The sequence below is a fragment of the Scyliorhinus canicula genome, chromosome 11, assembly GCF_902713615.1.
Source record: "Scyliorhinus canicula chromosome 11, sScyCan1.1, whole genome shotgun sequence".
In the NCBI taxonomy this organism is placed as follows: domain Eukaryota; kingdom Metazoa; phylum Chordata; class Chondrichthyes; order Carcharhiniformes; family Scyliorhinidae; genus Scyliorhinus; species Scyliorhinus canicula.
Window position 1 is genome coordinate 134,467,663 of NC_052156.1, and position 144,179 is coordinate 134,611,841.

At 45.7% G+C, this 144,179-nt stretch overlaps 1 long non-coding RNA gene across 2 annotated transcripts; it reads right to left on the minus strand.

Moving 5' to 3' along the window:
* Nucleotides 1-39,622: 39,622 nt before the first annotated feature.
* LOC119973392 lies at nt 39,623-107,564 on the minus strand. 2 transcript variants are annotated; one of them, XR_005462302.1, is made up of 3 exons: nt 107,334-107,564; nt 55,930-56,027; nt 39,623-40,232 (listed from the first exon to the last, which is right to left on the minus strand). It is a non-coding gene; the product is annotated as an uncharacterized LOC119973392 (long non-coding RNA). The 2 variants fall into 2 exon arrangements; XR_005462303.1 differs by lacking the exon at nt 107,334-107,564 and adding an exon at nt 64,853-64,916.
* Nucleotides 107,565-144,179: the final 36,615 nt, after the last annotated feature.

Below are 144,179 nucleotides of genomic sequence, written 5' to 3' on the forward strand. Positions count from 1 at the left end.
ACCACTATGTGAGAAACCCTATTGGAGGGATCCCCCAGAAGCATCAACACACTGAAATACACCCTGACATATCCTCTGGTCTGTCTGACGGTTGCCCCAGTGGAGCAATGGCATCAGTTGGGCTCTTTGTATACCTCTGTTGATGGGTTCCGGATGGCCTTCATTGGATTGGATTGGATTGGATTTGTTTATTGTCACGTGTACCGAGGTACAGTGAAAAGTATTTTTCTGCAAGCAGCTCAACAGATCATTCAGTACATAGGAAGAAAAGGGAATTGAACAGAATTCAAGAAAATACATGAGAATACATAATAGGGCAACACAAGATATACAATGTAACTACATAAGCATTGGCATCGGATGAAGCAGACAGGGTGTAGTGTTAATGAGGGCAGTCCATAAAAGGGTCATTTAGGAGTCTGGTGACAGTGGGGAAGAAGCTGTTTTTGAGTCTGTTCGTCCGTGTTCTCAGACTTCTGAATCTCCTGCCCGATGGAAGAAGTTGGAAAAGTGAGTAAGCCGGGTGGGAGGGATCCTTGATTATGCTGCCTGCTTTCCCCCGGCAGCAGGAGGTGTAGATGGAATCAATGGATGGGAGGCAGGTTCGTGTGATGGACTGGGCGGTATTCACAACTCTCTGAAGGTCCTGGGCCGAGCAGTTGCCATACCAGGCTGTGATGCAGCCCGAGAGGATGCTCTCTATAGTGCATCTGTAAAAGTTGGTAAGGGTTAATGTGGACATGCCAAATTTCCTTAGTTTCCTGAGGAAGTAAAGGCGCTGTTGTGCTTTCTTGGATTGGATATCCCTTGTCAGGCTGGAGCCATATCTCTGGAGGCCATATGGTGGGGTAAACAGCAGGGTCATCAGAGATTGCCTGAGGATGAAAGAGTTGTGACAGGCTACCAGGGAACGTTGCACAAATTTACCTGAAGCTTTTAGTGTCCACAAATAAGCAGCACATTCAGGGAGTGGACTCCCTTCTTATTCACCAGAGGCCTGCATGTGTGTCTTCATAGCTATATGGATGCAGTTCACCAATTTTGTCCTTGAGGGAACCATGCCATGGAGGCAAATATGACAGCCCTCTGTACCTGATTGGTTCCATTGAAGATGAACCTTGCAGAAGCCTGAATTTACCCATCTGTAACATTACAACCTCGCTATTACTCTGATCCTTGAGGAGCTTTTTAAAACCTCCCTCCTTAATGAAGCTTCTGGGCATCTGGTCCTAATAGTTCCTTCTTTCTCTTGATGTCAATTTTTGTCTGATTAAAATCTCCCAAGATGTTTCACAGCGTGAAGACATTGGAGGTTACAAGTTTCACTGCTGGAGCTGGAGGAGACCGGAATTTAAGGTGATCGGTAGAAGAATTAGTGAGCACATGAGAAAAACGTCTTCAACAGAGGGTGGTGGGAGTTTGGAATTTGTTGTCTGGTTTGCTGTTGGAGACAGAACTCTCATCTCATTTATAAGGATCTACAGCTAAGTGCTGTAACCTGCAAGGATAGGGTGCTAGAGGGTGGGGTTGGAATGGGCAGCTAGTTTTCTTTTGACCAAGTGAAGACACAATGAGCTGAATGGCCTCTTTCTGGAGCATAATATTTCTATATGTTCTATCATTCTATGGAATGGAAGCGTGTTGGTAATTGCACCACTTACTTTATTCCAGTAAAAGGGTATGGTGGGTGAAATTAGGCGCACAGATATTATTTCATAGCCAGTTGCCCCATTCGGGTGAGAATAACTGGGACTTGAGAGGTTAAATGGTACTTTTCAGAATGGCTGCCAAATTGGGTGAACACTTGACAGTCAAACAAACTGCTCCCTTTTCCACCAGCAGAAAATCCAGCCCAGTACAAGTCTGAAATTCTGTTTCAGCACAAAGGGAGAGCATAAGTAGAGTTTTGAGAAGGCGTGCAACGAAACTTATCAGCTCTCTTTATCAAAAGCAGGAATGCAGTAGGACGGATGCATGAACAATAGATGAGTGAACAACGATCTAAAATTATATCAGCAAGATGTCATTCTATTGGGACATTGACCAGCTACACCACCAGTCTATACGCACTGCACATTTTCAAAATCTCCTTCTGATGATTACAGACAAAAACGTGACCAATTTACCAGCAATTATTTTTCAATGGTGTTTGAGAGTTTGCGCATCAAGTTCTGGCAGATGCTCTTTCAACCCCCTGAGGGAACCTAAGATAGACAATGAATGTTAATTTTTGTTTTTACAGTGACAAATATTCACATGCATTTCTTCTTATTGCAAAATCATTATTCATGGATTATTATTTTGATATTAAAGATTACAGCACATCCATTCTCTTGTCCTGTTAATTTTGTTCAGTTAATACATTTTAGCACTACACATATCACAAATTATGGAATATTGCAAAGATATGACAAAGCTGCAAGCATAGTTTATGCAAGTGTTAGCCTGGTGGTTATTATTCTGTTTTTTTCAGCATTGGATCAAATTTCCTCCACACAGATTCAGATATTTTTATTATGAGTACCGAGCTACCTTTCAGTGCTGACTCGTGGAAGATTGAAAGATGACAAATTTTCAGTTCAATATATTTCTGCCAAAGTTAGCAACGCAGTTTGATGTCTCATACCAACATTGCTATCCTCTTGCTGACCATTTGCATGTGAACGAAATGGGTGTGATTCTCCCATTTGCAGACCAAGTGCTGCAGCCAGCGGGAAAACCGCAATGATTCCCGCTGATGCTGGGAGTGAACCCGATGTGCCATTCAATGGCACTTGGAAAAAAAATCTTACTCAGGATCTGGTTTTCAGTGCCATTCAATGACCATTGCCTTTTAAATGCTATTTGATAGACAAGGCCAGGCAAATTCAAAGGGAGCATTAAGGTTGATTTTTATATAGCTCTGCAGGAGCTCATTAACTCAGAGGAGCAGCTGTATTTCTAACCACAGTATTTTTTTAAGAGGCAGTCTCTTTGTTCTCAACAGCTTCCTGGAAAGCGTAGGTTTGGAGACATCAGTCAGTAAGAGCACGTGTCACTCAAATAGCTTTTAAAAGACAATGATCCATGAAATTAAATGTAAACAATACAGTTCAAAGCTTTTAGGCATTTAGGAATACAAACAGGCTTCAATACTTTAAAGGAAAATGAAATTGACTGAAAAAAACACTTAAAAGGTTTTCACCACATTAAAGGGTTTTAACTTCATCTCATAGATCACTGAACTTGATATGTAGGGAAACAATTTAAAGGGTTGTGGGCTATATTCACTTTGTTATCAGAGAACTGTATTTTTAGATATTGACAGACTGTTTAAAGGGTTTAAGGTCTGGAGATGAGAAGGGCAGCAAAACGACCCCCATCCCAAGAAGGACTCCTGACCTGATCCCCGCCAATCCATCACAAGCCCCTCTGATCACCAACTCCCATGAAGGACCCCTCTCGGCATCTTGGAGACAAGTGTAGGGAGGCTACTCACCACCTTGCTGCCCCTCAGAGTGCAAGCCATCAGGTCCTCATTTCACAGGACTTGCACCAATTCATGCTAGTGAGACTCCCGGCTGAGGGAGCTGGAGCATCCCAGGAGACCGGTGAATCAGGCATCCAGCCCATAAATGTGATTCTAATAAGCTCTATTGAGCTATTTGCATGACCTCACAGTGTCTGGGCAGGAACCTCGTCAGGGTTGTCTGAAAGCTCATCGGTGTGGGCTGGAAGACTTGCAACAGGTTTCACGACCAACGTGAAACCCGTTTTTGGCCTGGCGCACAATTCCCCATCGGATTTCCCTCCACTGGGGGGAGGCGGCCCTGGAAAATCCCGGTATTAGGGATCGTTTATTATCAATACATCACCATTTTTAAAGAGGACGGGAGGATTTCTCTTGTCCCAACTCCCTGCCCACACCCCAGCCCTCCCGCCCCCAGAACTGAGCCAAAACAGTTTGACTGGACAAAAAGTGCCCACTTACTATTTGTTTCCCTTCTTCGCCAGCTTTCAGGCAGACCTTGATCCAAGGTGGCCAGAACTACAAGAAGGGGCCTCATGTATAATACATGTTAATCAGGATTAGATGATCGGGGGAAAACACACCACCCTGTAGATTAATGCCAACTTTTTCTCCCATGCCCATCAAATACGGGAACTAAAAGTCAGGAACTGACCATTTTTGAACATGTATTAAAATAATTATATGATTGCAGTCAGGGAAAACTAGATGACAGTTTGGCATAGTCACTTGCGGGTTATTAAACTTAAAGGCCACTACATTTAACAATCTTGCTGTGAGAACGCTGCAGAATTTTGCTGCTGTTTGTAAATTGTACATCCTTATTTTGATGTATCCACGCCTTCCCTTGAAGCACTGCTACAGAATCAACAAAATTAACATTTCCCGCTCTCCCACCTTGGCACGATGCCTGCAGGGAGTTGAATTCATGCCGACATACTGGCTGAACTCGCATAAGGGAAAATGTCATAGACTCCTTGTCAAGTTCTTCAGGCTGGTATGGTACATACTCTATACGCACCCAATGTTGTGCCAAACTAAAAGTAGTGTTTCCACTTTCACTAGAAATAGCGGACTTAGAAGGGTCAAAATTCTAGCACCACCAGACCACATCAAATGTCTAGAGTGGCGTCATTACCATTATAAGGTTTCACACCAGTAATGCCACAAAGGGGTGTCACAAACCTGTGAGGTGATGATGTATTTAAAATATTTGAAGTTGGTTCTCTCTACGGTAGGCCTGGAATCAATTGGCATTCAACTCCTAACTGACAGAGTCCATATTCTAACCGAGAATACTTTCCGTAGACAAAGGTGTGGCTGGGCCTTATGGCAGTGTATGCTGTCTGCTTTTGGGTTGGCCATCAAATTTCACTCTCTTTCTAATTTCACTCTCCTTTGAAAAATGGGAGTGTAAAAGCAAGGCCAGGTTTCAAATGGGCATCTGATCCAAAATGGGCATGTTCGTGCTGGGTGGGTTAGATTAAAATCAGGGCTATGGAAATGCACTGAAGCAGCAACATGCATGGACTGTCAGAGCAGCCAACTGACACTCGTGTTCAAGGCAGTTCCGCACAATAAACTGTGGGTGCTGCCTGTGCAACTAATGAGCTTATGATTCTTACAAAAGGTACTGAGGTCAGACAATCTCAAATAGTCACAGAAATTACAGCAGACCTTCTTGGCCCACTATGCTTCCATGACCTTATCCAAATGTTGGTTCCTCACCTGTGGGATCAACTCTGAATATGGTACATATGCCAGCAGTACTGAGGTCCGTGGCACAATGAAAGAAAGAATTTGCAGTTATTATCACCTCTCACATCCTCAGGACAACCCAAAACACTTCACAGCTAATAAACTGTTACAATGTAGGAAAATGAATGAGTAGAATTCATTAGACCGCTGCAAAAATAAATAATATTTGGGGCAGCACAGTGGCATAGTGGTTAGCATTGCTGCCTCACGGCGCCGAGGTCCCAGGTTCGATCCCGGCTCTGGGTCACTGTCCGTGTGGAGTTTGCACATTCTCCCCGTGTTTGCGTGGGTTTCACCCCCACAAGCCAAAGATGTGCAGGCTGGGTGTATTGGCCACGCTAAATTGCCGTTTAATAGGAAAAAATGAATTGGGTACTCTAAATTTAAAAAAATTTAATTAAAATAAAAAAAATCATATTCTATCACTTTATGAATGACAACTCGGTTTCTTTGTGCAGAAGTGAAAGCATTATGAATCCAAATACCAAATCAATCTCTCTGATTCTTGCACTGGGCACAGTGCTGTAAAGAGTGAGGGGAGAGGTGATCTTTCTTGCTATTGATAAACCATGGCAGATGGTTGACTATACCTGCCTGTCTTTGTGACCCAGACGGCACAATTCATTCACAGGCTTCTTGGTCAGGCAAAGGCTCTTAATTTATTGTTCCTCTGCCATGCTTAAATAAGTGACTCTCCATTCTTTGCTTGGGACACTTGCACTATTTTTCTTGCTTCCAGCCAATTCTTTCTCCTCTCCTCTCCCATCCCCACTGAGGTATACCCACCATAAATGTTGAACACATGCTTTTGGAAACAAAGCTTATTCAGTTCTTTCATCAATGGCACAACACCTCAGTTTTCTCAGCAGCAGGTGAATCAATGTTAGATCTGACTTGAAGTAAAATGCTCATTATCCCAGGTTGACTAACTAGAGTTTAACAAGTGTGGCTCACTTTTCATTTGTCATTTAATTTTTTAAGCAAGCAGATGGCACAAAAGCAGTGCAAAACTTGAACAAAAAAGAGTAGGTGGGGTTATTGGGGTTATGAGGATAGGGTGGAAATGAGGGCTTAAGTGAGTCGGTGCAGACTCGATGGGCCGAATGGCCTCCTTCGGCACTTCAAAATTAAATTGGCATCAATAGACATAGATGCAAGGGCAGCACGGTGGCCTAGTGGTTAGCATAACCGCCTCACGGCGCTGAGGTCCCAGGTTCGATCCCGGCTCTGGGTCACTGTCCGTGTGGAGTTTGCACATTCTCCCCGTGTCTGCGTGGGTTTCGCCCCCACAACCCAAAAATGTGCAGGGTAGGTGGATTGGCCACACTAAATTGCCCCTTAATAGAAAAAATAATTGGGTAATCTAAATTTATAAAAAAAAACAAAAAAAAAAAGAAATAGACATAGATGCCTTTATTTACTGATAGATTGAGATGCAGAACTGCAGCAACGTAAAACAGTTTACCAAAATAATCCAGTTAAGGAATGATGAAGAATAGGAAAAATAGCAAGATGGCACTAAATCATTTTAAACCTTTAAGTAACATCTGTTTGCAGAATGATGATAAATAGGTTCTGATTAAACCATGTTAGACTTGTTGGACTACATTCTCCAAATTCGCATTAGAGAAAACTCCACTAACAGGGAGGCAAAATACCAGGCTTTCATATTTCAATTCAGATCATGGTTAGTATGCTCATTGTGAATGGCTCCCTTTATTTCCTGTGAGTGGTGGGTGACGTTACTGGTTTCTGAATGGGGCATTTACATAACTATCGCAGCTATCTCATTTAACAGCGATGGAATTTGTTGTGGCCTGTTTCTCTGTAGTATCATTGTTCTGCAAACACTTTATGCCAGCCAGATGTAATCACTTAATTACACAATGATAGCTACAAATTTGTGCGAGATATAGTGATATTCAAATTGACACTAATGGTGCATAATTTTGACTGTGGGAGCTGGTGTGAAACGAGGGATGTTGGATAAACCGTCTGCTCAACATTTTTCCTGATTTTCAGTTCCATTGACTTCCCCTTTTATACTCATTTGCTTTGAGCCATGACGAATCTGTGGCAGCAAGTTCAAGAAAGCCAAGCTCTTGAGCTGTTGAGCTAACTGCTTGGTGCAGGGTTCTGCGGAGGTTAATTTCAGCTACTGGTCGAATTTCAGGCATTGTGTTGTCGTTCCAGGTGAAGGAATCGGATTTTACGGCTTTAAAACTTTTTTTTCGTGTTTTGGGACATTTCCCCTTTAAGTGGGCGTGGTCCGGGGCCTCTGCTGTCATGAAGCGCGTGACGTAGTTCGGAGGAAACGATTGCGCATGCATATATCGCTGTTCCTTTACTGGGGGCCTTTTTCACAATTGCGCATGCGCAAACGGACCTTCCCGTTCTGTGTACTCTTCGCGCAACTGCGCACGTGCAGCACCTTTTCCAAGATGGTCGCCAATCAAAACTGCCGTTTTCTTCAATGAAAATCCTACCTTCACCTCGTGGTGAGTGTTGGCGCCTCTTTTACTGTTTTTTCTTGTATGTTCCTCGCAGAATTCTTGGAATTTGTCCAGGACTGTCAGGAAATCGCTCTTGTTTTGCCCCTTTGAGTATTTGAAGGTCTGGAAGATTTCAGCTGTTTCTGGACCCGCGATGGTGAGTAGAAGCTTTATTTTCTCTGCATCCGCCACGCCATCTGGGTCAGACGCTACCAGGTAGATCTCAAATCTCTGCCTGAACGCACGCCAGTTTTCACTGAGATTGCCGTGGTACCTGAACTGCTGTGGAACCGGAATCTTGAACATCATCTTGCCTGGGTGCTGCTGCTGGTTGTCACTGTTTGCTGAGTTGTAACTATATGGATTTAAACAGTCATACTCTGGTACCATGTTTTGTTATACTGTTAATGTAGTGTAAGCTGCTTCCTTGATGTGCACTCTGACAAAGGAAGGCTCAGACTTGGAGGTAGCTTTAGCACATTTATTAAATTGTTAACAATTCTCCTACTTGGATTCGACTCTCCTGTTAATCCTTCTGTAGCTGCTCAAACTGACAAACCAGTCTGCTACAATCCACGTGGTGGGTGTGATGTGTTTCAAATCAACACTGTGTACCCACTGAGTGTCTCCACTGGAAAGAGGAAGATCATGTGTGCTGTGTCCTTATACATGGGTTGGGGTAATGCCGCCCTGTGGCAGTGTCACCTCTGTGTGTGTCGTGAATGCCCATAGGTTGTGTCCTATCTTACTGGCCTATTGGTTGAATGTCTGTGTGTCATGTCTCTGGTGCTCCCTCTAGTGTCTAGCTAGTCTACATGTATTTACATTAACCCCTTGTATATTTACAGTGATGCATATCACCACATTGCCCACGGAAGAAACATTGATAACGCAGTTCAAGCTGGTTCATAATCAGCCTGCTGATCCCTTCAACGCTCCCCCAATGGGGAAGAAATATGTGAAGATACAAAATAAACTCACATAGCATAATTATAAAGGCAAAATATGGCGGATGCTGGAAATCTGAAATACAAACAGAAAATGCTGCAAAGGCTCAGCAGGTCTGACAGAATCTGCAGAGAGAAACCAAGCTAATGTATTGAATCTTCTGAAGTAGAGTCATATGGACTCGGAACGTTAACTCTGTTTCTCTCTCCACAGATCCTGCCAAACCTGCCAAGTTTTTCTAGCATTTTCTATTTTTGTATTATATTATGTTATGCATAACATAAGTTTCTTTGCATTATAAGAAGCCATTTAGTTTGTGACTGAGATATAGAGGACTATTTTAGTGACAGGGCATAAAATTGGGCATAAAATGGATGTTGTTCCCACAAGACATGTTTGGTTTGAAAGCCTGGACGGGATTCTTCGGTTCCCCCAGCCGTGTGTCTCTCAGTCGCGCACCATTCACTGGCGCTGGGATTCTATCCTCCCACTGCTTGTCAATCGGATTTCCCATTGAAACCATCCCACATTGTCACAAAAGCCGCTGGTGGGGATGCGCTGCCAGCGGGAAAAGTGAACCCCGACAAACGGAGAATTACGACCCCTGTTTTTTAAAAATTATTTCACAGGATATGAGCATTTCTGGCTAAGCACATCCACCATTGCCATTAAGATGGTGGTGGTGAGCTACCTACTTGAACTGTACAGTAAGAAGTCTTACAATACCAGGTTAAAGACCAACAGGTTTGTTTCAAATCACAAGCTTTCGGAGCACTGCTCCTTCCTCAGGTGAATTAAGAGGTATGTTCCAGAAACATATATTTATAGACAAAGTCAAAGATGCAACAGGATATTTTGAATGCGAGCATTTGCAGGTAATTAAGTCTTTACAGACCCAGACTTGACATGTATGCTCAAGCCGTCAGGAGTCGCGTCAATGCCAGATTCATCAGTCGCATTCACAAGACAGCCCCGAACGTCCCTCAAGCACAACGCAACGCCATCCGCGCTCTCAAGACAAACCGCAACATCGTCATCAAACCAGCAGACAAAGGAGGGGCCGCCGTCATACTGAACAGAACTTCAAAGAAGTGTACCAACAACTCAACAACCAGGAACACTACTGACAGTTACCTGCAGATCCGACCAAGGAACACACTCGGCAACTCAACAGACTGATCAAGACCTTGGATCCAGACCTTCAGAGCACCCTACGTGCTCTCATCCCACGTACTCCCCGCGTTGGAGATCTCTACTGCCTCCCGAAAATACACAAGACCAACACACCAGGCCATCCTATCGTATCAGGCAATGGGCCCCTGTGTGAGAACCTGTCTGGCTACATTGAGGGCATCTTGAAACCCAATGTACAAGGAATGCCCGGCTTTTGTCGCGACACAACAGACTTTTTACAGAAACTCAGCACCCATGGACCAGTTGAACCAGGAATATTCCTTGTCACAATGGACGTCTCGGCACTCTACACCAGCATCCTCCATGACGACGGCATTGCTGCAACAACTTCAGTACTCAACACCAACAACTGCCAATCTCCAGTCGCAATTCTGCAACTCCTCCGCTTCATTCTGGATCACAACATCTTCACCTTCGACAACAAGTTCTTCATCCAGACACACGGAACAGCCATGGGGATCAAATTCGCACCTCAATATACCAATATCTTCATGCACAGGTTTGAACATGACCTCCTCACTGCACAGGACCTTCAACCGACGTTATACACCAGATACATCAATGACATTTTTTTTCCTTTGGACCCACGGCGAAGAATCACTGAAACGTCTACACGATGACATCAATAAGTTCCATCCCATCATCATACACACCATGGACTACTCTGCAAAATCAGTTGCATTCTTGGACACACTCATCTCCATCAAGGACGGTCACCTTAGCACTTCGCTTTACCGCAAGCCCACGGATAACCTCACGATGCTCCACTTCTCCAGCTTCCACCCTAAACACATTAAAGAAGCCATCCCCTATGGACAAGCCCTCCATATACATAGGATCTGCTCAGACGATGAGGAGCGTAACAGACATCTTCAGACGCTGAAAGATGCCCTCGTACGAATGGGATATGGCGCTTGACTCATTGATCAACAGTTCCAATGCGCCACAGCAAAAAACCGCACCAACCTCCTCAGAAGACCAACACGGGACTTAACCGACAGAGTACCCTTTCTCGTCCAGTACTTCCCCGGAGCGGAGAAACTACAACATCTTCTTCGCAGCCTTCAACATGTCATCGATGAAGATGAACATCTTACCAAGGTCATCCTCACACCCCCACCACTTGCCTTCAAACAACCGCACAACATCAAACAAACCATTGTTTGCAGCAAACTAACCAGCCTTCAGAACAGTGACCACGACACCACACAACCTCTGCAAGACATGCCAGATCATCGACATGCTACCACGGTAGCATAGTGGTTAGCACAATTGCTTCACAGCTCCAGGGTCCCAGGTTCGATTCCCGGCTTGGGTCACTGTCTGTGCGGAGTCTGCACGTTCTCCCCGTGTGTGCGTGGGTTTCCTCCGGGTGCTCCGGTTTCCTACCATAGTCCAAGGATGTGTGGGTTAGGTGGATTGGCCATGCAAAATTGCTCCTTAGTGTCCAAAATTGCCCTTAGGGTTGGGTGGAGTAAATGGGTTGTGGGTATAGGATGGAGGTGTGGACTTGAGTGGGGTGCTCTTTCCAAGAGCCGGTGCAGACTCGATGGGCTGAATGGCCTCTTTCTGCACTGTAAATTCTATGAATTACATGTGAGAACACCACCCACCAGGTACGCAGTACATACTCGTGCGACTCGGCCAATGTTGTCTACCACATACGCTGCAGGAAAGGATGTCCTGAAGCGTGGTACATTGGCGAGTCCATGCAGACGCTGCGACAACGGATGAACGGACATTGCGCAACAATTGCCAGGCAGGAATGTTCCCTTCCAGTCGGGGAGTCAAGGGCATTCAGCCTCTGATCTTTGGGTAAGCGTTCTCCAAGGCGGCCTTCAGGACGCGCGACAACGCAGAAATGCCAAGCAGAAAGTTATAGCCAAGTTCCGCACACATGAGTACAGCCTCAACCGGGACCTGGGATTCATGTTGCATTACATTCATCCCCACCATCTGGCCTGGGTTTGTGAAATCCTACCAACTGTCCTGGCTTGAGACAATTCACACCTCTTTAACCTGGGGTTACCCCTCTCTCTGGGTCTGTGAAGACTCAATGACCTGCAAATGCTTACATTAAAAGTATCGTATTACATCTTTGACTTTGTCTATATGTATGTTTCTGAAACATACCTCTTAATTCACCTGAGGAAGGAGCTAGTGATTGGAAACAAACCTGTTTGACTTTAACCTGGTGTTGTAAGACTTCTTACTGTGCCCACCCCAGTCCAACGCCTGCATCTCCACATTCTTGAACTGTGGCAGTCCATGTTGTGTAGGTACATGAACAGTGCCATCAGGAAGGGAGTTCCAGGGTTTTGACCCAGTGACAGTGAACTAGCTCCAAATCAGAATGGAGAGTGGCTCGAGGGGAATTTGTAGACATTGCATACATCTGCTGCCCTTGTCTTCTGAGTAGGTCATGGGTTTCGAAGATGTTCTTGAATAAACCTTGGTGAGTTGCTGCAGTGCATCTTACGATACTGCTGTGCATTGGTGGTGGAGGGAGTGTACGTTTAAGGTGGTCGATGGGGGTGCCAATCAAGTGGGCTGCTTCTTGCCAACAGTTTTGTGGTGAATTGATGATTACCGTGATTTAAAATTGCCTGCAGGTGATAAAATAAATTCATGCAGCTTTAGCACACAGATGCTGATGAGGAAAATGATTTGTGGAATGGTATATGCAACATTCACACCCCCATTCCCACTGAAGATGTGGGAAGGGATGGATCAGAGAATGAGGGTGAGGTTACACAGTTGCTTGGGCAGGCCACTGGAGTTCCTGGTGCAGGGGGTCCAGAAGAGGAAAGATAGGTGTGTGTGGTGTGTGTGTGTGTGTGGTGGGGAGGGGAATACAGTATTGTAGTTGCATTGTCACTGGTATATCGAATGCAACCATGGCAGATGGTGACATTTGAATTCAGTAGAAATCTGCAATTAAAAGTCTAATAATGACCATACAATGATTGTCAATTGTTGCAAAAGCCCATCTGGTTCACTAATGTCCTTTAGGGAAGGAAATCTATTGTCCTTACTGGTCTGGCCTGCATGCAACTCCAGACCCATACCCATGTGGGTGACTATTAAATGCACTCAGGGATGGGCAATAAATGCTGGCCCAGCCAGCGATATCCACATCCCATGAATGAAGGAAAAAAATTATTTCAACGTTTCCCGATATCTTCCTCCACCTCCAAGTTTGCCTCAATAGGGGCTGGGAAACTCCCCCCCATCCGCCCCAAAGTATCCCAAGATATCTCATAATATGTATCAAACACAGCTGTGGTCAGTCCATCTCGAGCAGCAAATTAACATTGGAAGCTGAGTATAGATTCTAGCGATGCTCGCAGCCCTCAGCGATGATTTTCTCAGCTGGTCACTGTTAGCAGTGTAATTAATTTCAGTGTCAGCTAAATGTTAGCAAAATGACATGTAGCTTCTTTAATCAGTGCGAGTGGGCAATTTAATAGCCGAATCGAAGCTTACTGATTTTCAGGCTGGCCATTCCCAGTGCGCACCTCAACATCTTTGCGAAGGTGGGGGCGGGGCCGGGTGTCTGTGGTTAAAGGTGCCCCTTGGCTGCCACGTAAGATCTTTAATGGTTAAGTCTCCGGGAAAACATTGCTCCCATAACGTATCTGTTTCTATTCGATTGACAGTCTAGAGCCGTGAACATTGTGTTCGCGAGTGTTCCATTTAAAATTAATGCGGAACAAATTGTTTCAAGATCAGATGATTTCCAGACGGAAAATTAGAATTGATGATGTGAAGGCTTTTGAGCCTTTGATTGGTTAATTCAAGGCATGACATATAATAGGAAGAAGACAAAGGAAACAACTCAAATTTGACACAAGTGTCATAAATACACTGAGCACTCCAATATTTGTTTTGGCCTAAGAATCTTCAACTCCTAGTCTAGTCAAGGCAAAAAAAAAGTCTTCATGGAGTAGACAGCATGGAACAAAGGAGTTTAGGAATAATGTATTATCAATTTTTTCCCGATATTTTACATTACTTTGTTATCAATATTGAGCATCACAATTCATTCAAGTAACTGCTAATTAACATTTAAAACTTAAAGGAACGATATTCCTGATTATAACTTTTTTCCCAGTACGCAATTATATTTAATGACAGAAAATGCAATACCCGAAGGGCACTATTTTCATTTTTAGTTTTAAACATATTAAAAGAAAACAAACTATGACAAAAATCAGGCTCAGTTCAAGTTTATCTAAACGAACGGACATGTTTTGGGTGATGGGGCGACCAACATAGAACCAGATAGTCAAACATGCTCTGCTTAGCCTATCTGTGGTGGATAATATAAATCTGATTTATGAGAGAGAGGTCATTGAGTTTATGACTGACATTTTACTTTCAGTCAGTTGGGCACTTGGATCGCTGAACACAAAAGTGTTTTGAATTATGTGAAAAAAAATTGTGAAGCCTAGAATATTAAGACATTGATGTCACAAACATCAGATTCCCCGAGGATATTGTGCTGGGCCACAGAGAAAGTGAAAACAAACAACCACCAGTCCCCCATTCGCTTCTGTTCACAATCGACTTGTATTTTGCTACCATTTTTTATATTTTTGAAATGGATGAAGTTTTTAGTCGATGTAAGTGATGGAACAGAGTAAAGTAATGAAAGAATCATAGAATCATCGTAGAACCCGTACAGTGGAGAAGGAAGCCATTCCTTAACAATGTCAGATGTAAATTAACCAGGTGGTGGGAGGAACAGGAGTCGGTAATTAAACCGCTCAAGCCTGTTCCGCTATTCAATATCAATGTGCATATGACCTCATTCCATTTACCTGTCTTTGCCCATGCCCGTTAATGCCTTTGATTACCAAAAATCTACCCATCTCAGATTTAAAACTAACAAATTACCTGGCATCAACTTGCTCACAGAAGAGTTAGAAGTTTTTACCAGCCTTTGTATATATGTGTGTTTTGTAGCTTCACTCCATTGAACCATAGAATTCCTACAGTTCAGAAAGAGGCCATTCACCCCATCTACTCTGCAGCGACCCTCTGACAGAGCTCCCTACCTAGGCCCACTCCCCCACCCTATTCCAATAACTCCATAACTGCACCTAACCTGCACATCTTTGAACACTAAGGACGGGATTCTCTGACCCCCCCCCCCCCCGGGTCGGAGAATCGCTGGGGGGGCGGCGGCGTGAATCCCGCCCCCGCCGTCCGCCGGATTCTCCGGCACCGGAGATTCGGCAGGAGCGAGAATCGCGTCGCGCCGGTCGGAGGCCGCTTGCAGCGCCTCCCCCCCGGCGATTCTCTGGCCCGCGATGGGCCGAAGTCCCGCTGGTTCTTTGCCAGTCCCGCCGGCGTAGATTAGACTAGGTCCCTTACCGGTGGGTCCTGGCGGCACGGGCGGGCTCTGGGGTCCTCGGGGGGGGCGCAGGGCGATCTGGCCCCGGGGGGTGCCCCCACAGTGGCCTGGCCCACGATCAGGGCCCACCGATCCATGGGCGGGCCTGTGCCGTGGGGGCACTCTTTTCCGACGCGTTGGCCGTGTCAGCCTCCGCAATGGCCGACGCGTAGGTGAACCTCCCCCTGCGCATGCGCGGGGATGACGTCAGCAGCCGCTGACACCCCCGCGCATGCACAGATTAGCGTCGGCCGGCGGAGTCCCTTCGACCCCGGCTTGCGTGGCGCCAAAGGCCTTCCACGGCAGCCGGCGGGGCGCAAAGCACTCCAGCTCCGGCCTAGCCACTGAAGGTGCGGAGGACCCCCCGCCCCGCCGGGTTCGAGAGAATCCCGCTCTAAGGGACAATTTAGCATGGCCAATCCACCTAACCTGCCCATCTTTGTACCGTGGAAGGAAACCGGAGCACCCGTAGGAAACCCACACTGACATGGGGAGAAAGTGCCACTGTGCTGCCCACTCTTAGAATACCTGGCTCTAATTTTTAAGCTTTTTAAGTTTTCCACATCCCAGCCATCAGAAGTAGCTTCTTTCTAACTATCCTATCAACTCCCCACTAAAATCTTGAAAACTTTGATCAAATTGCCTCTCAACCTTCCAAATTCGAGGGAATTCAGCCTTAAATTGTAAATCTCTCCCTGTAATGGGTTGCTTGTTTTAACACATAGCTTTAGCCTCTCAGAGATCTTATATATTTGCATACTACATCAAGATTGCAGGCACTAAAATCACCAATCAAAGTTATTTACACCATTTACATTGGACTAGTAAAATTGCGAGCTATATAAGATAGGAAGAAATAACTTGCATTTTTATAGTATTTTCATGACTTTAGGACATTTCAAAACACTTTATAGTATTATATACACTAATGCAGCACACAGTACAGCATAAGGCACAAGGCACTTATATCTTGAAATAGCATACAAATCTGTATCGTTCCTTCAGTGCATTTACCAGTCCTTCTCCATTTCCTGAAAGGAAACGGCTTTAAATACAGTTGTCACTGGCTCCATGTTTCAGGTGGAGAGCTTCATTTGCAATGTGTTAGCTGAATATTTATCGAGCTCTTTGCCTTGAACATTCTCCAGGAGTACAGTAAGATCTAATAAGCTACAGACAGGTCCTGACTTTACCCTTCTTCATTTCTTTTGAAGATAAAATTAATTTCACTAATGCAGGAACCCAGACCCTCTACAGAGACTCTGCAAAGATCATTGTGCGAACAGAACCCATTACATGTGCAGTATTTAGCCATGTTAACATATGACAATAATCAGAATTCACTTTCCTGACTGGCGCTAAACAGTTTCTTTCACAAAACAAAGTAAATTTTCAATTTAACATTGGACAAAGTAGCTCCTTGATTCATGAGGGAAAAAGCCAAAGCAATCCCTTTGGAGAAATCAAAGTCAGACTTTTTTTGGCCTTCTTTTAAAAAATATTACAATGGGAAAGAACTTGCTATTTTGTAGCTTCCTTCACCACCTCAGCTCATCCCAAAGTGCATTATAATCAATGCAATACTGGACAGGAGTAGCCAATGTTGTAATACAAGCAAAAACTGCAGCCAAGGCAGGGTCTGACAAATAGAAATCATGGGCGGGATTCTCTGTTGGTCCACGCTGAAATAGGGGTGTGCAATTGGACGGAGAATATCTCCCAATGCCGAAATTGTGGCAGGCGCCGGTTTGACGCTGAATCGTAATGCTCCGGCTCGCCGAAAATGACATCAATGCTCCGCATGCCGTGTGTAGTTGAAACACCGTTTGCATATCATTAGTGGGCCCATCCGCGATTCTCTGCCCACAATGGGCCGAGTTCCAATGGTGCCAAGTAGGCCCGGCCAACCACGCCCACATGTTCTGGTCTTGCCCCAGACTTGTGGAGTGCTGGCCAGCCTTCTTTGAGGCAATATCCAAAGTGGTGGGGGTGAAGGTGGAGCCATGCCAAGTGGCGGTCTTTGAGGTCTCGGACCAGCCAGATCTATTCCTGGGGAGGAGGGCGGACGCCCTTGCCTTTGCCTCCCTGATCGCCCACCATAGAATCCTGTTTGGCTGGAGGTCAGCAGCACCACCCAGAGCTGCAGACTGGCTGTCCGACCTCTCGGAATCTCTCCAAATGGAGAAAATCAAATTCGCCATCCGAGGGTCAGACGACGGCTTCCACAGAACGTGGGAGCCATTCACCCAATTGTTCCGGGACCTGTTTGTGGCCAACGAACAAGCAGAAGAATAGCCAGGTAGCCAAGAATCAGGGGAAAGTTGTCAAGAATCGGGGGAAAGTAGCCAAGGCATGAAAGGGAGAGATAGACCGGGAGGGAGGGAGGGGGGGGGGGGGGGGGGGGGGAGACAGCTACACCTGAGGAAAGAAAGGAGAACCGCGGGGGGAGACAGCTAAACCTGAGGAAAGAAAGGCGAACCGTGGAGGGGGGGGAACAAGAAAGGAGAAAAATGGGAGCCGGAAGGAAGGCACGGGATACCAAAACGAGCATGACATCTCCAGGAGCGGGGAACGAGGAAAATAAAGACAGAGGACGGGAGGAGCAGCAGAAGCGGAGGCGAGCGCGAGACGGCAGCGAGATCCGTCCGGGAGAAGCAGGCGACAACAACACGAAACACAGCCAAGTATCGCACACTGTAATTATCTCCCCGGCACCCAAATGTATATTTGCCTCCCCAATCCCCCCCCCCCCTCTTCCCCCCCCCCCCCCCCCCCCCCCTCACAGTCGCCTACTTACGTGTTGTAAATAATTTTGGCCAGGTGTACAGAGCTGCCGCTGTCAAGCTGGTGCACAATACCCTACCAGTTATTCTATTTCATTTTTTATTGTATTTTTCCTTTTTTTTTACTATGTACTATTTTCTTCTGTTTGGTATGTTTGGGTGTGCCCTTCTCTTCTATATATGTGTATATATATATATATGTTTCTTATCCTGTGTACATAACGGTAATTATACCTTGTTCAAAAACCCAATAAAAAAACATTTATAAAAAATGGGCCGAGTTCCTATCGGCAAGGTCCATGTGTACCTTCACAAATCGTGAACCTGGCGTGGTGGCTGTTGAGAGCGAGAGAGAGAGGGCGTATGGACAGTGTCCAGCGCCGCCATACTTTGTTGACAGCCATGCCACTGGCCAGGGGGGCTTTGCCAGGGCTGGGGGCAGTGGTGGAGAGTGGCCAAGAGGTGGGCTGTGGGGCCGGGGTGGACGGGTACGCAACAACATATACCGTAGCCAGCAAGGCAGCCATGCCGCTGACAGCCCGCTTTAAACCTGGTGCCCTGGGTCGTATAGGTGACCCCCTCGGGGCACACCCCTGGGTGCCTTCTGCCCCCACCCGACCCATTAGCTGTATGGGCGCTCTAGCACAACCTGTCCCATTTTTGTGGCCCCGATCAGTGTGTGTGTGTGTGTGTGTGTGGGGGTGGGGGGGGGGGGGGGGGGCGTATTGTTTAAGTGCGCTGCAGCTTGTCAGCCCTGCGAGTGTCCATCACAGACCCAGTGATTCCCACAGTGTTTTCCGTCGGTTTCGATGGTGTTCCATGCGGCGCCGGTGCTAGATCCTCACCGGTAGCAGAATCGGTGCAGGTGTGGCGCCGATTTTTCTGACATGAAAATCCACGGATTCTCCCTTGGCGTCAGCGCTTAGTCTCAGAAATGGAGAATCCGGCCCCAGATAAATGACTAAATAATTTTTCAAGAGAACATGGCATGTAACTGACGGCAGCAGGAACGAACCCGAGGGGGTCAGCAATGCTTGCATGTTCGAAACCAATAGAGGAGATGGTGCAGGATGTTAGGGGAAGGGTCATTACTGAGACCATGGCAACAGTCGGGGCTGAAGCCATTGAAGATAAAGGAATCTGCATACGTCATCCTCCTTCTCCCATTGCACCTCTCCTTCATCCCACAATTTCTTCTGGCTGAGAAGCTGCTGATGTTTAAAGCAAATTTGTCTTCCCTTCTCTTCTTTCCTCATCGTTTTTTTTCAGATACATAAGGACAGCAACTTGTCCCGTAACTGGAGGAATAATGAGATGACAATGAAGATGAAGACACAACATCACTCGATTTCAGAATCACAGCTCATATGCTGACAACGCATACAATTGGAGGATGGGATAGAGATGGGATCTGCACACGACGAGACACTGGGCACAAATAAATTCTGCAGGCAGGGCCGAGGGAAAAGATTGAGCCAGATCAACAGAAGGTAAGCTTGCAAATATATTCTGCTGCAGGTTGCTTAGGTTTTATTTTTTTTAAAACTCTTTTTATTGGCTTTTCTCATATTTATAAACAGTTGCTGTGTATATACATTACATTTTTCTTCCTGCGCTAATTTACTTTATTTTACAGAGGTTTGTTTGTCCTTCATTTAACTAACTCTATGTACATTTTGTTGCCCTCTGGATTGGTCCATGATTCCCCGCCCCCCACCTTCCTCCTCCCTTCCTCCCACCCGCCATTGGCTTCACCACCCTTCCTCTTCTCTTGTGGTTCCCCCACCTTCCTTCCGCTACTCGGGTTGCGCAGTCCTTTGGTTCCCCATCTATCTTTTTCTTTTCCCCTTAGCTTACTCCTTGCTGTTGGCCTCGAACAGGTTTTGGAACAGGCCGACGAACTGCCCCCAAGAATTCAGGAAGCTTTCCTCTGCATTTCGGATGGCGTACTTAATCTTCTCCGAGTGGAGAAATTCCGAAAGGTCAGCGAGTCAGTCTGCAGTTTTGGGTGGTGCTGCCGATTGCCAGCCGAGCAGGATTCTCCGGCGTGCGATTAGGGAAACGAAAGCAAGGGCATTGGCCCCCTTCCCCATGTGGAGCTCTGGCTGCTCTGAGGATTACCACTATTGGGCATGGCTTCACCCTCATCCCCACAACCTCGGACATTGCCTCAGAGAAGGCTGTCCAGAACCCAGCAAGCTTGGGGCAAGCCCAAATCATGTGGGTGTATATGGCCGGCAGGTTGCTTAGATGATGACTTTGAATGACCAGGCTACAGAAAGGTTCTGATGAAAGGCTATCAGCTTGGAAATTTAACTGGACACCCCTCTCTCTCTCTCTCTCTCTCCACAGCTGCTGAGTATTTCCAGTATTTTCAGTTTTGATTTAGAGAAAAAAGCTGATTCAGGTGATTAATGGGATGGCACAACCTGTGATCAATGTGAAGCAGCATGGAGCAGTCCAGCCCCAATTTGGCACAAGGCTGTAGGCAGAGCTTGGAGCCAGTCCTTTCCAACACAGAATAGAGAGTCACCTCTATTGACACACCTGTGGGACCAACCATGATGCAACAGGCCAATGACATAGCTTCCATTGCAGCACAAGTAGCTGCCGCCCAATTTCTGACTGCCACAATAGAAAGTCAGACAGCTGTCAAGCAATCTCAGTTTTCCGCCTTGAAATCTCATACTGCTGGCATAGTGTCTCTGGATACCAGCATGTAAAGAGGCTTCCAGGGAAATACAGCACTCCTTCAACCTGCACCCCAGAAGATCTGCCCCCTAACACCCACTGAGGATATACTCTCCTGAATACTGGGGATTGAAAGTCCTCCTCATCCTCCTTCTCCATCTTCCAGCAGCTTGACCTGGTCAGGGTGGGGGGCAGGATGGGAGGGTTCCTTCATGTCCTTCAATGTGTGTTTAGCTGTGGGGTGTTGAGTGTGCATAGACTGGTGTGTTGGGCTCCAAAATGGTAGCGTTAGTGTCAGCTTTTGATGTTATTGTCTGCCTGCTTTCCAATCTGCGTGCATTAACACCTTTACCAATATGACACCAGTTCACTCTGTATCATATGTGCATGTACACAGCGATTGCCATTTCAGAAACTTAAAGAGTGCAATGGAGCCTAAAACATGGACATTACTGAGCCCAATCCCCCCCCCCCCCCCCCCCCCCCCAGCCCCCCAAACATCTCTGGTAAGTACTGTATTGGTGACAGTACTGATTCTGAACTCAAAACCACCTCCTTCTGATTCAATGCTATTCTGGAGCCTGATTGACTTTAGTCTTATTTATATTGTCACAGGCAAAATGTATGTGGTTCCTTACTGTTCATGATCAGTAGGTTTGGCATGTTAGGTGTGTGCATTTTCTTACACTCAGAGCGATTGACCCAGTTTAAATAATTCCAGCAGCAAGCTTTTTGTGAATTTAAAAATAAAGGTGGTTATTTATTATTCAACATTTGCCCCGGAGCTTTAAAAAATGTCACTCTACCTCGCTTTTTTGTCTCACACACACATTCATTCACACAAAGGTTAGATCAGATGGACTTCTGATGATGGCAATGTGCTGAACAGTCGCACAATAGGTGGCTCTCCTCCAGAGCACCAAGAGTCAGAAGAGAAAGACCCAGACTGCAGACACGAGGAGTGAAGCAGAGAAGGGCATGGTGGACTGGGAGGGATCGCCAACGCAAACGCCGGCCCATGAGCATCTAAATCTTAGGCTCCATGAAGGAGGAGATTATGTTGATCATGGCCACAGTAATCGCTTTGGTTCCCTTCAAAGCGACTCTGGAGAGGACGGAATGGCGGTTGGAGACCCAGCAGGCAACGGTACGGAAATTGGAAAGATTGGTCACCGATCAGAGTGATCAGATAGCGTCACTCTAAACAGAAGCGGCAAGGTTGGTGGCGGCCAAGGGAGCGCTCAAGGGAAAGGTGGAGGACCAGGAAGATAGATCTCGCCACCAGAACCTCAGGATCATCGGGCTACCTGAGGGCACAGAGGGAAGAAGCACAATGGACTACATAGCAGCACAGATGCTAGGGAAGCTGATGGGGGGGAAAAGCTTCCAAAAGACCCTATAATGGACAGGGCCTACAATTTGCTCCGACAATGGCCCAAAGCAGGAGAACCGCCAACACAATCATTACTAAGCTCCATAGGTTCCAAGGCAAGGGGCAAATTTTGAACTGGGCGAGAGGCACACAGTCCTGCAAATGAGAAGGACATGCAATCCGCTTAGATCAGGACATTGGGGCTGACCTGGCTAAGCCGCATTAAATGGAGACAAGGTGGCCCTGGGTCACTGTCCATGTGAAGTTTGCATATTCTCCCCGTGTCTGCATGGGTCTCACCCCCATAACACAAAGATGTGCAGGGTAGGTGGATTGGCCATGCTAAACTGCCCCTTAATTAGAAAAATTAAAATAAAAGAAAATAATATGCAACCGCCCTGTATCTACACCTGCGGAAGATGTTAAGTCACTCGCTATGGAGAGGGACCCTGCCCTCCCCCCCCCCCCCCCCCCCCCCCCCCCATGGTGATACAGGCCTCGAGGCACAGGCCTCAATGTCACTAATCCTTAAAAAGATAAAGAGCCAACGGAGTGCAGGTCATACAGGCCCATCTCGCTCCTAAACACTGACATTAACGTGCGGATGAAAGCTTTGGCAAGGCGACTGGAGAGTTGTGTGCCGTAGATAGTGGTGGAAGATCAGATGGACTTTGTCAAAGGCAGACAAATAACGGTGAACATCAGGCGCCCGCTGAACATGATCATGACACCCACATCACCACCCCCCGCCCACCCTATCCCACCCCCCGGGGGAAGGAAACACCAGAAGTGATCATCTCCCTCCACAAGGAGGTACTGGAACGGGCCAAGGTTCACCTCGTGGGTGGAATGACTGTACAGCGCTCCCATGGTGAGTGTATGGATGAACACAACCAGCTCTGAATACTTCCAGCTGCACAGAGGCATGAGACAGGGATGCCCGCTCTCCCCGTTGTTATTTGTCCTGGCATTTGTGCCACTGGCTAGCTCCTTTGGAGCGGTGAAGGATTGAAGAGCCACCAGAGGGAGGTAGGAAGCACAGAGTCTCATTCTATGCAGATGACTACTCCCCTATGTCTCAAACCCCCTAGCCAGCATGGGAGGAATACGGAACTCCTCTCAGGTGTCAAAAGCAATATCTTCCCCGTGAACCCACGAGGTGGGGACCAAAGCTGGGGTGGTTACCATTCAAGCTGAGCCAAACCACGTTCCGATACCTGGAGATCCAAATATCCCACAATTGGACACAGATCATCAAATGAAACCCAGCAAGCCGAGTAGAGGAGGTAAAGAGAGACCTGCGGAAGTGAGACTCATTCCGGCTCTCCCTGGTGGGGAGAGAGCAGATGATCAAGATGAACTCGATTCCTCTTCCTGTTCAGATTGCTCCAGATCTTCATCCCCAAGGCCTTCCTCACCAAAGTTGACAAATTAACCATGGCATTTGTATGTGTGGGATGGAAGATCCCAAGGATCCAAAAGAGCATACTGCAGAGAAGGTGGAATATGGGGGCTGGTCCTCCTGAACCTCCTATTCTACTCCTGGGCTACTACCGCAGAAAGAGTACAGGGACAGGTTAAAGAGCCGGGATGGAGTGGGTAAAAATGGAGGAGAGCTCCTGTTCCACCGCGCACTTGCCACAGCTTGACTCCCGTTTCCATCAGCCAAGTACTCAAGAAGCCCAGTGGTAGTGACCACGCTGAGAACGTGGAACCAACCTGGACACCACTTTGGTCTGGTCACAATGTCCATAATTGCCCCATCTGGAAGAACCATAAATCCACCCCTGCGACACTTGACACCTCCCTGAAAGGTGGAGACAGGACAAAAGGGTACTGATGGTAGGGAAACATATGTAGACTTACAGGTAGTGATCCTGGGGGAACCCACGGACAAGCTCCAACCCCCAAAAGGGAATGAGCTCTGGTGCAAACAGATTAAGCCCTTCCTCTGCAAGCAGACAGCAACGTTCCCCGAGCTATCGGACAATCCCTACTGGACAGACTTCTGATTGAGGGCAAAGTAGGGGGCGACAGCTGTGTGGACATGTACGGATGACTACTGGAGGAGGTACGGCCATCACTGGACAAGACACGGAAGAAGTGGGAGGAAAAACTGGGCATGAAGATAGGGGGAGGACTCTGGATCGAAGCACTGCACAGGGCAAACTCCATCTTCTCATCTAAAGGGCTGAGCCTCACGCAACGAAAGGTACACAGGGTGCACTTAACCAGAACACATATGAGCGGGTTCTTCGCGGAGGTGGAGGACAAATGTGAACGGTGCCATTGAGGCCTGGCCAACTACACTCCACATAATTAAAAAACTATGATTGCAGTTATCGACCACTGGGGTCACACCTCTACATATATTACTCTTGGATGAATACCTGGGCCGGGATTCTCCCCCAACCGAAGGGCAGGCCGTATCGGCGGCAAACAGTGACGTGAACCATTCTGGTGTTGGACCGCCCGGAAGTTGCGGAATCCTCCACACTTCTGGGGGCTAGGCTGGTGCTGGAGTGGTTGGCACCATGCCAACCGGCGCAGAAAGGCCTCTGCGGGCCGGCGCAAATTGGCTCATGCGCGAGAGCGCCAGTGTGTTCTGGCACATGCGCAGAACCGCTGACGTGATCCCTGCGCATGCGCAGGGGCTTTCTTCTCTGCTCCGGCCATGGCAGAGCTTTACAGAGACCCGCGCAGAGGGAAAGAGTGCCCCCACGGCACAGGCCCGCCTGCAGATCGGTGGGCCCCGATCGCGGGCCAGGCCACCGTGGGGGTCCCTCCGGGCCTGGATCCCCATGCCCCCGAGTTCTCCGCAGGCCACCCTCAGAGCCAGGTCCCGCCAGTATGGACCTTGTGTATTACACACCGGCGGGACCGGCTGAAAACAGACGGCCACTCGGCCCATCGGGGCCGGGAGAATCGCCGGGGAGGCCACTGCCAATAGCCCCCGACCGGCGCGACGTGATCCCCGGCCCTGCCAAAACACTGGCACCAGAGAATTCGGCAGCTGGCATCGGACTGGCAGGGCGGGATTCACGCCATCCCCCAGCGATTCTCCAACCCGGCGGGGGATCGGAGAATCCCGCCACTGGTATTTTGTTGTGTACCTTTTCCTTTCTTATACTTTTTCCTTTTTGTATCCCCATTTTTGTAGATTCCTCTTTACTGTTGTGTGATAGCCCTGGTGAATGTTATTATAAATAAATGTAAAACCAAGAAAAATATTTTTTAAAAAGATTACATCAGGTGACGAACAAAATAATACGATTACAATGTGTCTTGGTCTCTGTTTCATGGCAGGACTGTAGTTCTTCGAAATGTTGATGATTTCAGTCAAAGTGAAGATCTTGTAAGCAGAGGATTCTCAATATATTGCAAGATTTTTTGCATTTGAATTTCCAGGAAGTTGGTTCCCATTGGTTCGCAGGTTGAAGAGAGTCTTACTTCCATTTTCAGTAAGTTGTTGCTTATTACCGTGACTGTGTAGTTGATGTGCAGCTGATTCAATGTCTTCTCTGATGGACTTTGATAGAACTCTCTCCCTGCAAGCAACTGCCACCATTGTTTAAAGCAGATAGAAAACATGGCTGTGCTCAGCATGTGTCTGGTGTAATTTTAAAAATCCTTTGCCTAAGGCAAGGTGTAGTGTTGATTACACTTCCTAGTCGGGATTCTCTGATCCCGTGCTGGGTCGGAGAATCGCCGGGGGTGGGGGGGGGGAAAATCGCGTCAAGCCGCTCCAACACCAGCTCGCCGATTCTCCAGCGCTGATTCTCGGGTGCCCGCGGGGTTGCCGCCGCGCCGGTCGGGGGCCGTTGAAAGCGGCCCCTCGATTATTCTCCATGCCTTGACGGGCTGAGTGCTTGCCAAGTCCCGCCGCTGTGGGTTACGTATGGTCCTACCTGCCGGGACCTCGGAGTTCTGGCTGCGGGGCCGTCCTGGTAGGGGGGTGGGGGAATCCGACTCTGGGGGGGGGCCTTCTACGGTGGCCTGGCCCGCAATCAGGGCCTACCTATCGGCGGGCGGGCGAGTTCCATGGGGGTCTATGTTCCTCCGCGCCAGGCCCTGTATTGCCATACTGCCCGGGGGCCGGCGCGGAGACGGCAACCCACGCACATGCACGGACTCGCGCCGGCCATGGCATGCATGCGTAGACTCGTTCCGGCCGTGGCGCACCAGTGGACACCACTCCGGCACCGTACTAGCCCCCAAGGAAAGGGTGAATAACTGGACCTGGAAGCCCATTGACGCCGGAGTGGCTCGGGCCACTTTTGATGCCGACGTCAGTACTTGGCCGTGGGATCGGAGAATCCCGGCCACTGTGTTTGACATTTTGAAATTCATCCTGTTTATTTTACTTAATAAAGCATCACAATACGATGGAGAGTTCATGGAATCCCTTGCATATTTGTCTAACAAACATCGAGTTTCGGTGTTTCTTTTTCCATGGTGAAACGGACTGGAATGCTGCATTTGTGTTCACTGTTCATCCTGAAACAAAAAGATGTGTGAATTTCTCAACTGGCTGTAAATGCCCATACCTAATTAGGTATTTGCTTGACACACAGCAGTGTCTCAAGACCAAAATGTCAATGGTCACGTGATTTGCAGTGGCCATTTTAACACACTGCTTGTGTCCACATTTTAAGACAAAACAGCATGATTTTGGTAATTTGGCACCATTGTCGCTGAAAGTATCATACTGAACATCGTTAATAGAATTTTGTGATTTTACATGCTTTGTCAAATTGTCTTCAACAGCTCATAAATGTTTAAATGTTTTCTCGCTGGGATTTTCTACGATGGAACAGATATGTTTCATTGTAGATACCACATGAATGAAATTGAGGAAAAATGTGGCACAAAAAGCTAAATATTCCCTTTGGGTATCTGCTTGTGAATGAGCAGAGAAGTGGTTTTGTGATAGCTCCAGATGTTAGTGGATGATCTATACCGGCAGCAGAATTCCACTGGCAGGGGGAAGAAAGAGCCAGGGAGGATGAAATCAAATGAGGACTATCAATTTGAAATACCCATCCAATTGTCCTATCTTCTTTTTTTATTATTATTGTCACAAGTGGGTTTACATTAACACTGCAATGAAGTTACTGTGAAAAGCCCCTAGTCATCACATTCCAGAGCCTGTTTGGTTACACAGAGGGAGAATTCAGTTTTTCGAAATTGCCTAACACCACGTCTTTCGGGATTTGTGGGAGGAAACCGGAGCACCCAGAGGAAACCCACACAGACATGGGGAGAACGTGCAGATTCCGCACAGACAAGGACCCAAACCGGTATTTTAACCTGGGAACCTGGCGCTGTGAAGCAATAGTACTAACCACTGTGCTACCGTGCCGCCCTGATTTGCCAGCGGAAAGGATGGAACAGGCCATGCACATATTACCAAATCTTCTTGATACAAATTTCAAACATTTTTCCTTACTGCTGAAAATATTAATTGTATATGTCATTTGTGTTTCAATGTGATGATAGTTTGTACATTGTTGAAAAGACAGACATAATGTCAAAGCTTCAGCAAGATGTCTCTCTTTACAGCAATATGCAATGATTGTTCCAATTCAAGTGTACACACACACAAAAAAATGCTTCCAAACACTTTCTCCTATAAGTTATTTCAGTAACAATGTCAGAATAAATGTTTTAATTTTTGTTTCGTTGTTAAATTTTGACCTCTTCGAATTGAAGACTGTGAGCTTTGGTAAGTGGAACATTTTTCCTTTTAAAGTACGCAGTGTCAGTAACAAGCAGCCTCAGGTCAGGCAGGGAGTTGGTTAAAATCATGAATTCACCAATTTTAGCACAGAAGGTCTATCGTGTCTGTTCCACTGATATGTCTTCAGCTGTTGCTCAGTACTTTATTCCATGTTCCTGCTGTTTGCCTCTATACGGTTTTATTCTTCTTTTCAATTATTTATTTGGTTCCATTTCAAATGATGTTATAGCCTCTGCCTCAGTAATTACTTGTGGTAAAGCATTCAATGTTCCAGGAGTGCATAGAAAAAATATTCTAATTCTCCCTTCTAATGATAATTTTGTACCCATGCCACTTTTTACTGATCGATTTGTTTGATGAAAACAATCTTTCACTGTTCACCCTCAGAAATCTGGCACCATTTTGAAAACCTCTTTTAGATTTCCCCCTTTAACCATCTCCATTCCAGATAGCAAGTCAGAGGTTCAGGGTACTTTTCCCATTTAGCATTGAGTAATAGGCATCAGCCACAACCTTCGACTAGCACCTGCTCTTGTACGAGTGCAACATTCTTTTAATTTCACTTACCAGTCATCCTATCATATCTCTCCGTGTGACTGCCCATTTAATGCCACGGTTTGGAAAACCAGGCCGGCAAAGGGCATTCCATATAGAATCCTTACGGTTAAAAGATTGTGGAGAGATTTAATCCACCAGACGAGGTAAACCATGGCGTGATAATGAATGGCAAAGGCCTGACCCATGGTCTTACTCAGTCCCTCCCAAATTTTCACTGAATTAATACTAAAACATTTCGAAGGGCGGCACGGTGGTGCAGTGGTTAGCACTGCTGCCTCATGCGCCGTGGACCCAGGTTTGATTCTGGCCGCAGATCACTGTCTGTGTGGAGTTTGCACATTCTCCCCGTGTCTGCGTGGGTCTCACCCCTTCAACCCAAAGATGTGCAGGGTAGGTGGATTGGTCACTCCAAATTGCCCCTTAATTGGAAAAAAAAATTGGATACTCTAAATTCTTCTTGGTGCGAACCAGATCATCAGTGAGGACAAGCAGAAGGTGATACTTCTGACAGTTTGCAAGACCCAGAACTACAATTTGATTCGGAATCTCATGTCCCCGGAGATACCCGACTTGAAAGCCTTTGGCCAGAGAGTGAAATTGGTTGACAAACATTACAACCCAAGGTCCTCGATTATCCTCCAACGTTATAAGTTCAACTCTGTATGAAGAGTCTGTCTCAGCCTTCATATCCAGGCTCTGCTCATTTACTGAGCACTGTGAGTTTGGGACTGCGCTCAGCAACATGTTGTGTGACCGACTGGTTTGTGGGGTCCATAACCTTAATATCCAGAAGACGCCACTGGCGCAGAGCACAGTCCCATTGGAAAAAGCAATTGAGAAAGCTCAGGTGACGGTGTGCGCCGAAAAGGTGTCACTGATCTTCAAAGCTTGGCTGCGCGCCAAGTCTAGTCACGAGGTCTGTGGCAGGAACAACAGGCAGGGCTCAGAGTCAGGCACAGTCCTCGGGACAGCACCGAAACCCAATGAGTGGGAAGGAATTGGGGTGTCAAACCGAATCCGAGATGAACTGCTTTTCGTTGCGAAGTGGGAGCACCTCCAGGAGACCTGCCATGTCCAGGAGTTGGTGTGCTTCCATTGCAAACTGAAGGGGGAACATTCAAGTACATTGTCATGAGAGGTAAAGTACCCTATTGCAAAATTAAGCAGCAGCAGTCCACAGCATCACTGAACATGTCAGAGAAGATTTTGGGTGAAGAGAATTGATGCATTTATTGGACGCAGCCCAATTAAGTAAAACAGCTCCGATTGAAATCTCCTTAAGGGTGAATGGTAGACCCCTTAAAATGGATGTCAACACCAGGCTTCGGTGACCGTATTGGGTGAAGGGACCTTCCAATGTCTGTCGGCAGGAACACAGCCTTTAAGCTTTAAAATTTCCACAGCTGGACAGCATGGTGGCGCAGTGGTTAGCATTGCTACCTACGGCACTGAGGATCCGGGTTCAATCCCGGCCCTGGGTCACTGTCCGTGTGAAGTTTGCACATTCTCCCCATGTCTGCGTGGGTTTTGCCCCCACAACCCAAAACATGTGCAGGATAGGTGGATTGGCCACTCTAAATTGCCCCTTAATTGGAAAACAAAAATAATTGGGTACTCTAAATTTATAAAAATGACATTTCCACAGCGAAATTTTCGATATACACTGGAGACATTTTGAAGATTGTCGGAACAGCCAATACTCCAATGGCCTACAGAGGGCAGAAGACCAATGTGCCTCTGGTCATCGTGCAAGGATTAGATTCAAATGGCTTGAGTTCTTCAAAGTATTTGACAGCGTCCTCCAAGGTGTCTTGAGGAAGTATGAAGATATCTTCCATGGAGAATTAGGTTGAATTAAGGGCTTAAAAGCCAAGATATATGTCAACCCAGATTCAACATCCAACTTCTTTCGGGCCAGGCCAGCGCCGTGTGTACTGTATCAGAAGGTTTGGTTGGCATTCCCATGAGCTGAGAAGATTGAGGAATGGTCCAAATCGGGGCAATTAAAATGCTCAAGGGATTTTCTGGTGTGGACACAGCAAAACTGTTTCCCTGGAGTCGGGTCCAGAACAAAGAAATTAGGATTTAGCTATTTGGGCAAGCATGCCTTTACTTCGGCCAAATTTCCACAAGAGTGGGGCGGGCATGTGCCCAACTCGGAAGTGTGTTAAATCATGTGAAAAGAACTCGGGAGTGTTTCCTGGCCTCATCATGCACGCGCGTGATTTTGAGGTCTTTGGGCATGTGGGTGAATTGGATGCCCGTCCGCCAACACCACTGACAATTAAAGGGCTAACTAAGACCACTAAAAGTCCAACTGATGGGGATTTTACACTTGCATGCGATTTGTAACTCATCGCATGGGGGAAACTGGTGGGCCCCCATTACATTGTTTTCATTTCCTCATCTGTGGGGCGGGAAAGAAAGCCTCCAGAGCAGGATCAGTTTCTTTGCAATAGAGTTCGTAGCTGGGTGAGTATAGAGTTTAACTTGAGTTTCCATGTTATTGTTCAGCATCTGAAGCATGACCAGGACTTCCCTGGAAAGTTTTCCTGATGATTGGAACACATTATTCCATCATTTACAAGGCACTGATCCTCTGCACCTGCTCCAGTGGACATAACCTACTCTGCTGGTGGGATGTCCTCTGAAGAGGAAGAGAGGGCAGGAGGGAGAGGAGGAAAGGTGAACGCAGGCAGCATCCCAGGCTGAGAGCTGCAACAGGACAGCCATAAGCTCAGTTGGTGCAGGATCAAGTGAGGGAAATTCACCTCCAATATATTTGGAAGGTGGAGGTAATTTGCCTATTGCATTATTTCCAAGCTCTTCATTGCAATCAGAAATGCCACATTGGAGTACAAGTTCTGTGAGAAAATCTCCCTCCAATATGCCAATGGAAACCTCAGAGAAGTAGTGTAAACTGATAAACTTGTACAATAATTAGCCCGTGTCCTTGCTTGAATGCATCATTTCATTTGCAAATAATTCTGGACAGGGATTGGTATATGGTAGTCGAACAGCATGAAACCTTTCAGCATCTGAATTGACAGCAGACACAGTGGTTATCTGACATAGCCATCAGTAAGTAATTTGCCATTAATTTAATTCTTAGATCTGACGACTTTAACTCAGTGTGGCAAAGAAGCAGATTTCAGTACTTAAGAGACGCAACCTGTTTATAGGAAGTCTACTCAAAGATTCATCACATTGAGAATGTGCTGGGGAAAGCCCAAAACGTAACAGATGCATTGCTTTGAATGTGAAGCCTCACCCTGGTTTACTTCCTATGGCATGCACTAAGTGACATTTCTTTTTTTTTTGTTTTTATAAATTTAGATTACCCAATTATTTTTTCTATTAAGGGGCAATTTAGCGTGGCCAATCCACCTACTCTGCACATTTTTGGGTTGTGGGGGCGAAACCCATGCAGGCACGGGGAGAATGTGCAAACTCCACACGGACAGTGACCCAGAGCCGGGATCGAACCTGGGACCTCAGCGCCGTGAGGCGGTTGTGCTAACCACTAGGCCACCGTGCTGCCCTACACTAAGTGACATTTCTTGACATGTCCTCCTATGTGCTCTTCATCTACATATAATTGTGTTGCTTGGGGACTAGTAATTGAAGCTGCGCAGTACATCAATAACTGACTGCCCAGGAATCGTATTGGCCTTTCCCCACTCCCAAACACACAGAGAAGGATTCAGAGGTTTAGAAATGGGCATTCATGTTGCAGCACTGCGGCGCATGGGTTAGCACTGCTGCCTCAAGGCGCTGAGGACCCGGGTTCGATCCTGGCCCCGGGTCAGTGTCCGTGTGGAGTTTGCACTTTCTCTCCGTGTCTATGCTCCGGTTTCCTCCCATAGTCCGAAGATGTGCAGGGAGGTGGATTGGCCATGCTAAATTGCCCCTTAGTCTCAAAAAGGTTAGGTGGGATTACTGGGTTACAGCAGTAGGGTGGAAGTGTGGGCTTAAGTGGGGTGTTCTTTCCAAGAGCCAGTGCAGACTCGAGGTCGAATAGCCTCCTTCTGCACTGTAAATTCTATGATTTTATGATTCTCTGAAGGCCACGTATGGAGTTTTATGGCCATCCTCCTGCAAACTGGAAAATTCGACTCTTTGTGTCCCTCAGGCACTTACGAAGCCAGAGGTAGCCCTTTCCCTGATATCCCCTGGGGGTGGAACTGCCAGCTGCCAAGTCCTGAGGCAAATCAGAGGCCTGCAACACCATTGATCAGCAGTACCACTAGGGAATCAGTGGCTACTGCCAGCATGATACTCATCCGAGACCAAGGACCATCATTGACTTCCTGTCCGCCGGGGAGTGTTGACGGGAGGCGGATCATGGGTGGGGGTCATGGGGAGGGAGGTGAGGGGAGTTGGTAGCAAGGCCGGGTGAGGGGGGAGGTGACACTCAGTGGCCTCGCGCTTCCCAATGTCAATGACCTTGTGTCAGTCACTGAGTGCCTTTGAACTCTCCACAGGAATTGGAAAAAACTCTGCATAGGTTGTTTGTCTAGTTCCCTGCATAGTAAAACAGCTGCCCACCACTGGGCTAATATTAGTGGTAACAGGATGAGGCCCTTACGTGAAATGATTGACCTACAAAGACATCAATTGGTGGCAGGGTGAAAAGGTTGTACATGGGCATTCCCGCCACACACTTAATTACGGTGAAGGTGGTGGGGTGGTGATGGGGTCCCCACCTGACAGTCTCCTGCCCAATTAAATGACCCCTCTGCCCTCAGGGAATGAAGAAGAGCTCAGCCAAAAGATAACCTCGAACATATTTTGCTCTGACACTTTACACCCTTTCAGACGCAGCATTGAGTTCAACAATCTCAGATCATAACCTCAACCTCAATTTTGTTCTGAATGGCAACTGTTGGTAATGATTCTGCTTTTCAAATGTACACCTCTTCTCCAGACACATCATTTTTTTTTGTCTTTGTTTATCTCATTATCAGTTCTTTTTGCTTTTCACTATTATCCCTTCTGTCATTTAATCTCTCCTGCCTTCTATCCTTCCACAGACGTTCCGTCCTCTTTCCCCACCCTGCTTAAAAATGGTTACCTCTCTAAGTCCTGTCAGCTCTGACAAAGGGTCAACAACTCAAAACATAGGACTGGACTTTCCCACCAGAGATGGGAAACATAAATCGGGAACAGAGAATGAGAAACAGAAATTGATTCCTGAACCTCTCCCCAGGAAGGGACAATCACTCGCGGCATTTTCAAAGTGACGCCCTCCTAATTGACCTGGAAACAGGTGTGCTGTCCAATTAAGGTTGGCAAGTGCCTCTCCAGAGCTGATGGGCCAATCGGAGACCTTCCAGAATTGAAAGGCGCAGCAGGCTGCGATGGCAGGTAAGTCACAGACAGGGCACTTCAGCATGCAGGCACCTTCTCTTTCTGACCTTTTTTACATCTTTAGTTGAATGCACCAGCTCTCACACCCAGATGGGCAGCCAGGACCTCTGAGCCTGTCTGGAGCAGTGCTCCACAGTGCCAGCCTCAAGGCACTTAAACAGGTCGGCACTGGTACAGGAAATCGGAGGCTGACAGGAAAATCTCTGTCACCCTCTTTTAACTTAACTTAATAAGGCTCATCATGAGAGCAATTAACTATCTGCTGTTTCGCCTGTCTCCAATTCTGGCGAGGGCTGGAAATCTTACTCATTAATTGTTTCCAAATAAAAAAAGAAAAAACTATTCTGTTTCCTTATCTAGGGATGCTGTGAAACCTACTGAATGTTTTCAGCATTTTCTGCTTTTATAACTTTTAAGATACTTGCTGCAAAGTACTTGAACCCACAACAAAACTGGCGTGCAATTCTCCCCACCCCCCCCCCACACGCCGGGTGGGAGAATCACGGGGGCGCCGGGCGAGTCACGCCACGCCACCCCGGCACCCGCATGCAATTCTCCCACACCCCTCAAACCGGCGCGGCGAGATTTACGGCTGGCCGCTCGGAGAATCGCCGCTCGCCGTTTGTTACGGGCGAGCGGCGATTCGCTGGCCCGGATGGGCCGAGCGGCCTGCCCAATACGATGTGTTCACGCCGGCGCCAACCACACCTGGTTGCTGCCGGCGTGAACAGTGCAGGAACGCTGCGTAGGCAGCCTGTGGGGAAGGGAGGGGGGATCGAGCACCGGGGGGGGCGCTCAAAAGGGGTCTGGCCCGCGATCGTTGCCCACCGATCGGCGGGCCGGCATCTCTGGAAGATGCACTCCTTTCCTCCGCCGCCCCGCAAGATCACTCTGACATGTCTTCCGGGGCGCCCGCGGGTAGGACGGCAACCCGCATGCTCGGGTGACGTCATTTACGTAGCACCGGCTGCGTAATTTACACGGCGCCACTTTTATGCTGCGCCAAGGCCCAGCACGTGTAAATGACACGGCACCGCTCCTATCCCACCGGGGGTGGGAGAATAGGGGGCGAGGAGCGGCCTCCGACGCCGGAGTGAAACACTCCGGTTTTCACTCCGGTGTCGGCACTTAGGGCACGATTCTCTGCTCCCGGGAAAAATCGTGATGGCCATCGTCAACTCGGCCGAGTTTCACAACGGCCTCGGAGCCCGCTCCTCTCACTGAATTCACCCCCACCCGGGGGGCTAGGAGCGGCGCTCCGTTATTCTCGGCCGCCGGGCCTTGACGCTTGCGCAAGGCGGCGCACCGAGAATGATGTGACGGCGGCGCCTATGTGATGTCACGACGGCTGGCAGCTCAAACCCGCGCATGCGCGGTGGCCGTCTTTCCCCTCAGCCGCAAGACGTGGCGGCTTGATCTTGCGGGGCGGAGGAGGGGATTTAGTGCGTCTGATTGAGATGCCGGCCCGACGATTGGTGGGCACCGATCGCGGGCCTGTCCCCTCCCGAGCATAGTCGTGGTGCTCATTCCCCACCAGGCCCCCTACAAGCCCCAAAACGGGCATCTCACGGCTATTTCACGACGGCAGTGACCAGGTGTGGTTGCCGCCGTCGTGAAACGGTCACAAACGGCAGGCCGCTCGGCCCATCCGAGAATCGCCGCTCGCCGTTTTATTCTTCCCGAGCGGGGGGTGGGAGAATCGCGGGGGGCGCCAGGGGGTCGTGAAATTAGTCGGGGGGCCCTCCCGCGATTCTCCCACCTGGCATGGGGAGCGGAGAATTGCGCCCTTAGTCTCCCGTTGGGAGAATTCCGACCCTGATGTTTGTGGGACAGGACTGTGTGTGTGTGCATTTGAGGATTAATTAAACTGGCCATCTTTTCAGACACCACTGGAATAGATATGACTATTTGCATTGGATCAACTCCTAACTACAGGGGACCAATGTTTTGGCTGATAAATGCAACCATCTGCTTTTTTCACAGGAGCTGCGGTTCTCCAGGCCCGAGTCATCACTCTTTCTGACCAATGTCTTGCCATTGTACAGCATTTTGATCTTTAGCAAGTGGAGCAATGGTACAATACTGTGAAGCACAATGTGGCAAATTGCTCAGACTTCCATACATTTAGTTAAACGTTTCCTGCCTGGACATATTGGGCACAATTCAACGCCAAGAAACACCCCTCTATTCAATGGCACTTTGCCCTTTTATTTGGCCTCGGGAAGATTCTCTTTGCTGAGGCTACACTTAGAGGGATTGCCTGCTGGCGGGCTGAAGCTCCTCGCAGATCAGGGTGCCATTTTGGAAGGCTGTCCTGGTCTTTCACCTCTGTCAAGCCCCCCCCCTATTAATTATCCCCTATCACCCCCCCAACCTTGGGAGGGCCCCGAGGAAGCGCCCCTCACCCCCATCTGCCTGGTAAGGCCTTACCCAGGCCCGATCCCTGGCAATGCCAACCTGGCACCCGGGAAGTCTGGCAACCTGGCAGTGTTATTGCCAGCTTTTCAATGTCAAGGTGTCCAGGTGCCAGAGGGAAAGCCAAGGTGCCATCCTGCCTTGCCCCGACCACCCGAGGATCCCAAATGGCCTGGGATACCTCGGTGCTGTTATGACTGGTTCATGTTTGTATGGGCCAGTACTAAACAGCACCCTGGTGAGATCTCTCAGGCATTGGGTGAATCTGGTGTTGTGTCTGATTTAAATATGGTGCTCCGAGACACGGCCAGTGAGGACGAGATCCAGACCATGATGTCTCACGAGAGTCAATGGAGATCTTTCGAGCGTCGTGAATTTCGCGAGAGGCCACGGCCTCGTTCCGACTGCAAGGCGGCTGAATCGCGCCCAATTTCCTGCAACTCCTCATGGAGTTCCATTTTGCTATGCGCCATTAAAAAAAGTTGTCACTCATTCATTTTTACATTAGTTTATGCTATTTTATATGCAAGAAATAAAAACTCTTTCTTCAATGTTTTTTGCAGATTCTGTGAGAATTCATTGACAATTTAAAAACCTCCTTAAACTGTTCAGCTGTGAGATAGCAGATTGCCACACTTACATTTTGCCTTGAAGCAGAGCTTATTTGTGCTATAGCAACAGGCTGCTTCTATTCATAGGGTAAAGATAGCTTCATTCTATTATATAATATATCTCACTCTGTCACTTTCTTGATGTTGCCATTTTTTCTACTTTTTTCTTGATATGTATAATATGGCACATTTTGTAAACTCTTTTGGACTTCTTAGAAATGGTCTAAGCAGCCCTTAGATATTGTACACTTTTTAAAACCCATATTTTTTACAATTGCCCTCGCACTGTGTCTGTAAACGCTGATATAATGCAATTGTAAACCTCCCTTCCCCAGTCTCTTACCTGAGGTAAACGTTCATCCTCTATGGACCAACAGGCATCTTACCATATCAATTTGAGTCAATGTTTGGCCCATCAATAGGTCGCTCTTTTGATGCTGGCCATAGAGGAATGCGGAGTAATTTCAACAGTGAAAGCCAGTGGTCAGATCATAACAATTGAAGTGGAGGAATGAGCTCTTGATGCAAATGAGACAATCAAATAATAATGTCAAACCAACAATCAAAATTGGCATAACAAGAAAAATGGAAGAAGTGCAAATACAGAACAAACACAAGCTCTGGACTGAGTTCTTCTGAGTTCTTCAGCAACTGCAAAGTATCTACAGGTGAATGAAAAGTCTTCTGGCTGAGGTGCTATATTGCCTACACACTCGTGTTTGATCTTCTGAGAAAACTGTGAATCACATTTGAATCCTGGAATGACTCAGTGTTGGGTAGGGCTTCAACAACCAAATGTTGTTTTTTAAAATTGCAATGTTTGCTCAAAAATAATTCTATTCACAAAGGCGTAACTTGGGTGGCAAGCGATATCATTGTGAATAATAAAGTTGATATTTTCTTTACTGTAGAGCTTGCGAAATCTTTCACAGGTTACGCAACATTTCCAGTTTCAAATCTACCATTCATTTGTTCATCTGCAAAATTTCTATCATACATACTAAGGGGCTGGTTTAGCTCACAAGGCTAAATTGCTGGCCTTTAAAGCAGGCCAGCAACACGGTTCGATTCCCGTACCAGCCTCCCCGGACAGGCGCCGGAATGTGGCGACTAGGGGCTTTTCACAGTAACTTCATTGAAGCCTACTCGTGACAATAAGCAATTTTCATTTCATTTCAGCGCCATCTCATCATATTAAACAGGCACTGAACTGTAATCTCTGAATAATCGAAAGTCTTTAACAAGTTAATAATCTCACCACCCTTGTGTGATAAATTCCAGCTTCTTTAAGGCATATTTTTCACCGATTCAGTTTTCTTTTTATAGTACAGTGGAACCTCTATCATCCATGTTCCAATTATCCATCTTCTGATTATCATCTAGAATTAACACAGAGCAAAGTCCTTTGCAAACCATTTTGTAATTTAATCCTTGCTGTCCACATATCTTCCTGGTGAATCTACACAGCACAAGTAGGGCAGCACGATGGCGCAAGGGTTAGCGCTTCTGCCTCACGGTGCCGAGGACCTGGGTTCGATCCCAGCCCTGGGTCACTGTCCATGTGGGGTTTGAACATTCTCCCCGTGCCTGAGTGGGTCTCACCCCACAACCCAAAAAGATGTGCAGGATAGGTGGATTGGCCACACTAAATTTCCCCTAATTGAAAAAAAGAATTGGGCATTTTAAATTTTAAAACAAAATCAGCACAGCATACAAACTGTGAGGGGGACAGAACTTCAAAAGGAGATAGGAAGGTTGGTGGAGTGGGGCAGATAGGTGGCAGATGCGGCGAAGTGTGAAGCAATGCATTTTGATAGGAAGAACATGGAGTGACAACATTAAGTAAGGGGTAAAATTCTTCATGGGGTGCAGGAGCAGAGGGACCCGGTTGCATCTGTGCATAGATCATTGAAGGTTGCAGGACAGAGGGAGACAGGAAATTCCTGCCGAGGCCAACGGACTTTTAAACAATCCGTCACATTTTTCATCCCACCCGCGATGATATCCATGATGGACGGGCCCGGAGAATTTACCCCTACAGGGGTACAGGGAAAAGGCAGGGAAATGGGACTAAATCACAATGCTTGTTGGAGAGCCAAATGGCCTCTTTTTATGCTGTAACAATTCTGTGATTCTGTGAAAATATCCTCACTCCACAGCCTACTAATGTCAAACTCTACCTGTCTGCCATAAATCAAACCTCCTTGCCCAAGAAAGATTCAGTTCATGCTATTTATAGAGTATTTGTCTTCATTCATATGCTTCAGGTATTATTATTGCATTATATGTTATGAAACCAAAAACCTAATCATCTGCGTAGGATTCCCCCATCATGATAGATAATGACAATTCCATTGTAAATTGATGTTTAGTTTTTTTGTTATAGTTTTGTTTCGAAAATTTGAAGTATGATTTTGGAGGAATCTCCGGTTAACCTTTTGCGAAGGGAGGAGCATAATGTGGTGATGATGTAGGCAGAGTATGGCTCTCAAAAGGCAGATGGAGCTGAAAACGACAGAGTGCCTTCCTGATCTTATAGTATCTGTAGTCCATCCATTTGGTTCTTTTTCGGTAACAGTGAATCTGCTGCCGTGAGTGCTAACATATCTGATTATCATCAGACAGCATGGACCATGCTACAGGCTGTTTGTTGGGTAAGAAAATCAAACTGGAACCTATGCAATTCAAGGACGGGCAGCAATGTGATGTTGACACCAAATAAACCTCAGGGCTGCAGGGAATCAGTGATGGTTTAACCTTTGCAGGTTGTTCGAAGCTACGAGCTACACTCAGAACATTTATTTCACAAAACACTTCACAACACTGGCAGTGTCAAGGAATGAATACAGAATAGTTACTCAGGAAGGCAGAACTCAACTATATGCCACATTAGGATTCTGTAGTTGTGTGTGTGCAGCCGACTTTTATCCCATGCAGTGGAGTTTCCTTGATTTGCTCAATTCCGGGCAGGATCAATCAGTGATCTTTATTGATTACAGACATTCTAGCTCCCATCCTATCAATTATTCATGAGTCAGATTGCATGAGATTACTGCAAGCATATAAATCAAGATGTGAATAACTTCAGTTTTAACAAATTACAGCTTCTACTTTTGCAACTTTTCCCAGAATCTGTGCTCATGGGAGAAATCGCTGGCATTACTGCATTCATGACTATTGAGATTAAGTAAGAATGATTAGCATTATTTACACATTTTATAACTTCAAGTCTTAAGGATTTCCTGAACGTGCATCACTGTTCCCGCATCATGACGGAATTTGTCTCCTCTCTCTATTCAGGTCTCCTTTATTCCTTGTATTTAATGGGTGGTTTTCCTGCATTATCCGATATGCCAACCAGAGTAGAAATACTTCAATAGCATTTTGTTATAACCTGTAAATAGCAAAGAAATGCAATCATAATTCCATCCCTCTGAAGTACAGAGTTCACTGACCCATAAACAATATAGTTCATTGAAAATTGCTAGCTTGATGATGCCTTGTGTCATACTCCAGGGCAGGGGGGTCGACGAGGGGCGATGGTGTATACATCCTGCATGACCTATTTCAATGCACCTTGCAATCTTCCAGTTTTAAAATCCCATTTTATTAATGGACTATTAATAGGTCAGCGGGAAATATTCTTATTCTCGTCTTCCTCCATGCACTATACATCAGAGTTTCCCTTAACTTTCCTTCTACTGTTGTTTCTATGGTAACATTTCTTGTATCTTCCTCACACTAAGATTATTCTCAGTCCGATAGCTTGGTTGTCCCTGACCTAAACCCCGTTCTATCAGGATGAACGTAAAAATGTATCACTTCAGTGTTCTAGCTGACCCTGCTCTTCAGGACTATTTACTCCCACCTCTGCAATATTGCCCTTCTCTGATCATGGGCATGATTTAACGGGACAAAAAGAGAGTCCCATTGTGGGCACATTTAGCGGGGTGTTTAAAGGCACTTTGCCATTTCTTTTGGCCTCAGCGAGGAATGCCGTGCCAAGGCCGCACTTAGCTCATTCCCTGACACACCATGGAAACCGCACCGCAGTATCCGGATGCTCCCCCCGCCTCTGCACTCAATCTATCGCTCAGTGGCTTCGCGAGCCCCCTCCTCACCCCATAAGGAAAAGGCTTCCCCAGCCCGATCCCTGGCATGAGCAACTTGCACCTGGGCACCTTGGCACTGGCACCCAGTAGTACCAGGGTGGCATTACCAGGGTGCCCAGCTGGCAGTGCCAAGGTGCCCAGGTGCCAATGGGCATGCCAAGGTATTATCCTGCCTAGTGCTTGGCCAGGGGCCTCTAATGGAAACCAGTTTGTGGAAACCTGTGCTAAACGGCGCCATGGCGAGGCCATTAGTTCCCAGGCACTGGCAGATTTAAATGAGTCAGTAATTATGTTAATCTGGATCTCGCCTAGCGAGGGCGAGCTCCAGATTATGATGTCTTGCAAGATCTCATTGAATTCTATGATGTGTTTCGTGCATCACAAAATCGTGAGATTCAACAGCCTTGCCGTGCCGTCAAGTCAGGCGCAACGAGGCTGCTGAACCGCGCCACTTACCTCACCCAACTTCCACTTTCTTGGCCCTGCCTGCCAACCTCATCCGATTCAATGTTCAGCCCATGACCTTCAGCCTTCAAAAAGTGAACTCATGTGCATCCACTAAATCGACTAAAGTGTGACCTCGGCAGGGAGAAACTCCCTGAGGACCAGAAAAAACGGCAAAGTGCCGGCGAATAACGGGGTGAATCTTGGGCACTGCAGCTGAGAAACACATCGCCAAATCTGCCCGAAAGCGGACTTAGTTTCAAGTCCTCTGAATCACCTCCAATGACCGGCTGAGTATTTCAATAATTTTGTTTTTATTTCAGGTTCCCAGAATCTCAGTATTTTGCTATTCTATTAGCTATTTTATTGTCTGCAACAGTACAGAAGGAGGCGATACAGTCCATCGAGTCTGCACTGGCCCTCTGAAAGCACAACCTACCAAGGCCCGAGCCCCCACACTAGGCCCAATCCCCGTAAACCCACCTAGGGGCAATTTAGCACAGTCAATCCACCTAACCTGCACATCTTTGGACTGTGGGAGGAAACTGGAGCACCTGGAGAATACCCACGCAGACATGGCGAGAATGTGCAAACTCCACACAGTCACCCAAGGTCAGAATTGAACGTGGATCTATAGTGCTGTGACGCAGCAGTGCTAACCAATGTGCCACCATGTCATTCAAATAGTTGAAATTTTTAGGGCTGAAGTCACACTTTTCTAGTTCAGGTGAGAGACCTATATTTTTTAGTGTACAGGCAAGAACGTGAACTCAAAGATTTTCCAATTAAGGGGCAATTTAGTGTGGCCAATCCACCCACTCTGCTCATCTTTGGGTTGTGAGGGCAGCACGGTGGTGCAGTGGGTTAGCCCTGTTGTCTCACGGCGCCGAGGTCCCAGGTTCGATCCCGGCTCTGGGTCACTGTCCGTGTGGAGTTAGCACATTCTCCCCGTGTTTGTGTGGGTTTCAACCCCACAACCCAAGGATGTGCAGGGTAGGTGGATTGGCCATGCTAAATTGCCCCTTAATTGGAAAAAATGAATTAGGTACTCTAAAATTTAAAAAAAAAGTCTTTGGGTTGTAGGGGTGAGACCCACACAGACATGAGGGGAATGTGTAAATTCCACACGGCCAGTGACCCAGGGCCGAGATGGAACCAGCGTCCTCGGTGACATGAGGCAGCAGTGCTAACCACTGCGCCACCGTGCCGCCCCAAGAATTTGAACTCTTGATTCAATTAATGAAATATGTGTTTCACAAGTCAGCCTGGGTATGGTATCCTCGACTGGATATTATAAGTAGGGTAATGTACAGCCTGTTGTATTAGTGTATGTGACCGACCTGACATAATAGTTCTACGGAGTCTGTAAAAATTGTACCATGTCTAATTTAATGCTTTTTTTTTACTATACCAAGTAAGGACACTTGGGGCGTGATTTAGCGGACTTAAAACTAAGTCCGGTTTCAGGCGTGTTTGACAGGATGTCTCTCAGCGGCTGCAGCCGAGATTCATCCTGCTATTCACCGGCACTTTGTCAGTTTCTTGGGCCTTGGGGGTTTCTTCCTGCTGGGGTCACACCTTAGTCGGTTGGGGTCGGGGCACCATTTTGACCGGCTGCCCCAATCCCTGCTGTACCCCCCCCTCGGCTTTTTTGTCTCCCCCCCCCCCCCCCTCCGCCCCCCACCCCGCTTACCTCCCTCTAATGGGTAAGCCCACACCGGGGCCCAACCCATGGCATTGCCAACCGGGTACCTGGGCAGCTTGGCACTGCCAGCCTGGCACCTTACCAGTGCCAAGGTGCCCAAGTGCCAGAGGGAGTTCCAGGGTACCAACCTGCCCTGTCCTCGACCACCCGGGGTCTCGAATGACCTGCGGGACCACCCAAGATGCCATCACGTCCGGTCCACGTTTGTGGAAATCAGCACTAATCAGCACTGTTGAGGTCTCACAGGTACAGCCGAATGGCTTATTTAAATATGCTGATCCTGATCACGACCAGTCAGGGTCAGATACACATGGTGCCGGGCGAACGAGTCAGCTGAGTTGCAATTGATCCACTGCCTGGCACTGATCCCAATTTGGGGCTCTCGCGGGATTCACCTGTTACTGCCAGGCGCAGTGTGGTGGCTGAATCAAGTCCTAGCTCAGCATATTACATGTTACATGTTTCTGGTTATTTTCGTGGGTCTGTATATTGAGATCATTTTTTGGTAGTCATAGGGAATGGAGATGCACAGGCTGAACCGAGGCAGCATATATGGCAGATAATTCAGTATTTGAGAGTGGGTGAGTTTGAGCAGTGCATATTCCCCGGAACAGTCGAACTGAGGGAATCTTTGAGAATGCTGGGAGGGCCATAAGGTCCTGTGTGTTATCCTGCAGAAATGAAGAGCTGTACTCACCTTTGCTTCTCTTTGAGGTCTTTAATATCTGACCTCCACTGGTTCTGGGATAATAATCCTGGAACTGACTGCTACACAATGTCTCTCCATTTCAGGTAATCTTGACTTCTGTGAGCCCCAGCACTGGTTCAGAAGAAAATGTTCCTCCTCACTCCGGCTACCCTGCAATCTCTTTGAAACCTTATGCCCCTACAGTACAGACTGTGGGAGGAACCCAATGTGCCTGGAGGAAATCCACACTGGCACAGGGAAAAAGTGCAAACTCCACACAGACCAAGGTCGGAATTGAACCCTGATCCCTGGAGATGTGAGACAGCAGTGCTAATCACTGTGCCACCATGCTCCAAGGTGGGTGTTTACGTATTTAACTGAATATGATAGCACCGTGTGCAGGTTAGGTGGATTGGCCATGCTAAATTGCCCCTTAATGTCCAAAAGGTTAGGTGATGTTACTGGGTTACAGGGTTAGGGTGGAGGCATGGGCTTAAGTAGGATGCTCTTTCCAAGGGCAGGTGCAGACTCGATGGGTCGAATGGCCTCCTTCTTCCTCCTCTATCTATCTTTCTTCCAGTTTTATTTCGAGGGTCTTAGAAAACCCGAATTCTAAAGAGAGATGAGGACAGTTGAACGGAAGAGGTAAGTGCGTTTCCAGTACTGCTTGCAGGTCAGGCGGAGCAGAGTTCCTCCCGTGCCCATTCAATCAAGCTAATTGCTACCCTCCCAGTCATCAGGCATAACCATCTGCTCCCTCTCCATCCAATAAAACCCCTCTATGATCACCGTACCCCATCTCCAAAAAACACTGAAGCTTCAGCTTTTCCAAACTCCTGTGACCACCCCACCCCTCCAGATCTCACTGTACCACCCCTATAAGCCCACAATTGCTTTCCCGAGGATTAGGAAACCCACCTATTCCTTGACTATGCCCTCTTTTAGCATTCTTCGTGTCCGATAGGGAGCCAAGCCTATCAATTAGGGCAGGGAATCTATTTTTTTTTAAAAACATGCATGCTGTGAAATTACAAATCTGCAGTATTCCAGAAAACCTGGGACCCTCAGCATGGCCAGTAAGTAGGCCAGTGAGGTGCAATTCCAGAAAACTCATGCCCCCTTTGAGATTATGAGTTGAAGACACGCTCCTTGAGGTCTGCCTTCAACTCAATGACAGGTACACATTTTAAATACTTTTTTTAATGATTTTAAGTGTTTGAAATGTCTTTGTGAAATTTTATTTTCCACTCCACCCCGGCTCTGCTCACACCCCATCCTGATATCCCTGGCTCCATTCCCACCCCACCTCTGGCATTCCCAGCATTGGCATCGTTCCCCTCCATGACCAGGGCTCCCCTCAACCCTGCTCAAACCCCAAAGGATTAGTGGAGGCAGTGGTGCGGGTGGTTGCAGGGATTGAGTGGCGCTGGGAGTGACAGGGGTCAGGGAGGTGAGCAGAGCCGTGTGGTGCCAAGAGGGGGTTGGAAGGAGGAGTTGGGGGTGACGGGGTTGCTGCCGCCGGGGGGGAGGGTGGAGTTGTAGTTTGCCAGTGGTATTGGGGTGACAGGAGTGCTGCAAGTTTACATGACGACAGGACTCGGTGGGACCATTGATGAGGGCATCCCACGCCAGTCTCAGTGTTTACTGCTACTGGGACAGCACGATCCAGTCCATTTATTTTGAAAGAGAAAATATAAATGGCGGAAAGTAAATGAGAAATTGAAAGAGAGAACAATTCAAGGCAAGATAGAGCAAAGCGTTTCATCCTCTTGATCTTCCATTGACTTGAGTTGGAGAACATGAATGAACGTTAAAAAAAGATCATTCTTGTAAAAATCAATTCATTGAAAAGCATTTTTGTTCTGTGCAAGGCATCAAATAAAGTTGCATGAAAATTTACAACCTAGAATGAAATTCCCCACATTACACATAACACCACACACATTTTATTAATGATGCACTCTGTCTGGGAGTTCATTGGAAACACTACCATCACTGAACCCTAATGGACTGATATGTTTTTAGCAGTAGACTGAAACTTCAAGAGTTGCACGCAAACTGAAACAAATGTTTTCAGGAGGCTTTAATGATGCCAGGTTGTAAATGTGAGCATTATGTGGGCAGTAACCTTTTTGTGCCCTGTTGGACAGTCTGAGTTCTTGGGGCATCTAGCCCTCTCAGCACTTAGCAGTTGTCACTGCAAATGTATACCTTGTTTCACTGGAATCTTCGGAAGCAAAGCGCATCAATTAAAATAGCAGCACATGATGACTCCTTAAAATAAGCATGTCTCAAAGCTTTTAATGTGGTGAACATGAAAGAGAAAGGGCATCCGCCCCTCGAGGCCTATGCTTTCGCACCACACCCAAAAATTTAAAACTTGGCGCTTTATCATCAGAAGTTATTGAAATTTGGCATTTCATTCAAACAATATCTGCCCTTTGCAGCTTTTGTTTTTCTCCAATGCTGCTTATCTACCTGAACTTTCATGTTTTTTCCCCATGTTTTATCCTGTTATTGCAATTTCAATACTTTTGGGGGCCCAAATTGGGAAAACAGTAAGATTTTTCACAGAAGTGTGCGGTTTTAAAAAATATGATTTAGCAGATGAATTTTCCTCATATTACTCATGTTTTTAAACTCTGAGTGACTTCTCAGGTCTAAATGTTAATTTGTAGCATTACTCGCACAATTACACTGATTCACTGCTCGTTAAGAAATCAAAGTAAAGAGCTAAAATCTACATTGCGTGACATTACCTGAGGTGAAAAGATTGTGGAGGTAAATTAGTACTTATTAATTGGCAAATGTCTAACTTGGCTTCAGAAGTTGAAGATAGTGAAGGGTGGGAACGTCTGATGAATTCAAGACTCCCGTTTGAACTCCTGGCTCGAACTAATCAATATTTCTTAAGTGGGTTTGTGGATAGGAGGAAGATCATGGTTTGAAGCTTATGACGAATAAGAGAAAAGGGATTGAAACACTTAAATTAACAATAAACTAGGGAAAAATAATGGAATGAAAGAGGTTGGAGCTGAGTGGTAAAACAGGAATCACTTATGAAACAATAAAACACTCTTTGCAGGAGAGGTGCAAATGCAGAAAGCGAGGATTAGAGTAGATAACTGCACTTGAATGTTGAGCGGGCACAAAGGACCAAATTGGCTTGTCCTTCCGTGTTGTAACTCCTACTGGGGCTAACTTTAACCTTCAAAAATGGGTGGGTTTGTGTCAGATGTGAAGATAAAGCTGACAAAAATTGAAACCCGAAATCAGCCTGCCTCCAATCCATCCACCTCTGGTTTTAACAGGGGCAATATGCGTGTGCTGTTGGCATGGGGCTGCAGTTGATCAATCTGCTCTCAAGAGATGAGTCGGTCAGTAAATTATTTTCAGGAGACAGGGTGCACACATGTTTACATGCTTTCTATTTTTAGCAAACATCAGTCGGGTTTCCATGGCCTCAGGTTAACCCCCCCCCCGCCCTTATAATCCCAGTTACATACACCCAACAATCAAGCATTGAGCCAAAGTGATTGTAAGCATTTCATACATGTGGTGGCTCGGAACATACACTGTGGGGTTCCAGTAGTTAACAAAGGGATTTATTGAGGAAAGACAAAGGCAGTTAAGTAACAGACATCGAGGGCAGCACGGTAGCGCAGTGATTAGCATTGCTGTCTCACAGCGCCGAGGTCCCAGGTTTGATCCCGGTTCTGGGTCACTGTCCATGTGCAGTTTGCACATTCTCCCCATGTTTGCGTGGGTTTTGCCCCCACAACCTGAAGATGTGCAGAATAGGTGGATTGGCCAAGCTAAATTTGCCCCTTAATTGGAAGAATTTAATTGGGTACTCTAAATTTATGGGGGAAAAAGTAACAGGCACAGAACTCAATATACTGAGTCTCGGCACTTTGGTTCCGGGGTCCATACTGCCCGGGGTTCTGTTCCCAGGGCCCCGCGCAAACTACCTAGTGGCCGGGTTTCGAGTACTCCTGTGCGATTGGTCCTGGGCCAGTCACATGGTCTGTCGAGTCCACCCCCTTAAAGGCGCCACACTACCATAATGCAAATATGCAATGATTTTTCCCATTTATCAGACAGTTTGTGAGGTGGGATGGTTCGGGGCGAGGCTCAAGCCAATACCAATCAATAATTAAGGCAGTTGGATAGCTGACAAACTGTAATATATATTACAGTTACTAAATGACTTGGGCACAATTGTCAGTTGCTAATATGATGAAATCAGGCCTTACATTCAACTTGGAATATGCTGCAATATTTATAAAGGGAAAACTAGCAAAAGCAATGTAATTGCGTTTCACAGTTAGTAATATGAATATTCCAGCTTTTAGATGTGACAGTAAGGACCACATACATGTGTGCATTAGCCCACTAGTACTGATATTTTAAATGTATTTGCAGGCACTGGCATCTTCTGTTCTCCATTGTAAAACACTCAATGTCAAAATGTCAAAGTCCATAAAGGAGTTGAGTCCATAAATTTGTTTTCCAAGTTGTTTGAGTCCAATGAAGAAAGTGAGAAGATATTGTGATAAACGTTATATGTTATATTTCCTATTTGTTGCAGTAATGTTATTAAAAATCCTGGTTTAAAATACATACTGCAGTATGTCTGCTAAAGCTGTAATTAAGGTGTTGTAAAAGAGTGAGGTGGTTCATGTTTTCAACCATTTACTTGGTTACAGATGATATGTTGTTATGATTGCTGGAGATTCCCTAGAGAGTAGATAATTTATGAGGGATTGTATTTAGTCCTAGCTAAGCAGGTCATGAAACTTAGTGGAATACAGATGATGTAATTAATGGGCTTGTCTGTTGCTATTTAGTCCATGATAAGATCTTAAGTTCAACAGCAGTTTGTCATAGAATTTGTGTCTGACAGGACAGATGTGTACTGGATCTGTTCTTGAAAGGAATTATCTCCAAAAGTCTCTACACAGCTAAGCAAGTAGCCTGTTTTGTTAACTTTATTTATAAGTGGCATCTGAACCGTTTTGGGTTGCTTCATTGGAATTGGTGGCAGGTGTCGATAGTAAGTTCAAGTTTTTGCCTTTTATGTAAGAACTGTTTAATTGATAATTCCAAAGCTATTTCTTTGATGTTAACATGGTTAATTATGTGTTTAAATTAAAGTTTGTTTTAACATTAGAGATACCTACTAGTCAAAGTCATCACGCCTGGGGTGAAGTATCCTTTACTCACAGCTTTACAAATTAAAGAAAAATTTTTGGGGTTCTCATTCGGTATCCAAACAAATGTTGAAGTCTGGCCCAGTATCCTAACAAAGTGAGATACACACAAATTGTGAAAAGGGCAGCACATTATATAGAAAGCTACTGTGACATTTCAGTACTTATTTAGTTAAAGAAGACATTTTCAAAGTGCTATTCTACAATCCAAACCCACTTAGCAGTCTTCGTTATGATTGACATTTTAAATAGCCATGCTAAAATATTCTGGATTAACATCATATGTATTCTTGTATTAGTTTGCTTTTTCAGAGATATATATACACATCTGTCATGACCATACCAGGCATTTGGCTTTGGATGTTGAAAGAAAGCAATATTTTAATTCTTCTACAGCAAGGAGATCAGTGCCAAAGAGGAAAAGACTGTGAAAAGGCTTTGGCTAGAACATGCAGAGGAATTAACCCCTTTGAAGTAAGGAAGAGGATTATACATTTTTTAAAGAAAGAGTTTGAGGTTTATTTGGCTTTGAAAACCATGGGCTTTTTTGATATTATCTAAATTTAGACAGTAGCTTACAAAATATAAGGGGCAGTTTTTCAAGGTAAGGTTGGCAACCCAACGATTGGCTGAATTCTGGGTCCTGGCACTGCACCGCCACAACCTCACAGGAGCAATGCTATTTTAAAATTCAAATGGCTAATTGGCCAGGGGTCAAACTCAATGCCACATTGGAGGTGTCAAGTGCCTCGAGAAGGTGAGCGGTAGCCATGTTGGGGGTTGCCACTGTCTTGCTGAAGAGAGCATGCAGCTCTTCAGAGGGTTGGCAGTGTCAGGAGGATTGGAAGGGGCCATGATGGCAAAATGAAAGGCTAGCCCTGGTACAAAGCAAGTAGGTCCTGGAGAAAAACATCAGGTTAAAAAACAAAGACACGTGACCCCACTGCAAATCCAGTAGTTGTGCGCCAAACTGTTTGGGCTCACCAAAATAAATTTGAAAATTAATTCTGTACAGGGCGGGTCCCTTACCATGCTCCTTAAGGAACTTATTTAAATTGAATGTTGTTGCAGCATCAGGAGTATCGCCTGCTGGCCAGAGAACAGTTACACTACTTTTCAGGAATGCCTGCTAAACCACATGTCAATCAGGCAGTGATGAGGTGAGCGATGGGCCTTCCTCTCGAATCAAGTTATGGGGACAGGAGTTTGGAACAATCACAAGCTGGCAGCTCTTGTGCTCAGCACTGCAACTGGAGGGCAGCATGGTGGCACAGTAGTTAGCATTGCTGCCTAAGGCACTGAGGACCCGGGTTCGAATCCCAGCCCAGGGTCACTGAACGTGTGGAGTTTGCACATTTCCCTCGTGCCAACGTGGGTTTTACCCCCACAACTCAAAGATGTGCAGGTAGGTGGATTGGTCACACTAAATTGCCCCTTAATTGGATAAAAAATAACTGAGTATTCTAAATTTATTTTAAAAAACATTGCAAATGGAGAGGCCATAGTTGCTGTCGGAACGACAGGCACCAGAGTGTCAGGATCACGAAGAGACTAAGGTCCAAGTAAATTTGGAGGGGGTTGGTTGAGGAGGGAGGTCATGGAGAGAGGGGTGCAAGGAAGTCAGCAACACAGGTAGGCGTGGTGCCCTTAGACTCCCACCTTCTCAATGTGCAGCCCTTTGATCGAGCACTGAGCACCTTTGATCAAAGTGCAGCCGCCTGCCCAGGAGGCGAAAGGCTTGTCGCACAAGATTACCTGTTGGCCATGCTGCACCTGAAACTGCTTTAATCATAAAATCATGAAATCATAGAATCCCTATAGTGCAGAAGGAGGCTATTTGGCCCATCGAGACTGCACTGGAATGGGGCGGCATAGTGACATAGTGGTTAGCACTGCTGCCTCAAAAAGTCAGGGATCCGGGTTCAATTCTGTCTGTGTAGAGTTTTCACTTTCTTCACGTGCCTGCGTGGGTTTCCTCTGGATGCATTGGTTTCCTCCCACAGCCCAAAGACGCAGGTTAAGTGGATTGGCCATGGCAAAATTGTCCCTTAGTGCTCAAACGTTAGGTGGTTTTACGGGTTTACTAGGGAGAGTGCTCTTTCAGAGGGTCAGTGCAGACCCGATGGGCTAAATGGCCTCCTTCTACAGTGTAGGGATTCTATGATCCTCTGAAAGAGCACCCTACATAGGCCTTCTCCCCCGCCCTATCCCCATAACCCCATGTAGCATGCACTTCTTTGGACAATAAAGGGTGATTTAGCATGGCCGATCAACCCAACCTGCATTTCTTTGGACTGTGGGAGGAAACTGGAGCACCCGGAGGAAATCCACACAGACATGGGAGGGGGAGGTGGGTCTCCCGATTATAGGGGTCCCTGTGGGGAGGTCCCCCTCTTACAGGGGTCCCTGTGGCGGGAGGGGTCTGGTAGAGGAGGCATCGGCAAGCAGTGCATTGTTGCGGGGGGTGGGGGTGGCCCTCGGTAGGGTGTGAATGGTCTCTATCAGCATGGCCCTGGCGTGGTGGAACTTGCGATGGGCCAAGGGGGCAAACTTTGCCCCCTTGGTCCACCGCAAGGTCCACCACGCTGGTAGAGACCACATGTGATCCACGGCCGCATGATTCCCGGCTGCGGGTAGCGGAGAATCACAGGAAGCTGGAATATAGGGCGCTGGGCCATTTATGACCATTTGCATTTATTTACACCCCCCCCCCCCCCCCCACCAGCGCGCATCATGAAATCATGAACCTCGTTCACGCCGCCAGCGGGGGTTATAGCATCGTGTTGGGCACTGATCCCAATTTACCCCCGATGTCCGCTTCTCTGTCCCATCGGGAATGCATTCTGGGCATCCTAGGATGAGGAATCCCATCCTTAAATGTCTTACCAGAACACCACACAGAGTTCACCAGCAATGCTGTTTTCAGGAGAAAACTGTGAACACAGTTTGATTTGTTATTACCACCTGATACTTCAGAAATTGTCAAACAACAAACAGAAGCACAGATTGCTAGGAGAGAACAGAACTCCAAATGGTGGCGTTTCAATCAAGGAGGATGAACGCGAGCCAGCGAGCGCTAAATATTGTGGTTACAGCACTTAGAGTAAAGAAGAAGAATGAGGCAAAGCTAATATCTATTTTGTGGAAGCTGTCAATCACAGCCCACAACGACAAATGAATGAACGGGTTACAGCTAAGGGATCTGAGGGGTTTAGAAACAGCCGTTCTCTTTCCAGGAATGGACACGTTGTGCTTCCCGCTGAGTGTTGTAACTGTAATTTTTTTCACTGCCTTTGTCTGGACTGCTCTCTCGCCTCCAGATAGGGATCTGGGGTGGGGGGTGGTCCCTTTAGTTAGCGAGTATCTGTGGGGGTCCTTTTAGTTAAGAGGTCCCTGTGTGGGTGATCCTATTTGGGGGGTCCTTCTGGGGGTCTCCCTATGAAAGCGGGGGTTGGCTCGGGGCTGAATAGAGGTGTAGGGTTGGCCAGCTGCCTGACTTCACTGCCGTGCCATCCGCACAAAATGATGGCCTGATAGCGGAATTTCCCCGGGAATCCCTCATATTCCTCACCATGCATAAACGGTGAGGGATACTGAATTGCTTCAGTAGTAATTCTCCTCTGGCGGGAGAACATCGGCGGGGAGAACCTCCGTTCCACCGCACCCATTTTCGGGTTCGGCGCGCCCCCATCGGCAGCAGAATTCTCTGTCACGGCAGCTGGCCAATGAGGTTTCCCGTTGTGGATACCCCCACACCATCGGGTAATCCGCGGACATGAGTGCGCTGCCGGCGTAACGGAGGATCCTGCCGACAGAGAATCCAGCCCATAGATTCCCAAGCGGAGAATCCTGCCCAATGTCAATTTTTCAAGTTAGTTTAATGTCAAATGAATAGTTTAGTTGTGTGTGCAATTTGTATGTGTCATATAATGATTTGAAATTTTCTTAATCACTGTGATAGCCTTCATAGTTCTTTGTCAAATGTTATTCTAATGTGAATTGTATATTCAAAAGCAAAATCAAATTGCCTGAAAATCTGTACTTCAAGATCAAAAAGCTAAAAAGCTGATGACTGAAACACTTCATAAGTTCTCACTGAATTCTATTTAAACGTCTCCAGTTCCTGTTTGAGCTGTTGCAGTGCAATACATTACATTAAAACCAATAATGGTATGTGAATGTGAAACATACTGAAAACTGGCTTTATGCTGCCAAAGGAATTTGTTCAGTGAACCATCATTAAGCATTGTATTGCCTCAGAAGTAATTCTTGCAAAAATTGTCTCGCTCAATTTCATCACTTGAGTGGGAGAATTGTGGTTGAACACACACTCCAGGGTGGACATTGTGAGAGGGTGGGGAGGGAGGATTTTACGCGACCTGCGAGAGTGGGAAACCTGGTAGGCTGGATGACCTAATTAGGCCGGAGCTGAAATGTTGCCTTCCTGAAGATGGTATCAAATTTAGAGCTGAACTCAACGATGTCTTTGTGGTGGATTAGTTGTTGAACCATGCCATCATGCCATCCAGAGGTGGGTTTCTCTTTGTAAGTCATTTGCATGCCATGAATACTCATTATATTAAAACATTTTGTGATTGCGTCCTAACTCCCTGATAAAGGTAGTGATGCACGAGAAAGGTGTTTGTTGTGTAGTTGTGTCTGAGGTCAATGATTTCCCTTGTTGAGCTCTGCTGCATAAGGGAGAGGATCTGGAGAGTGACAGCTTGCATGAAGATCTGCGGGAGAAGACGGGTGAAGTTGAGAGCATGAAGGAGTGAATGGGAAGGGCCTGGTGTCCCGAATGAGTTCTAGGGAGGAATTCTGGGGACAGAAAGTCAAGTTAAGAAAATAAAGAGCCTTAAATGACAGTGACAGTACTGCCCACATGCGGTGCATCTCAGGGCATTGGCTGATAGAACCCTTACCAAGCTTTGAGTTGCGATACAAAACTATCCCCACTGGAGAGTGATTTCAGATAATTTCCTTTGCAATGCACAGAAGGGAGGGCCAGCTGTGTTCTACAGAATGGTGAGAATAACATTGGAACACTAGCATGAACATTCACTAAACATGTTAATGCAACGTACCAAATTTTAATGAATTGCAAACAATTTTAAAATGGGCAGTTTGTGTTTGGGCAGGGACCCTCTTCCCACATTAGAGCTCCTGGTTAAAGCCATCAAGCAGGGATGTGTCATTTGATCCTTTATAATTTTAGTATTAGAAACAAGATGGCGATTTGAGAAATTACAAAATTAATATTCCCAAGGATACCACATCATAAGTAGCTCTTAAGTCCCAAGCCCTGTAGTCCATTGACAGTATTTTTATCCTTCCAAATATAAGTGACTACTAGCCCATATCTTTAAAAGAAAAACTGTGGAAGTTGGAGGTGTGAAACAAAAATCGAAAACGTACAAAAGGTGATGAGCATCAAATGAGAAAGACGGATCAGCATTTCAAGTTCACCTTTCATCACAAAATGTTTATTTCTGCTTCACATATCTTCAATGAGAAAACACGCCAGTGTTAATGATAACTCTTATTGCACTGATGAGTATTGAGGTGAATATGAAAGAATAAGCTCTCACCTATTATACTGACCCAATCATTACACCTAAAGTTGACAGATAGATCAAGATGCAGGTCCTTCTGTCAGCTGATGCGACAATGTTTCACTGATCATTCATGTGTGCTATCAGCTACAAGGTTTTCCCAATTGTTGACGTTGGTATTACATGGCTTAATGTTTTCTTTGAGTATGTTCTTATCTCCTTTCATGGTCCACAGGACCTCCGCTAGCACTTTTGCACTTTACTCTGCAGGATTCTTTTTGGAGTGTGGAGTATTCAATACAGACACCATTCCTTGACACCGCAGGGTGATCTTCTTAGCACGAGCTGAATATTGAGGAGTCTGCACGTTCTCCCTGTGTCCGCATGGGTTTCCTCCGGGTGCTCCGGTTTCTTCCCATAAGTCCCGAAAGACATGCTTGGTGGGTGAATTGGACATTCTGAATTCTCCCTCAGTGTACCCGAACAGATGCCAGAGTGTGGTGACAAGGGGATTTTTAAATTTTTATTTTAGAATATCCAATTCATTTTTTCCGATTAAGGGGCAATTTAACGTGGCCAATCCACCTAACCTGCACATCTTTGGGTCGTGGGGGTGAAACCCACACAGACACGGGGAGAATGTGCAAACTCCTCACAGACAGTGACCCAGGGCCGGGATTCGAACCCGGGTCCTCAGCGGCGTAGGCAGCAATGCTAACCACTGTGCCACCGTGCCGCCCTGACAAGGGGATTTTAACAGTAACTTCATTGCAGTGTTAATGTAAGCCTACTTGTGATACTAATAAAGAATATTATTTTTGTGTTTTTGGAGTACTTTCTGCAACCTGGTGATTTTGTCCTGCTGCTTGGCATGCAAGTCTCTTTGAGGTTAAATTTGTCAAACCAGTCAATGTGACAGTGGTGTCATATCCAGGACTTGCACTCATAAAGTTGTTATTTCTTTTTTGAATTTTGAGTACCCAATTCTTTTTTCCAATTAAGGGGCAATTTAACATGGCCAATCCACCTACCCTGCTCATCTTTTTGGGTTATGGGGGCTGAGACCCATGCAGACGTGGGAAGAATGTGCAAACTCTACACGGACAGTGACCCAGGGTCGGGATCGAACCCGGGTCCTCGGCCCCGTGAGACAGCAGAGATAACCACTGCACCACCGTGCTCCCCCTCATAAAATTTTATGACCCTTTCTTGCCCTCAGCATGATTCTAAAATATTTCTAGACCCAACATTTCATTTCTCTGAATGTAGAATGAGCTTTCATGAAAAGACAGAAGAATTGAATATCTATTAGCGCATAATTTGACAACGCTCTATGCTAGTTAATGAACCATTTGACAGCAATGAGATAGTTACTTTCATCGCACATTCTCCAACCTCCATCTGTTTTAAGTGTAGGTTAATCAATGCAGCATACATCTCCACATCATGCCCAAAGTCCTGAGTAGTTTAAGCTGTGAAAGTAAAATAGATACAGAAAAATTTAGATCTTTAATGGGTTTTGGAGAAGGCAAAACATTAATAAACATTAAATAAGCAACTTCTCCAGATGGTCCAAAACACATTATTATATTTGTATTTGTTAATTTTCATGACATATGCTCATTGCTGGTATGTAATGGTAACTTTAAATTCTCCTTCCAGCTGTAGTATTGTGCACCATGCACAATAAATCTAGTAATGCATTTCACGCATTCAAAAATTCAGTTTAAATGAAGCATATAGGTAAACAGCACAATTTACCAGCAAGTGGTTAATTCCTCCCAGTAATGGGGTGAGGATACGACTGCTGAATAACATGAATATTGCTGTGGCAATTTGCCGATAAATGTGAATCAAGAGCTCATTGTGAATTCCTTTCCCTGTACTATTTACTGTACTAATGCCATCGTGTAACAGCAAAATAAGAGACCTAACCAATCTTTTTAATTGTGCTTTCAGCTGATGACAAAATGTGGGGTAAATTTCTCAAAGTTCTGATCACACAAAGGTGTGATAGGACAACAAAAATTGTCGTTTTGCAATACCGATGTGAAGATTTATGTCCTGGTGCAAGGCTTCAATAAAATATCCAACCAGAGAACACTGTATATGTCTAATAAGTATTTTAAATAGCTTTTATTTCCCTGGTTCCTCCTAACCAATTTTATGAAATGTTTGTCTGTTCCCTTCATACTAAGGTTGTGAGCATTTTTGAAAGCCAGAATCTCCATCACTGTCTTGTACCAGGGCCACTTCAGAATTCCACTCCATATTAAACCCTCGAATGATGATCTGTGATTCCAATCATGCTTATGTGAGCATTTACCAAGTGGAGGTTGGACTTCCTCGCTTGGGGACAAAAGCTACAGCGCCAATAGTTGGATTAAGGAGTCATATTTTAATATGTCACTTTACTTGCTATATGGGAAGTGGAATAATCCTGCCTTATTCTACTGGTTCACTGTTTATTATTGCTGCAGAATAGGAAATGGAAGAGGAAACTGCGCTGAATATCTGCTCAGTTAGCATCCCAGGATTAAAACAGCAATGAAAGAAATCCCAGAGAAATAAACTCAATTCTTAATTCAAAGTCACTCAATTCTAATCATCCGTTCATTCAAATGATGCAACGGACACCTCCTGCATTGCTCAAGTTTAATTTGAGCTACTGAATAATATAAATTTCTCAGTCACATCCAGGCAAAGACCAAACAAAGCAAAAGAAATTACTGAGGACCACAAGTGAATGGAGAAATGGCTACAAGTAACTCTGAGACCATTTTCAGCTTCACTTTAAAGTCATTATAAAGAAAATGAGTGAGAATCTTTTCTGTGAGTTTCAGGCTTTTGTTCATGTTGATGTCTGGTTGATGTCTAGTGAGTAAAGGCATTTTTTTGCAATGAGCATGAGGAAAAACAGAGCATCATATTGACCCCCAAAGTAGCACAAAGTTCACAATATAAGAAGCTTATTAAATGATGATGAACCACTCAGATGGTGCTGAACTAACTCTGCAAAAGTATTAAGCCTGTTAAGCAAGGAATCTGTGACTTCATGATACCCATATATTTTCTTTCATCACATATATAAAGTGGGCGGCATGGTGGTGCCATGGTTCGCACTGCTGCCTCACAGCGCCAGGGTTCTGTTCAGTGGTCTTTCTGTGGTCTTTCTGTGCGGAATTTGCTCGTTCTCCCCATGTCTGCATGGGTTTCAGTTTGTGCTTCGGTTTCCTCTCACAGTCCAAAGATGTACAGGTTAGGTAGATTGACTATGCTGTGGAAAAGTGATGGGCCTGGGTATGGTGGTCTTTCGAGGTGTCGGTGCAGACTTGATGGGCCGAATGGCCTCTTTCTACACTGTAGGGTTTCTATGATTCTAAATTGCCCCTTAGTTTGCCCATGTTTGAGTATGGCTATGCTTGATGTGGTGTAATGCCCCTCAAGCTATAAGCCCCTTTGCGACAGACTAGAGCCATGTTCCAGAAATAATGAGCTACAGAAGAAGATGGAAGTCTGACCCATGCACTGTCAGGGTGTGGGAAGGTTGAGAGAGAGATGTACATAAAGTAGGAAAGAAAAAATGTGAAGCAAATTTTCCTGTTTAAAGTAATGTGTTTTATAGCTAAGTAACCAGTCAACGATAATGAAAGCAAATTACCGCGGATGTGAAATCTGAAACAAAAGCAGCAAATACTGGACAGTGTTTGCAGGTTTGACAGCATCTGTAACGAGAGAAGGAGGCAAGCGTTTCAAGTCTGGATTACTCTTTGTCAAAGTTGGAGAGAACTGGAAATTGGCTCAGACTTATACTTTTGTGGGGTGTGTGGAGTAGAGGAGCTGGATAGGAGGCCAGTGATAGGTGGAGACTGACAAAGATGCCGTAGATAGAAAGACAAAGGGAATGTAAATTGGTGATTAAGGCTAAGAAGGGTGCTGATAGTGGCACATTAAGAGATCTGTGTGTTAATGGCTGAACAGTGGCAGTGTGTTAAAGGGCAACTAGGAACAGTGAACAGACCTATCAACAAATCTTCCAGTACTACTAATTTCAGTTTTCAACTGTTTTTACTGCTTTGATTATAAATGTGCAGATAACAGAATAATCTAACATCTCAGGAAATCAGAACACCTTCCTTAGATTTATCGTGTTATTAATAGTCAGCTAAATATTTTGCTGAGATTTGTTTCCTCAGGCACAGCCTGTTTGTAACCTTTCTTATCGAATCATAGAATTTACAGTGCAGGACGAGGCTATTTGGCCCATCGAGTCTGCACCGGCCCTTGGAAAGGGCACCCTACCTAAGCCCACACCTCCACCCTATCCCTGTAACCCAGCAACCCCACCTAACCTTTTTGGATACTAAGGGCAATTCAGCATGGCCAATCCACCAAACCTGCACATCCTTCGACCACAGTGAGGGTGGCACGTGACGCAGTGGTTAGCACTGGGACTACAGCACTGAACACCCAGGTTCGAATCACGGCTCTGGGTCACTGTCCGTGTGGAGTTTGCACATTCTCCCCATGTCTGCGTGGTTTTAACCCCGACAACCCAAAGATGTGTAGGCTAGGTGGATTGGCCACGCTAAATTGCCCCTTAATTGGAAAAAAAATAATTGGGTACTCTAAATTTATTTAAAAAAATCTTTGGACCTCAGTGATGAGATGACAAATTCCTCCTGATACAACCTAAATTAAATTAGTTTGAGCTGTTTTAATTTAATCTGAACATTCCTAACGAGACACACTTTTTAAAGAAATCCTGTAATTTATGTCTAATTGGTGTTAAACTGACATTTTAAACCAGAGTGACTCCAAGGGTGGCTGTTGTATGAAGTGGAAATGTTATACATGTGCACTGCAGCAGGTGAGACAGCCCTGCCCTTAGGGGTAAAGGCACTTCAATAGGGCTTAACCAAGAGAGAAATGCGCCATATCCAACCTTTGCAATACCTGACTTAGCAATAGATAATGCTGAACAGGCAGCTTCAAGTAAACATATTGCCCAGTCCCCAGCAATGACGTCACTCCTCTTTATATGTTTAAAATTCAAAGGTTATCCAGGATTTTAGCTTAACAATAACCAAAAGTCTCCCTTTGTAGAATCAAGTGTCATTGCTTACGTTGTTTTATTATTGCAATAAAATTCTTTAAATGGCCATTTGTGAAACAAAAATTGCAAAAGTGAATAAATGTTCAACGGAATCATAGAATCGTCTTGAATGATTACAACAGAACGGGAGGTCATTCGACCCATCAAGTTCATGCCAGCTCCAAGCAAAAGTAACTCAGTATTTTTAAAATTTTATTTTTAATCAACTTAGAGTACCCAATAATTTTTTTCCAATTAAGGGGCAATTTAGCATGTCCAATCCACTTAGCTTGCACATCTTTGGGTTGAGGGGGTGAGACCCATGCAAACACAGGGAGAATGTGCAAACTCTACACGGACAGCGACCTGGAGCCAGGATCGAACCCGGGTCCTCAGCGCCCTGAGACAGCAATGCTAACCACTGCGTCACCATGCCGCCCATTAGTTAGTAACATTCTCCCATACTTTTCCCATGAACCTGCAATTTTTTTTTTCTCTTCAACAACTGATGCAATTCCTTTTTGAAAACTTTTGTGCTTTATATCGTTATTTATAAAGCCCAGGATCCTATATGCCTTTTAAAACACTTTCTCAAGCTTAATTTGATGCAGAACAATGTGTGAGTAGTACAGTAGGAATGCGCAAGATGATAGACAGTACATTTGAGCATTCATAAACTTATCAGATCCCAGAGGTATGTTGTGGCTTCACCATTTCCTTTCCTGCATTAAACAAATCTCTTTTTGTGATTTCACACTGTGCATAAACTCTTTGGCTACGTGCTTTCTAAACATATAGTGAAGCTCATTGTTAACAATTTGAATTATCTGTGTGTACATCTATTGATGAGAAAGACAGGGATTTTATATTATTACAACATTCTTGAAAAACAGGTCAAAAAGATTTTACGAGCATAATATATTGTGAGTTGTTGGCATTTTGGAACTGTAAATTAAATGAAAGAAATTGCTACAGGTCTTTACCAGTTGATGGGGTAGATTTGAGTTGGACAATGCCACATGGACAAGATATGCTTCAGGCGTCTGTAATTGTTTTTGTTGGAAATTACCTCCACATTCTGCAATTCATTGAGGGCAGAATTCTCCCAATCTCCCACCGGCAGGTTCAATGGTGAGTGGGAGGGGATCTAATTCTGCGGGAGGCCCAAAAATCGTTTGGATGCCGACGTGTATTTCCTGCGGGATCCTCCGCTGGTGCCCGCCATGGGTGCATCGGGAACCCATTTGAATCCAGTTAATAGGAAGCAGATGAAGGCCCGATGACCCATGCTTGATTCCCCATGATGGCAGCGGGAAAACAAGCTGGTGTGAAACATGTTTGGAAAATGTAGCATGCAGATGTCGGGGTTCACCAGAACAAGCCTGGGGACAGCCTCTGGAATTCAGGATGGAGGCCGCCAGCAATGCTGGATCCCACAACACCGCAGCAGTGGGTGGGTGGAGCATCTGCACATGGACCTTTCCAATTCGGTGTCCTGGAGGGGCTCTATCTTCCAACCTCAGAATGTTCCTGGAGATCCATCCTATTTCTCAGGAGGTATGTCGTCTGGTCTCAGAGTGCGCCCAGAGATCCAACTTCATTTTCAGGAAGTCTAACCTCTTTCTTCCAAAGTGGATCAGGGATGTTGGGTGCCTTTTCGAAATGGCACCCAAATAGGCTGGCGAATTACGCATCACCAGACCTTTCCTGCCACGGAATACATCGCAAAACCCCCAACTGCATAACTGGTGAGGTCTTGTGGGTAGTGTCGCTGAATCAGAAGCTCCAGGTTCAAGTCTCACCCCAGAACTTGATGGCCAAGGAAGATGCATTTATAACGCAGCAAAACAGGTTGATAATCAACCTGCAAAACCCTTCCAACATGCCAATGGCAGGTGACAAACGTCAGAGATATTCCTGGGAAGCCATGTGATGGAAAGAAACTTGGAGCCAGCCACTACTATCACTACCCATAGCTCCAGACTACAACATGCATGTAACAATGCATGGTGTCACAGCAATACAGTCTCCCTGAGTGAATTGTAAAACACTATCACCATACTCCAATGCTCCAATAGCTAAGTGATTTGTTTTCAGTGTGCCACTGAGTTGTATAGAACAGCAATGTGCCAAATTCCACTCTCTGGCCCATACTGCTTTCAGACCATTACACAGACATAAGACATCAGAGCACGGATGCATCACATGGTTCCTTGAATCTGCCTCACCATTCAATACAATCATCACTGCTCTTCAGCCTCAGCTTGATATTCCTGCCACTTCCCATTTCCATTCTATCAACCTCAGCCTTGAATGTACTCATGATGTGGAGATGCCGGCGTTGGACTGGGGTGAGCACAGTAAGAAGTCTGACAACGCCAAGTTAAAGTCCAACAGGTGTGTTTCAAATCACTTGCTTTCGGAGCACTACTCCAAAAGCTAGTGATTTGAAACAAACCTGTTGGACTTTAACCTGGTGTTGCATGACATCTTATTGAATATATTCAACAACTGCACATCCACAACCCTCTGGGGTCGAGAATTCCAACGATTCACATCCCTCTAAATGAAGAAATCTCTCCTCAGCTCAGCCCTGAACGATCGGCCCTCTTATCCTGTGATTGGGCCCTGTGTTGTGGAATCCCCTGCCGCAGAAACAGTCTCTCAGTGTCTACTCTGCCAAATTACTAAATGCTACATTTATGTTTGTATCCCTGAGCTGGGAATGGAAAATATCAGCCAGGTTTCCTGCTTCTGATTGGTATCCAGTGATCTGAGCCAGAACAGGTGAGGATGTGGGGTGAGGACAAAGTTGAGCTCCTCTCTGCCAACATTCCATGTCAATTTTAAATTGGCTACTAGGTACGTTGTTGGAGGATATCCATGGAACCCTTTGTCTGACACGTGCACACCGTTTATGGAGGCAATGTGCCCGATGGTGGAAAAGGCCCTTTTCCTTTCTAAATTAGAATTTTCCTCTACATGGTGTTTTCCTTTTCAGGTGTTGAGAATTAATCCTATGCTACTGACATGCCACGTATGCCCCATAGCAATCTGAAATATGGTGCACTTCTTCACTTTCTAACTAATTTAATCCACAGTAAATCCTATCCCTTGGGTATTGATAATCTAGGTGGACAGATGGTAATTGTTTTTTGTTTCCACTCATTAAAAGTCCATGCCAAAGTAATTAATAAAATTAGTCATATGAAACATTCAGACCATGCTACTTTGGACCAGATAAATTACTTAGAGGTGAATTTGATTGTTTCCATACCAATAAATATTGAATGCAAATCATAAAGAAATGAATAAATACTGTTAATTTGGGCAAATCTATTTGTATGTCAATGCTCGAAGGTGTATTATTTCCTCATCTATTATTCCTTACGCCTGAAATAATTGTTGGTTTCAGTCAGGATGTTTCACGCACAATAATTTGTTCTATCACGAATCACATCAGGGCAGCACGGTGGCTCTGTGGTTAGCACTGCTGCCTCATGGCGCCAAGGACCAGGGTTCGATCCCTGCCCCGGGTCACTGTCCTTGCGGAGTTTGCACATTCTCCCAGTGTCTGCGCGGGTATCACCCCCACAACCCAAAAAGATGTGCAGGGTAGGTGGATTTGCCATGCTAAATTGCCCCTTAATTGGAAAAAAAATAATTGGGTACATAAATTTATTAAAAAGACAAATCACATAAGTTGTATTTTGTCTTTTGACTTTTCTCTTCAGGTTTGATTTGATTGATCTTTTGCATCTTTTTTTTTTCTTTATTAAGTTAGTGTACCCAATTAATTTGTTTTCCAATTTAGGGGCAATTTAGCGTGGCCAATCCTCCTACCCTGCACATCTTTGGGTTGTGGGGGCGAAACCCACGCAGACATGGGGAGAATATGCAAACTACACACGGACAGTGACCCAGAGCCGGGATCGAACCTGAGACCTCGGCACCGTGAGGCAGCAGGGCTAACCCACTGCGCCACCGTGCTGCCCCCTTTGCATCTTTTTAACAACACATTAGCAGTCACATTAAGAAATGCCAACCAACATCATCAAAGCTGCAGGATAACCACCATTTATTGGCTGCTCCAGAAATTCCTTGTGATGACTGACTCAAGAGTGACACTTTCAGAGGTCTGGAGATAGACTCGTGTCGAAGAACCACTGTCTATCGTTATTACCACACGGATGAATAATTCCATGTAAGATTCTAGTTTGGGCAGTTTGGCAGTCATTTATTGATCAACAGTGGTGGATTCCTGGATTTGGCAAATGACACATTGGAGCAGTGTGCAGAGAAATCTCAACTCCATTGAAGGGCCTGTTGTATTTGTCAAGGAATATTGTCTGCCCTGGTCTGCAAAGAGTTTGAGGAAAACAGGAAATGATGTGATAATTTCAAGTGCCAATGACAGAGGTTAAAAATGGAATTATTCATAGATACTTTATGACCAGCTATTTACACCTGTGCAGGAAATTTGTCAAAAATGGCAAATTGTGCAGAAGTGAAGAATAACAAGGTCGATCAAAATGGCATTTCTCTATTTACAGAATCGAAACATTTTTTTAAAATTTGGAGTACCCAATTCATTTTATCCAATTAAGGGGCAATTTAGCATGGGCAATCCATCTAACCTGCACATCTTTTGGGTTGTGGGGGCGAAATCCACGCAAGCATGGGAGAATGTGCAAACCCCACACGGACAGTGACCCAGGGCTGGGATCGAATCTAGGACCTCGGTGCCGTGAGGCAGCAGTGCTAACCACTCCGCCACCGTGCTGCCCTACAGAATTGAAACATGAGGGAAGAACTGGAGCTAGCTAGGAATCCTTCAGCTCCTTGACATCAGGGACCTATAATCTTTGTAACAGCTTTTACTGCACTTTTCAACCCAGTTTATTTATGCAAATATTTCTGCCACCATTTCAGAACAATTCTACTCTTCGTAGATCACTGCTTAAAAAAAACTGTTTGAAATATTTAAAAGAATCATTAACAATATGATTTTACCAATATGACAATGTCTTACACCTGTCTTACAACAAGTCTTGATCAGCAAACACATTAGTCAGTCATTTAAAGGCAGACCCCCAACGCCATTATCTGTTACTCTAAGTGGCAGTGGCATGAAAACATGCTTAAACGCAGCAAGATAGGATTGTCATTGATTTTATTCAGCAGAAGAATTATAATAATTACCTTCCACAAAAGAAAAATATCGCAGGTGCTAGTAATCTAGAATTAAAAACAGAAAATGTTGGAAATGTGCCACGAGTCAGAGACATCTGTGGAGAGAAACAGTCACAATTTCCTGTCAATGATCTTCCATCAGAATTACTTTCTAGCTGTTTAGAGCAAGGGTAATGGCAGAGTAGCGCAAAAGTCCAAAGGATCCGTCGAGTAATATCATTAACGGCAGACATACCTCAGTCCGTAATATCCTCTTTATTTGGTGTTATTCAAGAGTCCTTACGTGATGCCGCATTACGATGGTGCAAGTCCTCGTGCAGCACAACCTTGGCTCATATTCAAACCTAGCTATTATTTCAAAAATTTTATCATTTCAGAATTCAGGGAGGGAAATAGCTCAATTGGACCAAAATATCCAGGTTGCCTTTGCAACTGTCAAGCCCAAGCCACATCTATAATTATGCTGAAAATCAGTTCCAAGTTTCAAGTCAACATTAATTTGCATTGGCAACAAAAGCAACAAAAAAAGCCATGGACTTGTTGTCTGTTTGCAGCTGAACTTGCCTTTGTGTGTGTATGTTGGTATATAACGTTTGTCTTTTTTCTGGCACTCATCTCCTTTTTGTCATGTAGTTAAATATGCTTGGACTTCAAAAAAATTTATTTATTTTTGTTTGCTTAATATAAATTTAGAGTACCCAATTCATTTTTTCCAATTAAGGGGCAATTTAGCATGGCCAACCCACCTACCCTGCACATCTTTGGGTTGTGGAGGTGAAACCCACGCAGACACGGGGATAATGTGCAAACCCCACGCAGACAGTGGCCCAGAGCCAGGATCATACCTTGGACCTCGGTGGCGTGAGGCAGCAGTGCTAACCACTGTGCCACCGTGTTGCCCTAAATTACTTTATTTTTAAATTGATTGCAAAATATCAAATTGTCCTGAAAAGAGGGGGTGGGGGGGTCAAAATTCTCTTACTAAGCCATTTTATACTTGCCACCGGATTGAAATATTTTATCTTAACAAACGACAAAATACAATTTTTTTCTTCCTCCTGCCCCCCACCGAAAGGCAGCTTAAAAATCTCATCGCGGAAATAAAGTAAGTAATAAAATTGTGGGAGACTAACACCCCCAAGTTCCCCACAGGTACAAAGAGCTTTGAATCTTCTGAATAGTTATAGTTTACAATCCTCAACAGATCTATTGGCTCCTGTTGTATTTATCAGTGTTGTTACATCAACCACTGTGAGAAAAGTGTTGAAAGGCTGGGGTTTCACAGCAGCAAACTCTTTAAAAATACAATTTAGGTTTGGTAAGAATATGAAAGCTAGCAGTGGGTATCATCACAATAGCGATGGACTGCTGAGAAGCAGATAAGAACCCTCCTTACCTTTAGCCCAGCAGCTTTCAGTTCCTTTCAGATCTCCTTTTGGGCTGAATGCCATTTGTTAGCAAAAAGGACTCATGGCAGCTCCTGCGTGTAGTCCTTTGAAACTTGCATGCCCGACGATATTCCACTTTAATGAGGGTGAACCTTGCTTGCTGTCAAATCCCACAATAGAATTTGCCTGAATGTGCACTGCAAATGTCACTGGCAGTGCCGATCAAGCGCAGAATACTAAAGAGTATTACTTCGTAAGTGGTGTTTCTTTTTCCACTCTGTTGGTGTCTCCAAACAACTTTGTCACCCATTTTAAAATCCATCATTGAATATTGGAAACCTGCAACTTTTGCAATGGAAAACATAGCTGAGTTTGGCCCTCGTCTTCATTCTAAATGGGCCTGGTAGTTAAATTCATCGTGGCCACCGACTGCATGTGCTGGGCCCACACTGAGTTACCCTCATAACCTCACACCATCATGCTCTGCAACTCGTCTTAAACATTTTTTGCCTCGATAATATCAGCACTGGATGTTCCAGATGGAAAAAATAAAGCAGATCGGGGTGAGTTTCAGCAGACTTAAAACTAAGTCTGGCTTCAGGCGGGTTTGGCTGGGTGTTTCTCAATGGCTGCAGGGCCGAGATTCACCTCGCTATTCACCTGAATTTTTCCGATTTGTTTGAGTTTCGGGGGTTTCTCCTCACTGACACACACTTTTGTCAATTTCCTGCTGGCGAGCGCAGCTCCTTGCTGAGCGGGGCACCATTTTGACTGGCTGCTCTGATCACTGCACCTCTTCCTGCTTTCTGGACCCCCCCTTCACTCTCCCCAACCTTCTCGAGGCGACAGGAACCCCTCCCCCCCAATATCCCCCCATGCTAATGGGCAAGGCCCCCCTGGGCCAACCCCTGGCAGTGCCATCCTGGCACTTGGGCACCTTGGTACTGTCATTCGGGTACCCTGTTGGTGCCCCTGGCACTCTGGAAGTGCGACCCGAGTGCCAGGGTGCCAAGCTGGCAGTGCCAGGGTGCCAAGCTGGCAGTGATAAGGTGACTGGGTGCCAAAGGGAGTGCCAGGGTACTATTCTGACCTGCCCCCGACCACCCGGCGTTCTCTAATGACCTGCAAAACTCCCGGGGGCTGTCACACCTGGTCAATGTTTGTGGAAATCAGTGCGAAAAGGCACCCTGTCGAGGTCTCTCAGGCACTGCCGTTGACTCCCAGGCACCGGCTGAATGCAGCGTCCAGGTAATTAAATGAACATACCGTCAGGTAAATCCCATTCGCCCCGGCACAGAGCCAGATTTGGGGCTCTCGAGGAATTCACCCATTGTGCCTGGCTCTGTGCCGGTGCAACGCAGTGGCTGAATCGTACCCCATGAACGTTCTATTCCATTGAAGCCATCCCATGCCGCTGGGAAACATGCAGGGGTGGGGGGCGTTGCCAGCGGGAAAAGCGGCAATGTGGGAAATGGAGGTCCAGGGTGGGGACTAACAGGAGGAAATGACAAGGGTAACTGTGGGAATTCTGGGACACTCATTCAATAGTTGGACCTGCCGGATACTTGTCGAGAAAGGGCAATTTGTTTCTTTTTAAAAGCCATGCTGAAAGTGAGGCTTCCTTTGCAAGTGCTTCTTGAAGCTTTCCCTTTCATGGCATTGATCTTCCATAAATATATGCAATTTCTAACGTAAAATGTTCTCTATTTGCGAAGGCGCTGGATGATTGATTGCTCAGAGGAGGTTCAGGTTGCTGCAGGTTCATGGAAATCTAAAGCTGCTCCATGAACTGACCAGTGCATTGCGGTGCACTGAGAAATGAACAAACAAATTGGTTTGTGTAATTTCTTTTGTATGACAAGTCTCAGGGCGGAATTCTCCCATCGGGAGACAAACAGCCGACACCGGAGTGAAACCCGGAGTGTTTCACTCCAGCGTCGGAGGCCGCTCCTCGCCCCCTATTCCCCCCCCCCCCCCGGGGGGCTAGGAGTGGCAGCACGTGAATTCTTGCGTCAAAGCGGCGCGCCGGGAATTACGCGGCCGGCGGCGCCTAAGTGGCGTCAGCCGCGCTGCTTGACGTGGCTGCTTGATCTTGCGGGGCGGCGGAGGGAAAAGAGTGCGTCTTTTAGAGACGCCGGCCCGACGATCGGTGGGCACCGATCGCGGGCCAGACATCTGCTGAGCACGCCCGTAGTGCTCGATCCTCCCTCCGCCCCCCACAGGCCCCACACTCACCGGTCGCGCGCTGTTCACGCCGGCAGCGACCAGGTGTGGTTGGCGCTGGCGTGAACCGGTCGGGTTCGGCAAGCCGCTCAGTCCATCCGGGCCGGAGAATCGCCTGTCGCCGTGAGGAACGGCGAGCGGCGATTCTCCTAGCGGCCTGTTGAAAAACGCAACATGCCATTTTGGGGGGGGGGTGGGAGAATCGCGGGGGGTGCCAGGGCGGCGTGGCGTGATTCGCCCGGCCCTCCTGCGATTCTCCCCCCCGGCGTGGGATGTGGAGAATCGCGCCCTCAGTTTTCCAAAGAGGCCCCAATTTCTAATCTTTGAAAAGAAACAAGTCTCTGTGGGAACAAAAAGAGAAAATTCTGGACAATCTCAGCAGGTCTGACAGCATCTATGAAGAGAGAAGGGAGCTAACGTTTTGCGTCTGGATGACTCTTTGTCCAAGACTCTGGGATTAGTTCCAGCTATCCTTTATCAGGTGCAACCAATGAGATAGGGTCAATGTCACTGCAACTCGTAAATGCCAAGGGCCTGATGGTCTTCTTCTGCTGTAGCAAATAAAATAGAATTGTTTGCAAATACTCAAGCTCCGAACGAGCTGACATCTATCTAAACTTCTACATTTGCAATTGCAGTCAGTTTCATAATCATATATCAGCATCCAATATTCATTTATCAGAAATAAAAACAGTAAATGCTGGAAAAAGCCAGCGGGTCTGGCAGCATCTGTGGAGAGAGACATAGAGAACACATTTTGAGTCCATATGAAATGGATGCTGCCAGACCTCCCGAGCTTTTACAGCGCTTCCTGATTTTATTTCCGATTTTGTGCATCCTCAGTATATGGTTTCAAATCATTTAGCCACCATAGCTATGTTTTGAACACGAGTGAATCTCCTGCGATGCTGAAAGGAAGGCCAAGCCAGGCCAGGTCAGGAGGTAGATGGAGGATAATGCAGGTCAGGAGGTGAGTCTGATGAAACAGGTGATGAGCGGACATCAGACCAAGGGAGAAGCAAGTCCGCGCAACAGTCATTACCATCAAGCAAGGATTCCAATGCACTATAGATGTTAAAACCTTGAGGGTGCTGATATGTTATAGAAGGATTAATTTTGTACACACGATCAAAAACAAGTTTAGCAATGTGGCTGTGTCATGCTATTGTATTTAAAACATTTTGCCATTTGACTTGTTCTATATTTACTGTACCTATCTGATTTACATATAACTTGTTAATAAGTACTGATTTAGCTAGAACTGGACATTATGTGCAGAGATCTATATAGAGTGCATGGTCACTTTGAACTGATTTCTGATGTATTACACTGTCAGTGAATAGGATATGCCGTTAGTTTCAGATTTCCTTCACAACAAACCTCTGAAGCCAGATATTGGGGAGTCAGTTGCGAGTGGAGTGCTTTCGCATGAAGAAGGAGAACTAAGTCAGTAGAAAACACAACAATGCCTCCTGCAGGTCAATTTTATGACTTTGCTGTCCCACTCCTGTTGATATAAACCTTGACTCCTACATCATCATATCCTCACTTTGTCAAGGGTTCTCAAACGTTGCGATCCAAGGTATCAGATTAAGTAACTAACCAGGGGTTGGATTTTCATAGATCATAGAATTTACAATGCAGAAGGAGCCATTCAGCCCATCGAGTCTGCACCAATCCATGGAACGATCACCCTACCTAAACCAACGACTCCACCCTATCCCCTTACCCAGTAACCCCATCTACCCTTTTGGACACTAAGGGCAATTTAACATGGGCAACCCACCTAACCTGCGCATCTTTGGACTGTGGGAGGAAACCGGAGCACCCAGAAGAAACCCACGCAGACACAGGGAGAATGTGAAGACTCCGCACAGACAGTGATCCAAGCTGGGAATCGAACCTGAGACCCTGGAGCTGTGAAGCAATTGTGCTAACCACTGTGCTACAGTGTTGCCCTGTGTAGGGGGTCACCTTATTGCCTGCTGTAAATTCAGGAAACTGCAACATACTGAGGACAAAATTCAGCAAGTGCTGGAAACGTTCAGCAGGGCAGGCAGCATCTCTTGAGAGAGAAACAGAGCTTTTATTCATTTTTCCGTATAAGGAGCAATTAAGCGTGACCAATCCACCTGCCATGCACAGCTTTGGGTTGTGGGGGTGAGAGCCACACAGACACGGAGAGAATGTGCAAACTCAACATGGACAGTGACTCAGGGCTGGGATTGAACCCGTGTCCTCAGTGCCGTGAGGCAGCATTGCTAACCACTGCATCACCATGCCACCCGTGAGAGAGAAACAGAGTTAACGTTTTGAGTTGAATATGACTCTTTTTCAAAAGAGGAGGAGTTGAGCTTGTTGCAATGGACAGATGTTCTCGGCAGCAGTTATGCAGGTTGGGATTATGTAATCCACGTTGGATTATGGGGCTTTGTACTGGTAGCTCATATATCCCACTGCAGCTGACCCAGTCTTAGTGTATCACTAAACCACCATCCTCAATAGGCCTTGGCGAGGTTATAGCTTTGCATTTGGGATTTCAATCTTTGGGGTATTGCATTATTTACACTATAATGTTCAACACCGAGAGCGATTGATGCAGTAACTGAAGTAGGTAAAGAGGCTCAGACTTAACATAAATTGCATGTTGCATGATGGTCTGCAAAGCACAAGGTAGTGGATGGTGAATAAAACTAAAGATGTACAAAAAATGCCACTTTTGCAGTACTGTGTTCCACACTTGTCCCTATATTACTGGGGAACACTGGGGAGAGTACAAAATATGATTTAGAAGGATGAATCCGGACCTGTGATCTGACAGTGATAATTTCACTTATGGGCACTTCAAAACATGGGATCATAAATACAAGTAGTTAGGGCAGCACGGTGGCCTAGTGGTTAGCACACCCGCCTCACGGCGCTGAGGTCCCAGGTTCGATCCCGGCTCTGGGTCACTGTCCGTGTGGAGTTTGCACATACTCCCCGTGTCTGCGTGGGTTTCACCCCCACAACCCAAAAATGTGCAGAGTAGGTGGATTGGACACGCTAAATTGCCCCTTAATTGGAAAAAATAACTGGGTAATCTAAATTTTGAAAAAAATAAATAAATAAAAAAAAAATAAATACAAGTAGTCATCAATAGTTTGGATAAGGAACTCGGAAGAGATTCATTACCCAGAGTAGCATAGATGCATGTAGGGAGCAGCTAGGTGGATACATGATGGAGAGCTATGTCAGGAGGGTGAGATTAACTATGTAGATTGAGAGGAGGCTCATTTGAAGCATAAACACGAGCTAGCTGTGTTAATGTGCTGCAAACGTCAATGTTTAAAAAAATATAGTGAGCTACCAATAAAATAAATGGGAACTTTTTCAAGACATCAGATTTAAATGGAATTTCTTCAGGGTTTTCCTGATTTCCCTCATGACTCCAAGAAAAACTGTATAAAAGCCGGATTTTAACTGTTTATGTTGTTTCAATTTGGGTTCTTCCAATCTTCGACTAAAGTTATTCAACTTATCAGTGGAATCCCGGTGGTAATTCCAAGTTTCTACTATAAATTCACAACTTGGATTCAATGACCTGCCTGCAGTAGGCAGCTGGAATTTAATCCACCAAACTCCAGAATCAAGCTGGTTTCATGGTCTGGAATCCTAGAACCAATGATGGCCTTGCCAGATCTGCCCCTACCCTTCAAACTGACCGCTCTCCTCCATCTCGTTAGAACCTGGCTGATTGGCCCGTGGCAAGGTTGCCTCCCTTACCTTTCCTCAGGGGCCTCCATTGTATTGTTTTGGCCTGGGCCTCCGACAGTCCTAGCAAGAGCCACTGTTCCTGGTTGTATTCAGACACCGACAGCCCTTGAAGGCAACATTCTCATCCTGAAGGCCCTGGAAAGCCTGTCAGCAGGCAGGTAAGTGCACGTTTGAGGTATAAATCCAACGGGACTCTGGAAGGGGCCAGTGGATGGGACCATTGCCACAGTCATTAACTTCAACCAACAGTCTTTGTCGATTGCTTCATGAACGGCACTAAGTTGATTGAATGAACATTAGAAGTTGGAGCAATTTATGACGCAAGGTAAGAATGTTTGCACTAGAAAAACAGGGTCTCTTTTGGGCAAGTCTTACTGTTTTGGAATGTAAATAATCCAGCAGTTTAAGGTTGTATTTAAACAGTCACACCCAGGGCGACATATCTATCCTCATTCCCAAGAATTGTAAAGGAATTTGTGTCTCGCAATATTTGCTACAGTTGTTTAAACCTGAGTCAGTCATATTGTACTTTCAAGTGATATTTAACATGGAAATTGCATATAAAGGATTTAAATGATGGAAAGTTTCCAAACGATATTTTTCATACATTTAGTCATCAAAATATTGTACGTTTAAATGTGAATGTATGAAGTTGTGTGAGTCTAAACAGCATTTTCTTTAGACACTGGGAACCTTACTGTGAATATTTGAAAACAGAGTTTATATTGGGCTGGATTCTCCGCCAAAACCCTGATGCCAAAATTGAGTTTGGCGATCGGTGGAGAATCCGTTTTTCCACATGAAATCGGGACCAGCACCAGTTCCTCTATTCTCCGCCCATCGAAAAATGGCATACTCAGAGGGTACGGCGCGCCGAGTATCCTCCGCTTCAGGCCACTGCCTGAGGCCCACCTGTTATTCTCCGTCCCCGACCGGCTGAATTCCTGACGGTGCGGTTCTAATCTCGTCCCGCCATTTGGGAAACTCGTGAGGAGGCTGCGGAGTCAGTCGTGGCTGCCACAGTCGGGGGAGGGCCGATCGAAGGGCGGGGGGGGGGGGCCTCATTCAGGACTGGGGGCTATGTGTGCGGGTAGTCGAGTCGTATGAGCGGCTGATGTGGGGCACTATTTCAGCGGTCCAAGTCCGCGGGCTGAGTCCGCCATGGAGCACGGTGCTGCCGCTGGCAGCCGCCGCCATGCGCATGCGCGGCCTCTGGCCCAGAAGTGCAGGGGCCGTATCGGCAGCTGGAACTGTGAGCTCCACGACAGCTGCCTGCTAGCCCCCTGCAAGACGGTGAATCTGTGGCCTTTTGTCATCAGTTTTCTTGGCGTAAAAGACCACAGTTTTCACGTTGGTGTGGGGACCTAGTCCCAAAAACAGAGAATCCAGCCCATTGTGTCGAGAAAAGAATAGGTTTAAGGGGTTTATCGGCAATGCCACTATCCCAGCAGGAAAGCCAAGTCCATGGAAGACGTGGATCAGAAATGGGGTTACAGGGCAGCACGGTGGCGCAGTGGATTAGCTCTGCAGCCTCACGACGCTGAGGTCCCAGGTTCGATCCCGGCTCTGGGTCACTATCCGTGTGGAGTTTGCACATTCCCCCTGTGTTTACGTGGGTATCGCCCCCGCGACACAAAGATGTGCAGGGTAGGTGGATTGGCCACGCTAAATTGCCCCTTAATTGGAAAAATTAATTGGGTACACTAAACTTAAAAAAAAATAGAAAGGGGGGTTACAAAATTGTACCGTTGATTCTCGAGCCTCTGCTCCCTGCAAGCAAGTGCAGCTTCTCAGTTGGAAAACAGATCAGAGAATTAGCTCTTTGTTTTTTTTCATGAGTAGATGATTTGTGTAAAAACCTGGAGCAACAGTTTTAGATGCAAAGACAGAACTGCGGTGACAATGTGTTCCCAAAGTTGGAGTGCAGCCGATATTGGGCCTCGGGCCTTATGTAAAAAATCTGGCCGGGAATCAAATATCAGGCCGCCTGCCTTGTGGGCAGCACTGCCTGAATGTGAGGGCTAGCCACAGCACCTCTCAGGAGAATTACATATTCATGTACAAGACAGCTCTCCTGTTCTATAGGAACATTTAGTTGGCAGTCTTTGCTTCAGCCGCAGTAACCATGGATCAATCCTAAATGGCAGGGGGTTGGGAACCAAACGAGGAGGTTCGTGGACAGTAAGGAGGTAGTAACTAAAGCCTGTAAGGACCTAGATCATGAAGTCAGCTTGACTAAGGGGAACAGCAGGCAGGGGGCAGATGATGAACGCAAAGGGACTGGTGGTCTGAGGTGCATTTGTTTAAATGCAAGAAGTGTAGTAGGTAAAGCAGATGAACTTAGGGTTTGGATTAGTACCTGGGAGTGTAATGTTATTGCTATTACTGAGACTTGGTTGAGGGAAGGGCATGATTGGCAACTAAGTATCCCAGGATATCGATGCTCCAGGCGGGATAGAGAGGTAGGTAAAAGGGGTGGAGAAGTTGCATTACTGGTCAGAGAGAATATCACAACTGTGCTGAAGGAGGGCACTATGGAGGACTCGAGCAGTTAGGTGATATGGGCAGAGTTCAGAAATAGGAAGGGTGCGGTAACAATGTTGGGGCTGTACTACAGATCTCCTAACAGCGAGCATGAGGTAGAGGTACACATATGTAAACAGATTATGGAAAGATGTAGGAGCAACAGGGTGGTGGTGATAGGATATTTAAATTTTCCCAACATTGACTGGGATACACTTAGTGTCAGAGGTCTAGATGGAGCAGAATTTGTAAGGAGCATCCAGGAGGGTTTTCTAGAGCAGTATGTAAATAGTCGAACTCGGGAAGGGGCCATACTGGACCTGGTGTTGGGGAAATGAGCCCGGCCAGGTGGTTGAAGTTTCAGTCGGGGATTACTTTGGGAATAGTGATCACAATTCCGTGAGTTTTAGAATACTCATGGCCAAAGACGAAAGTGGTCCTAAAGGAAGAGTGCTAAATTGGGGGAAGGCCAACTGTGCCAAAATGGAGCTGGGGAATGTGGATTGGGAGCAGTTGTTTGAAGGTAAATCCACATTTGATATGTGGGAGGCTTCTAAGGAAAGGTTGATTAGAGTGCAGGACAGACATGTCCCTGTGAAAATGAGGGATAGAAATGGCAAGATTAGGGAACCATGATGACAGGTGAAATTGTGAGACTAGCTAAGAGGAAAAAGGAAGCATACATAAGGTCTAGGCGACTGAAGACAGACGAAGCTTTGGAATAATATCGGGAATGTAGGACCAATCTGAAACGAGGAATCAAGAGGGCTAAAATGGGTCATGAAATATCTTTAGCAAACAGGGTTAAGGAAAATCCCAAAGCCTTTTATTCATATATAAGGAGCAAGAGGGTAACTAGAGAAAGGGTTGGCCAACTCAAGGACAAAGGAGGAAAGTTATGCGTGGAGTCAGATAAATGGGTGAGATTCTTAATGAGTACTTTGCATCGGTATTCACTGAGGAGAGGGACATGACGGATGTTGAGGTTAGGGATAGATGTTTAATTACTCTAGGTCAAGTCGGCATGAGGAGGAAGGATGTGTTGGGTATTCTAAAAGGCATTAAGGTGGACAAGTCCCCAGGTCCAGATGGGATCTATCCCAGGTTACTGAGGGAAGTGAGAGAGGAAATAGTTAGGACTTTAACAGATATCTTTGCAGCATCCTTGAACACGGGTGAGGTACCGGAGGACTGGAGAATTGCTAATGTTGTCCCCTTGTTTAAGAAGGCTAGCAGGGATAATCCAGGTAATTATAGACCGGTGAGCCTGACGTCAGTGGTAGGGAAGCTGCAGGAGAAGGTACTGAGGCATTGGAACTATTCCCATTTGGAAGAAAATGGGCTTATCAGTGATAGGCAACATGGTTTTGTGCAGGGAAGGTCATGTCTTACCAACTTAATTGAATTCTTTGAAGAAGTGACAAAGTTGATTGATGAGGGAAGGGCTGTAGATGTCATATACATGGACTTCAGTAAGGCATTTGATAAGGTTCCCTGTGGTAGGCTGATGGAGAAAGTGAATTCTCATGGGGTCCAGGGTGTACTAACTAGATGGATAAAGAACTGGCTGGGCAACAGAAGACAGAGAGTAGTAGTGGAAGGGAGTTTCTCAAAATGGAGAACTGTGACCAGTGGTGTTCACAGGGATCCGTGCTGGGACCACTGTTGTTTGTGATATACATAAATGATCTGGAGGAAGGTATAGGTGGTCTGATGAGCAAGTTTGCAGATGACACAAAGATTGGTGGAGTAGCAGATAGTGAAGGGGACTGTCAGAGAATACAGCAGAATATAGATAGATTGGAGAGTCGGGCGGAGAAGTGGCAGATGGCGTTCAATCCGGGCAAATGCGAAGTGATGCATTTTGGAAGATCCAATTCAAAGCGAACTATACGGTAAATGAAAAAGCCCTGGGGAAAATTGATGTACAGAGAGATCTGGGTGTTCAGGTCCATTGCACCCTGAAGGTGGCTGCGCAGGTTGATAGAGTGGTCAAGAAGGCATACAGCATGTTTTCCTTCATCGGAAGGGGTATTGAGTGCAAGAGTTGGCAGGTCATGTTACAGTTTTATAAGACTTTGGTTCAGCCACATTTGGAATACTGCGCACAGTTCTGTTTGCCACATTATCAAAAGGATGTGGATGCATTGAAGAAGGTGTAGAGGAGGTTCACCAGGATGTTGCCTGGTATGGAGGGCACTAGCTATGAAGAGAGGTTGAGTAGATTAGGATTATTTTCATTAGAAAGACGGAGGTTGAGGGAGGACCTCATTGAGGTCTACAAAATCATGACAGGTATAGACTGGGTGGAGAGCAAGAGTGGGGGACTCAATTACTAGGGGTCACGAGTTCAAGGTGAGAGGGGAAAAGTTTAACAGAGATATGCTTGGAAAGTTCTTTACGCAGAGGGTGGTGGGTGCCTGGAACGCATTGCCGGCGGAGGTGTTAGAGGCAGGCACGATAGCGTAATTTAAGATGTATCTTGACAGATACATGAATGGGCAGGGAGCAGAGGGATACAGATCCTTAGAAAATAGGCGACAGTTTTAGATAGAGGATCTGGATCGGCGCAGGCTTGGAGGGCCGAAGGGCCTGTTCCTGTGCTGTAAGTTTTCTTTGTTCTTCCTTTGTTCTTTGGGACAACTGTCAGATCTATTTTGCTCATTACAGACTTAATTAAATAGGGGGTGCCGAAAACAGATATCTGGCCTTGGGGGCACTACTGGTCAAGTAATTCAGGGGCCTGGATTAATGTTCACATAAATACAATTCATAGAAAGATCCAAAAAAGAAGTTTCCAGGTGGGTGCCATCTTTCCTGCAACCACTCAGGTCTTGGCTGCCACCGGAGGTCCAGTAACATCTGTACCTGAAATAGTAACCTGTTTCTTTTTTTCCAGTAAGAAGTCTTAAAACACCAGGTTAAAGTCCAACAGGTTTGTTTCAAACACGAGCTTTCGGAGCACTGCTCCTTCTTCACTGACTGCTGTGCTTTTGTTTCCAAAGCAATTAAGTAGTATCTGTCTGCTTGAGAAGTGGTGGATAAAGAAGGCTTTCGCATTCTTACATAAACTCAGGTGCGCAACCAAGATATTTATAAATTCGCTGCTATTTTATACTGGAAATGTGACAGAGCATGCTGATATTTCTGAATTGGCAGGATTTGAAGCTAAACACTGTGCTTATATTTCAGGACGAATGAGATGTGAAACATTACAATCTGTGAATGTAACTGTGTTCATTGTTCTTTTTTTAAAGTCCTTTGTTTCAATGCCTGAAATGTTTGGAAAATTTTAATTTAAGTATGCTCTGCCAGCGCAGGTTGAACGTCAACAGATGCTGTAAACATTGGTGCAAGCGCTCATATTTACATTGAGCCTTATCATGTCTCCCAGGGCATCTCAAAGGTTTGAAGCTCAGTCAATGCTGTTATCATCCCTGTTAATAACATGGTAATGCTGACCACACAATGGTTCACAATACAAGAGTTCACATATTAATAGAAATTTCGGCAACCCCTCTGTAGTTTAGCTGTTTCACAGCAACATAACAAATGCCCTTGACATTAATGATAACCCCAGCCCTAGCCACTCATGTGAGGTTGTTTGATGCATGCGGCGCATGTTCCTATTAGACTAGCTTCTGGATTTCTGCTTTGTTTGTCCCTTTTACATGTATTTGTGCCTCTTCTCACTTCTGCCTGGACATTTTACTTTTGAGCGCATAAAGGTAACGGGCTGGATTCTCCGGTTTTCAGGCTATGTCCTGATGCCGGCGTGGGAACGGTGGTGTTTTACAACCAACATTCAGCGCAAAAGGGCCACCAATCCTCCATTTGGCTGGGGGCTAGTCGGAAGGTAGCATAGAGCACCCAGCTCCAGCTCATGCACACGGCGACAGCCTGCAGTGACTGTGCAACATGGCGCCGGCCGCGCAGACCCGGCCTGCAAAATAGAGCCCCCCTTTGGCCGGACCATCCCTCAACAGTGCCGCCAGCCCCTGCCAAGGTCCCCCCTGCCCGCAGATCAGCTCTCCCCCGACTGAGGCGGCTCTGGTCTGAGTCCGCAGCCGCCACGTCGAGTTCCCGACAAATGATCGCACACGTGAACGACGCCGTCGGGAACTCGGCCGGTCGGGGGCGGGGAATTGGGGGGAGGGACTCAGGCCACGGCCTAAGGCCATTGATACGCCGTGCGGCATACTCCGAGAGGATGCTGCTTTGGAGGGGGCGGAGCATCGCAAAACGAGAATCCTCCGGCCAATCTCCGAACACGATTTTGGCATCGCCAACCGGAGAATCCCAGCCAACATTTTTCTTGGGAGTCGGGCCATGGAGATTTCGCAGGAACTCTTTAATTGCTTTAACACTGAGTGCCACTTTGACACTGGGTCTGTGGGCAACGTGCAATCTTTCATCAGGATTGTTCTCGGCAACGGAAATTTTTTTTAACATCTGTCTCATTGCTACAAAGTCCACAGAAAGAGTACACCTGAGACACAGTGATGAAATTCCTCGAGTGATACTGCAAAACGGATGATTGTCGGTGGCCGGTGTAAACTCCACCCGATTTACTTTTATTAGTAAAAGTGAAAAGGAAATCAGATGGAGTTGTGAAATGGGCTGCCAATCTTGCTCGTTTTCCATCTAATGTCCTGCCTAGTTTGTATGTATACTCATTTGAAAGTTCAGGACAACTCGTGTGAGGCAGAACTCTTCCACAAAGGGAAGGACAAGTTCAAAAGACGGGGTTATCCCATTTACCACATCAATTTTTTAAAAATTTGAATAATTAAACCTTTTAATTGTTAATAGTGTATAATGACTCACTTTAGTACAGGTCCCAATGTACAACTTGCAGATTCTGCATATGCAAGATACTTAGATTTGTCTACAACTCAATTTTCTGTTTATTTCGTAGTAAAATGAACTGAACTGAACTGAACTGTGACATTTCACAATAATGTAACAGTAACACATTATGCCGTAGTAATCCTGAGATGACCTTCAGTCTCCCACATGTGACAACAAAAACGTATCACAGAGGAAAAGGCTACAAATCCAAATGGAACTGGAGACACAAGGCAAAAGTACAGAAAGTGAAGATTTTTGTATGGAACATCGTGGTCCCGGAACTGTTCGAAATGCCGGAACATCATGTTTAGAGAAGGCAATAGATTCAGGGTGAAAAATGTAGAATGTAAAGTTAGATTTCTTTGAGCAGGAAGAGATTTTGTAGAAATTCTCCTCGAGCAATTAATAGAACGGAGACTTCAAATTAATTAAAATCAATTTTTGTCTGTTTTAAACAATACATTCCTGGCTTTTTGCTTCTGAGTGCTGAATTTATAAAAATTAATCTTCCAGATTTGAAAATGGCATTTAACGTCATGTGTTAGATGCTTGTGAAATGGGTATGGAGTGTCAGCAAACATGTTGCGTGTGCTAGGCATGTGTTTGCTAGGAATAAGTTAATGGCTGGGATTCTCCGCCGGCATGATTCTCTGTTATGCCGGCGCCTGGGGTTTCCCAACGGCGTGCGGCTGCCCCACAATCGGAAACCCCATTGACCAGCTGGCCAAACGGAGAATCCCGACGGCCGATCGGAGCAGAAATGTGGCGGGGCGGAGATTCCCGCCCAATGGTTCCTCGTACTTAAGTTGGAATTGGGGTTTTAATTGTTTAATAGGTGACACTTATTGTTTAATAGGCAGTACCAAATATAAAGGGGATACAGGTGGCACTGTGGGATGTTGGAGAAGTGATTACCGAACACAAGAGCTGGATTTTCTGCTTGGGGGATCTAATTTCCCCTGCTGGAGTAAAATTGCTCCTGGTCTGCTCTGGCACTAGGAGTGGCAATCTGGAGAGATTAATTCACCCTTTCCATGCAAATATATGTATGGCGGGATATCGGGCCACCATTTTGAGTGGGTGGCCTGAAACTGAGGTCCGGTGGCATGCCCCCGTTCCCCCCACAACACAAATCCTGACCTCTCCCCATTAACATGTGGAGCCGTCCTCCCCCCCATCAGAGACCCCATATTAGAATCCCAATAAGAAAAATCCATCAGAGACCCCAATCTCAGAGATCGCTCCATTCAGAGAACCCCACCTCAGAGGCCCCTGTTTTGAAGAGTCCTATCAGAGATACCCATATCAGAGACCCACCCCCCATCCCATCACAGACCCCAACTTCAGAGCCCTGCCACCTTCCAATAGTTACCCTGGCCTGGAATCTAAAGCACAGTCCAGACAGAAACAGTGAAAATTCACTGTTCTTTCACCATACCAGCCCCTTACACCTGCTGCCTCAGACAGAAGTGTTGAAAGCAGCAGCTGTTACTTCATAGAAAGACAAAACACATCAGAAGATTTTAACCCTCTGGAGATCTCTGAGGCTTCTCTTCAATTTCAAGAGAAATAGTAACTGGTTAATAGCTTCCAGGCAGCCAGTTGGCTGGACTGTTTATTTTAATTTCCCTTCACATTTGAATGCATCTCAAGTACGCTGCTGTGAAGCTAATGACAATATTTATAAACATCTAGGAGATACGTGCTTTCACTTCCTCCTTTTCTCAGCAGAAAACACTTAACTTCTTTTGATGAGGACCTGTCATTCCGAGCTAGATCGGGGACCCTACTACCAGCAGCGGACAGTGGAGTGGAAGAAGACAAGGCCCTCTTTCCAGTTCTTATTATAGCGTTACCATCGGAGCTTTAACAGTGTTCATATTGTGGAGGTGATGCATGCACACTCTGAAGCTGGTTTTCAGCAGATAAAGAAATGAAGGCCATGCGGCTTGTATCATTGTTCAGGGGCTTGAACCTTCCTTACGTAACTGCTAGTCGGACAACCACTGGGAGTTCCCTGAGAGGGTTTCTCACATTTGGCGGCAGTAACTCCGGTGGAGGATCGGAATGAACGCTGGGGTGGACGCGTAAACAGACTGCCTGTCTGACCTTCTGCCAAAGTTGCAACACCCAACCTGGGAAGCCCCTGCCGATATTAGCAGCACACATCCTTTACACTGCAGCAACAACTATAATCTTTAATTCCTGGATAAGGATAAAGGGTGGCACTGCACTGGTGTGCTTACCACACTCATAATTTCATGAAGATTGAAATCCTCAGTCAAAACCTAACTCAGCTCATGCTGACACCAAGCAAGAGCACAACTCTCAATCTATGCATCATCTGCAGCATTTTTTTTCATTACACCACCATCAGGATGAGAGTTAAGTGGTTGTAACCACAACAATTTAACCTTAAGCTGAAGAAGAATATTCATTGCTAAGTGAAAAGTTAGATGGAATGATTCTTTAAATGGTGTGCATGAACTTTAGAAATAATTATGGGTATCATTTAACTTAATTGTATCTTTTTTAATCCCTTGCTTGCATTCTTGAGTGAGTAATATAAAAAAACAGAAGCTGATTTCTACTGTATTATTTTGATAGGATCGGGTCTGATTTTTTTGCCAATGATTTTCTCCCTCTTTTTACATTCCAAATAAAACCTGCAAAAGCAGATTTTAAATTGCCAATTAAAATTGACTTTAAAAATCCTTACACATTGTCTGTAGAAGTCAGCTTAATGCTCTAAGCGACCTTTCCTCATGTTTTCCAATTATCGAGCTCTAACATCCTTCGTAATAAAGTGGTCTCTCAGACGCTTTGCACAGTATGGTAACCAAAGAGATTGCTGCTTGAATTCTTGTGACATTTTTCAACTGTATGGCCAGTTTATTCATTGAAATAACACAGTTGGTGTAATGTTCTCAGAGCATATTTAACAACATCCTTCAAATGAGCTCAAATCTTTGTGCTGTTTTTAATTCTTTATCTATTAACTACTAACTATTTAACTATACAAGATAAGATGGGAAATGTCGAATTAACAAGTCTTATTTACAAGTGATGATTACAGATGAGTGAATTTTAAACAGGAAATAATTTAACAACGGGTTTTGAATGGGTGTGTTCCCACTTTTGATGTTAATGCCACAGAAGCCATTTTCATGTGTAGATTAATACTGATGGCAATGTGTTAAGCGTTCCTGGAACAGTAACACACAACAATAACACATCGTGTGATTTCAGCCCGTACGGGAATAGGATTTAACATCAGCAGGAGCATAAAATGCAGTGAATTTTCATTTCCATTGTACACCAGGCAGCTGATCTGAAATCGCCCATTTTACAACATTGTACACATGCAAAATTCATACAAATAACAGTAATCTATGAGGCAAAAGAAAAAGCAAAGAAAAATATTTCAACAAGAAAGCTGAACTCTGGCAACATCATTCTATTGTTTGGGGTAAAACTAAACATCCACAACACACCAGAGTCAGTTTCAAAAATTGGTGTACATTTATCAACCCTTTCGAAATGTAAACTAAATCCTCCTTCAGTGAACATCACACACTGGTTGTTCTCCATAACCTTGGCATGTTTTTAAAATAATGGAGCTTTCAAGAGGTCCTTACAGCTCAAATGGAATGTACAATGATTTGCTGAAAATAAAACCATGGAAATGCAACACAAGCAAGGTTCAACATTCTTGGCTTAACATTATTGAAAAATATTACACAAAATGAAGCAACCAAATGTAAATTACTTTGTAGTATGATTTTTATTTACAGCAATGTACTGGATGTTCAATTTGTCAACTTCTACGAATCAGAGGGCGGCACGGTGGCACAGTGGTTAGCATTGTTGCCTCACAATGCCAGGTGATGTGCAGGGTGCTCTGGATCCGTGGAACACATACAGGCCACCAACACTTAAAATAGTGCAACACTATTTTATTAAACTATAAACTGTTGAACATACTCTTACTGTGGATTAATACAATGTTAGATTAACTAAAGACCTGTGCCTATCCTAACCAGTCTAATCACTCAGCACATGGTGGGAGGATCTGTGCTGTAAGCTTTAAGCTCTGTACTTCTGAAAGGCTGCATCCCGAATGAGCGGGAAAACTGCTGCCCTGTCTGTATAGTGAGTGTGCTCTAACTGGTGATTGGCTGCGGTGTTATGCATGTTGATTGGTCCTACTGTATGTCCATCAGTGTGTGTGTCGGCACTATGATATACTGGTGTATATTATGACACCAGGGACCCGGGTTGGATTCCGACCTTGGGTGATTGTGGACTTTGTATCATCACGGGCAGGGAAAATGGGCTGCAGCCCGCCCGCAATGTTTGCGCGTTTTCCCGTTGTGTTTTTTAGCACTTCAAAAAAAAACTTTTCACAGGACTTTGATTCATCCAACCTGCCATGGGTTGAGACCCTCAATCAGTGGGGCACTTCAATTAAAGGCTGCCCCACCACTCCACAGCACTTCTTCCAAGTCCAACCTACAAGATGACTGCAAAGAGGCCCGCTTCAAGATTCTTGGAGGGCTCTCTCGCCACAATGCTGGAGGAAAGGTGACACATCGTGTACCCGCAGATGGGGAGGACACCCTCAAGCAAAGTCACCAACTCTGCATGGGAGGCACAGCAGCATTGGTAAGTGCCAGCTTGCTGAAGAGGAGGATGGGCATCCAGTCCTGCAAGAGGATGAATAATCTCCTCAGTTCAGCCAGAGTAAGCCACTCTGCTCATCTGCCAGCACTCATCCACTCACACACTTATCACGCAGCCACAGGGCGCTCACCCTCTGCCATCTCAAGAGATACCATCTCTCACACACTTCCTTATCTCTCCTGCGGCTCGTCTCCCCACCACCTTCCCGCTCCCTCTCACTAACCCCACAGGCCAGATCTCCTTATCACCTGCCCTGGCACGCGGCCTGCTTACATTCTATTGTCTTGTAGGACAAGCTGGCTCACAATAAATAGAAGAGATACCCAAAATCAAAATCCTCTCACAGTTCGAGGAGAGAGCCCTCCAATCAATTGGGGTCCTGCGCCAAGGGTGAGGTGAGAGCCCGAAACCAAATGAAGACACACAGCGTCATCATACGTCACACCAATCTAACATGAGACTTGCCTCTTATATCTTTATGCTCCTGCCAAGCACTAAAACATCTCCCTTCTCTTGCAGGCACATCAGGGGAGGAACCCAGTGTCTCCAGCCAGGCATGAGAGTCTACCCCAGATAGAAGCATGGATGAATTCTCTGAAGTGGAGATTGAAGAGACATCACAGCGTTCACCCGTACCCTCCACCACCCCATGACACAGACCTCGGTGGGACTTAATAGTAGAGAGGTCTGGGGTCACAATCTGGTGGGCACCTCACTCTATTTGATCCACAGCAGGCAATGGCAGGGATCCCCCAGGAAGCTGGCACATAGGAGATTGCTGGAGGCCAGTTATCTGCTAAGTCCCAGTCAGATGACAAGCCTCTGGGCTCGGTCATGCCTCAGTTTCTGGAGCTCCAAAGGCAAAGTCAGGAAAATCAGGGAGAGCTGCCAGCTAGGCTCCTCAGATTGAAAGGCCAAATGAAGGAGTCCCAGTGCCTCCTGTCTGAGATCATACTGCTACTCCGAGGCAGTCAAGTCAACACTGTGAGGGTGGCAGTTGCAGTGGAGACCTTGGTGCAGGAGTTCTACTTGGTGCAGGGCATGAACTCTATGGCACATGATGTGTTCTGCATGGTGCAGGGCATGAATTCCAGCCAATCTGACTCCCCTTTTCCCGTGACCAAAATAGCTGGCGTCCCACAGGCCAAGGAGGATGGCACCACCGCGCAGCAGCACCCTGAAAGCCGGCCAGTGCCCTCCAGATCTCTGCCTTGCAGAGGTCGCTTGGCAAGGTATTCACAGACAACAGGGCATAGCAGACAGCAAGCAACCCCCACCTCGGTGGTGGATCCTGGGAATAGCTGAGCTTTCCTGGTCCTTGTGGCTATTACCATTGCTTGATGGCCTTCCTTCACTCCCTCTCGGGCCTCAACCTCAATGTCCTCTTCCTCAGGCAGGTCCTTACCATGTTGAAGCGCCAGGTTGTGGAGTGTGCAGCAGACAGCCGCAATGCACACAGCCTCTGCAAACAACATTATAGGGTTCCACTATACTGATTCAGGCACCGGAACGACATATTCAGCATTCTGATGGTCTGCTCCACTAACCCACAAGTTGAAGCACAAGCCTCGCTATACTGGGCTTCTACACAGGCATTATCAGCCATGTCCTGAGGGGATACCCTTTGTTCCTGAGGAACTACCCCTGCTACCTCAAAGATCTCAGGTATCTGAGAGTGGCTAAGGATGAAGATGTCGCGAATGGTCCCTGGGACCCGAGCACATACCTGGAAGATGTGTTTGCGTGGTCGCAGACTAGCTGAGGGAGTAGAAGCCCTCATGATTTAATTGAGTGTTTCTGTGTGAGAATTGGTAAAACTCTCGTTAGGTTTATGTGAAACAAAGTGTGTTTACATGTATGGGGAGGGGGATGATGGGGTTTGTTTCATTTTAAAATGTTTCTCTATTGTGCTTGTCGAGTTTATGGCATGAAAAGTAAACAAGAGGTTGGGCAAGGAGTGAGCTGTTGCTTAGTAACCAGGTACCATTATTAGGTTAGGATTTTATAGTTTTTTTTAAAAACTGGACCCAGACAGAAGGAGCTTAGAAGCTGGAGAGAGCACTGCTCTCACAGCTCTGTCAGAAGCCGAACAATGGAGTAATGGGCAAGAGGGCAAGTCGGAGAAACTGGACAACAGTTAGTTCTAGAAACCAGGGAAGAGAAGAGAAGTTCCAGTATATTTCAGGCCAAATGAACAAAGAGGAATTAGAATTGGAACAGGATACTGTTCATTGAAGTTGGCCAAGGAGAAGTCAGAGAGATTTGAACTGATCCTAAAGGTTGGTGATATATTGCTACAGCCGATGAAACAGAAGTTGAAGCAATTGGTGGCTGGATCCCTGAGAGATTGTGTGAAAATTTGAATGCTCATGGTTGGCTGGTTTAGCACATTAGGCTAAACAGCTGGTTTGTAATGCAGAAGAAGGCCAGCAGCACGGGTTCAATTCCCGTACCGGACTCCATGAACAGGGGCTGGAATGTGGCGACGAGGGGCTTTTCACAGTAACTTCATTGATACCTACTTGTGACAATAAGTGATTAATATTATTCAAGAAAAGAATACTGAAAGGAGTGTTGTAAATCCTGGAAGTGGGTCGTTGTAGGAACCAGTTAAGATAAGGGATTGTTTGAAAGAAGATTGAAAGGCGTTTGGAAACCCTCATGTAACAATCATCTGGTAGAATTTGAGGAGAAATCCACAGAAGTTCAATTGGGTGGCACCTGCTACTTGCTTTCAGAGTGGGGTGTTGTTAGACCACAGTTGGCCTGTTAGGTTACGTGAACTGCATTTGTTGAGAATGTTATACCATAAGATATATTTTGTAACCTGTATTTTCCTTAAAATCTGTTTTTTTTGTGAACATATGTGGGAGTGAAGGAGTACTGAATTATAGTCAAACTTTCCATGTTTTTTTAAAATTTAGAATACCCAATCAATTTTTTCCAATTAAGGGGCAATGTAGCATGGCCAATCCACCTAGCCTGCACATCTTTGGGTTGTGGGGGCAAAACCCACTCAAACACAGGGAGAATGTGCAAACTCTACATGGACAGTGACCCAGAGCCGGGATCGAACCTGGGACCTCTGCGCCGTGAGGCAGCAGGGCTGACTCACTGCGCCACCGTGCTGCCCAAACTTTTCAGTTTTAATAACTGTGTTTTTTTCTGTTGTCAAAAGCTAATTGGCAGTCCTGTGCCTCTGTTCAAACATGCTTTCGAAAAAAAAGTGGAAGTTATTGCCTTTTGAGACAGGGTTCCATTCTGAGACCTTCCCATCCATTAGTACCATCAACCTGGATTGTCCCCCACCCCAGCCCTGCCAAACCCCCACCCCGAATGCACACTCCTAAACTGAAAGTACCATAGCTGCACCCCCTCCCCCAACCCCCAGTGCCTGAGCAGCACAGCTTCTGAGCCCTTAATGGGTTAGTAGTGGTTTAGTGATACTATCACTGGGACTGCTAATCCAAAAATCTATGCTAATGCTCTGGGGACTCCAAGTTTTAATCTACATAGCAGGTGGTGGGATTTGAATTCAATAACAACCAAAATCTAGAATTGAAAGTCTAATAATAAGCATGAAACTGTCATCAATTGTTGTAATAAAGCCCACCTGCTTCCTTCAGGGAAGGAAATATGCCATCCTTACCTGATCTGGCCTACATTTGACTCCAGACCCACAGCAGTGTGGTGGACTCTTAAATGCCCGCTCAAGTGCAATTAGGGATGGGCAATAAATTCTGGCCTAGGCCAGCGATGCCCACATTCCGGAAAATGAATAACCCTCCAGCTCCGTGACCCAAGTAGCTTCAGCCTCCTCAAGCCTCCCGAACCCGCTTGGTGCCCTCTGACCCCTGAGAGTTCTTGGTGGCCCGTGGCGAAGTGCACGCCCGTCTCCAAACTCACCCCAGAAATTAGCTTACCAGCTCTCCGTTTTTAAAATGCTGTCGTGAAGCGCGCCAACATGACATCATGCTACCGGGGGTGGGCTTTCCCACCTGGGGGAAGATTGCTACGGGGAGGTCTACTAATTAAAATTTTTTTTTTAGAGTAACCAATTCAATTTTTCCAATTAAGGGGCAATTTAGCATGGCCAATCACCTATTTGCACATCTTTGGGTTGTGGGGGCAAAACCCACGCAAACACGGGGAGAATGTGCAAACTCCACACAGTCAATGACCTAGAATCGAACCTGGGACCTGGGTGCTGTGAGGCCGCAGTGCTAACCCACTGCGCTGCTCATGGAGAGGCCTACTAATGATGAAATGAAATGAAATAAAAATCGCTTATTGTCACGAGTAGGCTTCAATGAAGTTACTGTGAAAAGCCCCTAGTCGCCACATTCCGGCGCCTATTCGGGGAGGCTGGTACGGGAATCGAACCGTGCTGCTGGCCTGCCTGGGTCTGCTTTCAAAGCGAGCAATTTAGCCCAGTGAGCTAAACCATGCTGGGGGCGGGGAAGATTGTCCCAGGGTTGCACTGGCGCAAATTGGGTTTTTGTGTTTCCCAATATTCTGCCTTCTTATCGCCATTTACGCAGGGGTCAAATAGGGATGCAAATTCTCGGCCACTGAATCTGCTTCCACCAGGTTTTCTGACAGTGAATTTCAGATCATTATATCATACTGCGTGAAAAGAAATACCCTTTACCCCGGTTCTTTTGCCAATCACCTTAAATTGGTTTTGTCCGGCTACCGACCCCCCGCCATGGAAACCATTTTTTCCTATCTATTCTACCTAATCACATTACAGTTTTATTAGATCTTCCCTTAAACCTCTCTAAAAAACAATTCCTGTGTCTCTAGTCTCAGAACATCACTGGAGTCTGTCATCCTAAGAATCACATTGGTAAATTTAGCATAGCCAATCCACCTACCCTGCACATCGTTGGACTGTGGGAGAAAACCAGAGCACCCGGTGAAAACCCACACCGACACAGGGAGAACCTGCAGACTCCGCACAGTGACCCAAACTGGGAATTGAACCTGGGACCCTGGTGCTGTGAGGCCATTGTGCTAATCACTATGCTACCATGCTACCCTGTTGGTGTGGTGGTATGATTAGCATAGCTGCCTGCCATTGGTGCAGAACACCGGCTTACCATTGGCCCTGGTCGATCATGTGCCTCTCAACTGATTGGTTGAGACCAGTCATGTGACGGCTCCCCGATTGGTCGAGAGGCTGAGTTAACCCCGCCTCCAGGGCGGGGTATAAATACCCAGTACTCCCGGCGGTCGTCCATATACTGTAATCGACCGCAGGGCTAACATCTGGCTGATTAAAGCCATACTTTTGTACAGCAGCTCGTCTCGCGTTCAATTGATGGTACATCAGTTGGTACCATGTTCTTATTGGCCAGCTGCCAGATAGGAAATGGGAGAAAATCATGCAAACAATGTCCTTCCATTAAATTCTGCAGGATTTCCATGTTTAAAATATTGTACATTGTATATATATATATCCAAACACAACATAATAGACATCCAATATTACTGAACAGCTGATCTTAATCTGCTATGATCTTGTAAAAATCTCAGAAAATCTTGCTTAAAGACTACTTTTCATCCTCGATAAAATTCCTCCCCTCCACACCGGGTGGAAGCTGCTTCTTATTTATGAGCACTAACATTTCCCCAACTGCTTTTAATCACAAAGAAAGCATGCACTCAATTGTCATTGAACTTGCAACATTATCGCATGATCAGTAATATAAAAAGGGTGTCACCAGGTGTTAACAATAGCTATTGGAGAGGTTACAATCCATTTATTGTCCTCAGAGTTAAAGGATTGAACCCAAATACTCCTGACAAGTTCGGAAGTCTGTGGTGACATGTTTGACTTCCACAGAGGCTGAAATCAATTTGGGCTTCAATCATATTGCTGCGATTATTAATCAAGCACTTTAGGGGTAAATTTCCACAGGTAATTTTCTAATCATTCACTTTAATCTTGGTTGCAGATTCCAGAAAATGGTTTAAATGTAGTTTATGCCATTCCTCTGGGATTTCTATGGACCCTTCATCCTATGGTTCTGTGCAAAAAGAAACCCAACTTCAATTACTACTCTGTACTTCACCTTTAGACATGTATGCTCTTACTTTACATACTACGTACTTTAGCGACTTCCTTTTCTGAAAATAGCTCCTGTAAGACATACATTCTGATAGTGGATTGTTCAGGTTCTTTATCAGTAGTCTGTAACCTCTCCTACGCCTGGGTTTAATTGTGTTGATGGGTTTGTCATGTCGTCCACCCATTGTTATTCAGTGATCATCTTCTTGTCTGCGCTGTTACCCAAACATGTCAGCCATCTCGCATCTTGCTTAATAGAAAGACTTTGTGCGCATTCTAGAAAACAGCAGTCAATGACAGTAGACAAGGGAATGATAGTAGACAAATTATAGCAGAAAAGTGATAGTAGACAAAAGGAAATTAGGAGAGCAAAAAAGGGACATTAATGGATACTGGCAGGTAAAATAAAAGAAAATCATAAATTGTTTTGTGCATTAAGTGTAAAAGAATAACCAGGGAAAGAGTAGGGCCAATTACATACCACAGTGGTAATTTGTGCGTGGAGCCGGAAGAAGCAGGTAGGGTTCGAAATTAATACTTTGTTATGGTGTTCACGAGAGGGTCAATGTGGGTAAACAATTCAGGGAGAAGGGAGCTGTTAAAAATTAAATAAATGAACATAGACAGAGCGGAGGTTCTGAGTGATCTGGCAGGCATAAAAGTAGACAAACATCCAGGGCCAGATGAATTGCATCACAGATTGTTGAGCGAGGCAAGGGAGGAAATAATTGGAGTGCTAACAATAATTCGTCTCTGGCCACAGGAGAGGTGCCAGAGGACTGGAGGATAGCCAATATGGCACCATTATTCAAGAAGGGAGGAAGGGATAAACCAGGAAATGACAGGCCAGTCAGTCGAACCTCAGTGGTGGGGAAACTATTGGACGTAATTCTGAGACCGAATTAATCTGCATTTGGAGAGGCAAATCAAGAACAGTCAACATGCTTTGCTAAGGGGAGGTCATGTCTGACCAACCTGATTGAATTTTTCAAAGAGGTGACCAGGTGTGTAGATGACGGAAATGTATTTGACATAGTTGACTTGGACTTCAGCAAGGCTTTTGATAAGGTCTCACATGGGAGGCTAATAGTGAAGGTAAGAGCCCACGATCCAAGGAAATTTGGCAAATTGGCTCCATAAATGGCTGAGTGGCAAGAAGCAGAGGGTGATGGTCGAGGGGTGTTTTTCTGACCGGAAGCCTGTGCCCAATGGGGTCCCGTAGGGATCAGTGTTGGGACCCTTGCTGTTTGTGGTTTATGTAAATGATTTAGACATGTATGTAGGAAGGTTGATTAATAAGTTTGCAGATGATACAAAAATTGGTGGGATGGTAAATAATGAAAAGGATAGCCTTAGATTACAGGACGATATAGATGGGCTGGTCAGATGGGCTGATCAGTGGCACCTGGAATTCAATCCGGATAAGTGTGAAGTGAGGCACTTGAGCAGGACAGGCAAGGGAATACATGATAAACGGCAGGACCCTGGGAAGCACAGAGGATCAGAGGGATCTTGGTGTGCATGTACACTCGTCCTTTAAGATAGCAGGGCTGGTAGATACAATGATCAAGAAGGCATTTGGTACACGTGCCTTTATTTAAAAAAAAATATTTTTATTCTCCTTTTTCACATTTTCTCCCAAATTTACACCCACCAACAATAAACAATAATTAGTAACAGATATGTCAATCCCCATAACAATAACAACGATCCCATCCTCCCACCAAACCCCAAACATTAGCCCGCATGTTTGCATAAACAAATGACAAAAAGGAATCAGGGATCACCCCTAGTCACCCTTAATACACCCAGTCCCCCTCCCCCCCAACCCTCCCCCCCATCCCCCCCAACTAATGTTCGATGTTATCCAGTTCTTGAAAGTGCATAACGAATAATGCCCATGACTTGTAGAATCCCTCCGTCCTTCCCCTCAGTTCAAATTTAACCGTCTCAAGAGTCAAGAATTCCAACAGGTCACCCCGCCTCTCCAGGGCACAGGGTGGAGAGGCTGCTCTCTATCCCAACAGGATCCGCCTTCGGGCGATCAACGAGGCGAAGGCTACAACATCTGCCTCCACCCCGTTTCCAACCCTGGCTGGTCCAACACCCTGAATATGGCCTCCCGGGGGCCCGGGTCCAGTTTCACGTGCACCACCTTGGAAATTACCCTAAAAACCTCCTTCCAGTAATCCTCTAGCTTTGGACAGGACCAAAACATATGAATGTGATTAGTGGACCCCGCCCCCCCCCCCCCCCCCCCCCCCACCCGCAACGTTCACACACATCTTCTACTCCTTCAAAGAATTGGATCATCCTTGCTCTCGTGAGGTGTGCTCTGTATACCACCTTCAGCTGTATCAGCCCCAACCTTGCACACGAGGTGGAGGCATTTACTCTCCAGAGCACCTCACACCAGACCCCCTCCTCTATAACCTCTCCCAACTCTTCCTCCCAATTTGCTTTGATCCCTTCCAGTGATGTCTTATTCTCTTCCAAAATAGCTCCGTAAACCACTGACATTACCTCCTTCTCCAGTCCCCCTGTCGTCAGCACTTCCTCCAACAATGTGGAGGCCGGCTCCACCGTGAAGCTCTGTATCTCCTTTCTGGCATAATCTCGAACCTGCATGTATCTAAACATTTCCCCCTGCTCCAGCCCATACTTCGCTTCCAGCTCCTTCAATCCTGCAAACTGACAACGAAGAAACAAATTTTTCAGCGGCTTAATCCCATTCTCCTCCCATTTCTGAAAATTTCCATCCCACCTCCCTAGCTCAAATCTGTGGTTCATCCAAATCGATATTTCCTTTGACCCTGCCCCCAACCCAAAGTGTTGCCGAAACTGCCTCCAAATTCTCAATGACGCTATTATTACCGGACTCTCTGAGTATTTCCCCGGGGCTATCGGGAGCGGCACTGTTGCTAGTGCTTTCAATCCCGACCCCCTGCACAAACTCTCCTCCATTCTGACCCACTGGGAATCAACCCCTCTGACCCAGCTCCGCACCTTCTCCACATTCGCCGCCTAGTAGTAGTACATCAGATTCGGAAGGCCCAAACCCCCTGCCTGCAGCACCCCTCCCCTCTGTAGCAGCACCTTTCTCACTCTGGCCACCTTCCCTCCCCAAATGAACGAGGTAATCCTTCCCTCAACTCTCTGAAAAAAGGCTTTGGCAGGAAAATCGGTAGGCATTGAAAAATAAACAGAAATCGCGGCAACACATTCATTTTAACCACCTGTACCCGACCCGCCAGTGACAGAGGGAGACCATCCCACCTTGCCAGATCGGCTTTCACTCTCCCCACCAAACTAGAGATGTTGTACCTGCGAAGCCTCCCCCACTCCCAGGAAACCTGCACCCCCAGATACCTAAAGTGAGTCCCTGCCCTATGGAATGGCAGCCCCCCACCTCTGCCCCCCCCCCCCCGGCCGAGGCACCATAAAATACTCACTCTTGTCTAGATTCAGCTTGTACCCCGCGAAAGACCCAAATACTCGCAGTAGCTCCAATATTCCCCCTATCAACACACTCAGTTCCGACACGTATAACAGCAAGTCATCGGCATATAAGGACACCCTATGCTCTATCCGCGCCCCCCCCCCCCCACCCCACCCCCCACCACCACACTATTCCTTTCCATGCTCCCGAACTTCTTAATGCGATGGCCAATGGCTCAATCGCAAGTGCAAAAGGTAGGGTGGACATAGGTCATCCCTGCCTTGTCCCACGGTAGAGAGAAAAGTATCTCGAGCTGATGTTGTTTGAGCGGACACTCGCCCTCGGCTCCTTATATAGTAGCTTTATCCAGTTCACAAATCTTGGTCCAATCCCAAACCGCTCCAGAACTGCCATCAAGTACCCCCATTCTACCCAGTCAAACACCTTCTCAGCGTCCAATGCCACAACCACTCTGTTTCCTTCCCTTCCACCGGTGCCATAACGATGTTCAAAACCCTCCTAATGTTCTAAAAAAAGCTGCCTCCCTCTCACGAACCCTGTCTGGTCCTCACCTATCACCTTCGGGAGGCACTCCTCCAGCCTACCGGCCAGTACCTTCGCCAATACTTTTGCGTCCACATTCAGAAGTGATACACACTCCGTCGGATCCTTATCTTTTTTTAGCAACAGGGAAATCGATGCCTGCCCCAAGGTTTGTGGCAAAACCCCCTTCCCTATCCCCTCTTCAAACATCCCCACCATCAGGGGTGCCAGTTTATCCTTGAACTTTTTATAATATTCCAACGGAAACCCATCCGGCCCTGCCACCTTCCCCGACTGCATCATCCCAATCGCATCCATTATTTCCTGCTCCACTATCGCTCCTCCTAATGTAGCCCTATCCCCCTCCCCTAGCCTCGGGTACTCCAACCCATCTAGAAATTCCTGCATCTCACGGTCTCCCCCAGGTGGCTCTGACCTGTACAACCTCTCATAAAACTCCTCAAAAACCTTGTTAATCAGATCCGGAGCCGCCACCAACTTTCCTGCCCTATCCCTCACCTGAACAATTTCCCTTGCCGCTGCTTCCCTCCAGAGCTGACCTGCTAACATACCATTCCTTATCTCCAAGTTCATAAACTGCACCCCTTGTTCGTCTCAGTTGACGCACCACCTTCCTGGTAGACAGTCGGTCGAAGCTCGCCTGTAGTTCCTTCCTCTTTTCCAGCTTCGCTGATTCCCCATCTTCTGCATAACTCCTATCTACCTTAAGGACCTTAAGGAGCAATTTAGCATAGCCAACCGACCTATCCTGCCCTTTTTTGGACTGTGGGAGCAAATCGGAACGCCCGGAGGAAACCCACGCAGACACGGGGAGAAAGACCGAACTCCACACAGAAAGTCACCCAATGCCTGAATTAAACCGGGGCTCCTGGCGCTGTGAGGCAGCAGTGCTAACCACCGTGCTGCCATGTATCTTTTCTACAGGATCCACTGCAGTAACTTGTCAAGGTTTCTTCTGTAGCACTTCTCAAACCTGCAATCTTTTCTGCCTAGCAGATCAAGAGCAGTAGGCACATTGGCGCATGAGCATCACTATGTTGCACTGTGGGGAGGCAATGGGGTAGTGGTATTGTCCCTGGACTTACAACCCAGAGTAATACTCTGGGGATATTGGTTCGAATCCCACCATGGCAGATTGTGAAATAAAATTAAATTTATGAAAAATCTAATGATGATCATGAAACCATTGGCAATTGTTGTTGTAAAAACCCATTTGGTTCACTAATGTTCTTTAGAGTCACCCTTGCGTAGTCTAGCTTACGCAGGACTTCCAATGTGGCTGACTCAGTTGAACGATAAATAGGGATTGGTCATAAATGCCAGCGATGCCCTCATCCAATTCATTAAAAAAAATATTGAATCACTGGGGCAATTTCTGGAACTTGCGATCTATCAGCACCAACCTTCACCACAAGAAGAAAGGCCCACCATCCCTTCTGAAGGGTAATTAGGGATCAGAATTCAGCAATGTCCACATGTCAAGAGTGAATTTTAAAAGACGGTCCTAATCTGATTCCAGTTTGTACACATTGTATTGTGTCACTGAGTTATTAGACCAATCTATACTTCTGGCTGCTCTTCCCTACACATAATGATGGGGCGATTCAAATAGATGATTATTTAAGTAACTGATTCGAGCCTTGTGCTGTGTGGTCAAGGTCAGCTCTGCTATCCTGATTCCTGCCTTTGACTGGAGTCAATAACATCCCACTGTTTAGCCTGCAACAGTGAATATGAGTCAGCTGGTCGAATGCGAGTACAAATGTACAGCTGCAACACAAAGAGCCAATATTACTTTAATGGGAACACCTGGAACATTAGAGGTAACGTCACAGCTGGTTTTCACCTGAGGCGTCTTCAACTCAACCAATTAACCACAAGTTGTCATCTCACAGTGATGAATCAGAGATCAAATGTGTCAAAGTATTGGTGTTGTGGGAAAGGAGAAAACACTGGAGGAAGTTGGACTCTCCTCTGTGTGAATCTCCTTAAAAAGACATCTTATGCAAACAGGTGTTGAAATGCCATTATTCTGGAATGTTTGTTCCTCCAAATATCTTCCTTCACACACAGAACATGATGACAGCATGGCGAACTGGCCACCCTTAACTTATTTATCCAATTCATCCTCACAGCAAGCGCAAGGTTGTATTTGCTACCATGAATTTAACCTCTGCATAACTCTGTGTGGGCGATTATCATAGTTGCATTTGATTTTCACATTGTGGGATCATTTTACAAAAGGAATCTGAATACTCTTGAAAGGAGAACCCAGGTGCAGCCATGAGTCACGTGAACCCCAACTCTTTGATGTTACTTCAGTTTTTTAAATATTATGTTCCAGGCTTTGTTAGTGGCCTTTGTTCAAACAATGGGAGTCTTGGGAGCTGAAAGATAAAATTAACAAAGCTTTGGAACTCACTGCTCTCGCCGATAGTGTTTGGGGCTGCATAAACTGCTCGACGTGCAATGATAACAAAACAGCTCCATTTTGTTCAGTGAGAAAGCTCTTTCAGGCAGATCTTACTCTACGTTGTGTGTAGTGATCGTGCCCAGTGTCCACCTATTTCCAGCACACAGCCCAGAGGTAATGGGGTGTTGTTATGTTAGGACTTCATCACGTTTGCCTTTTATGTGTGCTGTCAGTTGAGACCGCCATGACGGCTACCAACTGTGTCGAATTCTAATTTAACAAAACAAATTGGCCTTATGGTGCCTCAATCTCTGCAGGTCACACATCATCGGCAGAATTCTCTGTTCCTGAGACGAGGTGTTGACGGCAGGGCAGAATTTGTGGACTTCCACGACAGCAAAACTGGCACCGCACCTGGACCGATTCAGCAACTATTGAGGGGCTAGCATTGGCACCACTTGGGACACAATTGATCCCAATGAGAGACAGTGTGGGATTAGCCGGATCTGTGATTGACACTCAGGAGGCTGACACGCTACAACTGCAATATACACACTTCCACACGTACTCATCCCAGCCAACAAGATGGCACTGGTTGTGCTGGAGCGCACCCATCCCGCTGTCTGGTCGGCTGGGACCACACGCCACCTAGAGGGGCGGTCTGGAGGGAAACCCAGGTGACCCTAAGTTCACAGTGGGCAGTCAGCGGGGTGTGCAGCTGCATGGATGCCTTGCTGGCCATAGCAATGGTGTTCCATGCCCATCCACCCCGGCCCCACTGCCCACCTCCTGGCCACCCTCCGCCACTCCTCCCGGCCCTGGCAGAAGCCCCTGGCCAGTGGCACAACTGTCAGCAAACTATGATGTTGGACACTTTCTATACCCCCTCTAACTCCCTCAGCAGCCACGGTACCTGTTTCACAATTTTTAAGAGCACAAGTGAACCTTTCTGTCGGGAACTAATTCCCTCTTCCCTCCTCCAACGGGAGGCCGGAGAATTACAGAGGCCCCGGAGAATACTGGGTCAGGTCCGCTAATGATATGCCCAGGATGTTTACTGTATGTGTGGAGTGGTATACATTGACCCCGCTGTTGAGGCACCGGAGAATTGTGATTTGGCGTGAAACAGGTGCCGTGACAATTTCGGCGTCAAAACCGATTGTCCGCCCAATCGCGTTTCCTGAGTCTGGCATCAGTCGACTGAGAATCCCACCCCATGTGTCAGCAGTGCCTTATTTAAAGAGACAAAGTAAGAATGTTTAATGAAAATAATATTTGTATTTATGTGGCATCTATCATGATTTCAGGATATCCCAAAATGCCTTACAGTCAATTAGGTACTTTTGAAGTATTTACATATTGTTCTTTGGAACATTGTCTTGGGATATTTTATGTCCAGCTGATGAAGCAACATCACTGTTTAACATCACTGTTAAACACCCATTTCTTAAAGCTACATTTCTTAAACACCCATTTCTTAAAGGTATTCTCACATGACACATTGCTGCCTTACAGTACCAGGGACCCAGGTTTTAACATCTCACCTGAACAATAGCACCTCTGCTATTGCACGGTGGCACAGTGGTCAGCATTTGTTATGGGCCAGGGTTTAGAGAACCCCAAAGTATATCATGGAATTCACCTGGCCCTCAACTTTTAATAGATTGCAGAGTGATCAACAGTACACCTGCTTCGTCTGGCTTCAGCTCCAACACTGAAAACTAAACTAAAACACACCCTGCAGCAAACAGCCTAAAAGAAAAGTAAAAAGCTGACAGGCTCCACCCACACTCTGACATCACTGTTAAACACCCATTTCTTAAAGCTACATTTCTTAAAGACCTATTTCTTAAAGGTACTCTCACATGACACATTGCTGCCTCACAGTGCCAGGGACCCAGGTTTTATTCCGCCTCGGGTGACTGTCTGTGGAGTATGTACTTTCACCCTGCGTGAGTTTCCTCCGGGTGCTCCAGTTTCCTCCCACAGTCCAAACATGTGCGGATTAGGTGGATTGGCCACCCTAAATTGCCCCTTAGTATCCAAACGTTGAGGTGGGGTTACTGTGTTATGGGGATAGGATGGGGCTCTTTCAGAGAGTCGATGCAGACTCGGTGGGCCGAATGGCCTAATTCTGCATTGTGGGAATTCTATTCTATTCGATTCTATTCTGTTCACTCGAGTATTAGGCCTAGAGTGTTAGGCCTAGATTTCCGCTCCCGGGTCGGGTACGCAAAGATAGCAGAATTCCCAGCTATCATCTCAGCAGGCTGAGGGTGAAGAGCATAGCAGCAAGTTGTAGACGGGATAAGTGCCAACAGTAGCACCTGTTGCAAAATTAAAATGCAATGACCTCAGGCAGGACAGGTATAATCCTCATATTGACCTACTATTTCTCTGCATTTTGCAAAGTGCGGCAGTGATTGGGAAATGCCATGTTTTTTTTTTCTTTTATAAATTTAGATTATCCAATTATTTTTTCCAATTAAGGGGGCAATTTAGCTTGGCCAATCCACCTACTCTGCACATTTTTGGGTTGTGGGGGCGAAACCCACGCAGACCCGGGGAGAATGTGCAAACTCCACACGGACAGTGACCCAGAGCCGGGATCGAACCTGGGACCTCAGCGCCGTGAGGCGGTTGTGCTAACCACTAGGCCACCGTGCTGCCCTCGGGAAATGCCATGTTGATGTTTCTCCACCATATTGGAAGCGTAGAAGAATAAACTCCAAGGGGCAGGTTCCAGGATGGATGCTGGCGGGGCAGGCTCTGCTGAGCCCGCCCTGCCAGAACTTAGTTTCTTAAAAGATATGGGCACCATTTTTAAAGGCCAGCCCAGTGCACAGAAGTTCATATGGAACCGCCCCCACCAATGTAATCTCCCCCCCCTCCCAACACAATCTCTTTCAGCAGTGGCAGCGACACTCCGTCCTGAGAAATCCACTCACCTGAGGTCCTCTGGGAAGTCTTTCCGTCAGGTGCACACTGTGGCAGAAGAGTTGTAATTCACGGCGGTCTGCCCTCATGCTGACATGAATGGATTTTCCTGTTTACGGGGTTGGGTTTGGGGGTGGGGGAGGGGGGGGGCTGTGGGGGCAGTGGTTGTGGTGGTGGCAAGGAGATGATGCACCATGTTGTGAGGAGCAATTCATGTCATGTAAATGGGCCAGCATGCAACCAACCTGGAGCTCGCCTGACTCGGGGCCCGTAGGCGTCTGATTCACTGGGGTCGGGATTTGCTTTCAGAGCCTGACAAACTGGAGCAGCTTTTAAGTGCTGCACTCAGCACAGACTGCCATTCAAGCCAAGAAGATGGCTGAATGAAGACCAGCGCCAAGGTTCCTGGATGCTGATATTGAACGCATGCTAGATACCATTGACGAGAGGAGGGACACTCTCTTCCTCAGGGTGGGGCTGCGACTCAAGCGAGCCATCCTGAATGAGGCCCAGGTGAGCAGGCAAAGGCTCTGAGTGTTGTCAGCCTCACCAAGAGGACTGGCATGCCATGCCTTAAGAAGATGAATGACCTCCTTCAATCAGCTCAGGTGAGTAACAACCTGTGTGCGCCAGGGCATCACACCCGTCCCTCATTCCTCACATGTTTTTTGTCTTACAGAATCCCAAACAAAGGAACCTGGGCCATCTGCCCCCACATCCAGACTCTCAGGACATCCCAGAGCACAATCTCCTTGGAAGACCCATCTTGGTACTGTTTCACCTGCACCATCCACTATCACGGAGACTATCACTTCAGTGGGCAATGTTAGCGATCAGGCTCCTGGTTCACCCTCTGATGGGTACCACACAGATGCTGCAGCACATCAGATGGAGGCAGAGACTCCCATGGGAGCCGCCGGTTGGAGGGTTTCCCTATCGCAGGAAACAGCTGTCACCCAGACATATCTTGTGCTTCTGGAATAGATGATCCCACCACTGTTGTAGAAGCAGAGAAAAACACTACTTTATTTGGTAGGCCCAATAGCAGACAACATAACTGCTAGACAAGGAATCAGTGAATCATCTACTAAACCTGAAGAAATACGATGTTCATTTTAACTTAAGAAGTCACGCAAAATCCTTGCAAGGACTAAATTTAATGAACATGTCCAGCAGCCAGGAGAATCTGTTGACTCATTCATTAATGATCTGGACAGGATTGCTGAAGGCTGCCAGAATCTAAGCTTATCGGGGATAGAATAGTTATAGGCCTACTGTTACCGATTAGAAAAGCATTGAGTTCCTCCAATTCTCATGTCAAATCAAATGCAAGAACACCATAAAAGTTACACATTCAACGACTCAACAGATAAATTCTGTTGTGGGGAACAGCAACCTCATTAATAAACCAAGACTTCGAATTATTAATGAAGCCAGAGCATAGGGCTGCCTGGGGTCTAAAATACGTCCTGTAACTATTCGGCAATAACAAATTCCGAGCAGCAAACACATTTAGCGCATCATTTAAAAGCAATCAGTGAATGCCATATAAAGTCAATAAATCACTTTGCCACCAGCACCATTACTTTTCCATCTAAGTCACAGCAGCGTGAAAACTGACTTCAGTGCAGGAAAATTGTGATCACCATGAATTTCAATGGGGTGGGGCATTATGATAATTACGGCAAAGTGACTCAAAATTCCCTGGAAAACATTGTGTGGCATTATTAATTGCGTACGTCGCTCGCTCAATGATTTTGCCTTTCTTTTAAATCATTTAAGTATCCCTACATTTAAATGCACAAGAGAAGTCACCAGAAAAATTTGGACTCGCAAACTTAAGATACCTTGACTAATGTATAAGCATCGCCTTTTTTTTTTAGGTCATTAGCTTGCTATAATATTTTAGGTCTTCTCATCCACCAAATCAATCTGGGCTTGTGACAGATGCATCAGTTGATCACAGTTAATTAGACACTGCCACTATCTAGCGGCTCCTCTGCTTCATTTGCCTTTGCAGTAGATCACTAAACATATTCAGCAACAATCGGGCAAATAAAAATTTATTTAAAATTAATTGAAAATGATTTTGAATGTAGAGGCATAATTGATGTTGAGACAGTCACTGTTTTACCTGTTATGTCGGTTGGTAGGTAGTTCAGTTGAATGCTCTTGGGACCATATTGAAAATATAATTTAAATTTAAAAACACTCCCTCCATGATTTGTGACTCAATGGTGTGGTAGCATGCCTCTTTTAAGGGATACAGGACACTACATGTAGTTAAATCCGCCATGTGATGTGTATTGCGTTATTCAAAGCAGGATCTTTCAGCTTGAGTTCTGGCTCAATACTAGGACATCTTATGGTTGCGAAAGGTATCTACTGTGTATGTATTGTGTATGTTCCCTCGGCTGCAGAAAAATACTTTTCACTGTACTTCGGTACATGTGACAATAAATCAATCGATCAATCGTATAAATTCAGAGCCCTTCTTCTCTCTTTCTCATATCATAAAAGTGAAATATTGCCGATGCTGGAGATCTGAACAAAAGACAAAGTGCTGGGCAAAGCACAGCAACCCTGTCAGCCTCTTTGGGGAGAGGATCTCCATTCCGAGTCCACGTTCTTTGGAAGTTTCAGTCAGCTTAATTGGAGCAGCAGTAAAAATGCTGAAATCGGTTAGCAAGGAGGGAATTTAGTCAATTATCCAATGACACTGGCTTACAGGATGCATGTGTGGCTGTTGGGTGCTTATAGGGTAAGGTCAACTATGAAGGCTCCAGATGCATAACTCATGGATATTTGCTATCCAAGATCCCAGGCAAACAAAAACTGGTCACTTGAGCTGAGCACTGGAAAAATATTGGGCTGGATTCTCCGATTCAGGGGCTGTGTCCCCCACGCTGGCGTGGGAACGATGGCATTTTCCGCCAGGAAAACTGTCGCAAAACGGCTACTGATTCCCCGTTTTGCTGGGGGCTAGCACGACGGCAGCGTAGAGCACATGGCTCTAGTTACCGATACGCCCCAGAGAATTGCCGGGTCCGTAGCCGCGCATGCGCACGGCGGCGGCTGCAGCCTTCGCACCATGCTTCATGGCGACGGCCGCTCACAGAGCCATCCCGCGAAATAGCCCTCCCCTTCGGCTGGCTCGCACCGCCCGAACCACTACCCCACAGTGCCCCCAGCTCCGAATAATGTTCCCACAGCCCACGGATCGGCTCTCCCACAACTGTGGCAGCGCTGGACTGAGTCATCAGCTGCCACACCGAGTTCCCGACTGATGAGACCATGAGACACCCACGCCGTCGGGAAATCGGCCAGTTGGGGAGGAGCATCAGGCAATGTTCTGAGGCCATCGATACGTGGCACGGCAGAGGTTTTGGAGGGGGTGGAGCATCGCGGAAAGGGCATTGCCCATAATTCAGTCGTAAACCTGGATTCTCCGGCCAGTCGCCGAACGCAATTTCAGCATCAGCGACCAGAGAATCCAGTCCATTGTACCTGTATCACCCTATCACAGCACGAATCACAACATTAAGAAAAGAAAGAGAGCAAAGAAAGAAATTGCACGAAAACAACTGCCATGATGTGGAACATTCCAAAATGAAATCAAGTTGATAACTTTAACAGATGCTGACTTTTAAAAAAAAATGAGTCCAGCTTGTCACAAATGCCACCTTTTTAATTCAACTTTTGCACAGCTTATATTTCATTTTGTATAGTTTCTGTTAACCTCTTTCTTTTCCAAACCATCCTCTTGAGTTATTGAATTGCATGTCATAGTCTGTGAACCTATGACTGGAGCAAGAATTGATTCATGAGGGAAATCTAATTTCACAGCTGTGAAATGAGTATTGAGACATAACTGGACCTGTCCCCACAATTTCATCTTGAGGCAAATTCAACTTGAGCTACTTATAATCTGTCACTGCATCTTAAATTGCTCCCCTGCCCTATATTGTTCATGTCATTGTTCAAGCACCCTGTAATTGTTCATGTACCCTGTCATTATTCATGTACCCGGTCATTGTTCATGAATTCTGTTCATATACCCGGTCATTGTTCATGTACTCTGCGCATGTACCCTGTCACTGTTCATGTACCCTGTCACTGTTCATGTACCCTGTCATTGTTCATGTACCTCATTCATGTACCCTGCAATTGTTCATGTACCCTTTCATTGTTTCACTGCTATCTGAAGCTCTCAGGAAACTTATCACATTACCTTGGGGCACCCATTTTAAAACATTTCAGCTCAAACTACTGTCTGTCACCCCATCCTGAAGCAATCACCCAATCCCTTTGATTTCAAGAGCTAACCTCATTGTCTTTATCTTGATGTTTCTCATACCTACAAATGTACTTTTCATGGGAATTGATTTTTTTTCTACTTGCTGGATCCCTGAAAATCTATGAAATTGGGGAATGATAATTTGAATAAATTTTAGGAATCTTCTGTAAAGTTTTTTTTTAAATGAACAAAACTGTTTATTAATTAACTCAAAACACTAAAGGGTTTCTATGATGTCTACTAAGATTACAGTTGGATATGACGGCTGATTACAAACAACTATGATTAACTATCATTATTTACTGTTGAAACAGGAGCTGTTTAACCTGTGCCTGCTGCCCCGCTTGTGTCTCTGTCCTGTCCAGGTTGTCGAATCTTCTGTAAAGTTAAAAGTTCCCTTGCAGGGAATGTGCACTGCCAAAATGGAATAGCCCTACCCATAGCTCCCCAGTTCATTTTTCAGTGCTCATAACCAATCCTTTCATCTTCAAGTGTTTGTACGCCACTACTTCACCTTAACGTGTTTACACACAGCACCCTACCTTGGTACATTCCTCGTTTTGTTAATTCATCTTAAGGAGCTCATTTGCACTGTGTTGCTTAGGCATGAATATTTATATTACAATCACAAGAGCATTTATTATTTATATATCTCCCATGACCTCATGTGACTGGGGGGGGGGGGGGGGGTGGAATCATAATTATTTGAAGGTCTGCTAAATAGATATGCTTTCAGTCAATAAAAATGTGTTACTTAGCAGAAATTAATTGACTGTTTGAAGCCGCACAAATAAAACATAATAAAGATACAATTGAACTATAAGTAAATATAGGGTTGTATTTGATATTGATTTGAGTTCATAAATTACGTCCTGTTTAAGCTAGAGCATGATTCAAGGTATTCCCTTTCTTTTTCCTGGTTTTTCTCCTACTATCTATCTCGAGGTTCCTTGCATCAACACGGGTGTTAAGGAACTGCTAGGTAAGTTAGACTGTCACTGATTTATTTCTTTTCAGGGTTTGATTTGGCCCCAGTGCAAATTATAATTTGCCTGCATTTCCAAGGGATTAAAAATAAACCTCTGTTCTTTTGACATGGGTTACTTTAATCGATGACTTCACGTGTAAATTAATTCACTTCCATCACAAATTGAGAAATCAGTAACAATTAGCACCAAATAGGTTTAAGCTTCTGTAGTTGAAATGAATATTCTATCCGATTTGCAATGCATTTTTTAAATAGAGACACATGTTATCAACGCGGGAGAATGGGTTGACTGATTGCACTCACTCCGGGAGGCTGGTAATATTTACATCGGAGTGAGTCGAGGTCCTTTGAGATCTCATGCAGCAGGTGTGGAATGGCGGCTGCTCAGTTAGAAACTCTGAGCCATGTCACTGGTGTCTTGTATTGCCTGGAGACAGGCGAGAAATATGAAAAGTTAATTCCACCACTGTTAAACCAGACTCCCTTGATATTTGCTTCATTCCAGCATGGCCACAGGGGTATCGTCGCTCATACCAGTCTCTAGTCTGGAATCCACACTTGTTCATTTTGTTTAAAATTCAAACACACAGGATGATGTTTTAAACCTCAATTCCACATGTCACATTAAATCGGCGTGCACTCCTCAGCGTTGAAATAAAACATGTGCAACGTCCGTTTTATGAGTAGCCCATCTTGTGGCTGGCGAATAATGCACTGCCTGGTGAATTGTACTGCCCAGAATATTCTTCAGCTTGAAATCCTTGTCAGTTGATTTAGGTCAGGGTGACAATAGCAAGACTGGAATTGACCTTGACTTGTTCACTGTCCAGTGACGTGGTCTGAGAACTGTAAATGTGTGGAATTTGAGTAAGAATAAGATCAGGCTTGGCACATTTGCCTTCCATGACCAAGTAGTCCACTCATTGTCAAATCATGCACACATGGGGGAGTGGGCTGCAGGTAGTGGGAGATTTGACTGAGCGCCAAATTTTCCGTCTTCGCTGGCAGTGGTCGAGGGACAGACTTGCAACGGAGAATCCTGTCAAATATGTAATTGCACATATTTGTCATTATCTAAACCAGGATAAAAGTTATCTCTCATATACATGATTAGAGGGGCCCTGCAATGTAAAATTAGAACGCTGCATTTTCAACTTTGCCACCCGGGTGATAACCCGAGCAGAGAAAAACACCTCTCAGTTGAACCCACCTGACTTTTGTTGAGACTGTTTCCACAATCGTCGAGTCATGTGCTCCTCCACGGGGCAGTGATGTTGAAGATTACTCCAATCGTGTGCAAATCTAGGCAGGGTAGCCGAATGACAATGATTACCCAGGCTGGATAACAGCCAAAGGAATTGGTTTTACTTTTAGGGTTTTGTTATGACCCCCTTGGAGGTCACGGACTATACTCTATTTGTTTCCCCGTGACCACACGGAGTATGAACTCCCCCGGTAAAACAAGGCGGGGCTTCCCCTTAACAAGGAGGAAGCTCATGGTATAAAAACCCCAACCTGAGTGCAGGTTGAGGCGGGTGACCTTTCGTGGCGAGGAGTTAGTTGTGTGTACCAAATAAACCTGTGTTCATTTTACATCCTACCGTGCATTCCTCTGTGTCTTTTCAGTGGATTCTACAGGTTTGACTCTGTTTTGATGCCCCTAAAAAAAATGTAGAGGATTGGCACTCGTGTGCAGTTCAGTGCTTCATCGGTGACTGGAATGGATGCTTCATCACAGCACAGGGAAAGTAAACAATAACATGACTAAACCTGACCCATATCTTCATGAAGATTTGTCTTGCATAAATCAAAGCAGTAAAGCGGTTTAAACTACAGCAGGATAAGTAGGCCAATCAGTGATCAAGTCTCGGGAAGGAAACGCAATATGGAGATTAAGAGAGTTTTAACTTGCCTTGCTAATTAATTATGCAATCGTCAGCAGTACCCAGTGTGTTTTGACTGCCTGGGCTGGATTTTCACCTTCTGTAACTCACCGACCCACAATTCCCCACCTATTCACTTTAACAGGTACAAGTTATGGGTTGGCAAATGCAGCAGGGGAAAGACCTGGCTTGGCTCTTTAAGAGTCTCAAAATATAAGGGGTCATTTTACAAGTTTGCGTCATTGTTCGAGAGCTCAGCAATAATGTAGGCTCATAAAATTTGTCCCTTTAAAAAATCAGCCCATCACTATATTATGGAGAGATTACCAGAAAATTCGAAACACAGTTGGATTTTGGATTCATTTCAGATAATAAGTTAAAGAGCACAGTTCTAATGCAAGTGTTCAGCAAACTGCCTCTCATTTGTAAGTAAACATGTAATGCAACAGCGTAAATCCAGTGAAACACTCACCACCTATAAATTGTGACATCACAGTTTAGATGCTCAGTAATCCAGGATCAGTTTCTGGTTTCAGTGAAGCTGCTTTGTTTACACTGCTGGCAGCTCCAATATCAACAAGAATTGGCATTTATATAGCACTATTTAATGCAGCAAAATGTCCCAAGGTGTTTCACCAGCGGGTTATCAAGTAACATTTTGGCACCAAGCTACGTAATGGGATATTGAGGCAGGTGACCAAAAGCTTGGTCATAGAGGTAGATTTAAATAGTGTCTTAATGGAGGAAAGAAAGGCAGGGAAGCAGGGGAGATTAAGGAGGGAATGTTGGGTTTCGGGCTTTGTCATCTGACGGTGCATCTGCTAATGGTGGAGCAATTAAAATCAGAAAAGTGCAAGGGGCCACAATTGGCCCCTCATAATGTTGTGAAACCAGAAGAGATTACAGGCACCAGGGAGGGGTAAGGCTATGGGAGGGATTGCAAACAAGGGTGAGAATTGTGCAATCAGAGCACTGCTCTACCGGAAGACAGCGTACGTTGGTGAGGACAGGGCTGAGAGATGAACAGATTTCATGCAAGTTAACATACAGGTAGAAGGGTTATGTAGGGTGTAAAATGACTCCTAGATCTCCCAGTTATATTTTGAGCTGATGACCCTCTTCCCTATGCCCCCACCCCACCCCACCCCACCCAGGGCACTACCTTTGCAGACATGGCCTTGTGGTTGAGCCATACAAATACTTGGAAATAGTACTCATTGGGATTCAACTATGATCAGGGATATAACCAAGTCTGTATATCAGGCAGTTATAAGGCAGTGGTTGAAATATGCTCAAGTCACCATCAATTTCGGCTGAATAAAAACCTCTCTCTGATTCCATCTTGCTCTAATTCCCTGCCAATTGTTTCCCATCTCAGTTTTCCTTTTCATTTTTGATCCCTTTTCATGTTGTCTAATATTCGTCCTGTCCCCAGTTCTCAAATGAGGGAGATGAATTCAATGGTGGCAAGAATAAAAGGTGGAAAGGCAGAGGGCAGTCTGTTGCCAACTTCACTGACAAAATTCTACATAGAAATTTGTACCCATTTTCAAGCCGTAAATTGGGTGCAAAGCATATTCACTTCGCAGTGTAGTAGACTCGCCCAATCTGCATAGGTGTTGACCCCATTGTCAAATTCATGGAGTGTTCAGAATAACCATGACCAGGATTTTTCAGAGATAGAGTCTGCCTTCATGCCATCTGTGGAATCGGCGATGAATACATACCTGCCGATACTGACCGGCCTCCTAACCATTTGATGCTCCAATGAGTATTAATTGGCTGGAGGCAGGACTACTGCCCTCACACGGGAGGAGGCCCCACATCTGAGAGTTGCACTGATCAGGCTGGGTCGCAAGCAGTCCCCAGAATTTAAGTCCCGAAGAATCCTGGACCAGGTGCATTTTGGGAGCCTCAAGGCGGGGAGGGGTGGTGCTGCCCAAGGGTGAGTGGGTAGAGGATGTTAGGCAGACATGGTCAACTGACCAGGTGGGGAGCGAGGTGATCAGTGCAGGGGCAGTGCCGGGCAGGTTCTATGGAAGAGGCGCCATTGGTTCCACGTATGCGTGGGGAGGGGGGGGAACGGGACTCCGTGTCTGTGATGAGTGGGGGTTTCCGATGTGGGAAAGGGATGGCTTCCATCATTGGGAAGGGGTTGGCTTCCGTAGTTGGGAGTGGGTTCCTGTTTTCTATTTTCATCTTTTTTTACATTGGGGTGCCCTTTAAAAAAGGCGCCTTTCAAGATTCCAAGTTGCTGGTGGGATGGCCTCAATTAGAGCCCATCCCGTCACCATGATGTTGTGGGGCCCGGCCCCTCACTTTAGTTTTTAAAAATAATGGCAGGAAAAGCCAGCAGCACAGTCAACAAGCTGCACTCTGCTTTTCCTGCCTGAGCTGACATTCTGAAAAGAAAATCGGAAACTTCCGGCCATACTTTTTGCTACTTTATCCTTCTATCTCTTTTATCTCCTCTTTAATTTTATTTCTGAAACCTGGTTTGATTTTGAATTCATTATTCTAGCTGACACTTCCTGGTTCAGGCTCTGCACTGCTCATTAATGATTCCTCAATCTCAAGGTTAATGATCTGCATGTGTTTTTCACCCTGTTCACTCAGGTTCAAACTGCCCTGTAGAGGACCTGACATTTTCAGACATTAGTCAACAGCAGCTTGTCATAAAAAAGACCATGGAAAGAATATAGGGCAAGTGCGTGTGCCTTGACCACTTGCTGCTCCAAGGAAAATTCGGCCCAGCATTCATGTTTTCCAAAATCCAATATTAAACAATGCTGTAGAAAACAAAGTGGAAGGAATGTGTCACCACAATTCTTCGCAAAAAAGCAAACATGTCAATACACAACAAAATAAAATAATGGGTTGCATACCACTCCTTCTATTAGGAAGCTATCACACCGGCTGGTAGATGATTAGAAAATGGCCGGAAATGGGACTCCACACTTGATCACTCCAAGCCCTCCGAGCCATCACGTTACGTTAACAATGGCTCATCCAAAATCTGCTCTTATACAGTGCTGGAGTGGTTTCCCAAAAGAGCTCAGGATTTGCTTTTTGATGTTGGAACACAGTTTAACAGATGGAGAGGGACACCATGGTGTCAGAGAGCAGAAGACAATGATTTCTCAAATTCCGGTCATTTAGCCAATATTGTATTCTTGATGGAGAGAGGAACTTTCAATTGGCCCAGAAATTTAAGCAGAAGATTGCACTATATTATACCAGGAGCTTATTGAGATTCACTATACATGCTTATGTGACAGTATTAGAACTGAAATGCCTGGTTAACTGTGTACAGATTTTAAAAAACAATTAATTGTATGAAGTTACAGACAGGTGACCCTTTTTCAGGAACAGAACAATGGGGGAAAAACAGATTTTTGGATGAAATTGGACCATTTACCAGACGAGTTATGTTATGAAGGATAAAGTTGCTCAAACTGTCCTGAACTTGTTTTTCGCCGTAAGCATAATTCCCCAAGAGGATCCCATCTTTCTTATCTTCCCTGGTTTGTGGTAAAGGAAACATTATTGGCAAGCAATTCCTCTGTAAAAAGAATGGAGTAGAAAACCTTGAAGCCTTTCAGCAGTGGAGAGGGAGCAAAGGGAAGTACGAGATCTTCCCAAAAATAAACCAACCGTGTAAAATGTGCCAGTTGGATTATGAACTCCCAAAGCTAGAATCATAGAATCATAAAATTTACAGTGCAGAAGGAGGTCATTTGGCCCATTGAGCCTGCACTGGCCCTTGGAAAGAGCAGCCTACTTAAGCCATGTCTCGATCCTTTCCTAGTTTGAAGGTCCCAGCCCAGCTTTCAAGATTGTGGGGCTGCTCAGGAACCACTAATAGGTACAGTCGGCAACCGTTGACAGGTGCAAGGGAACTGCAAAGTGGGGAACTCGGGATTCATAGAAATGATCAGGACTCATTAACAAGGCCACTTAGGTCAAATTGACAGGAGGAGCTCATTATTAATGGAAGCTGCACAGGACCCATTAACAAGGTAGCTTGGGAACCATTAATTCAGGAAATAACCCAATTCTTGATAGCAAAACGTTCTGTGTTCATACTCAGCCTTGCTGGCCTTATGGCACTTATTGACGTACTCTCACCTTTGTGTTGAAATCGCTCCGCTGGCTCGCTTCTGCTTATCATTGAGACTTTCTCCAGTTTTACAGTAACCACCTTCTGGCAGACTGTCTGTCTCCAGCCTACCATCTGTCCTTCCCTTCTAGGGAGTATCGAAATTAGAATAATTTAGTGAATAGAACTGAAATTAGCGATCAGAGAGGAGTCGAGCACGAGCAGAATTAAAAATAAATAAATTTAGAGTACCTGAATATTTTTTTTCCAATTGAGGGGCAATTTAGCGTGGCCAATCCACCTAACCTGCACATTTGTGGGTCGTGGGGGTGAAATCCACGCAGACATGGGGAGAATGTGCAAACTCCACCTGGACAGTGACCCAGTAGATCAAGCAGAATTGTTATCAGTGCTCAGGGGGCCAAAGGAGAAAATAACTTCATTCACATTTTTGTGCTTCTGGATATGCTGATACTCAATCTGCTCTTTCAACATAAATTGAATGTTTCTTGAATAGTTTTACAACTTCAGTGGCCTTTGAGCAGTGCAGGCAACGATTTAGCTGGCAGCACGGGGGCAGAATTTAATGTTGGCAATTGGGGTCTTGCTCGAGAGCAGCAAAATTACTGAGAGCCTTGTGCTGCCCACATTAAGGAATGCCTGCTGGAAACAACTGGTCAGCACTGGGCCATTCCCAGGATCCAGGAGGACACTGAGGCAGGTACACTCGCCTTAGAGGAGGAATCCAATGATACCTCTGACATGGAGGCCGGACAGACACATGGTGAAGATGAGGATACAGAAATGAGGAATGCCCAGGGAGGGAGGGACACCAAGGAGGCCTTAATTCAGTGTTTCTCCAGCACGGCTGCCAAAGGTTACCTTCCACCTGAGACCAAAGGCACTGCCTCCTTTGTAAACATTTCATATAAAACCAAGCTGTGAACCCCATGTCGCATAATTGCTAGGGCTGGGGGGAGTGGTGGGGGGTGGCAAGGGGGTGGGCTCTGGGGTCACGGTTTGCGGGTTAGGTTACGCACATGGACTGTTTGCGGCGCGATTCGCGGGCGTTTCACCCGGCGCCGGTGCTAGCCTCTAACCGGTACTGGAATCGGAAATTTGCCAGTTGTGAAGCACCACGGGTCCCACGTCAGTGTCGGCACTTAGCCGCTGAAACAGAGAATTCTGCCCAGGATACTCAGGGCTTATGAGCAAAGTAGTAATTTATCTTTATGCTATTTAAGCACTGACACAAAAAAAAACCCAACCTTAACTGATAACTGCACGTGATATTGAAAGAAAATCAAAATACACCTGTGCAAACCTATTGCTGTGATCACTGTGTCTTAAACATATGTTTGCAGGTACAACATCTTGTTGCCCACTCACATTGCCCATCGACACATTCTGTTATTATTTAGTCAGATTCTGGGACCTTTCCAGTGATTTTAAGGGATTGCATTGTGAATATACGCAATTAAAATCAGGTTAATTCTTCGTAGAATCATAGAATTCCTACAATGCAGAAGGAGGCAAATTGGCCCATCGGGTCTGCACCGTCCCTTGGAAAAAGCACCCTACCCAGGTCCATTGCCCCACCCTATTCCAGTAACCCAGTAACCCCACCTAACCTTTTGGACACTCAGTGGCAATTCAGCATGGCCAATCAACCTAACCTGCACATCTTTGGACTGAGGGAGGAAACTGGAACACCCGGAGGAAACCCACGCAGACACGGGAAGAAGTGCAAACTCCACACAGATAGTCCCCTCAAGAAGGAATTGAACCCGGGTCCCTGGCTCTGCGAGGCAGCAGTGCTAAGCCTTCCATGCCACCGTGCCAACCCTTCTTCTGACTGAATAAGTAAAATTTTGATTGTTAAATATGCAGTGCCAAGGTTTGCTCTCCTAAATTCCTTTATGTATGTCTCCTCTTAAACCTATTAATTGAAAAGCCTTCTCAAAACCCATCTTTTTAAAAAAAACATTTAGAGTACCCAGTTCCTTTTTTCCAATTAAGGGGCAATTTAGCGTGGCCAATCCACCTACCTGGCATATCTTTGAGTTGTGAGGGCAAAACCCATGCAAACAAGGGGAGAATATGCAAACTCCACATGGACGGTGACCCAGAGCTGGGATTTCGGCGCCGTGAGGCATTAGTACCAACCACTGCGCCACCATGCTGCTGCAAAAAAAACATCTTTTTGACCAACTTTTCCCACTCTTGCTTATCTTTCTTTCTATGACTCCACATCCATTTCCCTGTCCATTTCTCTTTGGGAACTTATTTTAACGTTGCAGGCACTATAAAAACTTTTGCCTTTATGGATGAAGATCTTCATTCAATCCGTTTTGCCCTTTCTTCATATTTATCTTTTTGAGTTGAAAGAAAAATAATTTTTATGGGATGTGGACTTCGCTGGCGAAGTCATATTTATTGTCCATCCCTAATTGCCGTTTGGAAGGTTGTGATGAGTTGCCTTCTTGAAACACTGTAGATGGTGTGATGTAGGTAGACCTACTGGGTTATTAGGGACAAAGCTCCAGGGTTTTGACCCAGCGACAGTGAAGGAACGGTGACATATTTCCAAGTCAGAATGGTGAGTGATTTGGAGGGGAACTTCCAGGTGGCTGGGTTCCCATGTATCTGCTGCCCTTGTCCTTCTAGATGGTAGTGGTCATGGGTTTGGAAGGTGCTCCCAGAGGAGCCTTGCTGAGTCCCCACAGTGCATCTTGTGGATGGTACAAATGGTACAAACAGCTGCTACTGCGCGTCAGTGGTGGAGGGAGCGATTGTTTGTGGAAGGGGTGCAAATCAAGTGGGCTGCTTTGTCCTGTATGGTGTTGAGCTTCTTGAGTGTTGTTGGAGCTGCACTCATCCAGGCAAGTGGGGAGTGTTCCATCACATTCCTGACTTGTGCTTAGTAGATGGTGGGCAGGCTTTGGGGAGTCATTAGATGAGTTACTCGCTGCAGGATTCCTCGCCTCTGACCTGCTCTTGTAGCCAGAGTATTTATATGGCTAGTCCAGCACAGGGTCTGGTCAATGGTAACCCATGCTTCAGTCTTTGCCTGTGTATAAAATATAATATTATTATATTCTATATTATTATATTATTATAAATATTCTTAAGAATATTTTTACAAATCATTTTGCTGGCAGAACACAGTGGCTGAAACCAGGTTCCTACTTTCCAGGTAGTATTTAGGAATTATAACCAGTACTTAACCCACTGTTCATTTTTGGTTCCTATTATAAGGGACTAAAATAAAGATGTCAATCTTTTGTAGGGTTCTCCGGAAACCATTTCGAAAGCATATCAGAATTTTATATATTTTCCTTGAAAGCTCAGAAATGTCTAGCATGGTGATATACTTCATGCTATTATGTAACAGTGAATATAGACAGACTATAAATCATTTGGACTGACCCACAGGGCTTAATAACAACTCTGAATGACATTGAATTAAAATGCACCATCACCTTTCCATTAAGTCACATTGGGAGGAATGAGCAATATCTGTATTTGGCAATGAGATTCCGCATAACTTTGCTGCATCTGGCTACAGTCACACTTTATAAATATCAAATGCTATTCATTGTAGCTCAGTACTTATTTGTAGAATAGTTCTGCTAAACCATCTGTAGTGACTGAATAACTGTTTATTTTGCAGTGGAACTCACTGCGTGGCACAACAAAAAGTGGGATCGATTCCTTTATATGGTAATATTAGCAAATCCTATTGTTGCCTTGTTCGTTTCAGATTTTCGTGAAAAATACTGTGAGGCACCTTGATTCTCTGTTTGACATTTATTTTTAAACCTTTAATTGGGGTCCTCATTGGGATTACCATGCACTTACAGCGGTTTTGAGACCTGCAAACCTCTTAATAGCGTGGTTAATGTTCCACTTGTATGCCCTGATTAGTGCCGCACTGACTACATTTTGAATAGCAATAGGCAGTACAGTTGAATAGACGAAGCCAGGTCCCCGTTTGTGCAATCTCTGCACTTGCACGGAGTACGGTTATCAGTGTCTGACTGCTGGAGCGATTTCTAATGATTTTAATGGTTGACAGGAAAGGAAGCTCTTTTCATTCATTAGAAAGTTAATGAGGATAAAACAGGTTGCAGGATTTTTTTTTTTTAAAAAAAAAAGCTTAAATAGTAACGCTTTCCAGAGTGGTTACACTTCTGGTGCCAAACTTCCCATGTTTGTGAAGTCAGTGGGAGTTTGTTGCACGTTCCGTATTGATGCATTGCAGTAGATTCCATGCCAAGTGTACTGAGTAACTGGCACATCAGATTGGATTGAAGACACATTTTGAGACCTTCCAAGAAGCGGCACAGACTTACTTTCAGTGACATTGGGGGGACATTGTGCATTAAACTGAAATAATTTAATATCGTTAATGCTTGTGATTAAAGGGGAGGATGCTGAGCTACTATTTAATGTAATTGTGGGCAGCACGGTAGCACATGTGGCGAGCACTGTGGCTTCACAGCGCCAGGGTCCTAGGTTCGATTCCCTGCTGGGTTACTGTCTGTGCGGAGTCTGCATGTTCTCCCCGTGTCTGCGTGGGTTTCCTCCGGGTGCTCCGGTTTCCTCCCACAGTCCAAAGACATGCAGGTTAGGTGGATTGGCCATGCTAAATTGCCCTTAATGTCCAAAAAATGGTTAGGAGGGGTTACTGGGTTATGGGGATAGGGTGGATGTCATGGCTTAAGTGGGTCGGTGCAGACACGATGGGCCGAATGGCTTCCTTCTGCACTGTATGTTCTATGTAATGTAACGAGCCTGTATTTATGGAGAAAATGTTTTATTCATTTACACATTCGGCAAAAAATTGTGAATTTAGCTCTTATGTAGTCTAATAAAGTATCACTTTAATATAAGGGGATCAGGGGTTATGGGGAGAAGGCAGGAGAATGGGGATGAGAAAAATATCAGCCATGATTGAATGGCGGAGCAGACTCAATGGGCCGAGTGGCCTATGGTCTTATGGTCAATAAAGTTCTGTGGCAGGAATATCAGGATCCCCTCTACTAGGGAGGGTGTGGACTTGTGAAACATCTGTACTGACACATTGACATGTAAAAGCCTCATGAAAAGTTTGGAGCTAGGTAATGACAGCTGTAATCTGTTCCACAGCTTTTAGGTTGGTTTTGACATGACACTAGTGCATGGCCCGATTATTTAAAAATGGTTTTGGATGTTGAGCAATTTGTCTTCTGGGAGAATCACACTGATTGATGCCACCTTGATTCAATTCCCAGTTGTGTGTTTCTCTTTCTTAAAACACACAAGGCATGCACCTGGATGAACAGTATTTGGAGCAGGGGTTCTTTAGGTTCATCTCCTTGTTTATTCCGGAGGTACATTGCCGTCAGTGTAGAGTCAGCAGTACATACGGGCATTGTGTTTTAGTCCTACCAGCCACAATTTAACATCATAACTTCCTGTAACTTTCTCTTGTGTCCGTATGAAAACAGGGATCAATCAGTGGTAGGTAATTGAAGTCAATGACTGGTAAGTCATTTCTGAGATTTACAAGCCGAAAATGAACAGAGAGACTATTGAATATTTTGCAAAATTTTTGAAAACTTGTTGAAGTTTTGTTGGATGTACGGTGACTTGCAGAGCGTTCAATCCATAAATATATATTGTTTATTGTAGTATTTTGTAGTACAATGTTATGAGGTATCCACTCATCGAACAAGAATTGTAAAAATGAAAAATGCTGACTGTTTTTTGTTTAGTATCTTACAAGGTGGCATGTGGAAGTGCGAATCCACAGTAATAATCACTGGAACACTCAGCAGATTGTGGCTAGGAGATGATACAGTCTAATCAAGGACAATTGTGTTTCAGATGCAAAGTTAATCCATTTTTCAGTGGTGATCTGCACACATTCCTCTCAAAAAGGCACCTTTACAGCTTGATTTATCCTTTGAATGACTGAACAAAATCTGGAAAGTATACTGCATTTTGGCTTTGAAACAGTCAATGAATACAGCCTTCTTTACAGTAAATAGGATGTCAGGGGTTAAGGGCTATCATTTAGGAGCAGCGTTTCTAACCTTTTGTGGAGTAAAGATCACAATCAGATCAGCCATGATCTTATTGTGTGGCGGAGCATGCTAAAGGAATTAAATGACCTTTTCCTGCCCAGATCTCTTACCTTGGCAAAAGTTGAGAATTTGATTTCATTGGTGGATACTCAAAGAGATGGAAAAGATGTGTCAGGAACTGTCCTGAACAACTTGTATTGCAGACATTTGACTCTTGGGCACCATTCCCTCAGCCCTGGGCCAGGCTGGAGAATCCCCGCAACCATGCCTCGCTGCCTCAATGCCGGCACGCGATTCTCCACTCGGTGGAGAATCGGCACCATTGGCGCCGCCGTGGTTGGCGCGGCGCCGGTCGCGGGCCACTCTACGCGGCCAGCCTGCTGATTCTCGGGCCGGGTTGGGCTGAGCGGCCTTCGTGGAAACGCTGAGTCCCGACGGCGCCGTCGACACCTGCTCGTCGCCGGCGGGAACTCAGTGTGGAAAGGTCAGGTGGTGGCCTGTAGGGGGGGTGGGGGTTCCGACCCCGGGGGCGGCCTCCAATGCGGCCTGGCCTCTCTGGCTGGGGGCTCATTTCCTATGCGCCGGCCCCTGTAGTCCTGCGCCATGTTGCGTTGGGGCCGGTGCGTTGAAGGAAACCACTGCGTATGCGTGGATCCCGCGGCGCCCAGTTTGCGCCAGGATCGGCAGCTGGAGCGGCGTGAACCGCTCCAGCACCATGCTGGCCCCTTATAGGGGCCAGAATTAGTCCTGGGAGCAGTCTGGGAGTGGACACTCTGAGGGAATCCTGCCCCTGATCTCTCACTCAATAACTTCAATTTAAAAAAACTGTAAATTGTCTTTTTATATATATATATATTCTTATTTAGAGTTTTCAATTGTTACAAATAATACAATAAACCCTGAAAACTGGTGCAGTGCAGTATAAATGCTTCTTCACCCTTGAGTACAGAAAAAGACAGGAGAACGGCAACAAACTTGGTTCGGCTTAATTCTGGTGTCTCTGACTATACAGAAACAAAGATCAATGCACGGACAAGCTAGAGAACGGAGGGAAAGGGATAAGGCCATGTTAACATGGTGAAATGGTGCACACCAACACGTATAGTGAGTTCAAGACAGTGCTACGATACTTAGGGAAAACCTTTCAGGAGCAAGTCAAACACAACAAACCTGAGATAAGGACCCCGTACTATTTGGAATGCATCTGATTTAGAACGGAGTATGCAAATTAGTAACTCCACAGGGGTACATTTCATGATAATTTTAGGCCAGTTCTGAATTGAAGGATCTTTTGATTCATATCTATAACATTCCCGCTACATAATCATGGACATCTAAGCATAGGAGGAGCCAGCCTAATCCTATGATAGTTTCACACAAGAGCCATATACTCTGCTTCACTTTCCCTGTTCTTTCCTCAATGTTGTGGTTATAATGATGGCAAATCTGTCAGTGCTCACCATCATTAGCTGACAGCAACTTCTGGTGCCTACACATGCACAGTTGAACACAGAAATTACGACGTCAGGACGTTCCAAAGTGCTTTCCAGCTAATGAAGCATGTTTGAAGTGTAGCCACAGTGTAATAGAGGAAACATGAGCCCCAATCTATTCACAGCAAGCTCCTACAAACAGCGATGTGATGATGATTGAATAATCAGTTTTACTGATGTTCCTTCAGTGATAAATAATGGCCATGAAACTAGGGAACTGACATTGTAAATGCTCCTGATATAGAACATAGAACACAGAACAGGCCCTTCGGCCCTCGATGTTGTGCCGAGTAATGATCACCCTACTCAAACCCACGTATCCACCCTATACCCGTAACCCAACAACCCCCCCCTTAACCTTACTTTTTTAGGACACTATGGGCAATTTAGCATGGCCAATCCACCTAACCCCGCACATCTTTGGACTGTGGGAGGAAACCGGAGAACCCGGAGGAAACCCACGCACACACGGGGAGGACATGCAGACTCCGCACAGACAGTGACCCAGCCGGGAACCGAACCTGGGACCCTGGAGCTCTGAAGCATTTATGCTAACCACCATGCTACCGTGCTGCCCCTATGCATCAATATAAAATTAGTTCAATATTAAGTCCTATTACCCTATGAACATGATATCCTTTTTGATATTTATAAATGTACTTGCAGTTTTCCTGTCTATTCTGTTTTCTCAGAAGTCTTTCCTTTTGTCTCCTTTGCACAAAAAGCAAAATACCCACTAACTGTCCCCACGCAATGCATTTTTACAAAATTCTACCGAGTTCATGGGAATAAGCCTGTGTCTAAATTTATCTCCTGACTCCAATTTCAGGAAAGATGAATTAGATATTTATTTCTGGAATTTATTATTTTCATGAGTGCAGCAGAGAAACACAGGCTTGGATTTTTCAAATTGCAGGGGTTGTGTACCTCACCATATCCAGAGAGTAGGTGGGGAACGCAGAAGTAGGGAGGGCATGAGTGGGTAATCAGGGGATAGGTTTTTAAAAAAAATTTAGATTAGCCAATTATTTTTTCCAATTAAGGGGCAATTTAGCGTGGCCAATCCACCTACTCTGCACATTTTTGGGTTGTGGGGGCAAAACCCACGCAGACACGGGGAGAATGTGAAAACTCCACACGGACAGTGACCCAGAGCTGGGATCGAACCTGGGACCTCAGCGCCGTGAGGCGGTTGTGCTAACCACTAGGCCACCGTGCTGCCCTGTCAGGGGATAGGTTGAGGATGGAGTAAAGTCCAGTGATGCCGTCCATGAGGAGAGGGCGCCCCCAGTCAGAAGTGGAGTCCTAATGGAGGCGACCGCTCTCCTTCCCGCCCAGGACCAAGGAGAATGATTATTCTCTGTCCGCTGCCTCAGATATCTGGGGTTAGATTCTCCGTCGGCGGGATCCTCCGCTTAGCCGGCAGTGCACTATCGCACGTAGATTTCCCAGTGACGTGGGGGCGCCCACAATGGGAAACCCAGCTGCTGAAACGGAGGATCCTGCTGCCGGCGGGGCCCACTGCACCAGAAAACGGGTAGCGCAGGACAGAGAATCCTGCTCCTGATTCCTGCAAGCCTGAAAATTGGGACTGGATGGGAGAAGGTCCTTGATGATAACAATAATAATCAATTATTGTCACAAGTAGGCCTCAATGAAGTCACTGTGAAAAGCCCCTAGTCGCCACATTCCAGTGCCTGTTCGGGGAGGCCAGTACGGGAATTGAACCCGCGCCGCTGGCCTTGTTCTGCATTATAAGCCAGCTGTTTAGCCCACTGTGCTAAACCAACCTCATTGAGCCGATTGGCCATTAAGCTACCACTTTAGGGCCTCATTAGGCGCAAGGGCAGGCTCCCCACAACACCCCCCACCCCAGAACCCCCCATGACCCTGCCCACCCTGTACACTATCTGACCTACACTTCTATAATAGTGTAGGTCAGATAGGCTTCAGATGGTTTCACAGGTCGGCGCAACATCGAGGGCCGAAGTAATGTTCTATGTTCTATGTTCTACAACTGCATCCAGGTTGAGGCTGGTGGCTTTCTGGAGGGAATTCCATCCATGAAATATCACCCCGCCCCCCCCTACCCCGCGTCCCCCACGCTGGTGAGGGGAGTGTAAAATTCAGACCATGGAATTGCAATCTGTCTTTTTATAAGGAAATACTTTGTAAATATTTAAGCTGGAAAGGAGAGTCTAATATCAGCGGAGAGTGTTTCCTAATCACTAATTCCATTTTAATTCTCCAGAAAGAAAATCAACCAAACAAATGTGTGCCAGTGAATTCTTCAAAAAAGACGCTAAGTAAGAAGGTCAGCTCATATCACAGCTTACTTCCGTGAAACAGGAAAGACACAAAACATTCATACAATCATAGCATCCCTTCAGTGCAGCAGGAGGCCATTCGGCCCAATGGGTCTGCACCGACCCTCTGAAAGAGCATCCTATCTAGGCCCCTACTGCCACCCTATCCCCGTAACCCCACCTAACCTTTGGGCAGGAGCAATTTAGCATGGCCAACCTGCACATCTTTGAATGTGGGAGGAAACCAGAGCACCCGGAGGAAACCACGCAGACACTGGGAGAACGTATCAACTCCACACAGACAGTCACCTGAGCTCGGAATCGGACACGGGTCACAGGCGCTGTGAGGATTAGTACAAACCACTGTGCCACCGGGACATCCCTTTTAATACATTAACAGGTATTATTCTGTTGTTGATTCAAGTGCATCGCAAAAAACATAAGGACATAATATATAAGAACAGGGGTAGATGATATGCCGCCAAAAACCTCTTTGCTATTTAATAAATGTCGACTGAACCTCCATATCAAATCCACTTTCCTAACCTATCCCACTATTCCTTCATTCCCTTGAATACATTCTTGACTTAGCATCCACAGTTCCCTAGAGTAGAGACTTTCAAAGATTCACAATTCTGTAAGTGAAGGTATTTTTCATCTTACTGCTGAATGGTTGACTCCTTTTTCTGAGACGGTGACCCCTATTCTAGACTCCCCAGCAAGGCAAAACAGTATCTCAGCATCTACTCAGTCAAGCCTTTTAAGAATTTTATACGTTTCAATGAGAATGAGTTTACATTTTAAATTAAAAGGTGTTTTGTGCTGCCGCCACATTGAAATGCCCATGTGGTTACGTTAATTGCTCTTTATTCAAAAAGAGCCTTTCATGCGTTGTTTGAAGGTGGAACATTATCATCAATATAATACATTTCCTTTGTTCTCGCTGTGAGGGGGTAACAGAGTGAAAAAATAAAGAATAATGCAGTTCCTTTGAAATGCAAGAAGGCCTGATATCTAACCTCTATCAATCTGCCTGAAAGATGTCCTATCACTTTCCCACACGTTCCACCAGCTTATTGTCAGGTTCTTGTCAATTCAAGGGACAAAAGGGTTTAGATAGTACTTTCTCCTCATTTTCATCTTGTAAGATTTTTGGGATGCTTTCTATTCAAACAATGGCTTTGTTGCTGTGTTAAAGAGATTACTTGCATGTGGTACTCACTCCCTCTTACTCTCTCTTTAAGAGCTGTGCTTTGCAAGGGTGCTGATGTAAACCATCGGTGTAGGAAGTGAAATCAGTTAGAGAGGAATCACAGGGTACCAAATCACCAGAGAATCGCCTGGGGGGGGCAGCGTGAATCCCACCCCTATGCCGGCTGCCAGATTCTCTGGCGCCGGTTTTACGGCGGGTGCGGGAATCACGTTGCGCCGGTCGGGGGCCGTTGGTCGTGCACCCTCCCCCCCCCCTCCGCCCCGCCTGCCGTTTCTCCACTCCGCGATGGGCCGAGTGGCTGCCTGTTTTCGGCCAGTCCCGCCGGCGTAAATCAAACAAGGTCCTTACCGGCGGGACCTGGCTCTGCGGGCGGCCTGCGGAGTCCTCGGGGGATGGGGGGGGGGGGCCTGGGGGGATCTGGCCCCGGGGGCGGGTGGGGGGGGGGCACGGTGGCCTGGCCTGCGATCGGGGCCCATTGACCTGTGGGTAGGCCAGTGCGTGGGGCACTCTTTCCCTCCGCGCTGGCCGCTGTAACAGTTCGTCATGGACGGCGCGGAGAAGAATCCCCCTGCGCATGCGCTGGGATCACGCCAGAACACACTGGCGACCCGCACATGCGCCAGCTCACGCCAGCCGGCGGAAGCCCTTCGGCGCCGGTTGGCGAGACGGTTGGAGATTTCCGCACCTTCCGGGCGGCCCAACGCCGGAGTGATTCATGCCACTCCTCGGCGCCGGTACGACCCACCCCGCCAGATAGCGGAGAATCCCGGCCCTTCCCTATACTTAGGAAGTGGTATGAAGCAGCTAATATTGTTTTCTTTTCTACAACAAAGTTTGTTTTCTATTTTACATAGTTTATTGTTCATTTTGATTTTGTGCATTGCGCTTATCCAGGTTCCATACATCAGTTGATGAAACTATCCATTGCACTCATGAGTATATGGAATTACTCACACCTGACTAGATACGTATCTGTCCGAGACAGTTATGGAATTTAAGGCTCAGGAGCAATGCCAGAATGTCAGAATATTTACAAACTTCGGGAGTCCAGCTGCTCCTGCTATCAGACAATGGGAATGTCGCAGCCGAGCGATTCACTCTATGTAAATGACCAGCACGCTGGCCACGTGCATCCCGCCGAGTCCCTGATCTCCAGGTGTCTGATTCGCTGGAGTCGGGGTTAGCGTTGTCAGGCTGACAAGCTGAAGCAGCTTTTAAGCATTCCGCTCAGCCCATGCTCTCATGACAGTCAACAGGATGGCTGGATGGAAAAGACCTGCTTCCAGAGTCATGGATACCAATATCAACAGAATGTTGGACGCTGTGGAAGAGAGGAGGGTTACCCTCTTTCCCAAGGTGAGGTACAGGCAGCCCAGTGAGTCCTGCCACCCTCATCAAGCGGACCATCATGCAATGCTTCAAGAAGATGAATGACCTTCTTCGCGCAGCTCAGGTGAGTAAACACCTGTGTTCATCTAGCATCGCTCCCATCCTTGACCCTTCACATCTGCCCTCAACCCCCGAGATGCCAGTAACACCCCACCTGCCAGCATGTCCCTCAGAACCCACCTTCCAAGAGCACCCTCTTCGGCCAGGTCCCTTGCCCACACATGCTAACAGATAGAAACCTCCCCATCAAAATGACGTGCCGGAGTCTCACTATGACCTTTATCCCTGATATTCTGGTCCACACCTCCTTTGAGGAAAGTGCCATGGAACTCATGAGGGAGGCTGAAGAGAGGACAGTGGCTGACTTGGAGTTGGCATGCGGTGAGGGAGTGAGAGTCTAATGGATTGAATTTTGTTCATTGTCACGTGTACCGAGGTACAGTGAAAAGTATTTTTCTGCGAGCAGCTCAACAGATCATTAAGTACATGAAAAGAAAAGGAAATAAAAGAAAATACATAATAGGGCAACACAAGGTACACCATGTAACACCGGCATCGGGTGCCTGCAAGGAAAGATAAAAGAGAGAGGTTAATAATAATGTTAGTCTTAGAATTAAATTTTAAAAGATTAGAACGATTGTAAAGATAAGTAAAAAAAAGTATAGGTTAGGGAGATCTTGCAGAGAGTCGCCAAGCTCTGGCGCCTTCTTTTGCAGCTCAAATCTCCCTATCTCAAGTGAGCCTATCATCACCTATAGACTTATCCTGCCCAAGGTCTGAATCCATGTCTTTTGTCTTTCAGAATCCCCATCAGAAGAGACAGGGTTATCCGGGGTCGCAGCACGGGTCACAGCAGCATCACCCCCCCCCCCCCCCCCCCCAGACCCTCCGAGAACCACGGAGCACAACTCTGGGGAAAAGACTGACATCTTGACACTGCTTTCACCAGCACCATCGCAGAGACTATCGCCTCGGTGGTTAATGTTCGTGATCAGGCTGCTGGGTCATCCTCTAGTGAGCACCACACACACATCAGGTGGAGCTACAGCACATCAGGTGGAGGCACGGACTCACGAGGGAGCTGCCGATCAAAGGGCTGCCTGATCCCAGGGAACAGCTGCTGTCAAGACAGATCTTGCGCTTCTGGGAAAGGTGATCCCATCAATCCGATGCCGATTCAGAGCTAGAATCTACAGGAGGGAGTTTCAGCAACAATCCAGCACCTGCAAGTATAGCTGGAGGAGTCCACTCACCTTCAGATGCCAGAGATGTTGCTGGCAATGAGTGGGACCAAGGCCAACACTGAGAGGGTGGCGTACACAGTGGAAGGCCTGGTGCAAGAAGTCAGAGCTATTTATCAGGACATCCAAGGCTTGGGGCACACTGTGCTGTCCATGGCTGAGACACAGGACAGGCGAGCCCAGCCACAGAAGCTCACCCTGGCTTCCCTTCCACCCCATTGAGTAACCCCCGGGGGCCAGTGAGTATGCCAGCGAGGGAGGAGGGAGGAGGGAGGGATGAGGCCCATGCAAACACTTCACCCTTTCCAAATCCATCCCACCTGACACTGGTGCCATCACCTGTGACACTTGAAAGTTGACCAGACTCATCCAGCCCCAGGCCCTCCAGGGGATGACCGTCTAAGGCAGGGGTGGGCAAACTACGGCCCGCGGGCCGCATGCGGCCTGCCAAAGGTCTTTATGCGGCCCACCAAGATCAAGTCATTAAAAAAAATGTTTTAACATTTTTTTTTAATTTTTAATTTTAATTTTAAGGTTAATGGGGGGGGGGGGGCTGTTGGGTTACTGGTATAGGGTGGATACGTTGACTTGAGTAGGGTGATCATTGCTCGGCACAACATGTGTTTCATGTGAAGTTTCTACTTTAAAATATTAATTAATAAAAATTAATTGGTTTTTTTTCTTTAAAAACCTTTTATTTTGGCTATTTTAAATATTAATTATTTTACTTAATATACTATGCGGCCCGTTAAAATTGTGAATTTCTGAATGTGGCCCTTGCACGGAAAAGTTTGCCCACCTAATGTCTAAGGCATCAGAGGGCAAAGGATGGGACAGGCAGCAGGCTTTCACTTCTTTTTTTTATATAAATTTAGATTACCCAATTATTTTTTCCAATTAAGGGGCAATTTAGAGAGGCCAATCCACCTACTCTGCACATTTTTGGGTTGTGGGGGCGAAACCCACGCAGACACGGGGAGAATGTGCAAACTCCACACGGACAGTGACCCAGAGCCGGGATCGAACCTGGGACCTCAGCGCCGTGAGGCGGTTGTGCTAACCACTAGGCCACCGTGCTGCCCTAGGCTTCCACTTCTGATGTACTGTCTTGGGCAACACCTAGAAGGAGCATTCGAGCACAAAACAGGAGAAAGATAGAGGGCATTTAAGTTGACACAGGTGTAGCAAGAGTAGATAGTCAAGTGGAAGAGGACGCATATTGTAATCATACATCATTAAAAGAATTTTCTCCACCAGTCCGATCTGCCAGTCTTCCCCCACTTCCAGCATATCGCCCTGCTGCTGCGTGACGTTGTGCAGGATGCAGCAGGCCATCATGATGCCCGTGACCCTCTGGGGGCTGTATTGGGCAGCTGCAGCAGAGCGGTCCAGGTACTAGAAGCGCATGTTGAGGAAGCTGATGCACTGCTTGATGACACTCCTGTCTGCTGAGTGAGCATCATTATAATGGTTCTCCACTTTGGTCTGGGTCCTCCGCATCGTCAGCCATGATCTCAATGGGTAGACCTTGTCGCCCACTAGCCAGTCCCTCCCCTAGGGAGTGCGTGAGAAGTGCCGGAAATCTAGAAGCCAGCAAGTTTCACACAGCCCAGCCGTTCTTGTCTGATCAGCACTTGGTGCAATTTTGGGAAAACTCCACCCACTCTCTTTAACTGTTCCAATGTTATCCCAAAATGTGCCCAAAGAGCAGTGAATTCCAACACAATCAGCAGGGTCATGCAGTATTCATCTGGTAGCTGAACTGACAGAAGAAACGGTGTTCATACTGTTGGCTTGTGCAACTTCACGATGATGGATTATTGAAATTATTTCTGAAGGTATCTTTGCGTTTACCTTTAACAAAAGCACCATTTTAATTCTTTTTAACTACTCCTTGTGGGCAGCTGTTTATTTTTGGAAATCTGTTTACTCTTTTGGGATTCAGTCCATACATGCTGCATGATGACACTACCTGGTCACAGTGACATTCACAGATAGATTACACAATGTTAATGGCATTGGTGTATTCGATTACATGAAAATATTGAGACATGTCACTGGAGTTTTACATTTTTGCACAAAATGTGTGCGGGACTGACATCACACTCCGAATATTTTATTTGATAAAATATATAGAGATATACTCATTGCTATCTTTCAAAAAAATCAAAATGGACAAAGACCTAAAATGGCTCAATCTGTGTCGATCTGTGACCCTGAACAAACTTGCACATCATTACCCCTGAAGATCCACTGGGGTGCACAGACCAAATTCTAAGAGACCTATACAAAGGTCCTGTGCGTTTCATAAACCACACTGGCCAAAAGGGGTGAGTTCATCAGCTAAGGCAAAGGGTCCCACAATCTTCCTTTTAATTCTTAATGGCTGAGATATTTAACAATCCTGGGGATGCAGGTGTGGGGGGGAGGGGGGGGGGGGGAACACAGGTGAGGGATACATGTTCTATGTCAAAGACAATGTGGAGAAGTGTGATTTGGGCCTCTAGCTTGTCGAACCAGTAATATTGCCTGGCTGAACTGAAAAGTTTCAATCTTTTTTTATCATCTGACTAGCAGCCTCACTGATGTGGAACTCCGGACACTTGGCACCATCCACACTGCTCCTGTTGGAAATTCTGTACCATTGCCCACAAGACTGATTCAGCTCTGCATGCCTTTCTCATTGTATAAAGTTAACACCACCAGAAAAGTGAATTATCCAATATTGGTTTTCAACCTTCCGACCGACCTCCGTAAAGAAATGCCTCGTTCGACTTTGAATCTTGATTCTGGACCCACATGAACCAATATTTATTTTTCCATGGTGTCTGTACTATAAATCATACTTCTACCTCTCTTTTAATATATGAAGTGGAGATGCCGGCATTGGACTGGGGTGAGCACAGTAAGAAGTCTTACAACACCAGGTTAAAGTCCAACAGGTTTGATTCAAACACGAGCTTTCGGAGCGCAGCTCTTTCCTTCACCTGAGGAAGGAGCTGCGCTCCGAAAGCTCGTGTTTGAATCAAACCTGTTGGACTTTAACCTGGTGTTGTAAGACTTCTTAATATATGAATGCAAAGTTGGGAGGGGTAAGAGGGTGTTGCAAACTCTCCTTTCCCATTTTGAGTGTGTGCAAATAAACGAGCCCCTTGAGTTCACCTTTCTCAATTTTGCTGTGGGTTTATTAATAAAAAACTTGGAGCACACCAAAACTGAGATTTTTGGAAGTCCCCCATCACTTATAAAGAGGAGATCAAATCAGAAACATCTTTCTGTTTACGGGCGGTTGGTGAAAGGAGAGGTTAATGCTCTTTAAATAACCCCCTTCCGTCCGTAACAGATGTGCAATTACTTGTTGTCCATGATAGTGGTTTCAATGAGTTAATTATGTGCATCCTGTATTGAGACAGTAAAATATTTTTTCTACTGGAATCTGATTGGGTGATGCGACCATCAATTCACGTGAAACAGAGTGTAGTTGTAAACTGTGGCTTTAATCGGCTAGACCAGTTCCTGCCTGTGACTGCTCTGCTACTGAGAGCCGCCTACAGAGCTACTGCTCTTTGTACCTCCCCTCAAGGGGAGGAGCCGGGGCGGAGCCCACAAAGGCACCAATATATACATCACAGGTAATACCTTACAATGGTCCATAGGTGGAGCCCTCATGGGCAATAGCATGGTACAGTTACATATATGGTGAATGGTTACTGCAATACTTCACATTGGGTTCAAATTTGGTCTCAGTTATTTTAATAGCACTTTTGTTAAACCATGCACACACACACACACACACAGACACAAGCGCACACACAGATATACACACATAAACACATGCACACACCACTGATCCTTTGTTGTCTGCAAATTTCAGACACTTCAGCCAGTTAATTACTCAACCGTAAACCCAGGTGCCTTTCTTTGCGAGATAAACAAAGGACAAAGACAAGTGGCGGCATGGAGGCACAATAGTTAGCATTGCTGCTTCACAGCTCCAGGGTCCCGGGTTCAATTCCGGCCTTGGGTGACTGTCTGTGTGGAGTTTGCACATTTTCCCCCTGTCTGTATGGGTTTGCTCCGGTTTCCTCCCACAGTCCAAAAATGTGCAAGTTAGGTGAGTTGACCATGCTAAATTGCCCTTAGTGTCCAAAAGGTGAGGTGGGATTACTGGGTTATGGGGATAGGGTGAGGCGTGGGCTTAAGTGGGGTGCTCTTTCCAAGGCCCAGTGCAGACTCGATGGCCGAATGGCCTCCTTCTGCACTGTTAATTCTATGATTTATGATTCTGTGGTAAGTGTATGATTTAACCAAATTAACTTTATTCAGAAAACAGTAAAACAATTATTCTTAAACTATCCCACTAATAACAGTGCCAAGATTCTTAATACTACCGGAGCCGATGGACCTAGTCGAGCTGTGGGTCCGATTCGCTGAGTCTTGGTCTCCTCAGGGTCTTCTTTTACAAAGGTGGGTCTCACAGGTTACTTCCTTCCGTCTCTGGTCAGCCGTCCAATCTTCTTTGTTACCTCTGTGTGGCGATTTGCCAGGGATGGTCCTGGGGGTCGATTGTTATACCCCTCCCCGTGCCTTTCCAGAAAGTTCTCTGGCCTCAGCCAATGAGGTCTCAGGGCAGGGGTCACAATACCCAATGGAGTTACTAATGGCCACTCAGAAGGATACCAGGAATCCCTCCACAGGAGTCTATTTCAAGGTGCATTGTTTGCACGTAACCTTGTACCTTATAAGGTAACGGCTGGAAAACTGATTGCCAGAATGTCTTGCTTCATCTGGGCTACTCAAAACATTCAATCCATATGAATGGAGCCAATTATCTCCTGATTGACAGGGCAAGTCCAGACATGGCCTGGCAGCTTCTCTGAGTTCAGTGCATTCGAACTTGGCCAAGTTCAAATTCCCATCAGGCCAATGCTGGAGCTGGCTGTGGCTTGATTTAAAATGTCCAATTCTAAATCTAAACAGTCCGATTTTATCGGGCCTAAATTCAGGCCGCAGTCCATTTTACAACACCTTCCAATTAGCATCCCTCACACATGAATGGATAGTCAATAGTGATCCTGTGAGGCCCAAACTTCACAATATTTCAAGGGTATTTCAACTCCCAATGAAGTTCACTTGGCAGGCAGTGAGGTCCCAAGGATGAGGAGCTGCTCAGTGCAAAGGCTGAAGAAGTCTCAACAGAAGGGGTAATTGTAAAGTACACCTCACATTCCATAAATGATAATTATAGGCTTATTAAATTATACGGTCCAATGAGCTGCGAAAATAGATATATTGGGTCCCAGTCTGCTGTACAATGCAATGATATTTTTATACTGTATTCCCTCTGATCTTTAGACAGTGTAAGACGTGTCTGCATGAAATTAAATAGCTCCAGGTACTAAGAAATCTAATTATTTTGCTTGTTGGTGAAGCCAATGTGTCCAGGGGGTGGAGCTTGTTGCGTTCTCATTAAGAAAAGCAAAGTGTGTGTAAGAACATAGACATATGGATGTGAAGAAAATCTGTTTGGGTCAAACAACTGATAGCTGACCTCAACTTTGCAAGATTTTCTTTGATACTTTTCATCTCCCTCCTTGTCCAGGCTGTTATAACTCTACTCTTCAATTATTTTACTCATTTAAAATGTTTTTACAAATTGTTGTATTATATTATGATGATTTGGATGTTTAATGGTAAAGTCACCACTCTATAATTACTGTACACTTAGCATTTTAGGGGATTTTAAAAGTACATTTGCTGTTATTAAATGTTATATTCAATTTGTCATCCAATTTCATTGAATATTATCCCTTTGTCAAAATAGCTTGCCCATGCAATTTGGCATGACCTGCAGACTTGGATCTTCTGTTCACATCATCCTTAGCAATGCAATGGAGTGGGAGGGGGAAGAAAAGAAAACGTACAAGACGATTCCTGGGGCAGACTTAATTACAGCTCAGTTTCTCAAGCTATCACAATTGATCACCTTCCTTTACTAGCTGCTTTGCAGCAAATGAATGATTCAATTTAAGGCTCCTCGTCTTTTGTCCCAGAACTCTTTTGAGAAATCTTAACAAATGTGTTTTGAAATTCAAAGATATCTAATATTAACCACATTATCATCATTCAATTCTATTACATTCTTACAGAATGCCAACAAGTTATTAGGGCCTGACTTGGTTTGGTTTGAAATTGCTGCCTTGACTCTGGTCAAATGGGTTTGAATTGCTTCCATTATAAAGGACTCTCATATGGCTCAAACTACAGATATCAAACTAACCGACCTTTGTGCAATTGATTGAGTTCCTGGCCTCTTTTAAAGATTGGAATAACATTAGTTATTTTCCAGTCTTCCGCTATCATTCCTGTGCCCAACAAGCTGTGAAATTCTTCAACCATTCCCTACTTCTATTCTCATTTCTCAAAGTATTCTTGGATGCGTTCCATCTGGTCTTGTTTTCTTATAAATATTTACATTTTCTAACTTTTTTTTTTAAATTTAGATTACCCAATTATTTTTTCCAATTAAGGGGCAATTTAGCATGGCCAATCCACCTACTCTGCACATTTTTGGGTTGTGGGGGCGAAACCCACGCAGACACGGGGAGAATGTGCAAACTCCACACGGACAGTGACCCAGAGCCGGGATCGAACCTGGGACCTCAGCGCCGTGAGGCGGTTGTGCTAACCACTAGGCCACCATGCTGCCCTTACATTTTCTAACTTTTAATGATCATTCTCTATTTTCTCGAGAGAATTCACAAACCTCAAATATCAAAAAGAATATTGCCAATATTTCCTCCAGTGACAACGTTTACAAAATATTCAAAAATATATTCCTATTCCTATCTACCACCAACCACCCTCCATCCTCTCCATTAGCCCAGGATTGAATCATAGAATTTACAGTGTAGAAGGAGGCCATTCAGCCCATCGAGTCTGCACCGGCCCTTACAAAGAGCAACCCACTCAAGCCCACGTATCTACCCTATCCCCGCAACCCAGCAACCCCCACTTAACCTTTTTGGACACTAAGAGCATGCTAAACTTCTACCTATTTCAAATATGTCCTGTTTCTTTCCTTGACATGACTTGTGTACTACAAGTATCATCTTCGATTTATGCAATCTATTTTTTAATGTATTCAATTTTGTCCACTTTTTCACCTTCAACATCATTTATACATTTGTATTCTTTGCAGTCATTAAAACCAGGACTTGTGATGTTCATTTTTTTTTTACTTTCCCCCGACTCTATTGTAAGTCCAGCATAGATACCTCCTTGGGATTAGTGATGTCAGTCACTCCCATAAACAACCTGATAATCTTACTTTTTCTTCAGATTTTACTGTTTTATCAGCAGGCGTCATAGCAAGGCCCAAGAGTATAACAACAAAGCTTCCTTTGGATCGGGGCTGGATTACCATGCATGTGCATCTTCACTCTCTCCGTAGATGGACTAATGTAGCACTAGGTAAGTCCTTGGACATTCTAAATCGTTTTATTCCATTGTAAGCAGAAGTACACATTGCAACAGCAATGGTTGGAGTCTCATCATTCAATTTGTAAAATTGATCTTTGTGCAACGGAATTAACAAACACCTTTATGCTATTGAACTCCAGTGAGTACCGGAGGAGGTCTTGTAGTGAAGTGAATAACGTCCCTGCCTCTGAGCCAGGCTCTGAGGGTTCGAGCCCTTGGATTTGATGGCCAAGCAAAATGCATTTATAATGTGGCAAAACAGGTTGAGTATAAACCTACAAAATCTTTCCAACACATCAATGGCAGGCTGTAAGTGTGGAACAGATGAGGGAAAGAGAGGGAACCGGGGGGGAGGGTGGAAGACAAGGGAAGACATACACAAGAGAAAGAGGCGGAGTAGGGGAAGGGGGAAAGGGAACCCAAGGGGGCCACAGAGTAGAACAAAGGGGGTAAAAGGTGAGGAGGGGGAGGGGCCACGCAGCCCGTCCCCCACCACCAATGACAAAAAAACTAAAGACCCCAGCAGAATGAAACAGAACGCAGTGTGTGATGCCAAAGGCAGAGGGCATCACTAAGAGGGATACTAAGCCACCAACAAAGGAAGGGGGAGGGGGGGTGTGGAGAGGAGGGGGGGAAGGAGGAGGGGGAAGGCAGATGGGGGAAACCACATGTAAAAAGCTGTGTAAATAGGAAACAACTCTATTTGTTAATATCAGACACACTTGAGCCATTACTCTGTAAAAACTGGAAAGTACCAATAAAATCACTTAAAAAAAAAGAGTGGCATAGACTGCTGCTCAGCCATATTTGATGTGGAGTGGTGCCCCTCAAGCTACAGGCCTCCAGCATCAGTCTAGTGACCTGTTTCAGGAAAAACCTCACTATTGGTGGAGATGAGAGTCTGCCTTGTGCAACACTAGGTGAGAGCAACAATAACAGCCCCAGCGAGTTGTCTTACTTCAACACAATGACCTTACTGCACCCTGACCTACACTCCCAGAAGCATACCTTTTTCTGTCCGCATTCAATTTAATCCCCTACTATTACAGAGTATTAGCCACCCAAGAATTCACCACCCAAGATTGGGCTGTCCACAGAAACTAGCCCCTTTGAGCAATATTTAATTCAAAGCATATTTTAAAACAGCAGAGATCCACCGCTGAACAATCCTGAACTGTGCTAATACTGAATCTGTTAACCTCACAGTTACTGATGTACAAATACTTGCCAGCCTCCAACAGTTCGATTGTGTCAGGTTTGTTGCGAAGCATTAAATTATTACTATCGGCCCACTTCCTCCCTTTAACGAGTTGCATCCAGAAGTCCTCCGCTATCCTGTCAATTAGTTTACCTCTCTCTTTTGTAACACATGGAGCTAGATTTCCTTGGAGTCGGGGAGAATCCGTGGCAGATGAGTCCCAATTCCAAGATTGGCTAAGAGCTCAGTTGGGCCAGACTTTTAGGGGGCTGGGTGGGGGCATACCTTGGCATGGGGTGGGAGGGGAGGCGGGGATGTGAGGAAGCCATTTTGAACTTAAATTTCAAAAGGTTCCTTTATGAGAATCTAATTCACGATACCTCTGATGTGCCAAGAACCATGACTCTCTGAAAGGCTGGCCCAACTCTGAGTCAATCTTCACTGAGAGCTGACTCACAGCTCTGGCTCTCTGGTCTGTCAACTGCACACCATTATTTATTTAGACAAGGTTAAGAAGGATCAAATGCTTGCAGTTTCTTCTATTGCTACTTAAAGGGGTCTGGATTATTGACACTTTTATGCCTATAGTAAAAATCGTTTTTTTAAAGAAAGTGGGAAATTATCAATGAATAAAATGTCCTTCTTGAAGCTTTTGTTCAGCATCCTATTGTCACATGTTCAGAATTGTACCGCGTTCTGACAGATATGCAGCTGACCCAAAAGTGTACAAAATTGCATGAGATGCTATTGGCCGTGCATACCAATGTCATCACACATGTGTGCAATACCGAGGTTGGTGGGGGTGGGCAGGAGTCAGACCACTCCCACCGACATTTAAAGGGATAATTAAGGCCATTAAAAAGCCTATTGACCGAGATTTAAGGTTGCCCTTGCGATTTTGCACTTGTTGCTCAGGCAAAAAGGGCAGGTGGAAATTACACTTTTTATCAGTTTGTCATCCAAAGGCAGAATAAAGGCCCCCAGAGCAGAACAGGTTCACTTTATTTGTGATTTTTGCTGTTGTCATATGTCTGAGTTTTGCTAGATTTCCTTTTGATTGCGTTAGCTTTTCAACCTGGTTTGCCTACAAATCTGTGGCAAATTGCGAACAAAATAGATTTTAAAAAATTATTCCCCTACAAAAGGAAACAATTACACTTTGTTTGCAGCCTCAGCACCACCTCCCTCCCTCATCCCCCCCCTCCCCCCCCATTAGCCCCTAGCCCGAACTGCACCACCAAATGATCCAGAGCTGCTGCAATTGCAGGTCGACCAGATGCACCCTTGATGGGTGGGTGTCCACCACATTGGAGCATTCTGCTCTCTGGAGTTCTGTAGGTCATGGAATGAGTCTCACTCCAGGGAGTTGAGCACGTGGGCTTATGTGGTCGCTAGAAACATATACTGGAGGTTTTCAGTAGTTAACAAAGGGGTTTATTGATGAAAGGCAAAGGAGGTTAACCAACAGGCATAGAACACAATATAACAGCTCTAAACACTGCGGCTCCAGGTTCCACACTGCTCGGGATCCTGCTCCCACAGCCCCGCACAAACACCCTTTTGGCCAGGGTTTGCATGCTACTGCGCAATTGGTCCTGAGCCAGCCACATGGTCCATGGAGTCCACCCCCTTAAAGGGGCTGCGCTACCACATCCCTTCTCCCATAAGTCCAGTATTATAGCTACCCCCAAAAAATATATATACATAAGAACTAGGAGAAGGAATAGGCAATTCAGCTCCTTGAGCCTGCTCCACCATTCAATACGATCATATCTGACATCCTCTCGGCCTCAACTCCACTTTCCTGCCGTTCTCCATAACTCTTCAACCCATTACTAATTAGACATCTATCTATCTGCTCCTTAAATTTACTCCAAGTCCTAGCATCCACTGCACTTTGGGGTAGTGAATTCCACAGATCGTCGCCAATGTGGTGTCTCGAGACACACACTAGAGGCGTCCAGTAGTTAACAAAGGAATTTATTGATGAAAGGCAAAATAAGTTAAATGACAGGCACAGAGCACTATACAACAGGTATTCACTTCAGCTCTGGGGTCCATGCTGCCTGGGGTCTTGGTCCCTATTGGCTGGGGTTTGCGTGCTCCAGCGATTGGCCCGGAGCCGGTCACAGGGTCCTTGGTGCCGGCCCCCTTAAAGGGGCCAACACGCCACTGCTTACAATCCCAGCACAGTCCTGAGGGAGTGCTGCACTGTCTGGTGTGCTAGTCTTCAGGTGAGATGTTAATCTGAGACCCTGTCTATCCTCTCAAATGGATGTAAAAGATCCAAAATTACTGTCGATGGAAGCGTGCTGTACGCAAAGTCGCTGGGCGGCACATTCTCCACATTATAGCAATGACCACACTTCAAAAAACAGTGAGACATCTGGGAGGTCCTAAAACCATGAAAGCTGCTGGAGAAATACTTATTCATTATTTTTTATTTCTTCACTGATCTAAGTGGATGAAGGGAACCCTCTGCCCTACTCTTTTCCTGCCTCCCCCCACCCACAGCTTCCTCACTGCTGCCACAAAGTTTAGTTGGTCAGTGGCAGATGCTGGGCAGGACCTGTAGATTTTCAAGGCATATTTCAGAGTTAATGCATACAAATACATTGAGTCAATGAAGGTTTTAGTCAGGACCAGTTCGTAGTCAAAAGGTTAATAGTATTAACACCAAATTCATTTCCATTTTGTGCAACCTACCTGTTTGTCCACTGTAAGTTTGATTGAAGTTACCAAAGTTCTGGGGGATGCCACTGGACCTGATATCCTCCCCTGCCTCCAACCGCCTCCAGCACTTTTTCAACCAATAGGTGCATTCCATGCTGGGCAGGCATTAATTTGTCCTCTCGCGTGAAATCACATTCTTTTGGGAACATTGGGTGGAAGTGGGTTTCGCCCTCGCCTTCACTCCCACCTAGTAGGTGTACCCGGCACTTGTGAACTTCAGCTGTATAGTGGACGAACGGGCATGGGAGTGCCATATCCTGTCATAGGACGCATGTGGAGCCATGGAGGAGTGGGCAGAATGACATAGCTTAACACGGGGTCATGAGGGGACATAGTGGGTGTGAGGGGTTTTGAGAGGTGAGGGTTAGAGGACCTTAATTTTTCAATATAACTGGGGTAAAGTCCACAGCACTGGGATGGGTCTGTGATGACTGCAGTCTGCACCCACCCCCACTCACCCCATTCTCCCGAACTGCCCCCCCCCCCCATCCCACTGCCCCCCCCCCCCCCCCCCCCCCCACCCCACACATCCTTTCTGGCACTTTCTCCTGAGGCGGGCTGGGTGAGCTGGGAATTCTTCTGTCTCCCATTCCCATGCTTGGATTTAGGGTGAAAATCCAGCTCGTAACTTTTTCTGTCTTAAAATACATTTTCTTTATTATTCCTATAAAATGCCTATGAAAGATATAACTAGCATTATAAAACACTTTCTCATATTTCTCAGACACCTCCGAAAACACTTCATATGGAAGTGCCAACATGGCGACCATTTTGTGCACAGACAGTAATGAGGTGAATGACCAGTAGTTTAGTATTGGGTGAATCACGAATGTCTGGCGAAACATCACGAAAACTCCCTATTTTTAATTTGATGCGGCGGGCTTCTTTTGTGCTTTCAGATCCTAAAGCGTGTATGTCATGCAGCCAAATATAGCCAGCTATTGTCTCTCACTAGTACTGGTGCCCCAGGAAAATGGCCTCCTGGCTGTGGATGGTCTTAAGTCCCTGCAATTTTATATGCAACTTGCAATGGACTGTGTAAGGCACCCATCAGATGAATGTGACAGAACCAGCAAGGCTTTCATGTAAAGGAAAAAACACCTTTAAGCACCATCCAAACGAAAAACATCTATATAATTAAAAAGACAGCTCCTCTGGCAATGCAGCATTTCCTCAGTACTACTTTGTACTGTCATCCTGGATGATGTGCTACAATTTTGGAGCAGGCCTCATTCTGATGAAAGATCTTTAATCTAAACCAAACTTGCACATTGGGAACAAACATAATTTGCATTTAGATATTAATTTCTGGTTGACATTAATAATATGTTGTCTTCTCGTGACACTTTAATTAATGTTTCTCCACATTAGCTCGCTAGGCATCTGAAAATGCTTTGGAGATAGAAACGAATTGTAAATCTTCGTGCAGTATTTAACTGAAATTCGCAAAAGCCCAAACATCACAATCACTCCTTAATGAACCATGTTTTGCTATTTCCGAATGCTTATTTTATTTTCTGTTCCCTTTGGTCCTGCCCTTTAAGCAGTGGTCCTCAGCCCGGGGTCTGTGAACCTCCAGCGACTTATAAAGACTTTCTGGAGTGCTTGCAGAGAATGATTGGTCTTACAGGTGGATGATGCAGGCGAGTGGCGCCAGGCCTGCTGTGAGCCTGATGGAGGCACAGGCTGTCCCGCGTGCCGTGCAGAATAGGCTGGCTGTATCACCTAGTGTGATAGCGTGCATGGAGGAGTGCTGACAGTGGCACAATTATCGTTATACCTGCTGCAATTTTCAAGTTTGCTGTTTTGATGTATTTTGGGAAAATTATAAGTATTTGCACGCCAAACTGAAATAGCTGCTGCAAGGTTAGGGCTAGGTATTGTGATTATGAGGCAAATCAAAGCCATGTTTACAGATACATCGAAATCAAGCCCTCAGCTGAAGAGTAAAAAACGTTTAAAGACAAAACAAAGCAGTGATGCTGACGTTTAGCACTGTCATCACGTTTCAACCGGGTGCTAACACACCTTCATTTTTGTGTGCTTTCATGAATTGTGTTTCCTCGGGAATATTTCATTATTATTTTATTTATCTTTCCATGAATTAGAAAGTAACTGTAAGATATGTTTAAAATTAATTATTTATTTGCCTCTGATTTACTTTGTTTGCAAGAAAAATGTCCAGCTGGGTGTCCTAAAAATATTAGTGTATGCATGGTAGTTTTGAAGCAAATCCTGAATGTCACAAATTTTTTAAAATATCTGGCCCCAGCAAGTAATTTATTCCGCAAACAAAAAGAAAATGTATGCTTGCATTTATTTAGTGCTTTCCATGACCACAAAACCTTCCAGAGCACTTTACAGCCACTGACGTTTTTTCTTGTGTAAGTCACTGTCATAATGTAGGAAACATAACTGACAATTTATATACAACTCCCATCAATAGCAGTGTAACAATCACCACATAATCTGTTTTCTAAGATGTTGATTGAGGAATAAATACTGGCCAGAACACCAGGATGAACTGTACTTCCAAACATGTTCTCTGAGAGGGAAAGGCAGGACCTCCATTTAACATTTCATCTTAGAGACAGCACGTCCAACATTGCAACACTCCCTCAGTACTGCCCTGGGGCGTCAGCCTAACACTTTATGCTCAAATCCTGGAGAGGGATTTGAACTCACAACCTTCTGATGTAAATGCCCGAGAAGCTGCAGAGAGAATGTTTACTATACTAATACCAGGAATGGGCGGGTTGCCTAATGAGGAAAGGTTGGAGAGGTTAGGTTTGTATCTATTAGAGTTTAGAAGGGTGCGAGCTGACTTGATCAAAACCTGTAAGTTCCTGAGGGGCATTGGGGTGGATGTGGAGAGGATGTTTCCTCTTGTTGGAGAACCTGGAACGAGGGGTCACTGTCTTAAATGAGCGACCACTTATTTTTAAATGGAGATGAGGAGAAATTCTTTCTCTCAAAGGGTCTTACGTCTCTGGAACTGACAGAATCTTTGAATATTTTTAAGGCTGAACTAGATAGATTCTTGATTAACAAAGGGATGAAAGGTTAATGGTGAAAGGCAGGAATGCGGGGTTGGAGTTGGAATCAGGTCAACTATGATCTTATTGAATGAGGGAACAGGCTCAAGGAGTCGAGTGACCTACTCCTGCTCCTAATTCGCATGTTTTGTATGTTCTGACTTCAAAGTGGGAGTGCGACCAACTGAGCCATGTATGACACTCACATTCACAAATCATATCAATAGGTACAAAAGTTAACCAAAGGAATGATAGAATGTTGGCCTTTATCTCAAGAGGGTTGAGGAAGTGGTGCTTTAGTTGTGCAGGGACGTGGTCAGATCCTATGTGGAATACTATATTCAGATCACGGCACTGGACTTGTGGAAGAATATATGGCCCAGGACATGGTACAGTGCGGATTCAGCAGAATGATATCAGGGTTTGAAGCAGGTTTCTCCTTCTTGTGAAGGAATTCAGAACAATGAGACACAATCTTCAAATGAGATGCTGGATAAGAGCATTCACTCCAGTTGGGAGTGAAGCCAAGGAGCATATTTTCATTCAAAAGAGTGCGAACATGGAATTTGCGGGGCCAGTTGAAATCTTTAAGACTAATATGGATAGTCTTTTTGTTGGACAAGGGTATTAAGTGTCATGGAGTGAAGGCAGTGAGACTGAATGACTTACCTTTATTCCCATGTCCTCCTTGCGCCCTTGCACTGGGGTACCTAATATATTTACACACTGAATAAACTATGTGAAAAAATACATTGGTACAATTATGTTTATCTTGTCTCTGATTGATTTTGGAGACAAAATGAAATTCCAGGGTGGCCATTCAGAGCCACACACATTTCTATTGCATGTTGTGTATCATTAATTTTTCGCAAGCGTGACAAGACCACCAGAGGACAAAAGACTTTTTGTCCCAGTTGCCTGTTCAAAATGTCTATTCATCACAGAGAACTGGCACTCACCCTGAACAAACAAAAAATGCATTTGAGCAGAAAAATATTTGAATGGAGCCCAGTTTACTTCTACTTCAGTTATTTTTTTTCGCATATTACAGCTGTTACACAAAGTGGCTAATGTGAGTGAGGACTTTAAAATCCTCCGCTGTTGAAAATAATTTTAAGCATAACTTATCCTTGATGCTAATTGAAATTAATTGAATTGAACTGATTAATATGAGAATTGTGAGGCGGCACCGTGAATTGACAAGGGGTTTCGTCGGGCAGTGCTTGACTCCATTAGCAGCTGCAGTCAGCGGGGTATTATAATTGAATTATAATTCGCTTAAAGTGTGCCACATGATTGAAGGACAATTTACAGGTTCAGGTAATATCTGCCAATCAGATCCCATGTGGCCACCACTGTTTGTTAGAAATTTGCAATTCTGCATTAGACATTTCCTTGTATTGAGTGTCATTGGACAGCTTCATTCGCTGACCATGCTCTTCTGTGATCCAGAATGCAACTTCATGCCAAAAAATCGAGTTAACCAATGGCACGATTTGGATATCGTTGTCTGGACTGGATACTGTTGGCTTGTACATGCCGCCAAGTGTGTTCTCATCATTTTGATCAAGTAATGCCATAGTGAGATCGGGCAGGATTCTTCGTTCCATATGGGGTGAACACAGAGGTGGGCACGCAAGTTCTATTGAGGTGGTTAAAGGCACATTAAGGCTGAGTGTCAACGGCCAACTAGAATTTTTCTTTCTAACTGCAGGGCCCACCAGGGTGATGGACTGGACTAACGTCCTGGAGGTGGTTGCCTGACAGGAGACCAGCGCCCCAGGCAGATTTCTATTTCCTCCCCACCAGCCTGTTTGCAGCTGTGCTTGAAGACTGCCCTCCACAATGGTGTCCCAGCTGCTGAGGGCATTTTAATACAAAAATGTGTAAAATGAGAGGCCAATTTAAAATGGAGGCGACTACTCATTCATTGGCTGTCTAGTTTTGAGAGCCAACACAGACAACTACAGGCTTTGGCCGCGAATTGGCTAATGTGGGCCAAATCATTGCCGGGTTGTCCACACAGTGTGCGGTTATGACTCCCATTTGACCCCGGCATTGAAGTCCCTTTTCAGTCAGCAATTTTTAAAAAATTCATCAAATGACTGAATGAACAGCTTAAAGTTTTCTAGTGGGACAGATATATTTCCTCTATTATAAGTTAAATTCAGTAAGCAGTCCCTGAACTTTTTGACACTGATCTTTCTTCTATTTCACGACAATCTATCGCAGTCTGCTGTCCTATTTGACTGATTCAGGTTGCCTCTCCAGTGTGAACCCTTTCACAACTCTGTGTGGTGGAAGTTGGCCTGCCAAATGGCCAAGCTAACGGTACCATCTTGAATATCCCTCCACCCATTTTATGGGAGCGCTTAGCAGCTGCATTTTCTGATCAGATAAGGTCCCATACCAAGCATGTTCAATGAAACTCCTCAGTCTCAGTGAACTGTTGCGAGATGTATAACTTTGCCTTGTCTCAGTGCTGATTCAAATGGAAGAGGAAGAACGTTGTAATCAATATTTTCAGGATTACATCATGTTCCAATTCAATCTGCTACCGGGGGCATGAGGCAGAGAATTTAGCCCAGCATAAATTAAAGCAAAATCCCTCCTATCTGTAAAAAAGTCTCCGTATCCATTATACTTTTCTGATTGGCCTAATCTTTTCTATAATTTGCTCAAATTTATAAAGGAGGTGTTAAACCCCACATGGGTCTTAAGGGGTAGGAATGATTAACTACCCCGTGGAGCCTGCAGAATACAAGCTCCCCCAATAAGGAGGGGGGAGATCCTCTACAATAGTTGGCTTTGTATGGTAACACAGTGGTTAGCACTTTATTAGTGGCTTTGTATAAATAGAGTCAGCCAGTAAGGCAGCGGCTGGAGATTACCCAGTAGGAAACTACTAGAGCTGCAAATAATAGTTACTGGAAAATAAAGTAAGTATTTGTTTTAACCGACTCGGTGTGGACTCTTCGTACCCCTTACAGAACTTGCAATGGGGATTAAAACTGAACAGCTATAGACGCTGCTGAGTCACCTCCCCATACATATTGGATACAGATTGGAAATTTGCATTCTGGCTATTTTCGGATGTTTGGACTTATTTGATGCCGGACTGGAAGATTGTAATCAGTACACATAGAGGATGCCTTACTTTTTCCGGGCCAATAATATCGCAGAGAAAGATCGCCAGGTCGTCATTCTACTAGCTGCCTGTGGTGTGCAGACGTTTGGAGTGATACAGAGCCGTACTACCTGAATGGTTGTAAATTGGGAGAGGGGAGTGTTCAGCGGGACCTGGGTGTCCTTGTGCACCATTCGCTGAAGGTAAGCATGCAGGTGCAGCAGGCGGTATGTTGGCCTTTATTGCAAGAGGTTTCGAGTATAGAAGCAGGGATGTGTTGCTGCAATTGTCCAGTGCCTTAGTGAGGCCACACTTGGGAGTATTGTGTGCAGTTTTGGTCTCCTTCTCTGAGGAAGGATGTTCTTGTTCTCGAGGGAGTGCAGCGAAGGTTTACCAGACTGATTCCAGGGATGGCGGGTCTGTCATACGAGGAGAGATTGACTAGGTTAGGATTGTTCTTGCTAGAGTTCAGCAGAATGAGGGGGGAATCTCATAGAGACGTATAAAATTCTAACAGGACTAGACAGGGTAGATGCAGGGAAGATGTTACCAATGATGGGTGTGTCCAGGGGTCACAGCCTCAGGATTCAGGGTAAACCATTTCGGACAGAGATAAGGAGACATTTCTTCACACAAAGAGCGGTGAGCCTGTGGAATTCATTACCACAGGAAGTAGTTGATGCTAAAAGTTTGAATATACTCAAGAGGCGGCTAGATACAGCACTTGGGGAGAATGGGATCAAAGGCTATGGGGAGAAAGCAGGATTAGGCTATTGAGTTGGATGATCAGCCATGATCGTGATGAATGGCGGACCAGGTTCAAAGGGCCAAAAGGCCTCCTCCTGCTCCTATATTCTATGCATCTATGTACATATCCAGTGGCCCCAGACACAAACTTTTGATGAACTTGTGGCGTAAAATTTTAACCCTCCTCCGTCCATTATTGTATAATGGTACCAGTTTAATACTGCCGAACAGACCCCAGGTGAGTCCGTCACCGAGTTCTTGTTGCGATTGTGTAAAATCGCAGAATTCTGTGAATATGGCGCCCCTCTCTGAAATGCTATGTGACTGCATGGTTTGTGGCATTAACAGTGCAGCCTCTCAGAAGAAACTGCTAGCCAAATCTTCCCTGAACTTACAACATGCCTTCCAAATTATGCTGTCCCAGGAAAGCGCAGAGTGAGGGGTGCAGGAGATGTAGGAGATGGAAGTGAATGCCCTAGGGTGGGCACCCTCTTGCCTAGGGGCCCCTCCCCGAAGTGCTGCCTTGCCCTGGACCGAACGTCGTAAAGGTCCAACCCCGTGGCTGAAGGATGAGCCTTCCCAATGGGAGACTTCCCCGGAGTCCGCAGATGGGCAGCCAGGACAATGCGGGGTTTGTGGTAGCCGGCCCTGGCGTGAATGCAGACCATGAATGAACCAGCGGCCCAGATGCCCCAGTAGAGGCAGGCGCCAGCCTAGGGCCCGTACTTTCCAGTTAGATGAGCCAGACGAGGAAGATACCATGCAGTTGAATTTGAGTGGCCCCAATTAAAGTTGCAGTGTAGGTGAATGGGCACCCACTCAATCTGGAATTGGCCACTGGCACAGCAGTCTCATAGTCAGACAACAGACGTTTGACCGCCTTAAACTCGGGATTCATACCTTGGATTTGACGGACATCAAAGCCAGATTGGCCACCTACACGGGAGAACCATTAGATATCGCTGGGAATTGCCCAGAAATTGGTCCCAAATAGTCAACCATTTCCAAAGCTTAATCATTGTACTGTTTATCTGTGGCAACATTCGGATTCCCACGAAACCTAATACAAATTTAATTATCAATGGGCCCCTTTGTGCTTTTAATTTGCAGAGACAATTTAAGTTCAATGCAAACTTGTCAAGCTCATAGAAATTGATAAACTGGGTGCAGTCACATCAGATAAA